At 49.5% G+C, this 141,662-nt stretch overlaps 4 protein-coding genes and 1 non-coding gene across 7 annotated transcripts; 1 reads left to right on the top strand and 4 right to left on the bottom strand.

Annotated features, from left to right (window-relative positions):
• Positions 1 to 9,794: 9,794 nt before the first annotated feature.
• On the bottom strand, positions 9,795 to 25,474 carry KIAA0513 (KIAA0513 ortholog). Of its 2 annotated transcripts, XM_054296281.1 has the most exons (13): positions 25,341 to 25,473; positions 19,528 to 20,017; positions 18,416 to 18,515; positions 17,898 to 17,971; positions 17,696 to 17,766; positions 16,825 to 17,032; positions 16,400 to 16,440; positions 15,884 to 15,962; positions 15,293 to 15,370; positions 13,727 to 13,756; positions 11,399 to 11,479; positions 11,057 to 11,151; positions 9,795 to 10,945 (listed from the first exon to the last, which is right to left on the bottom strand). In XM_054296281.1, exons 2-13 carry the CDS (start codon positions 19,872 to 19,874, stop codon positions 10,896 to 10,898), a joined length of 1,254 nt encoding a protein of 417 aa, XP_054152256.1. In that variant the 5' UTR covers positions 19,875 to 20,017; positions 25,341 to 25,473; the 3' UTR covers positions 9,795 to 10,895. The 2 variants fall into 2 exon arrangements, with proteins under 2 accessions (XP_054152256.1, XP_054152257.1); XM_054296282.1 differs by lacking the exon at positions 13,727 to 13,756 and having other exon boundaries at positions 25,341 to 25,474.
• A 15,252-nt stretch (positions 25,475 to 40,726) lies between these two features.
• On the bottom strand, positions 40,727 to 64,854 carry FBXO31 (F-box protein 31). 2 transcript variants are annotated; one of them, XM_054296279.1, is made up of 10 exons: positions 64,476 to 64,854; positions 56,669 to 56,740; positions 54,761 to 54,847; positions 50,674 to 50,750; positions 49,169 to 49,336; positions 48,480 to 48,554; positions 47,073 to 47,182; positions 46,252 to 46,405; positions 45,345 to 45,706; positions 40,727 to 43,718 (listed from the first exon to the last, which is right to left on the bottom strand). In XM_054296279.1, exons 1-10 carry the CDS (start codon positions 64,852 to 64,854, stop codon positions 43,496 to 43,498), a joined length of 1,707 nt encoding a protein of 568 aa, XP_054152254.1. In that variant the 3' UTR covers positions 40,727 to 43,495. The 2 variants fall into 2 exon arrangements, with proteins under 2 accessions (XP_054152254.1, XP_054152253.1); XM_054296278.1 differs by lacking the exon at positions 54,761 to 54,847.
• A 435-nt stretch (positions 64,855 to 65,289) lies between these two features.
• On the bottom strand, positions 65,290 to 65,362 carry TRNAM-CAU (transfer RNA methionine (anticodon CAU)). The gene has a single exon. It is a non-coding gene; the product is annotated as a tRNA-Met (tRNA).
• An 8,540-nt stretch (positions 65,363 to 73,902) lies between these two features.
• Positions 73,903 to 82,635, top strand: MAP1LC3B (microtubule associated protein 1 light chain 3 beta). The gene is made up of 4 exons (XM_054296283.1): positions 73,903 to 74,018; positions 76,500 to 76,555; positions 78,799 to 78,905; positions 81,126 to 82,635. The coding sequence occupies exons 1-4, from the start codon at positions 73,979 to 73,981 to the stop codon at positions 81,298 to 81,300; spliced, it is 378 nt and encodes a 125-aa protein (XP_054152258.1). The 5' UTR covers positions 73,903 to 73,978; the 3' UTR covers positions 81,301 to 82,635.
• A 3,993-nt stretch (positions 82,636 to 86,628) lies between these two features.
• ZCCHC14 (zinc finger CCHC-type containing 14) lies at positions 86,629 to 134,644 on the bottom strand. Its single transcript, XM_054296276.1, has 13 exons — positions 134,068 to 134,644; positions 120,231 to 120,354; positions 99,855 to 99,928; positions 96,276 to 96,347; positions 95,941 to 96,050; positions 93,268 to 93,362; positions 93,123 to 93,177; positions 91,983 to 92,256; positions 90,645 to 90,736; positions 89,561 to 89,688; positions 89,122 to 89,262; positions 87,586 to 89,052; positions 86,629 to 86,872 (listed from the first exon to the last, which is right to left on the bottom strand). The coding sequence occupies exons 1-13, from the start codon at positions 134,629 to 134,631 to the stop codon at positions 86,817 to 86,819; spliced, it is 3,252 nt and encodes a 1,083-aa protein (XP_054152251.1). The 5' UTR covers positions 134,632 to 134,644; the 3' UTR covers positions 86,629 to 86,816.
• Positions 134,645 to 141,662: the final 7,018 nt, after the last annotated feature.

The raw sequence follows: 141,662 nt of genomic DNA, 5'->3' as shown, positions 1-141,662 counted from the left end.
GTTATCAGGGATTTGTTGATGCAATCACTTCGTGTCCCCAGGCCGGGCTGGCTCTGTTGCTTGGGGACACAGTGCTGTCCCCTCTGCAGGGCCCTGTGCCAGCCCTGGGCGTGCAGAGCCCCCTTTGCTGTGGCAGGGATGGTGGCAGCGACACTCCCAGCCTTGCTGTGATGCCACCCTTGTCTCTGCTCTGCTCCCAATCCCTTGGGAAGCTGCTCTGTGCCCTGCCCTGCGTCATTAACCATTTCCTTTCCATCCTTTCATTACTGCTGTTGGCAGCTGGGCTGGGAGGAAGCGGGGGCAGGGATGGGGAAGTGTCACAACAGGACACGAAATGAACGACACTCACACACTGAGATGTCTAGGGCAAAAAAAAGTGTGTTTATTTCTGGACCTCGATATTTATTATTTAGAATTATTATTTTTATTCTTTAGAATTTTATCACTTAGAATTCTAAAAGTGACTATGGATTGGAGGATGAAATTGCCACTTCTCTAACTACACTGATCAAACTAACAGTCTATCGATTCTCTCCTCCTCTAGAAAGGAATGCAAAATAATCATTGTTTACATGAAAAGTGCGTGAGAAACTGCATTACAAAAATGTAAACATCAGGAGGCTCAGAGGAACTTTGGAAGAACAGGGTGACAGGCAAGCTGTGTGCCCAGGGGTGCTGTGGGTGGGCAGAGCCGGGCAGGGGGCAGAGCAGCAGCAGGGGAAGCCTTGGCAGTGCTGCAGGGATGGCTTTGGCTGCTGGGGCAGCAGGATCAGGGTTTGTGCAGTGTCCTGGGAGTCCTGGCTGTGCCGTGCCGTGCCGCTCAGGGACGTGCTGCCTCCCAACGGTGTCCTGGGGACACAGCCGGTGTGGGCACCACGTGTGCTGTCCCCTCTTTGGGAGCAGGATCTGTGGCCTGAGCCCCTGGGCTGGATGCTGAGATCCCTGTGCATGCTGAGAGCAGAGTGACAGTGAGCTGTCACTGCTGCTGGGCTGGGACACGGTGTCATGGGGACACTGGCACAGGACATGACTGCCCCACAGCTTTGGGGATGCTGGGCTGGGACACGGTGTCATGGGGACAATAGCACAGGACATGCCTCTGCCTCAGCTTTTGGGGGATGCTGGGCTGGGACACGGTGTCATGGGGACAATGGTACAGGACAGGCTCTGCCCCACAGCTCCTGGGGATGCTGGGCTGGGACACGGTGTCATGGGGACACTGGCACAGGACAGGCTCTGCCCCTCAGCTCCTGGGGATGCTGGGCTGGGACACGGTGTCGTGGGGGCACTGGCACAGGACATGACTGCCCCACAGCTTTGGGGATGCTGGGCTGGGACACGATGTCATGGGGACAATAGCACAGGACAGGCTCTGCCCCTCAGCTCCTGGGGATGCTGGGCTGGGACACGGTGTCATGGGGACACTGGCACAGGACAGGCTCTGCCCCTCAGCTCCTGGGGATGCTGGGCTGGGACACGGTGTCATGGGGACAATAGCACAGGACATGACTCTGCCTCACAGCTTTGGGGGATGCTGGGCTGGGACACGGTGTCATGGGGACAATGGTACAGGACAGGCTCTGCCCCACAGCTTTGGGGATGCTGGGCTGGGACACGGTGTCATGGGGACAATGGTACAGGACAGGCTCTGCCCCTCAGCTTTGAGGGATGCAGATGGGGACAGTGCCCAGACAGCCCAATCTTCCCTGTCCTTCCTGCCCCTAGCAGCAAATTCTGTCTGCCTTGGGCTCCGCTGGACTGCACTGGTGGTGTTTGATCCATTACACCATTTCACTCATTTGACTCATAATTATTAACCCCTGTATTGTCTTTTGATTATCAGAGCTGCAAATGACCTGAAAGAACCCCTGTGACATCAAGGAACCCCTCTCTGGGACTTCAGAACCCGGGAGGAATTAACTCATCACCTTTATCACTGACTGGGGATTCTTGTCGGTCATGCTAATTTGCTAAAAATACAAAATTGTAAATATTTTTCATCCCCCACAGCTTTTGGGGGATGCAGATGGGGACAGTGCTCAGATTCTTCCCCATCCTTCCTGCCCCTAGCAGCAAATTCTGTCTGCCTTGGGCTCCGCTGGACTGCACTGGTGGTGTTTGATCCATTACACCAAAGTGCCTGTTCTTGTTTGGCTCATAATTATTAACCCTCTATTGTCTTTTGATCAATTATCAGAGCCTGAAATTACCTCAAAGAACCTCTGTGACATCAAGTAAGCCCTCTCAGGGACTTCAGGAAAGGGTAGAACCAGAGAGGAATTAACTCATCACCTTTATCACTGACTGGGGATTCTTGTCAGTCATGCTAATTTGCTAAAAATACAAAATTGTAAATATTTACAGGGCGCGTTTTCATTCAGTGTGTCGTGCACATAAGGATCCTTTCAGAGGGAACCCCTTTTTATCACCTAACCCAGTCTGGCTCACAATTTTAGCACCAGGGGAAATATTTTGGTTCCTGGTGACTCCACCAGGATTTGTGATGCAGCTGCTTGGACTGGGGTAAACCCTGCCCCTACAGTCCATAATTTTTAAAGAAATTGTGGGTTGTTCATGGTGCTCCAGGAAACTCCAGGAGTTCCAGAATCCAGCGCTGGACTAGAGGTACAATAAAAGGCATTTTGTTGCTAGCATTTGTGGGTTTGCATTTGGAGATTTTTGTGGGGGTTTTTTTGGGTGGGAAAGGGGCAGAGGGGGTGTCCATAGGGGGGGGTTTTGTTCATTCCCTGTGTTTTGTTCTTCCCTCAGTGTTGGAATGCTAGCATGAGTTCCTCAGAGAGAGGGATGAATGCAGGGGTTGAATTAGAGCCTTTAGAGAAATTAAGATATTTTAAGCCACATAGATAAGAAGTGTAGGTTTAAGTTTGAAGTAAGTGGAAGTGTTAGTTACAGTTTTAAGTAAGTAAAAATATTTTTTAAGTGCCTTAAGAAACTGTGTTAGCTAGCAAAGGCCCTAAGGCCTGGTTTAAAGTTCAGTAACTTAGTTCCAGACTTAACAAACATAGCAGAACTTTGCTTGTGCCTCTAGAACAGATAGAACTGTATGTGTAAATAGATAGAACTATTGATGTGAATAGATAAACTTATAGACGGAAATTTTAAGTAAGAAAACAGATAGTATGTTTGTGTAAATAGGTAATGTTATATATGTAGGTTTTTAAGTAAGAACTGGCACTACTTTTGCACATTAGAATTAATTTAGATTGGTTTAGAAAGCGTGTTTTAGAATTGTGCTTTTAGATTGTTGGATAATTTATGAATAAAAGCATAAATTATGTTTATTATGTGTTTGGCATGGAAGAACAAGAAGAAGCAAAGAAGAAAGAAGAAGAAAAGGCTGTGGTTCCTGCTGCTGCTGCTCAGGACATTGGACTCTGTGCAGGGAACAAATTCTGCTGCTGCTCCTCACAGAACCTGGGGCTCTGCAGCTGCAGCTTCTGCTTGGGACTCCATGCCAGAAAGATTTTAGCACAGAATTCAATATTTAGTATGGACTTTTAAACATAGAACTCTTCGTCTTCATATATAATAAATATGTAATAGATTAAATAGTATAATAAAATAAATAATAAATAATATAGAACTATATAATATCTAAAATACATACATATATAAAATTATAGAAAATAATTTCAATATAAAAATACATATAATTTATATATAATTATATATTACATAATAAATTAAATATTATAGAATAAATTATATATACATATAGAAATTAAATAATATATAATTATATAGAATATTACTTCTATAATATATATTATTATATACAATAGATACAATATATACAATACATGTATTATATGTAATATTTTTATATATAGATAAATCTATAATACATAAAAATATTTATGTATATTAAAATAAATTTAAAATAAACGAATAAATATCTATAAAATTAATAATATATAAATATAGGTACATTAATGTAATGTTTATTATATAATCTATATTACTATATGTAACATTATATTATATATTAGATATATGTAATGTTTTTATATAGGTAAATATTTATTATATAGAAATATATATGTATATTAAAATAAATAAATATTAAATTAATAGTAATATAAAGATATGCATATTAAGGTATTATTTATTATATAATATATATTATTATACATAATATATAATACATCTATTATAGGTAATATTTTTATATATAGATAAATATATGATATATTAAATATATATGTATATTAAAATAAATTTTAAAGAAATAAATAAATATATAAAATTAATAATAAACAACTTTATAGCAACCAACAACTGCTCATTTCTCCTTGAAGACCCCAGGCCTAAGACCAGCTCACTCTGCCTTCAGACTGTCCCTGCACAGCTCAGCCTGTGCCCAGGGTTAACTGTTACTCCTTGCAGAGTGCCTGCAGTTCCAGGAGTTGTTTTTTGGTTTTTTTTTTTTAATCTATACAACAATAAAAAATAAAAGCAGTGAAAATAAAGTATGGATAGAAAGGTGTGTTGTGGAGTTTGCTCCCTCAAGCAGAAGGGTTTGTGTTACTCCTTGAATCCAGAGATTGGAGTCCAGTCTTGGTCAGAGCAGGTTTTTTCTCAGATGTTTTCCCCGCTCATCCCTGGCGCTGCCCCTGCCTGTTGAGGTGCCCCAGGGCAGGGTGAGCCCTCCCTGGGAGAGCAGAACCCGAGCACAAATCCCAGCCAGGACCCAGAGGCTGCCGGCTCTGCTGTTCAGCAGCTTTTCTGCTGTTTACACATGGAACCATGGGCTGCATCTGCAGAAAGTAAAGATCCCCCAGAACTCCCCATTAAATGTAATAATAAAACACCGGTGCATCCTAACAAATAAAAAACATGTTTTATCATGCAAGAACCGCTTTGGAATTCTACAGAGGAGTGCCCAATGCAGAAGCTGGAGAAAGGAGGACCTGGCCTCCCTTTGGCAGCTTAGAAAGTGCCTTTATGGCAGAATTATTATCAAACCTCCCTCAGCAACAACACTGGAATGAGATTTTATGCACGGAACTCTTCTTTATATTTTCCTGAGATCACAGAGGTTACTTGGGGTCATTTGAGAGCCTGATCAGGGTTATTTTAGGTCATTGGGGTCATTTGAGGTCATGGTTGAGGTTATTTCAGGTCTTAGGGGTCGTTTGAGGTCATGATTGAGGTTACTTCAGGTCATTGGGGTCATTTGAGGTCATTGGGGTCACTTGAGGTCATTTTATCATTTTTCGTTCAGCCAGGGGTTACTTGAGGTCATTTCGAGTCCCTCTTTGGGGTTACTTGAGGTCATTTGAGGCCCTGATCGGGGTTACTTGAGGTCATAGGGGTCATTTGAGGTCATGATCTGGGTTACTTCAGGTCACAGGGGTCATTTGAGGTCATTTGAGGCCCTGATCAGGGTTACTTCAGCTCACAGGGGTTATTTGAGGTCATTGGAGTATTTTTTAATTGATCTGGGGATTACTTGAAGTCATTTATGTCTCCATTAATTAATGTGTGTCTCCATTAATTGGTTGTCCAAATGTGGACACAGGGGTTCCTTGGGGTCATTTGTGTTCCCATGAATTGATTGTGGGATCAAATGTGGACACGGGGATTAATTCTTCTGAGCTGTGGCCAAATGGGAAGGGACACTTTGGTGTTATGGACCCAACAGTGCCAGTCCAGTCCAGGGGACCCCAAGGGCTCAGGTGACAGCAGTGGCCTGTGGTGTCACCATCCTTTGTCCTCTGTCCTCTCAGCATAGTGACAGAGGCTGGTTATTAGCTTTATTAATATTTATTATTAATTAGTAATATTTGTTTATTGTATTAGTATTTATTATCATCTCCTGTAAGCAGCAGCATCTATGGAATTGCTGTTAGCTGTTAATACAATCATCAATAAATTCTACTGTTGGGATTACATTATCTATTAAATTATCTATTATCTAAAAATTATCTATTATCTAAAAATTATCTATTAAATCTATTAAATTCTATTTACAATATTATCTTTCAAGATCCAGTAGTACAATCACCTATTACAACCTAAAACTATGATTATTTCTTATAATAAAGAAATTTATTAATATTATAATAATTATATAATTATTGTAATATATTAATATATAATAATAATATAGTTATATATATTTATATATATTTTATTATACATAGTTATATATAGTATATATATACTATATAGTATATATAGTTATATATATAATATATTATATATATTATATATATAGTTATATATAATATATATTATAATAATTAATATATAAAATAATTATCTAATATTAATATATTATATATAGTTATATAATATATTAATATTATATAATTATTTATAATAATAAAGTAGATTTAATAATATTGGCAATTAGCAATATATTATTAGCTGCTACAGGGGTATAAATGCATCCTATGGAGCCTCCATGGGATTATGGAATTCCCTTCCCACTCAAACTCCTCAACTCAGCTTGGAATCTTTATTTTCACACAGATTAAAAAAAGCCTTGCAATTAGCAAGACCAAAAAAAATCCCAACTCCTGGAAATGTTCACACAATCCAAATAAAAATATATCCAAGCGAAAGGTTTTTGCTGGGACAAAACAAACCCCTGAGATGTCCCTGACTGCTCTGTCTCATCTTGATTTTGGGGGTTGTGCTGGCTCCCACCCAGCTCCAGCCTTTCAGGTGAGTGCAGTGAGTGAGAAGGTCTCTAAATGTCATCCCAGATCTCCAGAAATTTCCCTTGAGGCTGCCAGAGCAGGCAGGGAGCCCCTGGTTTACAGCCTGATGAACCAGCCCCTCCAAGCCTACAAAAATCAGCAAGTCTTTAAGTTCCCTTCCCACCCAAACCACTCCAGGACTCTTTGCCAGCTGCATCTGTGGGATTTTCCCAGTTTCACCCCCAAACTGGGGAGGATGGGAGGATGCAGCCCCACAGCAGAGGCACAGCCCCGCGTTGCAGATCCTGGCCAGCCCCAAATTCCCTGCAAGCTGCTGCCAGCCCTCCCGGCAGGGCCCTGAATCCGCCCGGCCCTCCCTGGCTCCAGCTGGCTGAACAAGCTGGCAGCAGCAGAAAGAGAGGAAAAGCCTCTTCTGCTGAGGGGAAAAAAAAAAAGATTGGGAGAAGTCTCCATAAATCCTGAGGCAGTTACTGGTGGAGAGCACTCCCCTCCTCCTGCAGCACAAATTATGGCCCCAGCTCCGCTGTTGTTCAGTGATGAACATCTGAAAAGGCTGTGACAGATGAGAGGAGGGATGATTTAACAGCCATAAATCCAGCCAGCTTAGAGGTGTTTTTACAACCAAACCCATCTTGAATCCCCTCTGTTATGAATACTTATCACTCCCAGACACTGCCACAATGGGAAGATTTTTAACAGCTTTAATAGAGAGGCAATAAAAGCCCCAGAGCCGGGCGAGCAGCCGTCCTTTGATCCCTCCCGAGGGAGGGAGAGGGGCTGGGAGCGGCTCCCTGGGCTCAGCCTCGAAGGAGCAGAGCTGCAGCAGCCTCTGGGCTGACCCTGCCTTTAATGGATGGGTGGAATCACCCCAGAGTGGATCAGCTCTCCCAAAGCTGCTGCGTGGTGTAATTAACGGTGTAATTAACACCGGGCAGGGAAGGGGGACAGGGGACAGGCTGTGCCTGTGACATCCAGTACCTGCTCCAGGGGCTCCTCCTGCATTCCCACCTGCCCTGGCACACCTGCAGGGACTTAAACCGAGGCTGGCTCCAGCTGACCCTCTTGGGTGTGGTGACACCGCTTTTTAACTTTTTAACAGTAAGGACTAAATGGGCTCAATGGCCACCACCTGAGCAGGACAGGGACGCTGTCCCTTGGCACTTCCCAAGCAGGACAGGGACGCTGTCCCTTGGCACTTCCCCAGCAGGACAGGGACGCTGTCCCTTGGCATTTCCGAAGCAGGACAGGGACGCTGTCCCTTGGCACTTCCCAAGCAGGACATGGACACTGTCCCTTGGCACTTCCCCAGCAGGACAGGGATGTTCTCCCTTGGCACTTCCCCAGCAGGACAGGGACGCTGTCCCTTGGCATTTCCGAAGCAGGATATGATCCCTGTCCCTTGGCACTTCCCAAACAGGACAGGGATGTTGTCCCTTGGCACTTCCCAGAGCTCAGGAGATCTCCCAGCTCCAGGGTAACCGGTCATTCATGGATCTCACACCCTCCCAGGCTGGGATTCAGCAGCCCCAAATCCCATCCCCACTTCCTAAAGTGCCTCCCAAAAGGATTCTAAGCACCCAACCAGCAAAACCAGGAAAAAGGAGGTGCCAGGGGGCACCTGCTGCAAAGGGCACGTGGAGCTGGGCAAATACCTCAGGAACAAGCCCCTCCCTTCCTATACACACAAACTTATCAGGCACAGCCGGGTGATAAGGAACTCAGCAGGTGGAGGGAACAGAACTGATCCCAGGCTCTTTGTTTTCCACAGCTGAGCAGTGGAAACACCCAGGGAAAACACCAGGGAAAACACCCAAGCTTTGGGGCTGGTGGGTTTCCCTCCTGCACAATAAAAACAAGGAGCAGGGAAAGCTCCTTCCTCGGAAAAACGTGGCTAGCAAGAGAGTAACCAGCCCTGCAGGACGAGGAACAGGCTCAGCCTGGCCACACAGAGACCTGAGGGGACGTGGGCTCTGAATCCTGGCTGGAACGTGACATTCCCAGCCTGCTAACCTAAGGGAACAGCTTTTCTTTTAATAAGATAATACTGAGTAATTGATTTTTAAATACACTGAAATCAAATGTCCTGAGGCCAGAGCAGGATCCCAGCTCTGCCATCAGCTCCGAGGCCGCTGGCAGAGATGGAAAGCACAAGGGAAAAGAAAATAAAAATGAAATCTCCTTCAAGTGCCTCTCTGGCTCCGGGGCAAATGTGAATATCTCTGTAAAAGGTACAACAATTTTTCTCTATTAAAAAATAGATCATCAAAAGGGAGAAGCTGGTGGAGGCACCAGGGACCAGTGAGGTCGAACAATGTGGAGAAAATCCATCTGCTTAAAAAACACAACAACAATTGAGAGAAAATATTAATTTCTAAGATAATTTATTCCAATCTCTCTCTCTCTCTCTCACATCCCATCCTTCACACAGTCCCAGTCAGGGAGGGTTTATGGCTATTTTTTATTGGATTTTAATTGTTTTTATAGAAAAATACACATGCAAATAATATATATATACTTCAGCGCTGAACATTTCTTTTCATGTTGGAAAAAATAATAATAATAATAATAAAGAAATGAGGGAGGATTTGGGAAAGACCTGAGTGGAGACAGAGACAGGGAAGGCCACGGGGATGGGATGCTCCAGGAGCTGCTCATGGTGCAGCACATTTTATCCAGCAGGAAGGGGTTTTTGGGAATGAGGGACCAACATCAGCCCCTGACCCCAACAAAAACCCTTCTCCAGTGGCTCTGCCCAGGTTTGGGAATGGCCAAGGAAAAATTGGTGCTGGATTTGTCCTTCCCACAAGACCCAGCACAGATCCCATCCCCAGCAGCAAGGGAAGCCCAGCTTAGGTAAAAGCATCACTTTGATGCTTGGAAATGACACCAGAAGCCAAGAGCTAGGTGGGAAAATTATCCTTTTATGCTATTTCCTATGGGATACAGCTGGCAGCACAGGGAAAAGGGATTGTTTGAAACCTGGACTCGTGTTTCAGGGTGATGGTTTTGGGTGAGGCTGTTGGATCCTTGGCTGGGCGTTTCTGCTCCTTGCACAGGGGAGCAGTGATGTGCCCATGTCCCCAGTGATGTCCCCAGCGATGTCCCTGTGTCCCCAGAGATGTCCCCATGTCCCCAGAGATGTCCCTGTGTCCCCAGAGATGTCCCCATGTCCCCAGCCTCTCTGCAAACACCGTGCCAAGGTCCAAGGGATAAAACAGACCTGCAGCCCCTGGAGCAGAGCAGGAGGTGTCCTTTGGACAGGGCTGCTTCAGGTTTGATGGATGAGCAGCTGGAGCAAAGGAGGGGGCAGAGAGGAGCAGCCTGGGGAAGGAGGACATTAATCTACTGCCACAGGGTGCCGGGAGGCTTTGGGAAATGTCACAACGCAGCAGCATCCCCGCACTGACAGGGCAGCAGGGAGAGGGATGAGGTTTTGTCACCTCCTCCCAAGGCAGGCAGAGCTCCTCTGCCTCTGCCTGCAATCCTGCCCAAGGCCATGGCTTTTTTCCTACTGATCCAGGCTAATGATATGGAGCAAAGTGCTGTGCCTCTGCCCAGAGGGGCAAACCCACACAGGCAGCACGGTGAAGGCTTCCCAAGGGAAGGATTTCCCTCCAGCTCCCAGGGAGGGTGGCAGCAGAGCTCTGCCATCCCCACCTCTGTCCCCAGCAAGGCGCCACCCTGCCCATGTCCCCAGGCAGTGGTGCCACCCTGCAGACAGCACAGAACCTCGCTGAGGGGTGGCTGGGGGCAGCCCCAGCTCCTGGCTGTGGTCCCTGCCATCACCTCCAGCATCAGCGAGGGGACTCCAGCAGGGAAAGGCAGCCTTGGACCCCTCTGGATTTACCACCAGAGCCCTCATCATGGGAGTGCTGCACACACAGCGCCTGGGGGCTGCACTGCCACGCTCTTCCTGCCTTCCCCTCGTGTTTTGTTTTGCCTTTTAACCAACCAAATTCACTTTTGGGAGCGTCTACTCCGACAACAGAGGCGGGAGGGTCTGGCGAGGGCGGGGGCTGCTTGGCTCCTATGTCTACAGGCTGCCCTGGGGCAGCTCTAGAGTTTGATGGACGATCATGCAGGTTTTATTGCAGCTCGTGGTGCGGTTTGGTTTGTCGGTAGCCCAGCTGCGGTCTCAGGTAGCCCCAGGGTGGGCTCCTCTCCCTCCCCACCTGGCCGGCCGCCGTCTCCGCCTCTGCCCAGCGGCTACTCCGGGGCCATCTGCTCGATGTGGTCACTGAGCAGCTTGTATTGCTCTGGGAAGGAGAGAGAGAAGGGCTCAGGGAGGCTGCTGAACCAGCCCATCCACGCTGCATCCCCCCAGAATTCCGGAATTCCAGCTGCACATCCCCCGGGCTCTGCCCTACCTTCGTCCAGGTTGCCGATGGTCGCCTGCTTCTTCAGGAAGTCACTGCAGAGCTTCTTGTTGAGGCCAAAGGCCAGCATGTTGTGGATGAAGGTGCTGAGGGAGGAGAGAGAGGTTCTGGGTGAGAAAATGGCCAGGCTGCCCCTTCTTCCCCCCACCTTCCTCCCCCCCCTCACAGCCCCTTGCATGGGATGATGCTCAGCTCGGTCCCTTTGGGTGCTCAACAGAAAGGACAGGAGTGGTCCCAGGGAGAAGCATCAAAGATGCTCTGCCCCATAAGGGATGTGCCCAGAGGGGGAGCAGCTGGGAGGTGTCCCCAGGGGGGTCCCCGTGCCCTGCTCACCCCAGCTGCCCGAAGGTGATGTTCTCGTTGAAGCGCAGGCTGTCGTCGCGCTCCTCCTGCGTCATGTGGCACCACTTCTCCCTGCAAGGAACAGGCCAGTCTGGCACCACTCTGTCACCACTGCCACCTCAGCACCCCCTGCCTGCTTCCTCCCACCCTGGGCCACGCTGCTGGAGGACAGGAAGGCACCGAGAGCCCCTTGGAGCACGGGAGAGCCCCTGGGTGTTGGATGAGCTCACAGCATGGATCCATCTGCAGAGCTCCTGCCCTGGAGCAAAGCAAGAGATGCCCCAGGAAAAAAAAAAACCTTATTCAGCCTTGGCTTTGCCTGGAAAGGCCCTGATTAAGAGCTAAAAAGAGCATTGGTCCCTCCAGCACAGAGCTCACCATGGGCACGGGGAGGAAGCAGGGGTGGCCATCCCAGCAGGGCTCTGCTGAAGCCCCCCAGCCTAGGGGAGGGTGACAGGGGGACACCAGGCAGCTGTTCCTCATCTCCAACTCCCCAAATCCCTGCCAAGGTGCTCCCCAAACATACCCCCCCCTCAGACAGGAGCTCCCATACCCATCCCCACGGGCCAGCAGTGCCCTGAGGCTGCCCTGGCCCCACTCTGGCTCCCTGCAGCTGCCGCAGCACCTTCAGGGCTGCAGGGGCTGAAGCTCTGGGTGTTTGCAGCCAGCTCTGGGCAGGGGCAGAGTCCCCACCCCGGGGATGAAGCCTGTGCCACAGGGATGTCCCTGGGGTGGTGGCAGCAGGGCTCGGTGCACACATGCCAGGGAAACTACAGCTCCAGGGTGAAGGCAGCCCCTTCCCGAGAACCAGGTGAGGTCACAGCCAAGGACAGGAGGAGGAGAAGCGAGGAGAAACAGGGATAGGCAGAAGAAAAATGGAGGAGAAGGAAGAGGAGAACACCAGGAGAAGAAGGGACACTGGTAGCTGGGCAGAACAGCAAGCAGGAGGAGAGAGCTGTGCTGGGGGGGAAATTGAGATATGGGAGATCTCACCCAAAATTCAGAGATGCTGGCTCGGCCCCAGTGTGGCTGGAACTGGGAGAAAATGGGTGGTCAGACAGGCTGACCCCACAAAGGGAGCCAGTCCCCACTAAATCACCCCAACCCAGATGTGCAAAGTGCTGAGCTGAGCCAGCAGCTCATTGTTTACAGGGCTCTGGAAATGCACACAACATGTTTCAGGGGAAATTTTTTAAATAAAAGAAGGTGTAATTTCTCTCAGATAAAGCTTAGGATAACAAATAAAACCCACAGCCAAATGCAGAGGCTGAAAGGAGAGGGGAAGAATCGAATTAAGGGGCTTTGAAATCTGGAAGCAAAACTTCACAGACCCCACTGGCTCACTTACAGAAGAGGCATGTTTGTAACTCTTTTTTTCCTGCCTTTTTATGTTTTGGAGGAAGGAAGAAGGGAGAAAAAACATTATCAAAGTACCCTACAAAAAAATCTGGCCGTGTTTCTGGCTTATTACTGGAGAGTAACATGCCTGGGAAGGGAGAAAACCCACATGTGGCTCCACTCAAAGCCTTTGATCTTCACCAGCAGGACAGGAACAGGGGAGAGGAACCCCCTGGGCTGTGGGGTTGGATTTTGGGGTATCCAGGGAAGCCTTGCTGTGCCTGGAAGTGCTGAGAAGTTTCCATCAACTCCTTTCTCTTCCAGCAGCAGCAAACCCCAGCAGTGACATTTACACCATCCCTCAGCCAGGACATCCCTCAGCCACACAGAAAATTCACTGCCAGGCTTCCAAAACTCCTCATCCCCTTGCTGATGCCATCACCTGGAGGGATTTGCCCCCATTCCCCTCACTCCAAATGAGCAGTGACTGCTCCCAGCTCGTGGCCCCAAGAACACGCTCCCAATTGTGACATGCAGCCCTCCCCATCTGCAGTTTTAATTTTGTTAAGGGATGGCAGCAGAAAAGCGCATTAAAAATGGAAAAGGAGCAGCTTTTCCAGCTGGCAAAGGATCCCCAGCACCTCTAAGTGGCAGCAGAAGCCAGGAGCAAGCAGGAAGGACAGGAGAGGGGGACGCTTTCCACACAAAGAGACTCAGTTCATGCCCAAAACCTGCCCAGAGGGATGTTCCCAGAGAAATATCACAGCTTGAAACCATTCAGGCTCCTTTTCAAGAGCCACATGAAAGAGGAGCCGATCTAAACCCCTCAGGCCCTTGGGGAGGGCGATGCTCACGCTCAAACCTCCATGGAGAAAGGGCCTTGCAGAGCCCCCCAAAACACATCCCCCCGTCCCCAGGGCAGCATCTGGACCTGAAGGGAGCCTGTGGACACTGAGGAAGGACAGGGAAGGACAGACACACCTCTTCTCCTCTTCCTCCCCAGGGTTCCCTCTGGAGCGGCGGCAGAAACGGGGCCCACAAAGGAGGCGCGAGAAAAGGACATGCAAGACACAGGGGCGGGGGGAACGGAGAGAGGAGGAGATGGAAGAAGGTTGTTAGAGGCAGAGAGAGAGAGGAAAGAGAGAGAAAAAGAGGAGTTTAGTTGTGATTCCTTCCCCACCCTCCCCTGCCCTCCCCACGCAGAGGAGGAAAATCCTCCCCAAAGGTCTCGCAAAGGACAAAGCTCGGGCACCCCAGAGATGTCCTGGTCACCCCGGAGATGTCCTGGTCACCCCAGAGATGTCCTGGTCACCCCGGAGATGTCCTGGCCACCCCAGCACAGAGGTGGCCTCAGCCCCATCCTCATGGATCTCCTGAACATCTGCCATGGCCATGGGCCGACCTGGAATTCCAAACCCAGCCCCAATCCCAGCAGGGATTTCAGTCCTCAGCTCACTGTAAGGACTCTGCATCCTCTCCAATGACTCGGGGGGGGGTCACCACCACCACCACCTCCCAACCCCCTGAGACACACAGGATTCTCCAGGCTGCAGCTCCCAAAGCTCCTTTGTCAGCCAGGCTTGCTCCAGCTCAGCCATCAGATTAATTGGGAGAGGCACCGGGAGCAGGGAGCAGCTGCCGGTGGCGTCTGTCCTTGTGAGGCACTTGCTGCTGCTAATTTGGGGCTTAATCAGAGCAAATGCAGTTATGGCCACGCTGCTGCTCTGCAGGCTCTTCCCTGCTTGCTTGACAGAAGAAAAGGAAAGCAATAAAGGGGAAAACAGGGATTGATCTGAGAGCTGAGCCTGGCACAGCATCCCGGGGCGTGAGCCAGGGCTGCTGCGCTCAGCTCGGGGTTTGGAGGACACAGAGGGGGCTGGCAGAGCTCTGAGATGGGGAAAGGGGCAGCTCCAGGGCTCCAGGGAGAGCTCAGAGCCTCAGGCACTGCGCAGACAGCGGGAGGGGCTGGCTGGGAGTGGGAAACTGCTGCCAGGAGAGGAGGGAGAGGCCGGAGCCCTCACACAGCTCCGGGTGCAGCGAGAGACGGGCACAAGCTCGGTGGGTGTCTCACCCACTTCTGCACCCCCTGACACGAGCAGCCCCTTCCCTGGAAGGTTTATCCCAGTTTTGGGGTCTGGCAGTGTCACCATCCCCAGCTTCTCTCCTTGCTGGCTGCTCCTGGGGACAGCTGGGACATCCCCCCCATCCTGGTGGCTGCACCGAGCACCTCCCAGACCCAGTTTGCCACCTCCCTGCTGGCAAACTCAGCACCAGCAGCCCGAGCCCTGGCTGGGATTTCTGGGCACATCTCTAGGGTTTGGTTCCCCCAAAAATGCTGCACAAGAAGCAAGAACCCCATTCCTGCTCCCAAAGCCCTGCCAGGCTGCAGATCTCACCAGCACTGCCCAGTTCTCCCGGCAGGATTCCAGTGGGGATGGAAATCAGAGCATTTCCCCAGGGCTGGACGAGCCCAGGGCTGTTGGGGGGAGCTCCCTGGGGGGCTGGAGGGGACACAGGGTGTCCTTTTCCCACAGGGACATGCCCTACCTGGTGGTGGGGGATCTCTTCCTGCGCTCGCAGTGCACGGCGTCGAAGAAGGCGGCGTTCCAGAAACGGAGGTTGTGCCTGCAGGGAGGGAGGGAATGCTGGGAATGGCTAATTGGGATTGGTAATTGGGTACCAGAGAGTGCCCAGAGCAGCTGTGGCTGCCCCTGGATCCCTGGAAGTGTCCAAGGCCAAGTTAGATGGGGTTTGGAGCAGCCTGGGACAGTGGAAGGTGTCCCTGCCATGGCAGGGTGGGATGGGATGGAATAATGGCATGGAATAATGGGATGGAATAATGGGATGGAATAATGGCATGGAATAATGGGATTTAAGGTCCCTGCCAACCCAAACCACTCCAGGATTCCCCAGTCTCACCCATCTTGTCCCTGAGTCCTCCCAAGGGTCAGGGTGGGCCCAACAAACCTGGCAGATTTCTGCACCAGCCCTTTGGTGGCTGCAAACACACTCTCCCATTAGCACAAGGGACGTGCCAAAGCCAAGGCCAGCTCTGTTAGGGGCACTGGTGACCATCTGGACACACGGACAGCAGGACAGACCCTCCCCAGGCAGGGCCAGCTCATCCAGGGGCTTTACCAGATCGGCTGCTGCTTGAGGTGCATGTACAGGTAGATCTTCTCCCCTTTCTTCTCCTCCTCTGGGCTCTGCAGGGACACTGTGGGGACACACAGTCACACACCAGCACCTGAGGGACTCCCAGCTTCCCACCCACGTGTGCATTTTGGTGGCTGAGCAATGGGATGGATTGCAAACCAAACACATCCCTGCAATGGGAGGAGCAGCTCTGAGTGCCCTTGGAGGGCAGGGATCAGCCCTGAGGAAGGCAGGGATGTCCCAGGAAGACCCTGGAGGGACTGAAACACTTTGGGAGCACTCACAGGTGCTGGGGGAGACTGCTGCACCACCAAAGCCCAGGGACAGTGGGTGCCCAAACCTCTGCAGCCTGTGGCACTGAGGACAAGACCCTCACAGGATGAGAGTTGTGATTGGAATTTCAAACCTAATCCCAAGGGATTCCAGCCTTTCCACCCCTCTCTCCTTCCCCAGGGGTGCCTTGGCCATTCCTATTTCATCAGTGCTGGCTGCACTCACCTGTCTTCTTCAGCTTCTCCTTTGGTTTGTCCTCACCTTCTCTGTGGCACAAGAAATCAATGTCAGCTCCAAAAATCCTGTACCCCCCAACAGCCCATGGCCCCCTGGCAGAGGGAACCTCATTTGAGAGACCGCCTGATCCCATGCCACCCAGGGCCAGAAAGCTGACAAAGAGACAGTGAAACAGTGACATCCCTCCCCTCAGCACAGAGATGATGCTCAAGCTTGGAACCACAAAACTCCGTGGCAGTCTCAGTTTTGAGACAAATCAGGAGGAATCAGGACAATGGCCAAGGGAAGCAGGCCTCCCAGCCCATGAGGTGACAGTGACTGAGGATGGGACCAGGCTCTGGTGGCCGTGGCAGCCCCACGGTGGCCCCACACCCCATGGTGCCAGCCCAGCCCCCCAAGGGAGTGGTACCCACTCGCTCCTTTTGCTGCCAGGACCCTTCAGTTTGGTCTCCAGGCCCCCGAAGAAGCCCTTGACGTTCTCTGTCTTGGCTGAGGTGTTTTTCAGCAGCCTCTCTGCAATGTCTTTCTTCTCAGCCAGCCACGTGTTGGCTGACTTCAGGTACGAGTCGATGCTGCCCGTGGGCTTCTCCTTGGCCTCCAGGGGCAGGGCCTGGGGCTTCCCTGGGGAAAATGTGCCAGGAGCTCAGTGGGCACGCGGCCCTGAGTGCTGCCAGCTGCTGGGGACCTGCATCCAGGCCCAGGCTGCACCACCAGGAGATGGGAGCACCCCAGATCCCATCCCAGCTCCTGGAGGTTTTTATTTTTATCCTCCTCACTCCCGTTTTGGATAGAAAATCCAGCCCCCCTGTGGAGGAGCAGCCATTGCACACCAAACAATAAACCAAGGTGTTTCTGGGCTGGGATCACCTGGGGGTTGTCACACACAAATATTCCTGCCTAGAAGTGAGCACAAAGCAGCATCACCACCCCAGCAGGAGCTCTGCCAGGTTTGCATGGATTCTGGGTTCTTTCCCATCCCAGTTCCTGGAGGTTTTTATTTTTATCCTCCCCACTCCCCTTTTGGACAGAAAATCCAACCCTCCTCGTGGAGGAGCAGCACACCAAACAATAAACCAGAATGCTTCTGGGCTGGGGTGCTCACATCCCACCCTGGGGGCTGTCACACACAAATATTCCTGAGCACAGAGCAGCCTCTCCCCCCCAGCAGGAGCTCTGCCAGGTTTGCATGCATTCTGGGCTCTTTTCCACCCCTCCATCACCTTCCCCATGCACAGGACACATTTCACAGCAGCAGAGCCCCCTGAGGGGTGCAGGCTCCCTTACCTATGTAGTAATAGGTGAAGCACATGGTCATGAGGTTCTTGGCAGGGCTGAAATCGTCCATCTGGTGACACCTGGCACGGAGGGAGGGCTCAGTGAGGACACCCCGTGATGGGAGCCCACAGAGCTCTGCCCTCAGGGCCTTTTGGACCCTTCAGTTTGGTCTCCAGTTCCCACCAAGCCCCAGAGGGCCCCCAGGACTTACTCAAAGAGCACGAGGGCGAAGGACTGCATCAGGCGGTAGAAGGTCTGCTCTGAGACACACTTGGAGTTGCAGCGCTGCAGGGACAGAGCCCAGGGTTCAACAGCAGCAGGGACAGAGCCCAGGGTTCACACAGCACAGGGACAGAGCCCAGGTATCACACAGCACAGGGACAGCCCCCCAGGACCCTCCCCATGGCCAGGGAAAAGAGCCCTCATGGCTGAGATTCCCCTCAGATTCAGCGTTGTGCCTGTCTGGGTTTGGGTTTTTTTTTTTTTTTTTTAAGGAATGGGATGTGTCTGAGTGCTGGTGGGGTTTAATTTTAAATAAACCGAGTGAATTCTCTCCCACGTTGCACCAAGGGTGCATTTAACTGCTCAAAATGCATTTATTCACTCCTGTCTGTGGTTCCTCACTTTCCTTGAGTTCCTGCTCTCCAAAAATAATTCTCTGGGGTATGATTCAAGCCCCCTGCCCTGAGGCTGTTGCAGGATCCCTGTTCTCCCCAGCTCTCCCCTTACCTGGGCGCTCACGTATCTGGCAAACCACTCCCTGCCCTTCCCGTCCTCGCTGCTGCACAGCTCCCCAAACCTGGCCTTCTCCTCCTGGTCCAAATCCTCTCTGCAGCAGGGAAAGAATAAAAAACATCATTAAAGCCAAGGATGTGACCTGCACCCCCTCTTGGCATCAGCATGCTGGTGCTGGAGGAAGGCAGGGGAAGAGGAGGAGAACAGCATCCATTTTGTCATCCCTCGCCTTGTGCTGCTCTTTTCTCCCTCCCTGGCAGGAGGGAAACCAAAGGCAGGGAGAGAAGGGAAGAGCCAAGGACAGCGTGAGCAGAAACTGAGCTCCAGAGACAGGCAGGGAGCCCCAGAGCAAAACCAAGCCCTGTTGCTGCTCCTCACGCTCCATTTGCTGCATCCAGCCTGACACGGGGAGCTGGGGGACGCAGGGCTGGGGGCACAGCCAAGGGCTGCCACAGGGTCCCTGGGCACGTGTGGGCCACTGGCACTGCCCTGAGCATCCGTGGGGAGAGGGGATGGGGACAGGGAGCCCCTGGCATGGGAATGGGGACAGAGAAGGGAGGGAAGCTGGGGGTGGGAGATGTGGCCAGGAGAGGAGTGCAAGGAAAAAGCCACTGCAGCCATGATATTTTCTGAAAAATCCTTTCCTTGGGATTTTTCCTCCTGAGAAGCTGAGAGGCCTCAGGAACAAAATGTAAACAATGGTTATCTGCTGCTGTGGAATGCAACAGGCGCATCTGTGATTGGTCTCGTGTGGTTGTTTCTAATTAATGGCCAATCACAGCCAGCTGGCTCGGACACTGGCTGAGATACAAGCCTTTTTTATCATTCTTTTCTTTTCTATTCTTAGCTGGCTTTGTGATGAAATCCTTTCTTCTATTCTTTTAGTACAGTTTTAATAAAATATATATCATAAAATAATAAATCAAGCCTTCTGAAACATGAAGTCAGATCCTCATCCCTTCCCTCATCCTCAGACCCCAGCGATCACCATCACAAACTACGTCCCCCCAGCGCCATGGTGGGAAGGACAAACTGCTGCTCCTGGGGTGGGACAGCAGCCAGATCCACGTCTATCCTGAGGGATGTGCCTGGCCCTGCTCACTCACCCCCCAGTGAAGATCTTCTCCACGTAACCCCGCATGAACTCCCTGCGCTCGTCCCGCGGCGCCGACTCCGCGCTCTGGCCGGACGAGAGGGACTCGTTGGACGAGGAGCGCCGGGGGCCGCCCCAGTGCTGGGGAGAGCCCCCCATGTCGTTCTCGCTGTCTGCCGACTCGGTGGCATCGCTCTCCTCCGCAGCCACGTCCCCTGTGTCCCCCGTGTCACCGTTGTCATCCCCTCGGTGGCCGTTGTCACTGGGGGCAGCGGGAGCCGGCTCTGAGGGGTCACAGGCGGGCGTTTCGCTGTCAAAGTCAATGAGGTTCCCTACAGGCACATCCAGAGGGGCCTCCATGGCTGTCCCAGGGGATGTGGCACTGTTGGGGACACTCTCTCCTCGTCCTTTTGTCCCTCACTGGGGCGCTGAGGCCATGGCTGGCAGGACGCTGGCTAAGGCAGGCAGGAGCTGCTGGCAGGGCACGGGTTACCACAGCACATCTGAAAGGCACAAGGAGGACAAAAGTGGGGACAGGACCCCGGGGAGCCACCACCATGGAGCTTGGGCAAGGCCACCACCCACAATGTCCCCAAGATGTTTGTCCACAATGCAGGGACAGACAGAGCTGGCTCCTCTCCAGCAGCCACGTGAATCAGCAATCCCATGAAATGCTCACACGCTGCTGGCACCGCTCGAGAGGGTTTTCCATCCTTTAGCCCAGAAAAGGGACAACCGGAGCCTCAGCTCCATGTGTCACATTTGGGATGTGACACCTCGTGGCCTGACGGGCAGAACTGGGCTGGCAGGAGCCAGCAGCTGGCAGGACACTGGTGGCCCTCCAGGGCAGCCCTGGCATCCTCCTGTCCCCGGCCTCTCTCTGCTCAGGGCTCTGTCTGACCCCGTTGGGAAATGGGATCATCCTGGGGTGGAGCATCCTGGAGTTTAACACACATTGAGCTGGGAATGGAAGGGGGATGTGAGACACCACAGGAACTGGAATGGGATGAGGAAACAGAGCTCTGGACTGCAGCTGAGGGGTTTGACACCCCAGATTGCAAAGGTCCTGCAAGGGAGGTACAGAGAGCACAGGGATGGGGATGGACGGGGATGCTCCAGCACGTGCCCATCCTGGACAAAGGAGGCAAAGACAAGGCCACCCTGAAGCTGCTCCTGTGTCAGAGAGTCACAGAGAACTCCCTGAGGGTGTTTCTGCCCCAGGAGGGGGTGAATTGTAGTGTCTGAAACCCAGCACACACTGCAGCATCCAGGCACAGGCGGGACAGGAGCAGGGCCAGCAGCACAGGTGACAGTGACAAACCCAGGGCACCACGACAGCAACACTGACACAGGGAACTGATCCCAGGACACAGGCAAGCACCCCCAGAGCAGAAATCCCCCAAAGGACTGATGTCCAGCTCATCAGACAAACAGATCAGGCTGAAAGCAGATCTGACGTGTTTCACCAAGCACAGCAGAGTGGGAAAACAACCCAGGGCTGCAGGAGCAGCTGCTCTTCAGCAGCATCCCCCTCCTCCTCCTCCTCTCCTCCAGGGGTCCTGTGGGGCACAGGACAGTGAGGAAAACACAGCTCCTTGAGTGGCTGGGACAGCAGGGACAGAGAGAAAAGTCACCTGGGGTGGCAGAAGCCCTGCAGCCACCTCGGCTGGCAGCTTCTGTGCCAGCTTCCCTCACACTGAGCCCCTGGCACACGCCTAAAGCTGCTCCCAGGGACACTGCTGAGCCCCAGGGACACTGCTGAGCCCCAGGAGCTGGGCAGAGTTTGGCTCCCGAGAGAGAGCAACCCAAGGCTGCAGCACAGCAGGGACTGGCAGTGTTCCCATTCCCATGGGGATGCAGCCAGCTGCAGCCTGGCTCCGTGCCCTGGCAGTGTGACCCATCCCAAAGCACCCCTCCAGCTGCAGGGACATGCATCCATCCATCCATCCATCCATCCATCCATCCCTCCATCCATCCAACTGTCCATCCATCAATCCATCCCTCCCTTAATCCATTCCCCATCCATCCATCCATCCATCCATGGATCTATCCCTCCATCATCCATCCATCCATCATCCATCCATCCATCCACCCCTCCCTTAATCCATCCATCCATCCATCCATCCATCCATCCATCCATCATCCATCCATCCATCCACCCCTCCCTTAATCCATCCATCCATCATCCATCCATCCATCCATCCATCCAACTGTCCATCCCTCCCTTAATCCATCCATCCATCCATCCATCCATCCATCCATCCATCCATCCATCCATCCATCCATCCATATCCATCCATCCATCCGTCCATCCCTTCCCACTCCCACAGCAGCTGCAGTCCCTGATGGAGAGAAGGTTCCAGGGACACCTCAGAGCCCCTTCCAGTACCTAAAGGGGGTCCAGGAGAGCTGCAGAGGGACTTTGGATGAAGGCATGGAGTGACAGGACACAGGGAATGGCTTCCCCTGCCAGAGGACAGGGATGGATGGGACATTGGGAGGGAATTCTTGTGGTGAGGCCCTGGCACATGGGAAGGAGGACTTGGAGTCCAGCCCAGCAGCCCCAGGAGTGCATCCTGCTCACAGGGGGATGGGAAAGGTTTAACCCCTCACTGCCCAGCTCATGGTAAAGCCCTGCCCTTGAGTGAAGGCCACCAAGGTGTCCCAAGGCGTTGGCAGCTGCCCAGGCTCACCCAAAGGTTCTCAGCACAGAGCACAGAAGAGCTTCAAACCCAAAACCAGCTGCAGAACCAGCCCTGTCCCCACTCCCCAACCTCCTCATTGCTCCAGCAAGACAAATCCAGGGGAGGAGTAGCCAAAATTCCAAATGAGAGCCTCAGATCCCACAGCTGGCACCATCAGCTCAGCTGCACATCCCAGCACGGCCCAGGGGGGTTCCATGCCTGGCTGGGTCAAGTCTGACAGTAATTGAGGGTTCTGCAATAAAAAGGGACTTTTAGGCTGCTTGGCAGCCTTGGTACAACATCATGAGCGCCAGCATCATCCTGAGCTCCAGCATCATCCTGAAATTCAGCAGTTCTGACTTTAACCATGAAGCTCAACCAGACAAGTGGAGGCATCAGCTCAGGAATAAAATCCATGAATGTGCTGAAGCCATGCTGGGAACGCCACAGGAAAACCATGGTGCCCTGAAACTTTGGAAAACCTGTTTTTACTAAAAAGAAATGCTGGGGTAGATGTGAATAATTCACCTACAGCTGCACATTGTACAAGCAGCTTTTATCCATGGCCTGCCCTTGAATCCAGCATTCCTGGCTGGATCTCCCAGCATCCCTAAGCCCTGCACGGAGTTTCCCCTGGGGGATTTTTCCAGGTGCTGAGGTCAGGTTTGAAGTTTCCCCTGGGGGATTTTTCCAGGTGCTGAGGTCAGGTTTGCTGTGGGGCCTCAGCGATTCACACCTGGGCAATGGGATCCAATCCAGTGGAAATCCCAGTGGGGAGCAGGGTTTGGCCAAGCTGTGTCCCAGCTCTCCTCTCTCTCCAGCCCAATGCTCTGCTCCCAGCCTGTCCCCAGAGCTGGGTGACAAACTGAGATAATAATCCCTGTTATCAGCTCGGCTGTGGGTGACACTGCTCCAACCCACACTCTGCATCCTGCACGGAGACTGGAGCTGTCAGGGATGACTAAAAACTGTAATTAAAGCAAAGAAACCGCTGCCTGCCTCCTCCTGGCCTCATCCCTGCAGGCTGGCACCCAGACACAGAGGGCAGGAGCTCTGAGAGCCCCTGGGGGCACTCAGCTCACGAAAAGGGGAAAAGCCACAACCGATGTTGCTGCAGGACTCGAATTGGCAGCACAGAGGGGACAACTCTGCTCGTTTGGGCAGAGCCAGAGCTCTGCAGAGAGCCCTGGCACTGTGTCCATGCCAAGGGCTGCCTGCACCCGTGCCAGGGCTCCTGCATCCATGCCAGGGCTGCCTGCACCCGTGCCAGGGCTCCTGCATCCGTGCCAGGGCTGCTGCACCCCGCTGCTGTGCGGGGGCGAGGGATGCTCACCTGGGCAGCACCTGGCCCCGGCCAGGGCAGGGTTTGTGCCCCGTGCTGCCGCACAGGTGATGCCAACCCATCCCACGGCTCTGTGCCAGCTGTGCCAGGGCACAAACCCTTCCCAGGCTGCAGGAAAGGGGGCAGAACGCTGATGCCTGCAGAGGAGGCAGCCCCGGGGACACTCTGGGAGGGATTTTTGGTGTCACCGCTGCTCGGGGGCTGGCAGAGCGCCACTGCTCGCTGCTGGCACTCCTCCACGCTGCGGCCCTCCCTGGAAACCCTCCCTTGGCCCATCCACCCCGGGGGTTTGCAGCGCCCTGGCACGGGTCTGGCACGGGTCTGGCACGGGAGTGGCACTGCCGGGGACACCCGCTCTGCCCCGCGCTGTGCCAGCCCGGCCGGGCTCTGCAGGGCACCCTGGGCACGGCCGAGTGAGCGCCTGCCAAGGGAAACTCGGTGTGCCGGCCGGGAACAGCGTGTGTCCCGCCGGGAACTGGTCAGTCCTGTTCCCGTGTCCCTGCCCCGGGCAGAACACACCGGCACAGGGCACGGACCCGTTCCGTGCCAGAGCCCCAAACGCGCCCCAGATCCGGGGGTACCGCGCTTACCCCGCTCCCAGCGCCCCGCTGGATTTAAACACACAAACCTCCTCGTTTAAACTCATCCTGGCGCTTTGCAGAGCCCAAATTCCCCTCGCTGGGCTGGGCGCAGATCCCGGGGCCGGGATGCGCTCCCGGCTTTATCGGGGCGGCTCCGGCTGTGCCCGGGCCAAGGCACAACCCTGCCCACAGCTCTGCGACCCCCTAAAATAATGCCCTGCATGCCAGGGGGTACCTGAGAGCGGTGCCAAGCGGGGCAGAGACCGCACACACTCGGTGCATGCCAGAGTCAGCTCCCAGCCCATCCTGAGCCCCCTCCGGGACCCCAGTCCCTGACAAGGGAGGATTTTGGCGTGCGATACGTGTAGGTTTAGAGGATCTATTCCCCATCATCACCTCCTCTCCCAACCCCAGCGCTGGGAGATCCAGGCGGATCCTTCCCCTTCCCAAGCCCGGCTTTGGCTCGCACGGAGCGCTCCCAAACCATCACCCAGCCCTCGAACCGGAGCCATTTCCCGGCCACCCGAGCCCGGCGAGCTCCCAGCTTGCCCTGCTTCCCTTCCCCGAGCGCCTTTCCCTTTCCCCCGCTGCCATCAGACACCAGATGGCAGCTCCCCATCCGCCTTGCGAGGAGAATTAAATGGCCCTTTAATAAACCCGAGCTGCGCAAGCCGGGCTTTTGTGCGAGCTGCGGTTTCTCCTTTCACACTCCGCAGCCTCGCAGCTCCCACACAGCCACGGCCGCATCCCCAGGGAACCCCAAAACGGGGCGATTTATTCCGCAATTCCCATTTTTACCTGGCTAAAATTCCTCCCGGGGGATGTACCAGGCTGTGTTTTGGAAATGATCCCCCCAAAAAGCACACGCGTGGATTGGAGGGTGCTCCCTGCCCCGACCACCCTCAGCCCCCCATTCCCATGGGAAATGGGAAATTCTGCTTCCAGCGCCGGAGGGAGGGTCCGGGATGGAGCCGGGGGACACCGGGATGGAGCCGGGGCTGCAAACGGAGCCCAGGAACACCGGGAGCACCCGGGCACGATGGCTGCACCCCCTGGATGCTGAACCCAAAACCAGCTGGGACAAAAAAAGCGGGGTATCCCTTCCCGAGCGGGATATGGGGTCAGAAAAACGGATTAAAGCCCAGCCAAGCGCAGGCCTGTCCCCAGGCGGGGTCACGGCGCCATCGCCATCCTCATCCTCATCCTCATCCTCCCTTACCTGCAGCCGGGAGCCCCGCAGCGCCTCGGCTCGCCGCTGCCCCGGCAGCATCCGGCAGGCCGGGGACGGGCGATGCAGGGACGCGGGGACGCTGCTGTCCCTCCTTCCTTCCTTCCCTCCCTCCCTCCCTCCCTCCGTGCGGAGCTCCGGCGCTCCCGGTGCCCACGCGCGGCTGCGCCGGGAACAGCTCCCGGTGCCACCCGGGCACGCTGCGCTGGCTCACGGAGCCCTTCCTGCGGCACAGAGCCAGCGTTTCACACGGGGAGGGGAGGGATACCCACCCTCCACAGCCAGACTTTCACCCGGGGAGCGATCCCCACCCGGAGAGGGAATCCCCATCCTCCCCCCAAACCGGTCCCTGTGCGCCCTATGTTGAGAAAAATTAGGTGGGATCCCCATCAGAGAGGAGTTCTCCATGCTGTGATGGATCCCCAGAGCCCTTCCCGTGGCACACGGCCGGCGTTTCACCCTGGGAGCGATCCCCATCCAGAGAGGGAATCCCCATCCTCCCCCAAAACCTGCCCTTGTACGCCCTATATTGAGAAATATCAAGGAAAATTAGGTGGGATCCCCACCAGAGAGGAGTTCTCCACACTGTGCTGGCTGCCCAGAGCCAGCGTTTCACCCGAGGAGCAGTCCCCACCCAGGAAGGGATTCCCCATTCTCCCCCAAAACCAGCCCCTATGTGCCCTATATTAAGAAGAATTAGTAGGATCCCCATCAGAGAGGAGTTCTCCACGCTGTGGTGGCTCCACAGAACCCTTCCCACAGCACACAGCCTGATGAGGGATCCCCACCCAGGAAGGGATCCCCATTCTCCCCCAAAACCGGCCCCTGTGCACCCTATGTTGAGAAGAATTAGGTGGGATCCCCATCATAGAGGAGTTCTCCACGCTGTGCTGGCTCCCCACAGCCAGCGTTTCACCCAGGGAGGGATCCCCACGCGGGGAGACATTCCCCATTCTCCCCCAAAACCAGCCCCTGTGTGCCCTATGTTGAGAAATATTACGTAAGATCCCCATCAGAGAGGAGTTGTCCAGCCTGAAGTAGCTGCACAGGCAAATATGCAAAATATGGAGCAAAATGGTGTGGGGTCCCTATTAAAAGGGGGACAAATTATCTTAGGTCCCTGCAGGTGCAGATGGGAAAAATATCGAGGAAAATGAGGCGGGGTTTCCATCAAAGACAAATTCTCCAGCCCAAACCAGCCTAACTACCTGCACATGCAGACATCCCAAATATTGACCCAATATCTTAAAATAATAAGGTAGAGTTCCCAGAAAAAGGAGATTTTCCAGCCCAAACCAGCCTAACTACCTGCACATGCAGATATCCCAAATATTAGCCAGAATAAGGTGGTGTTCCCATTAAAGGGGGATTCTCCAGCCCAAAACAGCCCATCTGCACCCTGATATCTGGGACATTCAGCAAAATTAGACATCATTCACATCAAAGACAAATTCCCCAGTCCAAACCAGCCTAAGTTCCACCACATGCAGATATCCCAAATATTGACTAAAATAAAGTGGGGTCCCCATAAAGAGACCAAACCAGCCTAACTACCTGCACATGCAGATATCCCAAATACTGTCCAGAATGAGGTGGGGTTCCCATAAAAGGGGGATTCTGCAGCCCAAAACTCCTTGTCCAAGCCCCTCAGCACCCTGATATCTGGAAAATTAAACCAGAATAAGCAGGATCCCCACCGAAGGGGGATTCTTCACACTTTTCCTCACCTTCAGCTGATTTTCAGGCCTCCCCAGCACTCAGCCCCCTGAGGGCTGTGAATTATCTGCTGTGCCCCTGCCCAGCTGAGCCACTCTGGGGGAAAAGGCTCAGGTGAGATCATAGGTGGGGAGGAGGAACTGGGTGGGAGCAGCTCCAGGACAGGGCAGTGCTGGGATCTGGATTCTTCTGAGCCTCAGGAGGAAAACTGCAGGGGTTCCATGGGCAGAGATGGGAGCAGGGCAAGGCTGAGCCCCTGGGAGGGATGTCCTGGGCCAGGCAATTTTGGGATGCTCTGACACAAAGAGAAACAAATGAGCTTGGAGAGGCCACCAAGAGGAGCTTTGCCCTTGCCAGCCCATGCCAGCCCTCCCGAAAGGACCCTGGCACTGCTGGGTTAACCCAGAGGGGTCTCCCTGAGGATTTGGTGGAGAGAAGAGGATGGAAACCCCCATATCAGCACAGGATCCCTGCCCCTGCTCATCCTCCCCGCCCCAGCATCACCCCAACCCTGAGCAGAGCCCTTTGCTGTGCATCAGAGCCTCCCCCATGGACAGGGCACAGGAGCTGCTGCCCCAGCACACCCTGCACTCCCACTCTGGTCCCCAAGAAGAGGAAAAAGCAGCCAGCAAAAACCTCCCCCTGTGGAGCAGGGAATTGGTGATCCCAGGGAAACCCTGCTGGGGTGTGGGGAATGCAGCACCCCTGGCACAGCCCGGCCAAAGCTGAGCTCTGCTGCCCAAGGGCACCCCTGGAAAAGCACCCCAAGCCTCAGCTGGGTGCTGTTCAGTGCTCTGGAGGCGGGTGAGTCACTCCTGCCACGGAGCATCCTCGTCAAAGGGTGCAATTAGTGTGAAACTGCTCATTGTGCCCTCCATCCCCACACTGGGGATGCTGCACACCCATCATCATCATCATCATCACCCACAGAGGGAGCAGCTCCCTGTGATACAGCTCAGCAGGAACCCAGGAGCATCCCTAATTGCCTGCCTGCCCAGGGTGATTATTGTAATTAAGGCAGACTTCAGGAATTGCAAGTGACAGGGGGAAAAACACCCCCAGCTCTGACAGGGCACCACGGGGAGGGTTTGGTGCCTCCCCCTCACCAGTTCTTGTTGTTTGGTTGGTTTTATTCTGTTTATTCTGCTCCTCACCCTGGGTTTGCAGCATGGCAGGTGGAAATCCTGGGAGCTCACACGTCCCTGGCACCTGGAGATGCTCCAGGCCAGGCTGGACAGGGCTTGGAGCAGCTTGGGATGCTGGAAAGGGTTGGAATGGGGTGAGCTTTAAGGTCCCTTCCCACCTAAACCTAAAATTCCCATGGTTGTGTGAGGTTTTGTGTCTCCTCCACCTCAGCTCACAGCCCTGCCTGGGGATTCTTCACCTGAGCAAGGAGAGGAGAGGCCCCAACAGGGACAGGGTGATGTCCCCATCAAGGTGACAGCTCCATCAGGGACAGGGTGACGTCCCCAACAGGGACAGGGTGATGTCCCCAACAGGGACAGGGTGATGTCCCCACCAGGGTGACACCCCACAGCTCAGGGGAAGCAGATTTTGTGGAAGTTCCTGAAGCATTGGGTAATTCTTTGCCTCCCAGCCCTGAGCAGCAGGGCCAGGGGAGGAGCTGCAGACCCAGGAAGGGCTTTGGGGGCAGAAGGAGCCCAGAATCACAGAATGTCCTGAACTGGGAATGACCCCAGGGATCATCCAGCCCCTGAGTGACCCTGTAAAATGCTGCTGTGAGGAATGAGCTAACAGCTCTGATAAAAACCTCAAAACCTCTGATAAAACCCCCAAAACTCTGATGAAAACCCCAGACTTCTGATAAAAACCCCAAAGCTCCAATGAAAACCCCAAACCTCTGATAAAACCCTAAAGCTCTGATAAAAACCCCCAAAACTCTGATGAAAACCCTGATAAAAACCTCAAAGCTCTGATAAAAACCCAAAACTCTGATAAAACCCCAATCCCCAGGCCCTGTAACACCCCAGGCCAGGCTGCCCTGTGCCAAAGAGGGGCAGCTCCTTGGGCAGGGCTGTGCCAGCAGAGCCAAAGCTCCTGCAGAGGGACAAGGACAACCAGAGGCCCCAACAGCACCCAGCCACAGCCCCAGGATGAGTTAATTTACACCAGGATGAATTAATTTGCATTAATAGCAGGAAACCACCCAAGCCCCCCAAAGAAACTCACCCTCCACCATGTCAGGGCTCAGAGATTCGGCTCAGCCTCCCAAGACAAGGAGGATCTCAGGTTCCTGGCGCTGCTCTGAGCTCCTGGCCCCTCAAACCCAGCACCCAGAGCAGCACAACGCAACCCCAGCGTTGCCTCACCGGGGCTGGTTGTGACACAGCCGCTGCAAACCTGAGTAAAGCTGCTCCTGCACGCTGACCCTCTGCAAATCCCTCCTAATCCAATCCTGTTTGTGGCTTTAAGCTGGACCCTCCCATGCTGGACACCCCAGTTTGCTCCACACTTGGGGAAATCCTGGGATTTTCTCAGTGCTGGGTGAGGATCTGATGCAGGAGAAAGCCCAGTGTCACAGACAGCTTTTATGGAAAAGCCTTTCCTTGGGATTTTTCCTCCTGAGGAGCTGAGAGGCCTCAGGAACAAAATGCAAACAATGGTTATCTGCTGCTGTGGGATGCAACAGGTGGATCTGTGATTGGTCTCATTGAGTTGTTTCTAATTAATGGCTAATCACAGCCCAGCTGTCTGGACTCTCTGTCTGAGACACAAGCCTTTATTATCATTCTTTCTTTTTCTATTCTTAATAAGCCTTCTGATAAAATCCTTTCTTCTATTCTTTTAGCATAGTTTTAATATAACTATATATTATTATATATTATTGTATAATATATTATATGTATTATATATTATATATTATATATAATATAATATATTATATATATTATATATAATATATTATATATAAACAATACAATAACATATAATATATAATATATAATATATAATATATAATATATAATATATAATATATAATATATAATACATAATATATAATATATAATATAAATAATACAATAATAAATAATATAGATAATATAATAATTAAAGATTAAATAAAGTATATAATATATATAACTAATATATATTAATTATATATATTATATATAACTAATATAATATAATATAATAATATATATAATAAAATAATAAGTGAAGCCTTCTGAAACTCCATGTTCTGTAACATGGAGTCAGATCCTCGTCTCTTCCCTCATCCTCAGGCCCCTGTGAACACCGTCACACCCCAGAGCTTCCTTCTCCCCGTGTGTGGAGGTGTTTGGGGACAGGGACCTGCACTCCCAGCTCATATCCCACTGGCACAATCCCTGTGTGCCACCTGGGCATGGGAACCCTGCCCCTGTGCCAGCCTGGCACAGCCAGGAGCTCTCCTTGCTGGGTTCTCGTGGTTTAAAGCAGAGATTTCTCCACCTTATCCCTACACAAGGGAAGAGCAGGAGGAGACAAACCCTGCTCTGACCTCCAGCTTCCCCCACAAACCCCAGCTGGGATCCAGGTTGGGAAATCGGCCCCAAACCACGTAAATTTGGTGTGATATTCCCACAGAAGGTGCCAGAGCCACATTCCCAGCCCAGCCCAGGGCTGGGGATGCTCTGCCCTCCCCATCCATCCCTCAGATGGATCCCACAGGGGAGGACACAAAGCTGTGGGTTTGGTGTCACAGCCTCTGTGATGCTGATTGCTCCAGGGAGGGAAAACCCTGCCCTGTGTCCCCAGGGCCAGCAAACAGCCGGCACCACGCGTGTGGCAGGGCAGAGCAGCTCAGCCAGGAGGATGGAAATGCTGCAATTACCCTCAGCCTGCCAGGGATCTGCAGCAAAGTCGTGACACAGAGGAGGAAATGTGTTTTATCTTCCCTAAAAGGAAACGGCAAATTTCCCAACTTTTTGCCATTGCAAATTGCAGCAGATATTCCACAATTTGGGATCTCTGAGGCTCAACCTCCTCACCACGCAAAATAATGCAGAAAAGTTTCCAAAGTACAGCAAATTTCCCAACTTTTGCCACTCCAACTTTTTGCCATTGCCAATTGCAGCAGGGATGCCACAATTTGGGATCTCTGAGGCTCGCCCTCCTCACCACCCAAAACAACGCAAAACCAGCAAATTTCCCAACTTTTGCCATTCCCTGCTGCGGCCCAGCCCCCGATATTCCCTCCCAGCAGCTCAGCCTGCCCCGGGGGGACCCCAAAATTCCCTTTTTACCTCCTGGCCCTGGGGCTGCTCCTTCCATCGGCGATGCGGGACAGGGACAGAGACAGGGACAGACGCACGGACAGACACACGGGGACAGACGCACGGACAGACACAGGGACAGGGACAGACGCACGGACAGACACAGGGACAGGGACAGACGCACGGACGCTCCTGCCGCTGAGCAATGATTAATTCCAGCTCCGGGTGACAAAGCGAAAGCCAAACAAGGCGGGGCCGGGCTGTCCCCGCTCGCCGCTTTCCCCGGCCCCGGGCGCCGCCCGCAGCTCCGGCGGGACTGGAAGGACCTGTCCGGGCTCCTGCGGGGCCGCCGGGCACGGCAGCGGCAGGAAAGGCGTGGCACGGGTGTGGCACGGGTGTGGCACGGGTGTGGCACGGGCCAGCAGGGCTGCTGTCACCGCCTCCGGGGCTGTCACACACACCCTGAGCACGGCAAGGGGATGGGGACATGTTGGGGACACGGGGGGATGCATCCCACAGCCCAAAGAGGAGCACGAAACTATCTCAGCCCCAAATTTCTGATGAAAACGCCAAAACTCTGATAAAACCTCAAAGTTCTGATAAAAACCCCAAAGCTCCAATGGAAACCCCAAAGTTCTGATAAAAACCCCAAAGTTCTAATATAAACCCCAAAGTTCTAATAAAAACCCCAGAACTCTGGTGAAAACCCCAAAGTTATTATAAAACCTCAAAACTCTGATAAAAACCCCAACACTCCGATGAAAACCCCAAAGCTAAATCCCCTGGGTCTGCTCAGGGAATGAACACATTATCCCCATTCCATATCACATTTAATAAAAACCCCAAAGTTCTGCTTAAAACCCCAAAGCTCTGATGAAAAACCCAAAGTTCTGCTTAAAACCCCAACACTCTGATGAAAACCCCAAAGCTAAATTCCCTAGGTCTGCCCAGGGTATGAACACATTTAAGAAAAACCCCAAAGTTCTGATAAAAACCCAAAGTTCTGATAAAAACTCCAAAGCTCTGATGAAAACCCCAAAGCTCTGATAAAACCCCAAAACTCTGATAAAACCCCACAGTTCTGATAAAAACCCTAAAGCTAAATTTTCTGGGTCTGCTCAGGGAATGAACACATTATCCCCATTCCATCCCATCCCATCCCACATTTAATAAAACCCCCAAAACTCTGATAAAACCCCCAAAACTCTGAGGAAAACTCCAAAGCTCTGAGGAAAACCCCAAATCTAAATTCCCTGGGTCTGCTCAGGGAATGAACACATTATCCCCATCCCATCCCATCCCACATTTAATAAAAACCCCAAAGTTCTGATAAAACCCCAAAGCTCAGATGAAAACCCCAAAGCTCTGATAAAACCCCAAAGCTGAATCCCCTGGCTCTGCCCAGGGAATGAACACATTTAATCTGTCCTTGAGCCGGGCTGGGCCTGGACACCCCTGACCTGTTCTGGGACCCCAAAATTATCGAGGAAAAACCCCAGGATCCCCATCCCAAACCCAGAACCTCTGGGATGCCCCAGGGCAGCACAAACAGCGCAGCCAGGGGGAAAAAACAGGGAGAAAAACTGTGGGAAACGCAGCTTTACTTCATCCTGATATTTAATAACCTTTACTGCCCTCTGAGCAGCAGCTTTTTGGCAGCACAGCTGGAAATTCCCCACCTTAGCAAGGAGAGGATTTCCCACAGCTGGATTTCCCTCCAGGCTGGAAAAGCTTTGGCAGCTGCTCCATCCCCTTATCACAGACCCCAGAAAAGCTCCAAACCCTGTGGGATGCCAGGGTCGGGGTGGCCCTTTTGGAGCTCTTTGGGATCCCCAGAGCATCCCCAAATTCAGCGCGGAAGATTCCAGGGATCGGAGCCGAGGATGAGGCGCTCCCCGGGCACGGGGGGGAGGCGAGGAGTTAATGGGGCTGCAATTCCCGCTGCCCCCATCGTTAGGGAGGGAAAACGCAGCCGAGCAGCCCCGCTCGGATGCTCAGGGTAATTTGTTTCGGGTTTAATGTCATCCTGCTTCCCGGAGATGGGAAAAGCCTCTGCTTGTATCAGCCCGGGGAAGGTGGGAGCAAAAGGGGGGATTTGGAGGAGTTTTGTGGAGGGAAGAGCTCGGCTGAACCTCTCAGGGCTGAGAGCACCGAGTGAGACATCACCCCCAGGAGCTGCTGGCTAAAAAATGCCTGAAATCAGCTTCATATGGAAAATCAATGTTTTAGGAAGGGTCTCAGCGAGGTTTTCAGGTTTACTCCTGCCCACCAAAGTCCCACACTAAAAGCAGCATCACCATGCCCTACACCAGCTCACCCAGAACCAGGAGTCTGGGGGCAGGACAGGGAGGGAGGAATCCCAGTTTTCTCTGGGATTTAATGCTCTCTTGGAGCCCTGAGCTTTGCAGGAGGAGCTCAGGATTTCCCCCAGCCTGATGCGTTTCCTCCTCGGGGCCTCTTGTTCGTGCAGGTTCCTGTGAGCGTTTCCTCCTGCAGGAAAAGCCCCAGGACGGGCACTCACACCCCTGCCTTCCCCAGCCTCCAAATCACCTCTAATTCAGGAGCCAGATCCCCTCAGATCACCCCCCAAAACCTGCAGGGCTCCCCTGCACCTCCTGCAGATCATCCCCACCAAAACCTGCAGATCATCACCACCAAAACCTGCAGATCATCCCCACCAAAACCTGCAGATCATCACCACCAAAACCTGCAGATCATCCCCACCAAAACCTGCAGATCATCACCACCAAAACCTGCAGATCATCCCCACCAAAACCTGCAGATATTCCCCACCAAAACCTGCAGATCATCACCACCAAAACCTGCAGGGCTCCCCTGCATCTCCTGCAGATCATCCCCACCAAAACCTGCAGATCATCACCACCAAAACCTGCACAGCTCCCTGCACCTCCTGCTCCTGGCTTTTCATCCTGAGCCCTGCCAGGGTTGGGAATTCCAGCCCAATCTCCAGGTGCTGCTGCTGGAAGAGACGGAGGAATAATCAAACACAGGCCTGGGGAGGTCCCACAGCAGTGAAATCGCCGGGTTTTTCCTGCAGGGCTGGAACAAGGAAGAGATAAACCACGTTTGCTCCAGAGCACAGGCAAACAACTGCTTATCGCCGGCCTCAAGGCTATTGCAGGGTGTCAGGAAAAGTGCAATTCCTTTCCTCTCCATGGAAGGGTTCTGTGTTTGGCCCCTGTGTCACAGGGAGCTGGGGCTGCAGAGGAGCCAGCCCTGCAGAGCCCCTTCCCTCCCTGCACACCCCAGGGAAGGGATGGGCTGCAGGGGAAACTGAGGCAGCTCGGGGTCAAGCTGCAGGATCACCCTGGGCTGGCTCACTGAGAAGGTTCCAGGGAGAGCTCAGAGCCCCTAAAGAGCTCCAGGAGAGCTGGAGAGGGACTGGGGACAAGGAATGGAGGGACAGGACACAGGGAATGGCTCCCACTGCCAGAGGGCAGGCATGGATGGGATATTGGGAATAGGAATTGTTCCCTGGCAGGATGGGAGGCCTTGGCTGTGGGTGCCCCATCCCTGGAAGTGTCCCCAGGACAGGGCTTGGAGCACCCTGGGACATGGAAGGTGTCTCTGCCATGGCAGGCTGGGATGGGGTGAGCTCTGAGGTCCCTCCCAACCCAAACCATTCCAGGATTCTGTGATAACCCAAAGCTCAGCTGCAAAGGGGCAGAGCCAGACCTTGTGCTGGGTTTTCCAGTGACACTTTAGGGGTCATTGGTAATTTTCAGGCTGGAAAATGATGAATCCCGTGTCCCTGAGGGGGACAGAAAAAGCCCCAGCTGGCCTGACCCAGCGCTGGTGAGACACCCCATGTCCTTCTGCCAACACATTGGTGACACTCCCTGCGCCCCAATCCCCTTGGCCAAAGAGGACAGAGCCATCCCTTTCTCCCTCCCTCCCTGGCTCCCCTCCAGCCCTCCCCAGCTCACCCCAGCGAGCTCCATCTCTCCCCTGCAATGCCCAACCCCAGCAGCCAGCGCATGGAAAAAGCCCATTTGGGACGATTCCCCTCTGCCCAAGTGCGAGATCGCTAATTGAGGGTAAAATTCCATCCAGGCTCCCGAAAATAGCCCGATAAATGAGCTCAGCTCTTTGCTGCTTGACTCAGCTAATCCTCCAGCAGCCGCCAGACAGCTTTGATTGCATCTCCTCTCCTTGGGCTCCCTTTAATGCCAAGGCCGAGCCGCGGCAGCTGCAGCAGCTCCCTGCAATTCCTAATCTGCCTTTATTCCTGGCTGCACCGCTGAGCAGAGGCCGGCTCCCGCTCCTGGCGTGATTTATGAATATGGATTTTGCTGGTTAAGCCATTAGGAGCGGTGATGGAGCAATTCCCGGTACATCCTGCACCGCCCGTGCCTCATTTGCAGCTCGGCCCACAGAACGCTCCCCCTGCAACGCCGCTCTCCATGCAGGGAAGATTATGTTAAAGCTTTGTCTGTAATGCTGTAATTCCACCTCGCCTCCCTGGGCCCTCTCCAATGGGAAACCGGCAGGGAAGGGCTGGGGAGAGGAGGGAGCTCAAACCCAGCGGGAGGAGCTGATGTCCTGCCCCAAAAGGCTGAAGGGAAAGGGTTAAATCCTCTGGAAGCACAGCAGGGACCTGCTCTGGCTGCTTGTGTGCTGGACAAGCACATCCATCCATCCATCCATCCATCCATCCATCCATCCATCCCTCCCTCCCTCCCTCCATTAATCCATCCATCCATCCATCCATCCATCCATCCATCCATCCATCCATCCATCCATCCCTCCCTCCCTCCCTCCCTCCATTAATCCATCCATCCATCCATCCATCCATCCATCCATCCATGCCTCCCTTAATCCATCCATCCATCCATCCATCCATCCATCCATCCATGCCTCCCTTAATCCATCCATCCATCCATCCATCCATCCATCCATCCATCCATCCATCCCTCCCTTAATCCATCCATCCATCCATCCCTCCCTCCCTCCATCATGGGTGAAATAAGCACATTGTCCATGTGAGAATCCTTGGGAAACGTCCCAAGCAAAGCCAACTTTTCCCTTCACAGCAAAAACCCTTGGAAATGTGCTCAAGTAATATCCAAGGCCTCTCTTTTCCAGAAAATGAAATTTCCGTGTTATTTAGCCAAGAACTCCTAAATGGAGCGGATCCACCCAGCTCATCACTCAGCAGCATCCCCTCGTTTGTTTCTGATTAGCAGGAGCACGCAGGGCTGAGCCAGGCAGGGAATGGAGCTCGGGGTCCTGGGAGATCAGGAAAAACACCCTGATGGGCTGGGTGCAGGGCTGGGATCGAGGGACAGGGGACACACAAGGGACTGCGGCTCTGGTGTCCCTGGGCAGGAATAATTTGGGTTCCCTGAGGTGAGGAGAGGGATGACAAGGTGACAGAAAGCCCCAGGGAGAAGCCACCCATGGAGGAAAATGCTTCCAAGGGAGGTGAGATATGAAGGGGAGAGAGAGAGGGGAGGGAATTTGGGGTTGTCCTTCAGGTACTGGAGATGGGATGATGGGAACTGGTTCACTTGGGATCAGCTGGAGAGGGGTGGGATGTGGGACAGTGGATTGGTGCTGGAGCAGGGACAGAGGGGCTGAGTCCCACCGGAGTGTCCCACAGGTACCTCCAGGGGTCCTGGTTTCAGGTGGCCTCACCCAAGAGCCTCAGGGTGCAACATTTCACACGTCTGTGTGGCTCCCAGTCCCACGAGTGCCCACGTTGACCCTGATCCCTCGAGGGTCCATGTCCACACGGATCCCGACCCCACGAGTGTCTGTGTCTGTACTGATCCAGGTCCCGTAAGTGCCCACGTGAATCCTGATCCCATGAATGTCTGTGTCCACGCAGATCCCAATCCCACGTGTGTCCGTGCCCATGTCTGTGCCGATCCCAATCCCACTCGTGTCCATGTCCGTGTCCATTCCCATCCCAATCCCACTCGTGTTCATGTCCATTCCCATCCCAATCCCACTCGTGTCCATGTCCGTGTCCATTCCCATCCCAATCCCACTCGTGTCCACGTCCATTCCCATCCCAATCCCACTCGTGTCCGTGTCCGTGTCCATTCCCATCCCAGTCCCACCCGTGTCCATGTCCGTGTCCATTCCCATCCCAGTCCCACTTGTGTCCGTGTCCATTCCCATCCCAATCCCACTCGTGTCCATGTCCGTGTCCATTCCCATCCCAGTCCCACCCGTGTCCGTGTCCGTGTCCATTCCCATCCCAATCCCACTCGTGTCCGTGTCCATTCCCATCCCAATCCCGCTCGTGTCCGTGTCCGTGTCCATTCCCATCCCAGTCCCACCCGTGTCCGTGTCCGTGTCCATTCCCATCCCAGTCCCACTCGTGTCCATGTCCGTGTCCATTCCCATCCCAGTCCCACCCATGTCCATGTCCATGTCCATTCCCATCCCAATCCCGCTCGTGTCCGTGTCCATTCCCATCCCAGTCCCACCCGTGTCCATGTCCATGTCCATTCCCATCCCAATCCCGCTCGTGTCCGTGTCCGTGTCCATTCCCATCCCAATCCCACTCGTGTCCGTGTCCGTGTCCATTCCCATCCCAGTCCCACCCGTGTCCATGTCCATGTCCATTCCCATCCCAATCCCGCTCGTGTCCGTGTCCGTGTCCATTCCCATCCCAATCCCACTCGTGTCCGTGTCCGTGCCGATCCCAATCCCGTGTCCGGTCTCCTGGCGCCCCCTGGCGGACACAGCGCGGCTCAGCCTCGCCCGGCAGCGGCTGCTCGGGGAGAATCCCACGGGATTGATCCCACAGGACAGGACTGAACCCCTCAAGACGGAATCCCAAGGAATCAAACCCCTCGGGACTGACCCCACAGGGGTTCTGGAGGGACAAGGTGACATTAAACCAGGAGCCAGGAGCAGAGTCCATCACCCACACATGTTCAGGGCAGCTGGGTCATGGCACAGGCAAGGATTAGGAGGAGTTCCTGCCTGAACCTGGGCAGTTCAGAGCTCCATGGTCCAGGGTTTGTCTCGAAATCCATCAGCTGCCATGAACTTACCAGCAGAACTGGGCTGCAAAACTCAAAGCACGACATCATTCCCTCCAGGAAAGGCAGGACAGGGAACACGGGGCTGGCACAGGACCTGCAGCAGCAGGAGGAGGAGGAAAAGCTCCTTGGTGGCAGCTGAGCTCATGGCACAAGCTCTCCCATTTCCACAGGATCCCTTGGGAAAGCAGAGCTGGAGTGGGTGTGAATTCCAAGTGTAGGAAACACAGACAGCTCTCAGTCTGATCCCACAGAGCAGGGGCTGACACCACCACATCCCCCTCCTCATCCCTGGTTTGCTGCCAGCTGATCCCTTTCAGACCAAGTGGAAGAATGGGGGGAAAAAATATCCAGGATTTCCTCAGGGTTCCTTTCAGACAGAGAAAGCTGGGCCTGGGAGGGCAGGAGGCTTTGTCAGGGTCTGGGTGCCACTTCTGCCACCCCAAACCTGCTGGGGGAGGGAACCAGGCACCACAGGCACCCCAAAAGGAGAGGACAGAAAACAGGGATAAGGCAGGAACTGGGATTTCACAGCATGAGCTGTGGGATGTGTGTCTGACATCTTCAGAAACCAGAATTGCTCACCCAGCACCCAAACAAGGGAGAATTATTTCCTACCCCAGCAGCTGCACGTCAGGAGGGTGGAACTGGCCCAACATTCTCCTTTGGGACAGAGGGGGGAAAAAAAGGAAGCAAACAGAACTAAGTTCACAAAACTTTGCTTTTTATTATTTGAAACTGGAAAAGGCTCCTTGGGTAACAATGATCAGGTGTAAAAGTAACACACAGGGCTTGCTCAGCTTTCCAGAACCTGCAGTGAAGCAGGCCAGGTGTTGATTTTATACATCCCATTCCTCTCAAAGCCACCAAGAAAAGAGCAGGCAAAACCCCAGCCCTTGGACAGGTGAGGTGGTTAAAATGCAATTTCTCATGTTCCACACGGATATTTGTGGTGGTGCATGTCCAATGGTTTCCCCCCACTGCCCTCTGTACAAAGCAGGGATTTAAGTTTCACCCTGATTTTTAATACTTTTATAGAGACTTATCCACACTCAAAACCTACAGGAAATGCCCAGATTAATCCATCAGTGTCATGTTAAAGTGGTGAGTGCAAAATCCACATGGGAAGGGGGAGTAATCAATGACAAAACAAAAGTGCAGATTGCTTTAATTAAGCTAATGAACACAGAGCCAAGTGCTCTCTGCCTCAGAAGTTCCAAGGATTGCAATCCCAACAAAAACCAGAACCACACATTTTAGTTCAGCACACAAAGCACCCAAAGGTCAGTGGCACTCCCAGTTTGGTACCTCTCTCCTCCACTGCACACCCCAAATCATTAATTCCCTGTCCCACTGGAAGGGCAGCAGGAGCCTTTGGAGGCTGAACAGCACAGAGCATCAGCGGCCACGTGAGCAGCCAGCTACAAGACAGAGTTAACACATTACCATTCCCTAAACTAGCAAGTTGAGCCTAAACAACCCATTTCCACACAACACCCAACACTCCCATCGAGTTCCACTAGGTTTAAATGAACAAAAAGCAAGAAGAAGTCATCCTTGTTGAGAAGTGAACAGGAGCCAGCTGCGGTTTGGGCTTTTCCTGGGAGCTGGCACCTCCAGGCACGTTTGCACACAATTAATTCCCTTTTTCCCCAGCACACATTTCCTAAGGAGCTGCCCTCCCACTGCTGCTGTCCCATCCCAGGGCAGCCGTAGGAGCTGACTCCCAAATTCACAAACAATTCCATCCCTTTTCCTCCTCCTCAGTGAAATCCAGCCTGACAAACCCCCGAGGAGGGCAGTGATCCCCCCAGCCTGAGCACAGCACATTCACAGCTCAAACCAGGCAAACAAAGTGGAGCTTTGGTGTTCCTGTTTTCCAGCTGGCCAAATCCATGTGTTCTGACAGCACAGGGAGCAGGATGGAGGAGCAGAAGCCATCCCACATGAACCAGACATTTGTCCCCAAGCTGTCCCCAGGCCAGAGTTCAGCCCCAGGTCCTGCAGTGGCCACTGGGGCTCTGCAACCTCCCTGCAAAGGCTTTGTTCAATCCAAAAGGCTCCTGCCAAGAGTCCTCCTACCCCTGACAAGTTGTTTTCCATCCTTGCCAGCACTTCCCACCCATCTGGGCTGAAGGAATCCAGCCAATTGTCCCCGAGATTTCCTGCAGAGCCACCGGGACGGGGAGACGGCGGCAGCAGAGATTTCTCACCATCTGCAGGGCCCCAGCACACATTACCCCTGTCAACAGCTCTCACAGGGATCCCAGGGGCTGCAAAAGAGGGGTTTGGGGAAGCAGAGGGGAATCAGGGCTGGAACAGCCTGTACCCAGCACAGCAAAGCCCTGGCAGCACAGGGAAAGCAGGAGCATCCCCAAACTGCAGATCCCAAATCTGCCTCCCCTTTCCCAAAGGTTCCAGAGTAGGAATTTTAACTCCTTGTTATCCTGCCTTGCTCTGGAAGCACTGACAGAGCCATGAACAAAGGAACAGGCACAGGAGCATCCCAGCACTCCCAAATCCATCTGCACTGGATGCTTCCCTCAGCTTTCCTCACCCTCAGCCAAAGCAGAGGGAGTTTTCTTCTGAAATGCCACAAAAGCCTGCCAGGCTTGGAGCAGCAGAAGGTGAGAAAAGGCATCAGAGGAATATTAATACAAAATTTGCTATTTCCTTTTGCTCCAGACAGAATGGAGCCAGGGGGTAGCTGCAGTTTTCCCTTTAATCGGGAATTATCCTGACATTTTGAGGCCAGCCAGGTGAGTTATAAATAAAGAGATGCCACTGCAGGGGCGAGGCAGAGCTGGGAAAATTCCCACAGGGCATCAGCCTACACCAAAGCCCTTCTCTCCAGGCAGGTTTGGCCATCAGGAGACCCCTGGCACTGCCACTGGAAAGGCTCAGAAGGGACAGGAAGCCTGGGGAAGAGCAGATGCACAACCTGTGCCAACAACAAACAGGTGACACCTTGCCCAGGTGACACAGGACAGAGGCTACACACAGGGCAGTACCTGGGAGAGTGACTCAAGCCTCAGGTACCTGCAGGGCAATCAACGCAATCTGGATTTTAATCTCCATTTAAAAAAAAATTAATTGTAATTTAAAAGCTGAAAGTGAAAATTATCAAGTCAGTTGTGTAAAACTTTAGGATTTTTTTTTTTGTGGGGATATTGAAGTGGGGAGGAATCTGCAATCAGAGCTACAGATGCAGCTGAAGAAGAGCTGGTTTTAGGGACAGGCAATGGGAACAGCTGCCCAAGGGGACATCTCCCATCCCTTTGGGCTGTCAGACACAAGGCAGGACTGCAGCAGCCCAACAGCAAATTCCAATATAAACAGGCCACTGAGACACCAAATAAAAGTCCTAATCACAGAATCATTTAGGTTGGGAAAGACCTCTGAGATTGAGCACAACCATTAACCCAGCACAGAACATCTCCAGTGTCCCAGAAACCTGCACCAGACTGGAAACCCCTGTGCAGACCAGGCAGGAGCAGCGCAAGGCTGGGGTGCCCAATTCCAGCTCCAGCCCCTCTCTGCCCACCCAAGGCACACAGAGCAGCCCCTTCCTCCCTCTCACCCCTGTGAGATCCCAGCTGGTTCCTCCCTCTGCAGGAAACCCCTCACAACCACCCTGCCTTTCCCAGCTTATTCTCCAGCCTGAAACTGCTCCTCACCCCAACACTGAGGCACTCCTCACAAAGCTGCAGGAAACGAAGCAAAAAGTGCCCTAAATCACCTTCAAATTCCCAGAGGTTTGGAGAACTCTGTCCAGAGAGACAGGAATGAATCCTGTGAGTGACATGAGCTGCTGCTGGAGCCTGGCTTCTCACACAGCTGAGGGAACACATGAGAGCCAGAAAAAGCAAAAAGCCCTTGTGAGAGTGAGAACAAAAGCTGCTCACAGGCACTGGAACCAGGCAGGGACTGAAACTTCTCCACAGAAGGGGCCTGAAACCTCCCAGAGCAGGTCCAGACACATTCACAGACCTAAAACTGCAGAGCTGTAACAGCAGGGGTTTGTTAGACACTGATCTGGGGAGAAGAGAAGGGGCCTGGAGTTTGTCATCACAGCCAGAGGGCAGCTGCAACAAAGGGCTGAGTTGGTGCTGATGGTTCCCAGCACCACTCACAGCCTGGAGATGGCTGTGAGCACCACTCCCTGGCCAGGATTTTCCTGCACAGCTGAAGGGAACCTGCTCCCCTGCCTGCAGCACACAACTCCCACCGGAGCTCAGATCTGCCACAAAACCATCTGGGATCAAACAAGTGCAAAAGAAAGGGAAAAAGGGCTCTGTGAGTGGGGCACAGCACCCACCACTCCAGCAGCCACAAGCCACACAGTACAAGGACAACCCCTTGTCACTCTGCACTCTGAAGGGCAAACCTGAGCAGGAATGGCAGCCCTGGGGTCACACAGGACCAGTGGCACCTTCTGCTACCCAGCTGGAGCCTACTGGGCTCAGCTCACAGCTGGGTCTCTTTTGGCTCCTTCCTGTGCCTTTTCAGACCCACTCTGCAAGAGAAAACCTTTCAGGTACAAACCAGTCTGAACACATCAGAGCTTTTGCAGTTTACACCCATGTCCAGTCCCACACCCAGCTCCTGCAAGGAGAAAAAATCATCTCTGGTCTCAGCCAGACCTGGAGCTCCAGGGACAGCACATCCATCAAGCTCCAGAAGCCAGGCCAATGCTGCACACACTCATCTGCAGTGGGGATCCTGCCCTGGCTGAGGGGATTCTCCAGAGGAAACCACACGCTGCAATGAGCAAGGATGAAGTTATCACACCAACCTCTCCTGGCAAAGCTGCACCCACAGAAAGGCTCTGGAGAGGAGGATGTGCTTTGTCACTGCCTGTTCCTCTGTCCAGCTCTGACCAGAAGTTGGTTTTGTCCCAACACATTCCTGTTTTGCACTAAGGAAGGTGTGCTCCCTCCTCTGCAGGATCCTTCAGCTCTCCAAAGCACAGCCTGGGAAACAAGGACTGCTGGGAAGCAGCGTGGAGCGGCACAGAGGAAAGGGCAGTCAGGGAGGGCTGCAGAGGGATGTGGGTACATTTGGGGTACAAAGGCTTTATTCAAAGTGCATGCTTCTATCCAGAGGTACCGAGAGCGAGGATCCCCGGCCGGCCCGGCTGGGGAGCGCAGCAGCCTTGGCCACCCCGAGCCCTGTCCTGCACCACAAACACCCATCAAGTAGCCAGGAACTGAATGTTCTTGAGCATCTCATCAAAGGCCTCCTGGGAGGGTGCCTGGGCGTTCTGGAAGGAGACCTTGATGCGGCTGTAGAGGCTGAAGGATTTCAGCTCCAGCCAGATGAAGCCGAAGCGATCGTCGTCGAACAGGACGAACACCCCCGGCGTCCTCTCGGGGCTGGTGAAGCCGTGGCCAGCAATGAGGCCTGTGCCATAAAAACTGCCAGGGGATGAGGACAAAACAGGTGTGAGAACAGGCAGCACCACCCAGTGTTTAGTTACAAATCAGCACAAAACTCTGGTGAAGGCACTCTGACAGAAGAGCGAGGTTTACACTCGGTTTTTCTATTAAGACAAGGAACTCCCTGTCGCAGACATTTTTTCACAGAAATCCTTTCTTTGGGATTTGTGCATCTTCTGGGAAGCAAAGGCCCCAGAAGAAGAATGTAAACAATTGTTATCAGCTGCTGTGGAATGCAATAGGATGCACCTGTGATTGGTTCACGTTCCATGTGTACAATTAAGGGCCAATCACAGGAGCAAGTTCGGGGAAAGATTCCCTGGACACAGAACTTTGTTATAGATTCTTTTCTATTCTATTCTTAGCCTAGCAGCTCTGCAACTTCTCTCTTTATTCCTATTAGTATAGTAATAATGTATTATGTATCATATTTCAATAAATCCAGCCTTCTGATCATCAAACAAGATTCTCATCCTTCTCTCACCCCAGTGACCTCTCAGGCTGCTGTAATAACTCCCCGTTGTTATTTGCAGGTTCCTGCTTTGGGTTATCCCAATTAGCACCTGCACACCAAAGCTGGGTTTTTCAGTAGTTCAGCCCCCAAACCCATCTGAGATTAACTTGTGCAACTCAAGGATCAGCACAGGCTCAATCTCCCAGGACAGCAAAGGCTTTCAAATGTTGAGAGCGCAACCAGAGAGGCGAAATTCAAGGGAGAAAAAAAATCTAAAAAGCAGAAAAATCTACCAGGACCTGAGGAGGAATAAAGGTCAGTCAAAGCTCTGAGCAAGCAGCAGGTGGAGCAGGGCTTTATCCAAACACAACTGAGCAGTGACAGCAGGAGCCTTCTGGGATTAACCAGCTCTGGGTAGGTTTTTCCACGAGCACAGATGTTTGGCTGAAGGTCACCTGTCTAAGCCTCAGCTTTTGGGCTCTTTTTCCACACTTCATTTACTGTGCTGCTTCACCAACTCCAGCTCCCACTCAGCACAGCTCTCTGCATGCCTGCACCTCCTGCCTGGGGTGCTCAGCACCTGCCAGGGCTGCCCCAAGGCACCAGAGGCCAGGGAAAGGTGGGAGAGAGCACTGTGTTCCCACAGGCAAGGAACATCAATGACACACATGGGAATGGGAAGCAGCTTCAACAGTTCTAAATATATGAGCTGAGCAGCTCTGGGACATGAAACAAAAAAGGGGGCGTGTGGAATTCAGGAGAGGTGCCAGCTTCTGAAGTAAATCTAGCAAGGAAGTGGGATGGCAGATGACAGCGTGGTGAGAGAGGGAACAAACCAAAGCCTGGGAAATTGGGCAGCAGAGGCAGGAACTAGAGACTGTGCATTCCACAGCCCTGGAAATGTTCAAGGTCAGGTTGGACAGGGCTTGGAGAAACCTGGTTTAGTGGAAGGTATCTCTGCCCCTGGCAGGACTGGAAAAAAAATGGGATTTTAGGTCCCTTTCAACTCAAACCATTCTGGGGTTCTGTGAAATCTGAGCCCAAGGGGCTGGGAGATCCACAGGCAGGTAAAGGGCACACAAATACAGGACACACCTCAAAGATTTCCCCTTCCCTCTCAAAAACGAATCAGCCATAAAAGCAGCAGTTACCAGGCTCGGCAGGTGCGGGGATAATCCTCATTCCTCGAGATCACTCCCGTGGGCAGCACGAAGGGCTGGGAAGCCGGGGCCTTGTCCTGGGTGGTCCCCTCTGCCCCAGCTGCAGTCTCTTCCCCCTCAGCACCTTCTCCTCCCAGGGGGCTGGCAGGCTGGGAGGCAGCCTGCTGGGAATGCTCCTGCTCCTCCTGCCTCTGCTCCCGCTCCTGCTCCTCGCGCCGCACCTGCTCCTGCACCTCCAGCACCATGCGGGACAGCTCGCTGAAGTCACGCAGGGTCTCGATGTCAGGCAGCTGCAGAGGGTGTGCCAGGTCTATCTCCACAGTCTGCTGTCCAGCTGGGATGTTGGGATCTCCCTAGGGACAGGAGGAACAGCACAGCTGCACACACCAGTGCTACAGAGCCATCACCTGAGCTTGTTAATAGTTCACCCTGTTCGACAATCACCAACTGGCAACAACAAAAAAAACCCTGCTTGGACCTTTTTTGCCATCTCTGCTTTCCCCTTCCCAGAAGCAGAATTTTAAATCAAAAGCTGTACTTGCAAGGGTGAAAGGAAGTCAGAGCTGCAGCTGCACAATCCCTCCCTGCAGGGAGGAAAGGAGCTCCCCTGCCTGACTTCAGTGAAGAGCTGCCAACATCTGGTACCTGCTCCTCACACACACACAGGGGATCTCCAGTGACCTGCTACCAGCTGCTCACAGAAAGCAGCTGGAAGGGAGAGGAAAGGAAGGGGGAGCCAGGAGACACTTTGTAAAGCAGATCCCGGCCACTGTGTGTGTGCTGAGATTCACCCAGTGCCACCAATCCCCATGGGGAACAGCTCCCAGACAGAAACCTCTCCTGCACATCCACTGAGAACACTTCCACAAGCACCTGGGAGACAGGAAAATGCACTCACAGTGATCTTGGTGCCCTTGGCTTTCTTGCCATGGAAGCTGAGCATGACAATCTCCAGCCCGTGGCTCCCGTAGGTGCCTTTGAAGAGGCCTGGCTGGATCAGGTCCTGGGGGCTGCTGGGGGGGAGGTAGATGCGCCGGTACGTCAGGCAGTTGCTGTGCAAGAGAAAAACATCACAGAAATCAAGAAAAAACCCCTTCCCAGCAGCACTGTGTTTGCATTCTGCTCCTCCAGCAGCTTGGGGATGTTGTCAAGACAGGCAGGATCTGTGTTTGCAGCAAGCTCAGGATTTGCTTTAGAGCTCTGCAAGCATTTCCCCCCTCCCTCTCTGTGCTGCTCTCCCCACCATCCTCGTGAGCACAGCAGGAGATTCCTGCAGCAAGGAAACTTCCTCAGCCCTTGAGATTCCCAGAGAACCTGAGAGTGAAGCATATTTAAACATCTGCTACAGTGAGGTGCCTGCTAATAGAAGCTTGGAGAGCTGGTTAAAATCCCCAGTTTCTCAGGGACTCTCTAATTCCTGCACTACAGAGCACACAGACTAATATGGATAATAACCAGACACTCCTTGGGATCATAGGCATTTGCTCTGTCTTCAAATTAAACAGAGTTAAATGACTCAAAAGCACCTTACTGTGCATAGTTATTGTGTAGAACTTGGAATCCTATTCCTACTGCTGTCATTCCACCTCATCTCCCTGTACAGCTGGGAAGCACTGCAGAGACACAACATTCCTCTGGCTGTGAAAGCCCAGGGAAAACCTCATCTTGGGGAAAAAATGCTCCAGAGTGTGCAGAGTGTGAAGTTGCAGCAGCCCTTACTCATATTGGCTGGTGTAGATGAACTTCATCAGGATGAGCTCCTGCATGTGTTCATGGAAAATGTCTTCCAGAGTCCGACCCCACTCCTCCCTCAGCCACGTCCGGAATTCCTGCAGCACCAGGAGAAAAGGGGGAGGATGAGGTCACTTCACTGATGTGCCCCAGGGTGGCTTCAGTGTGTGACTCTGTGACAGCACATTTCACTGGCAGAGCCACAGACAGGGCACATCCTCTGCCAAGGACAGGGAAACGTGGCTGGATTTGGGAACAAGCTTGGAAATAGGCTGAACAAAGAGTGATTATGGTGATCACACAATAAACAGGCTCCCCTTCAAATAAATCCCAGGTAGAAGCATAAACCTCCTCAGAATAAAGGCATCAGCATGGCCTGTCACTGCAAAGTGGCTCATCTACTCTTCCTCTCACAGTAACTCATTTGTGTGCCCACAAGCTGACTCCTGTGCCCTGTCCTAACATGCTCAACACAAAAGAAAAAAGCTTTTGAAAAGCACTGAGGGTTTAGGAGGTTAAATCCTGCTGATTTAATACTGATGCATCTAAATCCAAAGGGTGCTTTGAAAGCATCTCCTGAAGTACCCCAACTGCAGCTCTGACAAGTTAATACCCTGCCATGAGTTGGTGTGATAACAGCTTACACTGCGATAGCAGCCTGCCAAGTGATATTCCAAACCTGCCTCCTTTATCTTCCCAAGCCAGATCCTCCAATTTCCATAAAGCCACGCACACTTAACGTGGAGCTTTGCAAGTATTAAAGCATTTCTCATCTGCTCCAGCACCAGAAAACACTTAACTAAACCTTTCACCCAGCTGTTTCCCATTAGCAGACATTTTCCAGCATTCCTCAGAAAGCAGCTGAAATATCAGATTTGTCACGTGGAACCAGCTGGAAGCAAACAGCAGTACCTGGCACAGGTATTCATCCTGCCATTTCTACCTGCATTTAAACACAGCTCTTTCAGTCAGGAATCTGCCTTGCTGGGCAGAGCTGACACACACAGGAGAAACAACCAAATGAGGCTTTTAATCCCTCGAGCAAGGCAAGCAGTGGGGAAGTGCCTCACTGACCAGCAGGTATCCACTGTGCTTGAAAGATCTTAATTAAACAGACAGCAATGGCACTGACATCAGAGCCTGGAGTGCTGCTGGTGGCCAAGATGTGCTGCTGACCCTCCCTGGACAGCTCTGCCACCAAAACAGGAGGAAGGTGCTGGGGATCAAAGAGCACCTTTACACAAAACTGCCTGGAACAGGGAATGAGCCAAAAGCTCCCAGCCTGGGGGTTCATCCAGGCCCAGTCACACAGAAATGAGAAGGGCAGCAGCTGAGGGCAGATCTCAGAAGGGGACACACAAAGGGGCTCAGTGAGAGCCCTGGCAGAGCACTCACCTCCTGCCTGCCCCCTGACATCCGGTGGTGATCTGTCTGGTTGCACTTGGTGGAGAACTCGTCCTTCTTTACAATCTGTAGTGACCAGGGAGGAGAATTGAACAGGTTACACACCTGTCTAGAGATGCTTGGGATGATGTAGCTAAGACTGCTCCCAGTAAATGCATTACAAAACAAACATTACTGGATTTATTACAACAGAGAAATCATTCACTGCTACCCAGTGCAGCAGCTACAGAACAGAGAAATAAAAGCAATAAAACCTCAATGCACCCAAATGAAAATAACAGTTTTAAGCTGCTTCCCTATTTCAGCTTCCTCCTTTAAAGAAAATCTGTCAGGAAGCTTTTCAAAGCATCCAATGGATGCTGCATCCCCTTCTCAAGGTGTCACCATGGAGAGAGCTGCAGAACAGGTCTGTGTCTGCCTGGGCACACTCAGCAGCTGCCCAAGGCCAGCTTACACATCCTGGTGCTCCCAGCCCAACAGAAATCAGCACAACAGCCAGGGAACAGATTCAGAGCAGGGAACAGCCCACACCACTTGTCAGACACATAATGAGAGTAAAGCTGCTGCCCACACACACAGCAGGGTGGTGAAAGCCATATCTCTGAGATACAATTCTCCCAGCTTCCTGATGGATCCATTTCCAGAGCCAAAGTGCACACAAGGGAGGCAGAGCAGCTCACCTGGATGTGGCCATTATGAGGTCCCTTGTGGCCATACATGCACTCCACCGTGGCACATTTCCTCTCCATCAGGTGGATCCTGAAGAGGGGCTTGAATCTCATGGGATCATCCACGTGAGGGTCATGAGGGGGCAGGTACATCCAGCCAATGATGAACAGACCATCCACCTGCACAGGGACAGCACACAGAGCCCACGGGATCAGCTTGGCAGGATTCCTCAGCAGTCTGTCTGAGGCCTCTCGTGGCCCAGGAGCTGCAGAACAGTTTGCTGCATTCCCAAACAGCTTTCCAGCCATTAACCCAGACCATATGCACTCCCAGGGTGAGGAGGGTTTCTTTACAAGGCTTCCTGCACCACTGGAAAAAGCTCAGGGCTTTATTGCTGCAAATGACTTGCCTGGAGTGCAGCATCCAGAGGGAAAGACCACACAGCAAGTCAGGCTCTAATTGGTTTAAGAGCTCCTGCTGGCAGATATTCTGCTTCCCATGACTATCCCTGCTTTTTAGATGAGGAATTATTTGATTTTATTACTCAGAGAACACAGAAAGCAACTCTCTACTGAGAGGCACAAGTGGCAGCCCCCTTCCTGCACACCTAACAATCCTCTCCCTCAGGATAGGGGAATTTCTCCTATATAGGCAGGATATTCTCCAAACACAGAGACCTCAGACAAAGTCTTTACAAGGTCACAGGGGAAGTATTGATGCAGTTGGATGCCCTCTTACACCAGTTGATGCACAGGAATCTTACAAAACCCAAAGGCCTCGTGATTTGTTCACTTCAGGCTGGCAGTGGGTGAACCCTGGTGCAGAGAATGAGGGCTCCAGGCAAACTCCTGCCTCAGCCCTCACAGCTCAGAGTCAAATGTTGTTCATTAACTGCTCTCAGCAGCACCAGGGCTGCCAGGCTCCACACATCCTGCACCTGATGCACCCCAGTCTTAGGGCTGGGGTAAAGGTTTGCCAACCACACAGCTGCAAAGCCCTTTGCAAAAGGTTCAGCTGCAGGCAGAGAAAATGTAGTACATGAACAGATTCCTGTGCCAGCCACTGGAACATCAGTGTCAAACTCTAAATCAAGCCTGATCATGTTTTCCACCTGCTCCTGGGGCTGTTTGGTGTGGAGCTGAAATATAAAAGAATTGTCTGGTGATGATGAGAATGCCAGAACCATTCAGGCTGGAAAACAGCCTCCAGGATCATCCAGTCCAGCCTGTGAGCAATCCCCACCCACAGCAATGAGTGCCACATCCACTCCAGGGATGGGGATTCCTCCCTGAGCAGCCCCCTCCTGTATTTAACAACCTTCCCTGTGAAGCAATTCCTCCTGAGGTCTCATCTAAGAGAAACCAGGAAAGAACGACAGAGCATCCTCTGTGTCCAAATCACCCACTCAAGGCTGACTGTTCAGACTATTTAGTGGTCTGGGAATGGCTGGCAGGTGTGGAAAGTGTGAAAAAGCAGCTCCCAGCCCCAGAAGGCCCAGCATGAGCCCCTGACTCACCACCACGTTGAGCAGTCCCCCGTAGGGCCCGATGTCCGGCTGCCACAGGCCCAGGATGTGCCGGTAGCGGTGCAGCACTGGGGAAAGGGAGACACTCATCAGCACTTCCAGCCCAGAATCTGGGATTTTGGTATTGAAATCCCTGCTGCCAGGCTGCATTCACTCAGGAAAAGTGACTGTGGGCAAGCTGAGCCCTCCCCCAAGCTCACACACATTTGTGTTCTTTATTCCCGGCCCTGTGGAATTCACCTACCTCAGGAATTGCCAAAAAAAGTTTTGCAACACAGGCCCATTAATGCAAGTCACACAATGTAATAACCAGAGCTGAAAACAAATAAAAGCATCTGCCACCTCCAGTTACCAAAAATGCACTCAATGCTTCACACTGCAAAGCAACAGAAAACAGGGAAGGGCAGGAAGGCAGGAAGGAACAGGGGAATTGGAGGATTTTGAAAGCATTTCACTGCCTTGTGTAGACAAACTTGGCTCCAGAGTTAAGCATCCCCAGAAACAGCCACAGGGAGCACGGGCAAAGCACTTGGATCACTCCAGCTTGGGAATCTGGTGGTGTGGCCACATCAGGCACGGCCTTAAAAGTTCTACAGAAGCAGCTACACCTCAGCAGTGCCCAAAAGCTGCTTCCAAAACCCACTCAAAATCTACTCTAGCAGTTGAGGCTTCCCTGTTTCTCATCTGTTGTCCTTTCAATCTCACCTAAACAGAGGAATATTTCCAGCAAGCAGGAAATAAGGGCTTTTACAGAATGATCTTAAACCTTCTGTGGTGAGGAAAGCTTAGGGATGGGACCCACCTCCAGTCCTCACACAGCCATTCCTCTGTCCATCTAATTCCCTTTTGTCCATCTGGTTTCCTCACACGACCAGCAATCCTCACAAGAAGGGATTACACACTCTGGCATTCTGGGCAGGAACAGCAGCATGCACATTGCTTCCATGAAGAAATTCCTTCTTCCATGGTAGGAAGAAATTTCACTGATTTTTCAATGTCCATGGCCAACTCAGAGGGCCACAGTAACCCACTGTAACCTCCAGGACTGGCTTGAATAACAGGGTTGGGTTTGCATTAATTTAAAACAAGAATTGTGTTTCAGTGCAGCTGCTCCAGCAGCTTTGGTGCATTAATTACTTCAGACAGCAACAACTACAGGAGTGGTTTTATTCCACCAAAAGCAAGAACTTGCACAGGAGTTCAGGATGGCAGGGAGGGATGTCCAGAGCTGCTGCCAGCTGGCCTGGAGGAGCCTTTTCCTGGGCAGTAAACAATTTCAGACTGGCCTGGTTTCACCCAGAGAACCAAGGGCAGCACAAACAACTCTAAGGCAAGCAGGCAAACCCCATTCCCAGCCCAGCAATTACATGATAATTAATGGCATGAGCTGCTCCACCCACCACACTCTGCCTTCTACCCTGCCTGCCACAGAGCTGATAAAACCCAGCCATTTTTAATGTATTATTATTTTTTAGGACAGAAAACGAAGCTGTCCCAGGGGGATGGGGATGTCTCTCCTAGCCCAGCTCCTGTTAGCAGCAATTTCAGGAAACAGAGCTGAGGTCTGAACACAGGAGGCCAAAAATAAATGCCATTCACTTCCAGAACTTACTGGGGAAATGCTGGTGCTTGGCCAAAGGCCCAAACAAGTCTCAAAACACAGCTCAGTTTTCAGGCCTGGGCTGTCTCTGAGCTCCAGCAAAACAGCAGCTAATATTAATTGCAGGGAAAATCTGATGAATTCCAGCTCTGGCTGCTCCTGGTAGGACACAGGATGGATCTGGCATCTATTTCCCTTCCTGCTCCTCGAAAGAAAACAGCACTTGGGTTTTTCTCCAAGCTTTTCCACTGCCTGTGCTCAGTCCTGGAGAAGCCTCTTGCCTATCCAAATTTCTGAGTCCACATCCTGCCAAAAGGAGCAAAACCACATTCACTGGCTGCTCCAGGACAGCCTAAACCCAGGCTGGATATTCCCCACGTTCCACAAGCAGCTCTGCACACCCTCCAGATGGGAAAGGGGCTTGAATCCAGCTGGGAATGGCCTTGGCAAAGCAGGGAATGCCAAACTCCCCTTGAGAAAAGGGTGCCTGGGGCATGTCCTGACCAGGAAAGATCCAAGCCACTGCAATTCCCCCGGATTCCTGGGATGCAGGAAGGTCTCCAGAAGCAAAATGAGCTGGAGCAATGAAAGCAGTGCCCTGGTTGGTGACACCTGACCTGCTTGTGGAAGCGCTCAGAGTAATCCAGGGGAGCTTAAACCCCTGGGGAAAGTGATCTGAGCTCACCTGGCTGACCCTGCATGAACAGGAACTAGGGAAGAGTTGCATGGAAAATCCTGACAGCACAGGAGGGGAAAAAGGGGAAATGGGCCATTGCATCCTAAACCAGATGGGCTCAGAACCACAGGAAAGACCTCTAAAATCACCAATCCCAACCATTCAAGCTTTTCCCCAAGAGAAAAGGGGCACATCAGAAATTTGGGGCTGCAGCTAAAGAAATAACAGCTGAGGGGACAGCACTAAATGCCACTTGAGTTTGGAGCAAACATCCAGTCTCCAAAGGAATCCATCCTGCAGCCTGGATTTGCTTCTCCATCCCATCCAGCTCCAGCACAGGCATCCCAGGTTGCCAAACCCCAAACTTTGTCCCAGTTCCTGCTGTAGCCCTGCTGCTGGTCCATCCTGACTCACATTAAAGGTACCACCTCCCCTGCATGGCCCCTGCTCAGTTGCTTCCCTCAGCACAGGGAATTCTGCAGCATCCACTGATTAATGTGTGTGAAAAACTCCATTCCCAAGCAGCAGTGGGTTAGAAACTGGAGTCTGCCAGACTCTGCAGACCCAAAGGAGCATCAGAGACAGCTCAACACCCCCTCTAAATAAACACCAAATAGTCCTGGCTTCCTTAATTGATGTAAACTAATCAGTCCTTCCCCCTCAATTCCTGCTGAACATTAAACTCCAAGGGTTTAACTATTCCTCCCTGAACACAACATGAGGAGGGGAAAAAAGGTTATCCAAAGTGAGGAAGGCAAATCACAATGTTTAAAACATTAGCAGAACGTTTCCTAGAGACAGAGATGGTGCTTGAAAGGATTGAGTGTGCAGGGAGGGAATTACTATGGGAACACTCAGCATTTTCCCCTGGAAAGGGCTGAGGATTTCACTGTGAACTGTCGCTATAGGACATGAAAGAATCTAAGCTCACTACCGTTCTCAAGGTGAAGGAAAAAAGGGAAGTTTATTTTCTGACTCCAATATTTATAGTTTTACAAAAGTGACAGCGATTGGAGGGTGACAGTGTTGGGAAATTTAGGAGACTAGAGAAGGGAAAAATACAAAGCTGTGGCTAATTCTAAGTCTTGCACCTGTGAGATAGCGTGTCTTTGAGCCTAGCTGTAGTAAGATAACAAATAGTGAAAGAGACATGAGAAAAGAAAGATGTAACTCCTAAAGAATGAAGAAGAGTTCATAGTATAGTTTAACTAATAGATTGCTTAACTTACAAAATATTCATAAGCTTATTATTTGCTGTATAAGTGTTTAATGCTTTCTTCAATAAACTAAACCTGTGATGAACCATCTAGTGTCCTAGTATCCTTCCTACAACATGACAGTGACACCTCTCCAATGACACTGGTCAAACCAACAGTCTATCAACTCTCTCCTCCTCCATAAAGGAATGAGTTATTTACAGAAAGTGTGTGAGAAAGTTCACTACAAGAATGTCAACATCAGAAAGCTTAGAAAATCTTAAAAAACCAGGGTGACAGTGAACCACCACAAAGCTCTTTGCCAGCCCAGAGAGAGGCCTCACCTGGCTATCTGAATTTTTTCCTCAAAGAAAGGAGCAATTCCCAATGAGCAGAGTGAGAGATGCTCCAAGAAGCCCCCCAAGATACCCCAGCCCTGCTGTCACTGTCACCCCCAGGGTCTCGGTGCTCCTGTGACACACTCCAGCCACCCCTGGTGGCACGTCCCTGCTGTCCCAGGGCCAGCCCAGTGCTTTGTCCCGGGGCAGGGCACAGTCCATGCAGCAGCCTGGCGTGCTGGGGGCAGCAGCAGCAGCGGGTACGTACGGCAGGTGTAAACATCTCTGTACTCCATGTGCTCGTAGTCGGGCAGGATTCGCATGAACCGCCCCGACTTCACCCGGGGGTTTATACCTGAACAGACAGAGCAGCGTGAGTGCCAGCAAACTCTGCTCCACTGGCACCAGCAAACACCTCCATGGATCTGCACCAAGCATACAGGGAAGCCCAGCTCCCTCCTGACTGTGATTCCAGATGTTTCTGTCAGCCTCAGCCTCACTGAGCAGGGTTTCTCACACAGAGCTGCTCCAGGTTCCCACAGACATTATTTACAAATGGCATCCAGGGAACTCCAAGTGGGATCAAAGCCCTTCCTCAAATGGCATCCAGGGAACTCCAAGTGGGATCAAAGCCCTTCCTCAAATGGCATCCAGGGAACTCCAAGTGGGATCAAAGCCCTTCCTCAAACTCTGCACTGCTGCCTCAAGAAGTCACTCCATGGGCCTTGCATCAGTTCTGCTCTCAGGCACCTGAGCTCAGTTCCCATTCTCCCCCAGCATTTCTCACAGAAACACACTCACGGAATGGAAAATGCAATAATCCCAAATTAACGCCTCTGCAATTAAAGAGGTTTATGGGACAGTAGAGAAATGGGGTGACACCAGCAGCAAACTGCTCCTGGCACAGGGCAAAGTGCAGAATCTGAGCTGAGCTGAGATGGGGCACCCTGAAAGGCAGGAAGGGCTGCCAGGCATTCCCACTTTGGGGTTTCCATCCCTGCTGGGTGGGTACAAACACAGATCCTAAGGGCAGGAAAGGCCATCACAGGGGTGCTCTCACACATCAAGTGTGACCCCTTGCTAATGGATGCCATGGATCTGAAAACTACTCATGGAAACATGTGTGAGACAGATTTACTGCAGCTTATTGAATAAATAACCTGATCACACTCTGGAAAGCTGGAAACAGTGGGAATGTTTGGGAAAACATCCCAGAGGCTCATCCTCTCCTCAGCCTCCCTGCCCACAGCCATGGCTGGGAGATACTGGGCTGGAGAGTCACCACTGTCCTGAGCCAGTGAGGCCATTTTTACCCACAACTTGTGCATAAAAAGCACTAAATACCACTTTAGGATCTCTGAACCATGGAGGATATGTAGTAAAAAGGGCTGCAGGTCATGAAGAGGTGTTGTGCCACTTAAAAATGGCAATGAAGAGCTGAGATCTGACCTGGTGTGTGCTGTGTGGCTGTCACCATACCAAGATATGGGATTAAATGGGAATTAAGGGAGGCCTCGAGGGTTAATGGGACTCCTTTGGGGACATCTGTGTGCTGGCTCAGCATCACTCAGCCCTCCCAGCCAGGAAAATGAGGCAGTTCCATCCCTAGTGTAGTGTAATAGGGAAAGAGAGATATCAGGTGATGAAATAATTTTCCTGTGGATGCTCAGTAATTCTGTTAAAGATGGGATTAAAGCCCTTCTACCTCTTCTTCCCAGCTTTAAGATCAATGGGTCATTGCTACTTCAGGGTTCTAAAGGGTCCCACAGCCACGGACATTCCCAAACACAGAGACAGCTCCTGCCAGGCTCTCCTCCTTCAGGGAATGCTCATCCCTTTCCCACTCTCCTACAGCCATTTCCTTTCACTGAGCTCAAGGTTCAGAAAAAACACCTGTAAATTCCTTAGCAAGATCTGAAAATAGCAAAACAGGATGAAAACCCCTCGATAAATTTCATTTAAAAATGAAATTCCATCCTCTTTTCCCACCAAAGAACTGGGAGGCACAGAAATCCCAACTCCTGGTATTAAATAAAACTCCAAACACATCAACTTCCCAATGAAACCCCTGCAAGTGCAGTCTGAGCAACTTCTGCCATCAAAGTTTAATATATTCATCATTTCTGTGCTCTCAGAATTGGAATTGAGCAAGGTTTGGATTGGATTTCCCACTTACGTTTGGCGTAAACATCTCGGCAGGACACTCCTGTGATCTCCAGCTTCCTCAGGTTCTCACACACCCCATATTCTGCAACAACACAGCAAAAAAGGGTCAACTCTGGCACAGAAAGGTCTGGAGCCTTGACATCAACTACTGAGACCTGATTTGTGCTTTCTTGAAGCTGCCACAGCACACCAAGAATCTGATTTTTGCTTTAAAAACCGGATGTGATTCCGTTGCAGATTCAAAGACATTTCAGAAGCAATGCCTGCCACAAACACACCATAAGGCACAAACACAGCCAGCAAAGTGCCAGCTGCTCACATCTCAGCCAGGAGGAGTGTGAAATGTGGGAGACATCCCCATTGCAGCTGGGATTGTGTGCCTGCTCCCAGCAAATCACCGCTGCGTGCAGCAATTATCCTCCCTCACTGAGGTACCCGACAGGGAAAACTGCTTATTAGGATCCTGAAGGAAAGGTCACAGGCTCAAAAAAGAATGAAACACAGACATAAAACAGGCCCCAGCATGTACAAATATGGTTACACTGAAAGCAGATCAGATTGAGACAGGGCTGCTGTGCAGTCAGATGCCTTTGATTGCTTCCAGAACCCCCTGAAAACAAAGGGAGCTGGAGATCTGGGAGCAGCTTTGAAGCAGAAAATGAGATTCTCTCCTTTCATTTTCAGGAAGTCAACGTCAAACTTCTAAGAAACCTCAAAAAAATAAAATGAAAGCAAGTACTAATGTCTCTATGCCAGGAATTCTCAGAAGAGCAGAGGGAGGAACTGAGAGGAGGGAGATCCCAAAAAATCAGCAGTGACAATGCCACCCTGCTGCAGTGACCCTGACAGATCTGAGCACAGAGACATCAAAGACATCAACAGCACAGATCAAACAGCAGCTTTCCTCAGCAGCACAAACACCTGCCAGATATCTGACACTAAACTGTATCTCTGCAGACCCTCATCAAGCCATGAAACACAAAATTTATCCTCAGCTGAGCATCCTTGAGTCAACAACTGTGGCTGTGAAGCACCACCTAATGCTGGAAACCTGCTGCAGGAGAGAACTCAGCTTCCAAACATGAGAAAAGCAGGAGTTTCCCTGAATTAATTCAGCCTCCTCCTGTCTGTAAATGCAAGCAAAGGATGAGAGAGGTTTAGTGACAGCCTATCTCCAGGGAATACCCATCCTGCACACCCTGGCTAAGCAGCAAGGGTGAGAGGGGCACAATAAACATGCTGCCCTTCGCCAAAAAATGCCAAGGGCAGTGGCAGAGTCCCTGCTGGAGGGAGCTCTGAGGGCTCCCAAGGTGGGCTGGGGATGCTCAGTGAGCAGAGCTGAGCTGGCAGGGAGGAGAGCCCAGCACAAACAAAGCATTCAGGGCTGGGGCTCTGCCAGCTGAGTGCTGCAGAGCCAGGGAGAGAGAGCCTGGCAATGCAGAGCCACCCTGGCAGAGCCCTCCTGGCTCCCAGCTCCCCTCTGCACGTGAGGGAGTGAGGGGTAAACACATCCAGGGCTGTAAACACATCCAGGGGGTGCAGGAACAGTGTGCAATGTTCCCAGCTGATTGGAAAGTCCTTGGAAAAGGGCAGAACAGCAGGGCTTGGGAACAGGGAACTCTTGTGCACCTGAACAAAACTTACCTGGCCCCAGGGATGCCTCAGGCTTTGGCTTTTCTGTTTTTCACATTCTGTGCTGCTCTAGTGTGTGGGTCTGGGTTCACATCAGGGGATGCTGAGCTCTGTGCACAGAGCAGGGACACAAAACAATTCCTGCTCCAGCTGGGCACCAAGGACAAATGATCCCAATCTCAGCCCAAGAGCACAAACACCGTGGGCTGGAGAGAGAAAAACAAGCAGGGTGGGACTGCAGGGGCTAAAGCTGGAATGGGACAATGAACTGCAAGGTGCAAATGGAGCAGAACTGATCCCAGGGAGAGACCCCGGGAGCGCTCGAGCATTTTGGGGCCATTTTGGTTCATCTTGGGTTCATTTTGGGATGACCATTTTGGTTCATCTCGGGTTCATTTTGGGACCATTTTGGTTCATCCTGGGTTCATTTTGGGGCCATTTTGGTTCATCTTGGGTTCATTTTGGGACCATTCTGGTTCATCTTGGGTTCACTTTGGGACCATTCTGGTTCATCTTGGGCTCATTTTGGAACCATTTTGGTTCATCTTGGGTTCATTTTGGGACCATTTTGGCTCATCCTGGGTGCAGCCCTGGCTGGGCTCTTGTGCTGCCCAAGGTGGATCCATTGAGGAGATCCTTTCAATAAATCCCTGCTTTATTCTGTAGCTCTGTCCAGCCTCTGTTCTAGCTCAGCCTTCCCATGGCATCAGCAGGACAGGTGAGAGGAGCCCTGGGCACTGCAGGCAGGGAAGGGGTTTGGACTGCAAGGCAAAGGGAGGAGACACCTGGAGGACCCTCCCCAAATGGAATCCCCAGCAGCACCAAGAGTGACATTCCCTCTTCCCACAGTTACCCAAAACCTTCTCCCTAATCCATAAATCCCTCAGGTGAGTGCCATGGGAGAGCCACCAGCAGCAGTTTCCTCCAAATAACAGCCTGGGAAGGGATTTGATGTCACAGCTCCATGCAAGGGCCCCTGACAACCTGCAGTGAAATTTTATGAAAGCCAAACTGTTATTGAAGTGGGTGTAATGCCAATCTCACCTGGAAAGATTCAAATAAACTCCTTTAAATAATACAAAGATGGAGGATTTCTATATTGCTGCACATTAATTGTCACTAGATATCCAAAAGAGTATTATATAAAAAAAAAAATCCCATCCTAATGTGCTTTAAGACTCATTTTATAACTAATTCTTATCCTCTTTTGGTCAGCAAACAGCTACAGAGAGTGAAAATGCCACAGTGATGGCTGAGCTCCATAAGTGCATTACTGCAGCTCTTCTGACCCAGCTGCTCACACCAGCATGGCCATTTTATGGGGAAAAAAATCAATCTTTTGGCTCACAGTGCCTAAAAAAACCCCTCCAAATATCATAAGCAAGAAAGGCCATCTCCTTTTAACCCAGAAGGCAATAGGGACATAAATAAACAGCAAGTAGGGCTCCAAGATAATGAGAGAAAAATAAATCTGGTAAGGTTTTCTTTACAGAGAACAGAAATCCCTTTCCAAGAAAGCTCTGAAGGGCTAGAGCTTCCTGGAAAATTCCACTTCAGTGCAATTAAATCTATTTTAAGGAAACGTATCTCAGTGCAAGAGCTCACTGAGTAAAGTATTTTTATTTTAAGGAGTTAATAGACACCAAATTCACACCCCTGGAAAATGGCTGTTTAATCCTGCTGGCAAAGCAAGGATGGAAATTGGTTTTCAGTTCCCAGTGACCAGCTGGAAAGGTGGCTGGTTTAAGGAGTGCTGATTTCCCAAACACAGGGACACGCTGCTGTTTCCATGGTCACATGCACGGGATTTTAGGGATTGGAAAAGCAATCTCCATTTGCTATGAGCTGCACCAACACTTCTGCAAGGGGCATTTGTCATTTATCATTTATCCCCTGCCCTGCTCCAGCACTCCCAGGCCTCACATTCCCTGCTCCTCCCCAACAGAAGCTGCGTCCCCTTCACCCTGCAGGGACCAGTCTGGAGTTTAAAAGGTTGGGAATAACTCTGTGCTCACATCAAAGCCCAAATTCCTGCTTTTCTGCTGCCTTTCCCAGCATGGCAGCCCCAGGGAGCTGCTGGAAGCTGTGTGTGCACATCCACAATTCTGAGGAAATGAGGATGTCTGGCAGAGCTTGATTCCCTTCACCATTACTGAACTTCCACTGTGTCCTGGCTAATCAAATCTTCCAATTATCCCTGGATAAATGCATGCTCACAAGGCCGGACATAGAACAGAGAGGATAAAAACTCACTGGAATATTCCAGATATCACGAAAATGGGGGATTATTCTCAGGTTAGCAGCTCTGAAGTACCAGCTGGACAAAGGTGGAATTGGTTTCTTGTTTCCAAAGGTTGAACAATCAGACTAAAACACATCCAGTCCTCTCCCAGACACTTCTTCCATAGGAAGGCCTGGGGGTACTGTTGGAGAATTTTGCTCAGAAATGGCTTATAGAGTTTTGTTCAGACATGCCATAATCATATACTGCTGATGGAAAAGTAAAAGGCAGCTGTGAGGAGCAAATTCTCACAGCCTGTTTCTGTAAACAGCTAAGTTCTCAGGCAGTCTTCTCATAACAGGTAAACATTCTGTCCTTGGCTGGTTTGGGAACAGACATGGAGGTTTTGAGAACCTTTCATATCAGGGTGAGAACACAAATCTGGGATTCAATAACAAACCACAGGTATTGAAAACAAAAGGAGGGGTTAATGTGTAATCTGTGACCTATGATGAGCTCGGATTTTGCAATATGCATGCGCTTAATTAACACCACTATAAAAGTGTGTAAGTGAGATCAATAAATTGGAGTTCGATGCTGATCAACAAGGATGGGTCGTCTCCCTTCGCTTTCAACAGGGTACCATCAAGGAACAGGAGATTTGATCTGCAATAAATGCACCCATTTGTGGAAACCCTGAAGCAGAGGAGGGGCAGCTTCAGCTGCAGACAGGTCTGAGACTCTCTGAGGGGTGGCTGAGAGTGCTGAGCAGTGAGGAACAGCCAAGCACTGCCAAGCTGGGCTTTAAAAGCCAGGAAAGTCATCAGAGATGAAGAAAAGCCAGACTAACAGCACACAATGTTTTCACCTCACACCAGGGGAGGCTGGAGCCTTGTGGCCTATGAAAGCCACCTTCACCAGGGGACAGCTCTGCAAGAAATGGTTCCTGTTGGGGCAGAATTGTGCACCAAACTCCTGCATGGATGCCTTGGAGTCTTTAAGAGCTGAACCCCGCCCAAAATTCTCCTCACTGAGTGTACAAACCACATTTCCCACCCTTATTTCCACACAACCTGAAGGTCACAAACTTCAGCACCTTGGCTGACATTTTCCAGCAGGCCCAGAAGCTGCTGGAGGTTGTTTTCACAAACAAAAGCCTTTTCTTCCAAGCTCTAGAACTGGTTATTCTGCATTGCTGCTCTGTTCCCAGGTGCTCTGCTGCACTTGCCCTGTTCTGGTTAAAGATGAAAGAAATGAAAGATTAAAAATGGACTATGAGGTGTTAATCAAGGTAGGCCAGGCCACCAGCCAGGGTGACATGACTTTAATTCTGCTCCTGCTGCAGGGATCAGCAATCTCCTATTTATAGAAAACATGGAAGTGACTGCAACCCTCCCCTTGCCAAGGAAGCAATCCAGAGACATTGTTTACCCCAAACAGCTGCAATGATAAAAGGACAACAGCTCTGCCAGTGTCACACAATTCCCCCTGCTGCATCCCAGGGCTCCAGCAGCACAAAAGCCACTCCACTTTCAGGCAGACAATGCTCTGGACACTTGGAATAATCACAGCATGTTTTCAGACTGATCTACAGCTGGGCTGGCCCAGGGTAGAGCAAGACATCAACACTGCAAGGACTGAGGGCTCCATCCAGCTTGGGGCACAGCCAGGCTGCTCCTGTCCAAGGGAGAGGGGAAAAAACAGCCAAAACAAAGCACTGCAACAACAGCTTCCCCCAGAGCAGCTCCTCTCTGATCTCACTGTGCCAGGGTTCCTCCCTGCCTCTGCACTGCTGTGCACTCCTAAAAGCAGCAGTGCTTTTGCACGTGCAGCTGACAGCAAGATGAAGGTCCCCAGTCACTCCTGAACACGGTGCTGGGCTCGGATGATCCCCGTGGATCCCTTCCAGCTCAGGACATTCTGTGATTCCATGATCACCAGAGTGAACAAACCAGCAGGGCACACGTGCTCTGGTGCTGTTTTTAGGACATGCAGCCTCACAACAAGGCTCAGGCAGACACAAACACACACACCTAAACACTGAGCTCAGATGGGAACTGGTTTTGGAAAATATTACAAAAAACAATCACATTTTAAGTTTACATTTTATGCTTGACTATCACACAGTGTATGGCTGTGCAGAAACACAGCACAGAATATTTTAAGTTTTAAATGTGTATTTATTTACCAACACCTGATGTTTACCTATAAAATAATGCCCAATTTTATCCTTGTGTGTACAACCACTCAAAGTTACAGTCCTACCTCAGCAGGGAACGCAAAGCACCACAAACAGCCTGAGAAGCCCAGCTGAGGAACTGCCTGGAAGACCAGAGCTGGTTAAAAGGTTCAGAATCAGCTTCACCATGGCCAGGAACTGCCCCTTATCTGCTCAGCACAGCCTGGGCACCTGCCTTGGGCACAGGATCCTCCTCAGCCACCAAAGCATTCTCTGACACTGCTTGGAATGGATATGTTGGGAAACTGGAGACACTACATGCAAACAGAATCAAAATTTGGTTTATACACCTCTCACCTGGCAGTTAGGTAAAGGGGCCATAGACAAAAGTGTTGTTTTGATACCTTCCCTCCTGTCCAGGTTAGTTTTAGCCATAAAAATTCCACTGTTTCCTTAATTTCCTTAAATTTCAGCTGAGCTTTATCCATTGGAAAGAAAATCCCCAGAGCAGACTTGAATTTGACAAATAAATGTAAATCCCCATCAGACCTAATTCAGGGGGTCTTTTTTACAAGCCAACCTAGCCTAGAGTTACAAGTGACATAAATTTCTATATAATTTGCCAGGATCACAACCTATTAAAATAATGAATCAGTGAAGTTTTGCAAACCATTCATCAAACACACAAATCTCCACATCATTAGAGAAGTATAAGCAAAGAATTAACACCATTTCATTAGTCTGTCTCCTAAAACCAATGTTAAATTATTGGGACAATGCTGAACTATGGAATAATGCTTTGGTTTACATTTTCCAGGTGCAGCCTTTGTGCTGTCCAAAGGTTCTTGGATAGTGCTGATAAGGCACAAATTCATTCCTGCAAGGTTTCAGGCATTCCAGCAGATCCCACTGCAGGCAGCCACTGACATTCCCAAATCCCTCATCCCCGTGCCCTCTCTGCTATTAAAAACAGAAAGCAGACAGGAAAATACACATGACTTCATGTGCTGGCAGCAGGAGCCCCTGGCAGGATGGCAGCGCTTGGAGAGAGGATGAGCACAGCAAGGCAGACCTCGGGAGGTGGGACACGACTGAAATAACAAACAGAGGACACAGAGCACAGCGGTGGGAGGATGAGGAGTAAAGAGGGAGAATCGCAGCATCACAGAGGGAAAAACACCTGCCAGGCCTTCACATTACTGCAGCACAGCATCCTGGCACGGAGCATTCCTGGAAAACGCACACCTGAACCTGGAACCTCTCCACGCTGTGTACTCCCCAAAGGCTCTGTACTGCCCCAAAGGCTCTGCACTCCCACAAAGGCTCTGCACTCCCCCAAGGGATGCCCCTACCCAGCCCCGGCCTCTCCGGACGCAGCTCCCGGTGTTTTCCCCGTGGTTCCAGGAATCCCAGGGTCCCCCCTTTCCTCCGCGGTGCAGGTGCTGAGCATTCCCAGTCCTCGGGATTCCCCAAGGACATTCTACATGGAGGCATCACCTCCCATCCCATTCCTCCGGGAGACACCCCCAGCTCGATGCCCTTTGCCCCAAGTCAAGTGCCACCACCAAGGGCCGGGGTCCCAGGGGACCCGAGATGTGCCCAGGTCTCCTCCCCGCACACATGGAGCCCTGCGAGCCTCGGCCCCACAGCTCGCACCCCAAATCTGATTTCTGCCCTGCACCTCCAGCTCCTCAGGGTCCCCAGCCCATCCCCTCCCGCACCCTCACGGCCGCTGCCGCTCTCCCCGCTCAGCCCCGGCCCGGGCGGCCCTCGGGCGGGCGGTACCTTCGCGGCAGCGCCGCCGCCAGATCGTGTCGGTGCGGAGGATGCGGCGGAAGGTGGTGCAGACCCGGGCCAGGCTGGGCAGGTCGGTACCGGGCAGGGAGCCGAAGATCTGCACCAGGAGCTCCGGGGGCAGCTCCAACAAGGACAGCGGGGCCCGCCCGGCCGGGCCGGCCTCGACAGAAGGCGGCAGCGGCCGCCCGCCCTCAATGCGTTCTGCGGCTTCATCGTCCTCCGTGACGGCCCCACCTCCCGCTTCCTCGGGGTCCGTATCGGTGTCGGGCTCGCTGTCGGCGTTGCCGCGGCGTTGTTCCCTGGCGGCGCCGCGCCGACGGCAGCCGCGGGCGGGCCCCACGCCGCACAACCGGGCACACACAGCCATGGCCGCCGCCGCTCTGACGCGGCTCCGGGGCGCGCCGCCGTGCCGGCCGCTGCCCGTGCACGCCGCTGGCCCCGCCCACCGCAGCGCTCCGCCAATCAGCACTGCCCACCCCGCCGCTAGGCCGCGCCTACCTCGCGGTTCCTCCAATCAGCGCCTCCGCATCTAGCCGCGCCACGCCTCACGCAGGTAGCCGACGCCTGGTGCACAACCGACACAACCAGTGTGCGCGCCGCCTAGCGGGCGGAGGGACCGTGCGCATGGCGGGGCCGGTGCCCGGTAACCGGCGCGCTGCGGGCCGGTGCGGGGCTGGGGCCGCGTTCGCCCCCTCCCGTCACGCTTCCTGCTCCAGTCCTGTGAAAAAAACTAGACACTCCGTTCCCTTTGGAAAGTCTGGCTGCGGGGGAGGGGAGCAAAAAAGAAGGAGGAAACCATCTCTGCCCCGTGTGAGGATCGAACTCACGACCTTCAGATTATGAGACTGACGCGCTACCTACTGCGCTAACGAGGCTCCTCGACAACCGGCTCTGCGCGCACCGCTCTTGTTCTTCACCTCCGCCTCCCCGGGCCCTTCTCTGCGTTTGCGTCTTCACTGCCATTCCCGGCGTGCTGCCTGAGAAACCTCTTTCCTTACAAAAATCTCATTTTCTGCACCTCTTTTGATCGTTTCGTTGTTCTTTCCCCCATCCCTTCTTTTCCCTGCTTTTCTGCCAGCCAGACCTCATGTTTTTTTGCAAATGGCTCCTCTTTCCCACAGTGTTCTGCAAGAAATATCTTGGGTTTTGTCTTTTTTTGTATTTTTTATTTATTTTGGAAATGGCTCCTTTTTTATTCCATGTTGTTCCGCAAAACAGCTGCAGAGTCCTTTGGGGTTCTTAAGCATCCTCATCCTGCTGGCCAGGAATAGACTGTGAGGGCTGTGCTGACAACAGGCTCACGAGGAAATCAAATTGCTTCCACATAATTAACAAAAATTAGAGGCAGCCTCGTTTGCTGTGAAGAGACGCTGTTCAGCTGGGATTTCTGCAGTGGAATGAGCTCCCTGCTCTCAGAGAGTGCTGAGCACAAGAGGGTCCCCAGTGATGCTGGCTGAAGTGCTGCCCTGAATCCTAATGCAGGGGCCTCACCCTCAGCGAGGGTCCCACGGATGCAGTCGCCATGACAATCGAGCAACAAATCCCCAAACTGGCAGAAGAAGGGAAAACAGAGATTTAATTGATGCAGAAAGTCTGAGAGCATCGCCCACGAGAATCGCTGCAGGGAGGCTGCTCTGCAGAGCAAGGAGATGGCAGAGGATGAAGGAGGAACACACCTTTGGACACTGTAGAATCAATCCCACAATGGTTTGGGTTGGAAAGGACCTTAAAATCATCCCATTCCACCCCCTGCCATGGCAGGGACACCTTCCACTGTTCCAGGGTACTCCAAGCCCTGTCCAAGCTGGCCTTGGGCACTGCCAGGGATCCAGGGGCAGCCACAGCTGCTCTGGGCACCTCCCCACCCTCTCAGGGAACAATTCCTATTCCCAATATCCCATCCATCCCTGCCCTCTGGCAGTGGGAGCCATTCCCTGTGTTCTGTCCCTCCATTCTTGTCCCCAGTCCCTCCCCAGCTCTCCTGGAGTCCCTTGAGGGGCTCTGAGCTCTCCCTGGAGCTTCTCCTCTCCAGGTGAGCACCCCCAGGTGTCCCAGCCTGGCTCCAGAGTTTTCCCAGATTTTGGAGCAGCTCCCTGGCTCCTCTGGGCTCTCTCCAGCAGCTCCACATCCTCCTGGTGCTGAAGGCTCCAGGGCTGGACACAGAGCTCCAGTGGGATTTTATGAGAGCAGAGAAGAGGGGAGCATCACCCTCCTTGTCCTACTGCTCACAGTCCCTCATGGTCTCACCAGAGCAGATGAGATGCTTGAGCTGCCCACAGATTTTGCCACGGGTCTGATGGGCAGCTCTTGTCAGGGTCAGGACACCCTGATTGCCAAGGATCTGGATATGGGATGATGACATGATGAGTTCAGGCTGGCTCCTGGTACAAACAACATTGCTCCAGCCCTGGGATGAGTAAATGCTCAGCTTCCCCAGGCTGAACCTCTGCATTCCACCCCCTGACTCTGCCCACAGGCAGGATGAGGTGTCATTTTTAGTGCTGTGCTAATCCTTCAGGGCCTCTGCGATGGACAAATGGAGTGCCCACAGCTCTGATTACATTACAAAAAGCTGCTCCAAGCATCTACAGCAAGGCACATGGGCAGTGAGTCATGTAAAGCAAACAGAGCTTTGGAAATACGGCCGGAGCTGTTTTCCACCTGTAGGGAACCACTGGCTTTCCCCACATTGCATTATGCTCAGCTGGTACTCAAAGGTTCTGACACAGCTTTCAAAGGTCTTGTCATGTCTGTTTGTTTAGGAAGTGATGGGTTCACGGAGGGGACAGGGGAAAGCACTGATGGCAAGGATTTTTGTGTGAATGAAACAAAAGATGTCCTGGGTGACATTGCCTGGAGCAGAACCACGGCAGTCTACAGCACACACATGCTTTCCCCTCTTTTGCTTTTATATTTTTATCTGAACTTTTTATTTTTCTCCTTTCTCACTGAATGCTCCTGCTGCCTAATCACCCTACAACCTTCTCCCCTTTCCCTCACCCACCTGACCCCTACAACCTGACACCCACCTTGGCTCCATGGATGCTGAGCCACATTTCGCATCCATCAGCCTTCCCTTGGCCCACTGACCCCTTTCCTGTCCAAGCCAGCAGAAGGCAGGACTGGAAAGGGCTGTGATGGACAGCCCATCACAGATCCATGCCAATTCCCACGGAGCTCCATTGCCCCGTGCTGATTTCCTGCAGACGAGGAAGGGCCAAGGGAGAAGGCAGTGCCCACCTCCACCCCACACTGATGCCAGCCAGAGCCCAGCAAAGCCTGAGGCAAAGCTCCCAGTGCTCCCAGTCACCACGTTTCCCCTTCTAACAGGACAGAGTGAGGGAATCCCAGCCCTTCATCACATCAGAGAGGAGAAACAATTGCTGTCTCCAATTTCCAGTGCTGTTTTGTGGAGCAATATCCAATAAGTTTGGAGCCTGGGCACATCCAAAGTCCTTGAGGCCCAGAGGGAGGAGACCTGATGTGTAACAGGGGGGTTATAACTGAATATCACCTTCAACTTCAGTCATTAAAGCCTAAAATTGCTGCTTTCCCCCCTATCTCACCAAACCCATTATCTGAATCAAGCAGCTTTGTTTGTGACAGTAGGGAAAACAGGAAAAGTGCGTTATCATCATCTCCCATCCTCTGTGGCGCTGTCTGAGCACCTTCCTTGGAAAACATTCCCGAGTAATGGCCTGGAGCTCTCCAGTGCTGCTGTCTGAGGCAGGCAGCTCGCAGCCCTTACCACAGGGCTCTTGGAAAAGGATGTAGGGAAAGGGGAAATGTTATTGTTTCATTTCCCCTCAGCAATTAAGGAACTGATGCAGCTCTCGCTGTAGTCAATTAGTCTTCACACCCACTAAAGGGCTTTGGATGGGTCCCAAAGTTAGTGTCCTCATTTTCTGTAATCCTGGAAGTGTTTATGCCTTCCCAGGCTCTGAGCAGGGATGAGGCAGCTGATGGCATATCCAGCCAATTATAACCAGAACAGAGAGGGCAGAATGATTTATTTTCCATTTGGCAAGAGGGACAGAAAAGTATGGCAAGGCAGGCCGAGACAGATGAACAAACCCTGTCTGTAAGCCCTGGTTGCCACAGAGAGTATTTGCAGCATGTTTTTTTGGCAGGAGCCTACACTGAGATTTCTGCTTTGTAATAAAAAACAAAGACTGCTCCTGCCTCCTAAAAAACTGCTCCCATCCTTGGAGGGAAGACACATCAAAGACAGAATATCCCAAATAGAAAGGCTGAAGAGTTTTGCTTTGGTTTTTGTAATGTGTGTCTTTTAAGCTGGAAAACAGCTCTTCTTGTCCTGGGTCTATGATTTCCTACTTCCTTGATTTGTGGACATTGATCCCACCAGATTTGCAGGATAAACAGCATTGGACAGGCTGGGCTCTTCAGGGGAAATCCAGAGCAGTGCAGAAAAGCTGCTGATGGCTCAGGAAGTGGTCACCTCCTTCTGCTTTCGAGCAGAGCTCTGTGCCCTCTCTTTAAGGGGCAGGAGGGCAGGGATAGATGGGATTTTGGGAAGGAATTCTTCCCTGGGAGGGTGGTGAGACCCTGAACAGGTTCCCAGAGAAGCTGTGAGTGCCTCATGCCTGGAAGTGTCCCCTGGACAGGGCTTGGAGTCACCTGGGTGTCCCTGCCCATGGCAGGGGGGTGGCACTGGATGGGCTTTAAGGTCCCTTCCAAGCCAAACCTTTAAGATCACTTCTAACCTTCCAATCCTAGCCATCCCATGATTCTATGACTTATGGAAGAGGGTATGATCTTTCTTCAATGTGCTGTCCTTGCTTCCATGACGAATCAGTCAAAGGCTGTGAGTGCCTGCAGTCACCCAAGATACCACAACACTTCTGCCACAAGCAGTTCTTGTCCCTCCAGCTTTGACTCCAGTCCAGCCCGAACAATTTAGCTCTGTCCAACACCTGGAGCAGCTCAGCGGGCAGAAGGATTCTCCTGCTCTGGAGGGGTCAGTGTTGGGGTGCAACTCCTGGCTGCTGCTCTGTGGTTGTGCAACCCCAGAACTCTCAACAACAACGAGGACAGTGTTTCCTGAACCACAGGCAATGCAGTGCTCAGCTAATATTTGAACACGTGAGGGATTGCTTCAATCCTAGAGATATCAAATCCAGGGGAAGACCTTGTTCCACGCTGGGTTATTCCACGGTTTCCCCGCTCTGCCTCCCGCGCTGTCGCTGCTGCTTGCCAAGATGTTATGGATTTTGTGAGTGAAATCAGTACACAAACACAGCTCAGGGCTGCTCACGCCAACTGATTCACCGTGTTCCATCAAGCAACATCTCCCATTTCAAACCTGATCCTGGAGCCAAGAGCTGTTTGCTGCAACAGCGGGAACAGCAGGAACTGACGTCAGTTATGGTACCCAGCAAGGATGTCTTGGGCAATCCTTCTTGCAGGGGGAGTTTTTAGCCAAACATTCTGTGAAAATGATGTTTTTGTGATGACATTGCACACATCTGTGTGTAAGCTTGGATTTGCCATCCAAAAAAAGCATGTCTAATAGTCTAGAACGTGATATTCCAAAATATAGTGTTGTGCTCCCACTGAGGGATGGGCTCAGCTGTTGTCAGACCTCAGAGAAAACCCACCCAGGCAAAATGTGAGGCTCCTCTCTAGCTTCACTTCTCTAAAATTACACTTTTCTACCCCTAAACCAGATATTTGGCCATTCTCACCACTTCTTCCTTAAGTTCTCCTAACTCAGAAGGTGAAATTTGAAGTGTGGGAATTTGTTCTTAAGGGTAGCCACCATCTTGAGGCAAATTTCAGATGAAAACTTCCCAGAAGAGTTATTTTAAGGCACTGCAAACAATTCTCTACAGTCAGATTCTGCCTGAAAATCTCCAATAGCAGCTGGGTAATGGCTGCACACTTATAAAGAAACCAAACCCACATTAATCTTGAGCTGAGCTGGATCGATAAGAACAATTTGTGAGCAAAGAACCGAGGGGAGGTATTTTAATTCAGGTTGAAATGCAAGTTAGTATCAGCACAGTGTCCTTCCTTTTATTTTATGGGGCTTTTCTCTCTGTGTTCCTGGTGAATTTAATACTGCTGACAGCTGCTGAGCTCCCAGCCCCACACACAGTGCTGTCTTCCAGGAAGGGTGCAGCACTGCAGAGGAACAGCTTTGTCTGTTCCTTGGAAAAAAAAAAAAAAGCCTTTTCAGTCCTGTTGTACCAGAAAAATGAGGGGATGATTTATTATTCTGAATGTGAAATACACTCGTTTCATTGTGAGGCAGCTCATGTGGGAAAAAAATAGGAAAAGTGGGAGTCTTTCCCAAGGGAAATGCTGTGAATATCAGCCACGGTTCAAACTGGATTTTTAACAAAAAAACACCAATCCAACCTTGTGGAAGAAAGAACAGTTGGGAAAACCTGTGTTGCTTTTTTTTTTTACTTAGTATTTAGTCTGGTGTATTTATTAGGTATTAGTATTTATTAGGTGCGGACAGGAGGATCTGAGCTGGAATCCAAACCCAGCCTGTGCTCTAACCTGCTTGGCAAATTTGGGAAATCACATCTCCTTTGCCTCATGCAAAACTAGGGCTGACAGGGATTGCAGGGAATTATTTACCCCATCCTTCTCCCTGAGAACAGAACAATTCTCCCTGAACTCTTCAGAGCAGATGTTTTACTAATTTCTCGTTAAATAAAAACATCCAAAGGTGATTATTCCTTTTCTTTCCTAGGGAATTTCTTCTGGTGCTCAACAGTTCTTCCCCTTATCCCAGTCCCTAATTTCAATGGCCTTTTCCAAGCTGTAAGCTCATTATTTCTCATCCTGGTCCCACAGCAAGCAGGGAAGAGCTAATTCCCTCCCGCTCTGCAGAAACCTTTTGCATATTTGAAGACGGTGTAATGTCCCCTTTGGGTTAAGTCTCCTCTAACTCAGCCTAAATGCTTTATAAAGTGTTCTAAGGCCAGGATAAAAACTCTCTGTGGCTCCATTTTTGAAGGGCTCTGTTCCAGCGCCGTCGCCGAGCCTGAAGCCAAAGCATTTTCCAAAGCAGCGTTTTCTCAGCAGGGCTGGGGAGCTGTGCTGAGGCAGAGCTGATCCCAAAGGCTGTGTCCATGCTGTCATTCCAACTGCTCCTAACACCTTCCCCAAATCCAGACTCGCCAACTGTCTGTGCTGTCGACACGCAGACACGGGCGAGGGCTGCAATGGGGAGGGAAAGGTCAGGCGAGTCTCGGTGTGGATCTAAGTTTCCTTCTCACAGTCTCTGCAGATTATTTATGAGAGGAGCATGTGATAGCCCAGCCTGTCAGCAGATACTCTGATTGTGGCTCTCCCCAAGCACCATATGGATGCTTTCAGCCCGAGCTGCAGCCCTGCTAACAGTCGGCTTGTGGATGCAAAGCACACGGCACACAGAGCCCGGGGTTGTCAGCCCTGACGCCAGGGTGCACCTGTACACCCCAAAAATAACATTATGTGGCTTCATCCTCCTGCCTTCAGCCCTCAGACACAATTCCCAGAGCATGGTGGAATTTCCTCAGCCTGGAAAGTGTTTTTTTTTTTTTTTTAAAGGCAGGCATTTAAATAAAGAAGAGTCCTGTCGACACAGGAATTTGGGATTGGTGTTTTAAGTTGTAGATGTATCAGTGTTCTGCTGGTCATCCATGTCTCACCTGCTATCCCTGGACAGTGATGTGATGGACACAGCAAACACACACCTCAGGGCTGTATTTCCTTGTTAGTCACATCTTTAATGGCCTCATAATGACAGGCCACTGGAACTGCGTGACCTTGAATCACAAAATTAGGTCATGAACCCTCATTCCTTTGTGTGAATGCAGATTCACTCCAACTTCAATGCATCTCTCCACCCCAAAAATGCAAAAACACTGATACTCTCTAAGATGGTTCAAAAGATGGTTCAAAAGTTCATTCTCCCTGTACCCCTAAGGACAATCCTGGTCACACCTCCCCGTACCTTGGATTGTACAGTGAGATTGTGCCCTATTGATGCAAAATCATCCTTAAATTCAAACCACGGTGCCAGGAATGAATGTGAGAGAAAGAGAGAGAAAGAGAGAGAAAGAGAGATGCAGCTGAAAGGCTCCAGCCAACAGCTTGTGTCAGAAAGCTGCTAAGCAGGAAACAGTTGGGCAGTTTTACTCACAACGTGGTATCTGTGACTGAAGTTGTGATTTAATCAATTCCTCACAAACCACATGAGACCGGGGGGTGGCTTCCAAGAGAATCGGAGCACCTGCTCCTGAAATTTTGTTCTTCCAGTGTAAACTCTGCCCATATCCATGCCAATGCGAAGGCAAACTGGGGACAGATCATTGAACTTGCCCTTTTGTATGGAGAAAAGTGTTTAAGTGTTCATGTTGAACGGGACATTGTCGGCCACTCCAGGGTGGCCATCCATGGAATAACGGAATACCAGGCACGAGGGGACCTCAAGGATCATCTGGTCCAACCTTTCTTGGCAAAAGCACCATCTAGACAAGATGGCTGAATATTGGAATGCCCAACATTAGGGAATCCACCACTTTCCTGGGGACATTGTTCTTTTTTGTTGCTGAAGGGGAACATGGCCTGGCACTGATGTGGCCATGGTTGTGTCACTGAGGAGAACATGGCCTGGTACAAAGGTGGCCATGGCTCTGTGTCACTGAACGAGGAGCATGCCCTGGCACTGAGGTGGCCATGGCTGTGTCACTGAATGAGGAACAGGGCCTGGCACTGAGGTGGCCATGGCTCTGTGTCACTGAGGAGATCACAGCCTCACTGAGGAGAACATGGCCTGGTAGTGAGATGGCCATGGCTGTGTCACTGAGGAGAGCATGGCCTAGCACCAAGGTGGCCATGGCTGTGTGTCACTAAACAGAACACAGCCTAGAACAGAGACGGCCACGGCCATGTCATTAAACAGAACACAGCCTGGCACCGAGGCAGCCATGGCCATATCACTGAATGAAGAACACAGCCTGCCACGGAGGTGGCCATGGTTGTGTCACTGAATGAAGAACACTGCCTAGCACCGAGGTGGCCATGGCCGTGTGTCACTGAGAACAACACTGCCTGGCACCGAGGCGGCCATGGCCGTGTGTCACTGAGAAGAACATTGCCTGGCACCGAGGTGGCCATGGCCGTGCGTCACTGAGGAGAACACTGTCTGGCACCGAGGCGGCCATGGCTGTGTCACTAAACACAACACAGCCTGGCACCGACGCGGCCATGGCCGTGTGTCGCAGAGCGGGAACACCGCCAGGGCACCGTGACATTCCCCCAGCGGCATGTCTGTGTGTCACCGGGCGGCCATGCCGCCGGTGCCCCGTGCCACACTCAAGATGCCGGCGGGGCGAGGCGGGGCCCGGCTGACGCGCTGTCAGCTGACGGCCGAGCGGCCGCGGCGGCGCGGGGGGCGGGCGCCGGCACTCGGAGGTGTCCGCTGCCGCCGCGCAGAGCCGCCGCCGGGCCCGGGCCGAGCGAACGCCGCCATGCCCTCGGAGAAGAGCTTCAAGCAGCGCCGCACCTTCGGTGAGCGCCCCGGGGAGGGACGCGGCGGGTGCGGCCCAGCCGGAGCTGCCGGTGCTGCGGGGGGATCGCCGCGGCCGGGAGGGAAGGGGAGGGGGCCGAGGGCGGTGGGAGCAGCGAGGGTCCGTCCGCGGGCGGCTCCTGCTGACAGCGGGGACCCGCGGGCGGAGCGGGCCCGGGGCTGCCCCGGTGTCCCGGCCTGCTCGGGGCCGCGACGGAGTCAAAGCCTGGCCCGTGCTCCGGGGTTGTTTACCCGGGTTGTTTGTTCGGGACATGGGGGTTTTGTGGTGTGGCGAGCTGTGCTGTGCCCAGCTCAGGAGAGCTGTGCTTGGGGTGGGGAGATCTCTTCATGGCATCATCTATTATCGGCTGCAAAACTCCCAGGAGCCTGGAAAACATCCTCGGTGTGTGTGCCAGGAGCTGGGCCTGCCCTTCCCTCCGGTGTCTGCTCAGTGTCCGGCGGCCTCTGCGCCAGTGGCAGCGGCGTTAAAGCTCCGCTGGCAGCCGGTGCCTGGCGCGGGGAGGGCAATTCTCCACCGGGGCGTGTGGCTCCTGCCTCTGTTTGGCTCAGAAAACGAGCAGGGCATCGAAAAGAGCTGTGTAATGATGGCTGGGAAAATGAGATTAGTGCCTTTGGAGAAGGAGCAGCCTCGATAGAGCCGTGGCACGGTTCTGTGTGTGCGCTGAGGATGGATCCGGAGCAATCAGAGGGCTCGGGATCTGCCCATGTGTGTCAGGGAGGGAGGCTCAAGCGCTGCGAGGGTAACGCGAACTGGCAGCGTAACCTATTTCTGCATGAACTATAAAATCCCGTACGTGAGATGGAATTGGTGGAAGTAATTGATCCAGATTTTCCTTTCTTCCTGCCTTTGGGTTAGAGTCAAGCTGCTTAAGAGAGCTTTGTGATGTGCCCACCCTTGCCTTTGCTGTTGTGCTAAATGTGAGCTGTTCCCTACAGGGAAGAGGGGAGGATGTGGGTCTGACAAAAGTCTGTGTTTATGCCACCCCTTTTCTCAGAGCCTTCCAAAACTGTTGTTGACCCCATCGGCTGTCAGCAGCCGCTGTTGCAGGTATTAAGTTCAGCTAGGATGGCAGCCAAGCAGTTGCCACTGCAACTACTGTCGTCAGAGAACAGTGTTTATCTGTGCCTGACTGGGGCCTGGTTTTGAACACACCACACACAATAATCTCCATGATTTGCCCGGTTTATGTTCCTTCTACTCCGGGGAGTTCTGCTGAATAACACTGCTGCGAACAAACCTGTTCCAGCTGAAAAGTCAGTGTTCGCCAGGTGGATGGTTGGTCTCCCTCTCTCCACGTATCTTTTGTGTTTTTGGTTAATCTTAAGAAGTATTTTTTTTTTGGTTAATCTTAAGAAGTGTTTTAACGAGGTGGAGCTCTGTGCCCTTGCAGCTCTCCTGCTGTGGGAATGTGGCTCGGGATGTGAGGTGGCTTCAGGTGAAGGCTTTGCATGCTCCTTGCCTGAGCTCTGCCTGATTCACCTGCAGCTCCCGATGGTGATTCAGGGAGCTGCATTCCTTGCCGGGCTCCCGAGCAGGATGTGCTCCACGGGCACAAACACGGACACAGGGATGTCATTGCTGAGTGTCCTGCCATTAGCATTCCAACGGGACCTGCCCTGAGTGCTCCTCTCCCCGGGCAGGTGTGCGTTCAAGCCGTGATGCAACACTAAATCATCTCTCTCTGGAGCTGTTTGGAACCTGAAAACAGCCTGGAAAGCCCCGTCCTGCTGCAGAACAGAGGCTTAAAATTGAGTTCACTGAATGTGAAAGTAGGCAGGGGACGGACGGACGAGGCGGCCCCTGAAAGCAGCCGGGCTGTTTACTCTGCCTCGTGTACTTTAGCCAGGTTCATGATATCTGTTCTATTAATATTCCTGTCTGAGGAGAGCTGAACTTTATCCTGAAAACTGGCACGGAGAGGGGCAAAATGTGTAGGTCCAGCAGTTCCTGCAACAATGGGTGAGGCCGAGTCAAAATAAAACCTGGAATTCGGTAACAGGAGAGCACACAAGGAAAGCTGATGCTGCCAGGCTTGGGCCAGTCCCGGGGCTCAAATAATTGTTGACCATTTCCTCTTCTGGGACCCGACAGAAATAGCACAGGGTGTTTAGTTGTTCATTTGGGTGGTGTTATTTGAGGCCTTAGCTGTGTGAGGTGAAATGTGTGCTTCAGTGGGCAGCAAGTGAGGGGTGTGGGGAGGAAAGGATCTCCTTTAACACTTTCTAGGAGTGCCAGGCAGGTGCACACAGTGCTTGTCACCTCGGCTTAAGGAGCAGGGGATCAGCTGTCACAGGAGAGGTTGTACTCCTGATAATGCTGGCCCATTTGGAAATTGCTTTGCCTGAATTTCCTCTTCTGGCTTTTCCTGACACATGGTCCCTCTGCTCACTGGTGGAGAAATAAGGAAATAACAGCATTAACTGTGAATGTTTAAACAGATTATTTTTTTAATCCCTTGCAGAACAAAGAGTGGAAGATGTACGACTGATTCGGGATCAGCATCCCACTAAAATACCAGTAAGTCCAGTTCTTTTAATTTTTTTACTTCAGTTTCCAGCCTGATGGGCTTTTTAGCAGTTAGAAAGCTGTGGAAGAGCTGTCCTGAGGAGACCACATGCAAACCTGGCAGCTGAGGGTGGCTCAGCCTGGATTTCAGGAGCATTCTCAAGCAGCAGTTCTCACGGTTGGTGTGGTGCAGCAAGGTGCTCTCAGGGGCTGCAGGAAGTGGCATTTCCGGAGTTCTGCACTTGTGTTTTGTAACTTGGAACAAAACCACACCCCAGCTGAGCTCTGAGGTCCTCCTGAGCACTCAGCTCCTCTCTCTGTGGTTTTCTTCTCTGAATTAAGAGTCTTCAGAGGCTCAGCAAGAAGAGTGGACAGGAGTGCAGAGGCAGGGTTGGATTTGCTTATCAGAAAAAATCCTTTTCTCCTGGGCTGGGCCAGTGCTTAGGTCTCCAGGAATGCTGCTGGGCTGTCCAGCTCACATTGGATGTCACGTCACTCCTCAGCTGCTCAGCTCCAAATGCTGCCCAAGTCTGTATTTTATTTTATTCACTGCATCCTCCAAGTTAAAAATGCAGAGAATATCCTACAAGCAAAAGGCATGGATTGTGTTCTGTCACTGGTGAGTTCTGCACCAGAGGGGACTGAATGGGACCCTCAGCCTTGGGCTCTGTGTTGGGATTTGGTGACCCCAGTGTGTGGAAATTCTGCTGTGAACCAACTGCTGCAAACTGTCCCCACTCCCCGAGCAAGCTCACCGACAGAAACAGAAACTGAAAGGTTTTCAGCTTTTCTTGGGCTTTAAACTCCTTCCTTCACTTTGGAGCTGCCACTGCTGCTTCCCTGTGCAGTTGGGCATTGGAACAAGGAAAACTTCACAGCAGAGATTTTCTGACTTTTTTGGAATGTTTCATTTTCCCAAAAGGTGCTTTCCTTGCAAATCTGTTTCCTGACAAATATTGCTTTTTCCCTCACCTTTCAGAGACCACTTAGCCATAGTCCCCAAGCTCTGTGACCACAGATTGAAAGCCAGGGATTTATGGCAAAACGCTCACTTGAAATCAGCCATGGCCAGGTTCCAAGCAAAAATTCAGAGGTACCTGAGGAACTTGCTGGAGATGTGGTGATGCAAACTCCCAGCTCTCCCTCCCTGGAGTCTTGCTGGGCCAGTCACTGCCTCGTTATTGTCATTTGCAGTTCTGGATGAGATAAGGTGGCAATGTCACACCATAGATAATAAATCCCTCCTGTGCTGTCAACATCCTCCATGCTGCTGTTAGAAATATCTGCTGCTTAAAAATAGTGGGGCTTTGTTACCCAGAATGAGCCAGCATTTATTTCAAGTGATGTAAGGCTCTTTCTCTGGTCGGATTCAATCAGCATCTCTTCACCTGTGCAGCTTTTTAGGATCAACAGAGCCAGACCCCGTGAGCATGGAGAGGATCCAAGGCACTGGTGTCACGTAGCTCCTGGTGACTGGAAATCAACAAACCCCACATGGCCCTGGAAACGGGAGCACACGAGTTCTGAGATCACTCCTCTAAAGCAGGAACTACCCTCAGTTGCTGGGCAGGGTGTTCCTTCAATTGGGAAATCTGCAGTTTCTCTGTGAATTAAGTGGTTATTGCACAGCAGTCCTGGCAGAGTTACTGGTTCCTGAGCGTGCTTGAGGAAATTTTCTCCTTAATTTGGAAATTGGAGGGTTTATACTCTTCCAAGGTAGCTTTTTCTCATGTATTGGAAGGAACCATGGGAGGTGGATGGAACAGCAGAGTCATCTGGAGTGGTGGATCTTAAAGAGATGCCCTGAAACTGGAGAAATTCCAGAGACAACTGCTTGATCTGGCAGACTTGTACAGCAGCACAAAGCCCTGGTCAGCCTCTCAGTGTGTTAGAGGGAGTGGGCTTGGTCTTTCCTTGGATTTCCTTGTTGCTGGGTTAAATGACTGCAGCAAAGGAACTCTCTTAAAATTGCACTGAAGCTGTGGATGTGTGCTGTAAAATCCCTGTGTGTCACCCCTCTGAGCAGTGGCTCTTGCAAACAGAACAGAGGAGCACATGAAAATAATTAATTCTCATGGAAACACAGAATTGTTTGGGTTGGAAAAAACCTTTAAGATAACTGAGCCCAACCATGAATTGCTGCTTCTCAGACTGGAGATGCTGCATTCACAGATGAAGGGAAATGGAGCTGGGAGGGGGAGATGAGGGCTCTGTTCCTGCCTTTCACACCTTCTGCTCTTTGTGTTTCTTCTCAGGTGATCATTGAAAGGTACAAGGGGGAGAAGCAGCTTCCAGTTTTGGATAAGACCAAGTTCCTGGTGCCAGATCATGTCAACATGAGCGAGCTAATCAAAATTATCAGGTAGTATTGCTGGAATTCCAGTGTGAACTGATCAGCCTCAGACTGTGATGCTCTGTTAATTCCCCCCCTGGTGCATTTGGGAGGTCTGAGTGGAAAATTTATCTAGATGAGCACTGGGACAAATCCAGGAGAAGGTGCTTTTCCTTTTGCTTTGCTGGAAAAACCCCACTCTGAAGAGAGCTGTGCTGGTAGTCTGCCTCCAGGAGAAATCACATTCCCAGAGCTGTAGGAGGAGTGTGGGGCTGTGAATCCCTGGCTGCCATGGGTCCTTCTGCCTTGGCTATTTTGGGAATCCTCCTCTCTTCTGCCATGGAGTCCCCCTCGGGAGTGGCTGCCTCTTGCCACCCACTGGGAAGGGGAGTTTGGGCTCAGAGCCAGAGCTGGGATGTCCTGGCATCCTTTGGGAATTGAGGTTTCCCTCAGTGACAGCACTGAGGCCTGGGAAGCCCCAGCTCAGGCCAGAGTGTTTCTGCCCTGGCTGCTTGCTCAGCTTACAGGAAAGGCAGAGGGGAACAGCCCCGAGTGGAAGTTGTGTGGTCAGAAATTCTGCTAGAAGTGCATCTCTGCTGGCTCAGGAAGGGTTCTGCAGAAGTGAGCAGCAAACCAGAGCTTGTTTTGTGCTGCTCAGGCTGCAGCAGGAGCTGGTTTGTGGAGGCCACGGGCTGTGGGAGTTGTCCAGGGTGTCCAAACAAGAACTGTCACAGGCAAATCCCAGCTCCTGCAGGAGGCAGAAAGGCAGACAGGGCTCTGGAGACAGGAACCAGGTTGCTCAAGTCTTCCAGAGTTTCTCAGGAACATGAAAGCCCCTGGGCAAAGAGGTTAACTGCGGGCTGAAGGATTTTCTCACCTTTTTTCTCTGGCTTTACTGTTAATAAATAACTTAGTCCCGGCCAGACTTGGGCCTCAGCCAGCTCCAGTGATGCACAGCAAAGCCCATCCTTCCCAAACCTTGGAGAGCTGCTGCCTTCCCTCAGCCTGCTGTCTCTGGGGTGATTAGTGTGGCTTTGGGAGGGTCCCTGTCCAGGGAGCTAAATAAATCCTTGTTTCCAGCTGCTGCTGCCCCTCAGCAGCGAGTGGAAGCAGCAGGAAACCCTTCTGATCTATTCTTGCCTTGCTGTGGTGGCAGCTGCACACTCCTGAGCTGCTGTTCTCACTTGGTTTATCCAGAGGGAAGAGCTCTCTCTGCAGACCTGCTCTGCAGGAGGCAGTTCAACAGCAACACCCATTTCCCCCGAGCTGGAATGATCCAAGGGAAATCAGAAATCAGAAATCAGAAATCAGCTGTTTCCTGTGCCAGGCACTTTGTGCAGCCTGTGGCTCCCTGCCCTTCCCACCGTGCTCCTCCTGGGAGGGAGGAGAGGGAGCAAGATGCTCCAAGGTTAAACCCAGGCCTTTACAGAGCTGGTGACAAAGTGAGTTTAAAACTTGCCCAGGTTTTGCAAGGAAGCTCTGCCTTTCTTTCCCAATCTTCCCAGGGATCTCTGGGTTTTCATTCCAGTGAGCTGCAAGCCAAAGGTCCGTGGTTATGCCAGGGGTGCTCCTTCCCAGTCCCTCCAGTTCAGTGCCCTTCTGGAGTGCAGCCTTGCCCCTGAGTGAGGGCTCTCCAGTGGATGCACCTGCCTGGATCTAGCAATTCAGTCCAGTTTTGAGGGACAGGGCTGGGTGGGGACATGCAGGGAAAGGTGCCCATGACAGAGGCTGGAATGAGATGAGCTGTATTGAAATCCTTCCACCCCAAACCATTCCCTGAGTCTCTGCTCTGACCTTGCTGCTGAGGACTGTCCATTGCCTGTGACCGTGTTCTCAGGGGTCCAAGGATGAGGGAAGAGATGAGGATCTGACTCCATGTTTCAGAAGGCTTGATTTATTATTTTATGGTCTATATTATATTAAAACTATACTAAAAGAATAGAAGAAAGGATTTCATCAGAAGGCTAGTTAAGAATACAATAGGAAAGAATGATAACAAAGGTTTGTGGCTCGGACTCTCTGTCCGAGCCAGCTCACTGTGATTGGCCATTAATTAGAAACAACCAACATGGGCTAATCAAAGATCCACCTGTTGCATTCCACAGCAGCAGATAACCATTGTTTGCATTGTGTTCCTGAGGCCTCTCAGCCTCTCAGGAGGAAAAATCCTAAGGAAAGGATTTTTCATGAAAGATGTCTGTGACAGTTGTTGTCTGTCCTTTGTCCCCCTTTCCCCTCACCCCTCCCCAGGCGGCGCCTGCAGCTGAACTCCAACCAGGCCTTCTTCCTGCTGGTGAACGGGCACAGCATGGTGAGCGTGTCCACGCCCATCTCCGAGGTGTACGAGAGCGAGAAGGACGAGGATGGATTCCTCTACATGGTCTATGCCTCCCAGGAGACCTTCGGAGCGCCGGCCTCCACCTAGGACACGCCGCTGGGCCTGGCCCAGGGTTTGGGTTGAGCCTTGGCCATCACCCCCACTCTTCCCCACACACCCCCCAGGGAAAGAACCGGATGTCACCTACGCTCTCAGTCCTTAGCATAGTCTTGCTTTAGCAGGTGTCTCATCTCACCTTGCCTTGTTTGTGACTATTAAACAGTACAGACGAGCACCTCCAGCTTTGAAACCTGCCCTAATATTATTCCACACAGGCACATTTACAGGTCTGGACCTAACGAAAGGAGCCCAGTTGTGCATGTGACACTTGCAGAGAAAGGGACACTCGATTTACTTTTAACGAGCAAACAGGCACCAGGGAGGAACTAAAGTGTTTCCCGTGAGTTTGCTGGAAAATCTCCCTACGATTCCTTAAATTTTTTGGTTTTAAATGGGAAGGTTTCTCATGAGAGCAAATGCATTTTAATGGTCCAAAGGGGAGCTTTTTCTTCTGCAGCTCCACCAGACTCGTGTCAGTGCTGCAGGGAGTTAAGGCAAGTGCTCGGGGTGAGCTGGGGAAGGACAACTCTTTGTGTCTCCGGTTTTTGGGCGCCGCACGCTCAGGGGCGGCGCCGCTTTCTGGAATACTCATACCAAACACCACAGCTTTATCGTAGATTTAGGAAGTGTCTAACTGTAAAATGCACACCCAAACAGGTAACACTGAAATAAACTCCAGTCTGTTGCGAATTCCCAATCCCTGTGTGTTCATCTGAGCTGGCTTCCAGTGATCCATAGGATCCTGCCCCTAGCCCGGAGGTCGGCAGTCGGGAGGAGCAGCTCAGGGCCGGGAGCGGCTGCCCAGAGCTGCCGAACAAATGATTTGTGGCACGGCTGGAGGCTCCTGTGTGCCGGGCAGGGAGCAGGCTGTGCAGAGGGGAGCTCTCCCGTGGGATAACCTGTGTTTCTCTAGTGCTGTCGGCGAGGCGTGGCGGGATCCCCGCGGTGTCCGTGTGTCCCCGGTGTCACCGGCTCTGGCGGGGACAGAAGCAATACTACAGCGCCTGGCACTGCGCGGGGTGCACGCGTTGTACCTCCTCCACCTCGTACCTCCTCCACCTCGTACCTCCTCCACTCTTTGCATGCATCTCCTTTCTCCCGGGGCCCCCTGCCCGTTTTTTATTGTCCTTTGTGTTTTTACTCCGACGTGAACTTTTCGATGCAGCTTGTTCTCTGTTTAGTTCTGTTCGTGTAAGAACTCGTTTAACTCATAACTGACAACTGTACTTGTAATTACGATGTGATCGACTGATATTCCTGTACAAATGTTGCTTTTTTAAAATTAATACAGTGCTGATATGGATGGATTACATCCCAACTTAATTCTGGCTCGTGTGGTTATTCCTAGGCGTTTTCACAGCAAAATAATTAAAGGAATTAAAAATAATTCTCTGCTACTGCCAAGCTGGAGAAGCCCCCACACAGCTGAATCCCTTTAAAAGGAAAGCCAATAGCAAGGGATTCTGTTTAACTCTTTATTTTCCATACATTAAATTTACTCAGATAAAAACATTCTAAAAATGTACAATTTAACTTTTAACAAAGTATAATAAAACATAAAAATCCCAATACCAGAATACTTGACATTTACAATTCAAAATCAAATTAGCTGAATATTAAATATTTACAAAACTATTTAAAATATTTATAAAGTTACATGCAGAATTTGTAATACTAGAAGTGATCGAAGTAAAAGAAATGGCTCAAATGGAGCAGGAATTTCCTTCATTCCTAATGGAAAGTTATGTCCAAGAGAAGCTGTTAATCTGCACTTGAAAACACACGGGATTTGCTTTCTGCTTCAGTACCAACACAGTTCTTGTGTACATCAGGAAAATTTCAGGGAACAAATGAGTAATTCCAAGGGTTTATTACAAGAGCTGTGGGGCCTCAACCAGCCAAAGTGATTCCTACTCTCACAAACTCCAATATGTGGATTTTTGTCCAGATTTGCCCATATTCATCCCATTTCCAGGTGTTCCAGACTAGCCCCAGTCCAGCGCTCCCAGGGTCCCTCTGGCACAGCTCTGCTCCCCTGCAGGACTTTGGGAGGAGCTTTGTTGTGCCTGGTGCCCCAGCCTGGCTCATCCCAGGATTTCTCTGGGATGTGGGGACATGGCCAAGGGGCTGGACTCTTCCTTGGGAAGTCTGGTGCTTAATTTGCCAAGATTTAATGAAGATTTAATGAAAATTTTTCACGAAAAACTGAGTGTGACAGAGCTGGTTTGGATAAAAACCAGTTCTGATAAACTTTAGTATTGGTTCAAATGTGGTTTTCAATAAAAGTCAGGTGGAACCCTCTGATCAGTATCTCAGTTCCCTCTCCTCCCTCTCTGCACTCCCTGTTAGGGTCGAGCCCAGAATATTTATTAATGCTTAATTTGCAGGGTGAGGAGGAGTTCACTGGAAATTCCATCCTATTTCAAGTCTTTCCATCATCAAATGGAAAATGCAGCTGGAACTGCCCCCCCCCACTGCTCCCTCCCCTGGGAAAGGCTCCTCACTGATTCTCCTGCCCCTGCAGGGAGATCACTGGGGATTCCCTTCCCTCTTACACTGAGAAATCATTCCCATCCCACAGTGAAATCCATCTGGAGAACTAATTCTTTTTATACTTGCAGGACAAAGATAGGGCTAAATAACATTCTTTGAAATCTCCATCTTTCAATGTACAAAAATAGGGTTTAAGAACTGCTTCCTTCAGGCAGGGCAGCTGGAACTCTACTATTCCCACCCAAGCTGCTTTGCTTTTTAGGGGTAAAAAGATGGATTTGTGCCTTTGAAGAAGAGATTAAGGATATTTTTATGGAATTAAGGTGCTCTGTTCGGACTTACCAACTTTGGTTGTTGTGGGTTCAGAGTGGAGGGTGTTCACTGGCAGGTCTGAAGCCCCAGCTCGCTGGGATTTGGGGGAGGCTCTGAGGTTGCTGCTGGCTCACCAGATTTTCCTCTCAGGACACTCGTGTTGCCTCCAGGTCCTTCTGGGTTGGATCCTACTCCAAACCCAGACCCAACCGTTCCAAAGCGCCACCCAAACGCAGCCACGAGCCACTTGAAGAAACATCAGCCAGAACTTGACACAAAGGAAACAATCCCAAAGAAAGGAATGAAACAGTTTGCTGGAAACATCAGCCTGAACTCTACACACAGGAAAGGATCCTAAAGAAAGCTCTGGAGAAAGGAATGAAACAATTTGCTGGACAGACATTCAGTTTTACAGTCCTTTTGATATGATTTCTTTCTGTGAGGAAGATCAGACACAACTGTGCCCAGCCCTGGGCAGTAAAACAAAACACAACTGGTACAGAAATGACTTTTTTTTTGCTGCTGCTGTTTTTTGCTGTTTCAAGAGGGTTTTTGAACACTCACATGTGTGTTGAAATACAGTTTCTTTAAATACAATTTTAAAATACTGTTTAAAAAAAGTGAAAAAATAATAACAACAACAATAATAATAATAATAACACTAAGTTTGGCTTTCAGCACATGTTCCAGGCCACTGGAGAGACCCTCAAAGCTGCAAATAGTAAACATGGAACTGCACGTTTTCCTTGGGCATGATGCAGTGGGACAGACTGTTCCTACCATTGTCTCGAGCTCATTAAGGCAAAGTAAATTGCATTGTCAGTTTTCATCCCTTTAGTGTTGTAGGTCTGAAGGTTGTTCATGGGAACACAGGGAACGTCCTCAAACACAGGCAGAGCCAACAGGGAGCTGGGCTGGGGATACACAAATCAGGGGGTTCTTATTGCATAGCAATAAAAGTATCTTTTGTTTGTTTGTTTGTTTGTTTGTTTGTTCTGCAAATTGAGGGTTTGGATCCCTCCCTGGCCCAGTTGGGTTCTGCCCGCCCACATTCCCGAGGCTCTCCTGATGCTCATGATCCCGCCAGGCTGAGGCTGCCCTGGGAGAGGCAGGGACACAGGGATGGCCCAGAATGTCCCTTTCCTATGAGCAGGGCCCAGGCAGGGCTGAGCTCCCCCCTGACACAGCCCCAGCTCCCGGGGGCAGCTCCACACCCTCCTGCTGCCAGAGGACTGCCCAAGCCAATCCTATGGATTCATCCTGCCGTAAGGAATTCCTCCGAGTGTAAACAAGGCTTCAGACTTTAAAGGTGTCTCCCAAATTACAGGATGCAAATTCCTCTCTGTCAGACACTTTTACAGAGGAGGCCTCACCCATTTAATGCTGTCATATTCCCAGGGGGGGAGAGCCATGAGGATTAGGATCTTCTTTCAACCAGACAGGACCAAAGTGTTTCAAATTAGCAGTTCGAGATGGGTTTGGCTTCCTCTCGAGTCCTAATTTAGATTTGTCACCCACAAATGATGGACTAAGTAGTTAACACCAAAGCTACTCATCTACAACCTACTGCAACGAAGGAGGCCGACAAGAAATCCTTCCAAGTCTTGATAATAATGAAGTTTTTACTACCTTTTACATGTTTGACTCCCACCACTCCTGAATCCTGGGGTAGGAGCCAAAGGGTATTTTATATAAAGTAAAGCAAAAGCTTATCAACTCTGCTGCCAGAGTTCTTAGTTTGATTTTTTTTTTTTTAAGGATGGTTTAAAATTCATTTACAAAAGCAGAATAATAAGGTTTCTGTGAAAGAGACCTATATACAGTAACAGGACGTAAAGGTTTTGTGTATGACAGGAAAATATCCTTGAAGCTTTTATGACTCTGGAGTCTCTGGGACTTGGACCCTTGGAAACTAAGTTTATTCCAGTGCTGGGAAGCCAGCACTAGCTAGTAATAGGTGAGACAATGAAGCACGAGTTTGTTTCCAGAAGGAACCGAAACTGTCGTGTGTGTTCTTTTGGAAGGGAAAAAAAGAGACTTTTTAGGATTTTTATTGTGGAATTAAGTCCCGTAAGCCTGCTGGTGCCAATTTGTAAAGGTTGGAACTTCTTTGCCTCTTGCACTGGTCTCAGAGTGACACTGTCTGCTAAAAGTGCAGAAAGCTTGAAGAGTTTTACATTCTTCTGTAGTGCAATCCTTAAAAATCCCAGAGATTAGTGCCTGATCACTTTTGAAAAAAAGTAGACATTTTACCTAGCCCAGGGGTGCCAAAGTCCTTCTGGCCACTCCTACCTTCCACCTCAGAACACAGCTGCCCTGGAGTCAGGCCTTTCACCTTGGAAAAGTCCATTTGTGGCAACATTCTCCAGCCAAAAAAGTACAGGGGATGTTGTACTTCCAGCAGGAACTGCAGCTGGCCAGCTCCACCATCCATCCATCCATCCATCTGTCCATCCATCGGTCCGAGGACACCGAGTCAGGAGTTCCAACAACTCCAAGGAGTTCCAAAGCTTGAATTTGGCAATCAAAACTGGGTTGGTTGCACCCCTAAGCTAGATTTTCTACCTAGTCTAATAAAGTAAAGCACCTTTGGATTAAAAAATACATTAAGCTTAACAGCAACTGGACGTCTCAGTTTTGCAGTTCGATCTCCGTCGCTCTCCATGGCTTTACAGCATCGTGGTGCCAGCTGGGGAAGCTCAGTCTGTGGAGTCCAGGCTTTCCGAGGGAGGGGCGTACTTCAGCCTGAACGTACCTGGGACAGGGACAGGGACACAGAGTTACACATCAGTCACCTCCCATGGCCTCCCAAACCAACCTGCTGCCTCCTAGCCATGCAATGAATCGCTGGAGCTTGGGTGCTTCTCTGGGCACCTATGCCAGGCCTGCCCACCCTGACAGGAGGGTTTGAACAGCAATTCTTCATTTAGGTTATTGTGTTGGGAGGAAGGGAAGAGGATCAGAGATTTCAGTTTCTAAAATTCCAGGGGAACTTGCAAAGCTGACCTGGCTGAGAACGCAGAGGCAGCAACAGCAGTTCTGCTGCAACCTGTCCACAGCAGCTCCCTCCCTTCCTTGAGATTTCTTCCCTCCCTAAAAAACAGTGCCAACCCCACAGAGCACACCTGAGGGGCCTCGTCTGAGTCCTCCTCATGGGGCTGCCTAAAATCTGCCAATAGATCAGACCACCACCTTTTAATAACACAATATTTTTACAAGCCAGAGACTCCAAAACAGCATCAGACCCCAGGGGCAGGTCTCAAAGCCACCCTCTGGATTGGATCCTACTCCAAACCCAGAGACAAGCATTCCAAAGGGTCACGCAAATGCAGCCATGAGCCACTTGAAGAAACATCAGCCGTAACTTGACACAAAGGAAATAATCCCAAAGAAAGGAATGAAAGGCTGGAAACATCAGCCTGAACTCTACACCCAGGAAAGGACCCCGTGTGTCCCCCCAGCCCTTACCTTGCCGATTGAAATCCATGGGTGGCTGTTTGCAGTCCTGAGCTCTGTGCCCGCTGGCCCCGCAGTTGTAACAGGAGAGGTTCCCGTTCTTTTTGTGGCTTGACCCGTTGCCGTTGCCCATCATCCCCTGTGCCTGGTACACCCCGGCCGTGCCCGCCATAAAGTTCTGCATGGGGGGCACGGCGAAGGTGGACTGGCCGGCCATGACGGAGTCGGGGGCCAGGCCGCTGTTGTAGGCCGTGTGCACCACGGGGAACGTGGTGCTGCTGTTGTACTGCTGCGTGTTGATGTAGCCGTTGCTACACAGGGGGTTGAAGGGCAGGAAAGGGAAAGTAAACATGGAAGGTCCTGAAAAGGGGTGCTGGAAATAGTTGGCGTAGCTGACGGTCATGCCGCTGGAGCCGCAGTTGCCGCTGCAGCCGCAGGAGCTGCACACCATGCAGCCAGGGGGCTGCGGCGGCGGCTGCTGGTGGTGGTGGTGATGGTGGTTCTGGTTGGGGACGGGCACGCTCCCGGCCGAGCCGCTGCTGCTGCTGCTGCTACTGCTGCTGCTGCTGCTGCTGTAGAAGTTGTTGTCGGCGCCGGAGGGGAGCGTGGGGCTGGAGCTGGGCGCGGGGCAGCTGGGCAGGTTGGCCATGGTGGTGAAGGACGGGGACGGGTGGCTGCTGGAGGAGGCCGCGTTGCTGTTGGCGCAGAAGCTGCCCTGCATGGGCGCCACGGGCACGCTGCTCATGGCAGAAAAGGCAACTTTGGTGTTGGCTGTGTACAGAGCGGTCCGGGGGTTGATTATTGCAGGGGACACCGTTATTTGCATATTACTGGAGCAGGAAGTCTGTCCGGCCATGGCGGAGTCGGTGGGAAGAGACGACGACACCAGGAGTTTGATGGGCGGACGAGCCACGTGGAAGACTGTGCTGGACGTCACCGTGGCAGCAGTGCTCGTCTCCACTATGAGTCCTGGCTGCTGGGCCGGTTTGATCACTCTGTCCAGAGCGGAAGCGTGGACGACTTTGGTGCGAGGCCCAAAGTTCATGGTGGACGTTGGGGAGCTGCTCTCGGCGCCCCCCGACAGCACCTGCAGGGGCTGGTGCGGCGAGGACGCGGACATGACGTCCACCACGGCGTTCCCAAAGCCCTTCTCCATCTTGATGCTGCCCCTCGAGCCGGGAGACACTTTATTCCTTTCCTCCAGAGACAAGAGGGAGTGCACGGAGGACGAGAGCAGCTTCATGTCGGCGGAGCCGCGCTCGGGTTTGTGCACGGAGCCGAGCATGCGGATGGGGGCCATGTGTGAGGGGCTCGGGGACAGCATCTGCATGGGCAGCGCGTGGTGCCCGCCAGGGCCCGAGCCAGCGTCGTTCTGCACGGGCAGCACCTGGGCCGTGGGCCTGGCAGAGCTCGAGGGGAAATGGTTCAGCAGCATCACCGGCTTCTCCTTGTCCGAGGCGTCCAGGTGGAGCTCCAGGCCTGCGGAGAGAGGGGCGGTGAGGACAGCGCTGGGCGGGGCAGGGGGCGCGGCCGCGGGGCTCGGCTTACGTCTCTCGTTCTCCTCGGCGCTGTCCGAGCTCTCCTCCCGCGCCTGGATCCCCATGGGGCTGGAGCTGGAGCTGGAGTACTCGGAGGAGCTGCCCTCCCTGGGCAGAGGGTGGGCTGCCTGATCCACGTCCACTCGCAGCTCTGCGGGGACAGGGGACACGGTGGTGACACTGACAGCACCTCAGCAGGACACTGAGGCCATGCTCAGCATGTACAGGGACACATCACAGATGGAACAGAGCAGCTGCCCATTCCCTCCAGAGCCATGGGAAAAATCGCATTTTATTACCCCCAGTAATCACCAAAATCAGACAGTTTGCTTGCTCCCCATTAAACCAATGGCTTTTGGAAGATAAAGCTCGGGGAAGCAGCAGCACAGCAGTGAGGTGACCCTCGTGCAGGCACAGCTGGGCACAGCAGTGTCCCCTGCTCCCCTCACCTGCAGCGTGGTTGCCCCGGAGACTCTGGATGGGCCCCACGTGGGAGGTGGGGGGAACCCTGGCCACCCCACTGCTGGTCACTGAGGAAGGTGTGGAGGGGTTTAGGCACCGTTTCTCTGACTTCTCCCTACAGGGTGATGGAGAGAAGCGTGAAGAGACAGAAATTGGCTAAAACACAACCACAAATAAATCCACTTCTGAATGAACACAAAGCAGACAAAGCCCATTGAACAATCCACTGCTGCTGTGCCCATTTCAAATGGAAACACTTGGAAATCACAGCAGTGCCGACCAGAACTGCCAGCACTTAGGGCTGGACTATTTGCCATCTGATTACAACACTGTGCTCTTATTTGTCCAGGGTAAAACATCACCAAACTCTGACTAAACTCTAAAATTCTGTCACATATTATGTCAGCACATCCCAAACCCAAAGAGAAAACAAACACAGCCCCAAGTTTTCCAAACAAACTCTGGAAAAACTAAGATTGCTGATAAACGCTGCCAAGGAGCTCTGAAAAATGGGCACAGATTTGGATTTCTAATTGCTTTTTAAGGAACAGCAGTAGCTGCAGAATAAACACTTTCCTGTAAGTGGAGATGCAAAAACCAGGACAATCTATTGCATCAGTGTCCCCAAAGGGCGGTCACAGCTGCCTGGGGTCACTGTGGGACACTGAGGCAGCTCCTGAAGTAGCTGTGCTCCATCCACATGGATGGGAGCCAGAAAATTGTCACTTGCTAGGAAATAAAGCCCTGACTTTGGGAGTGCATCCCCTGGGCTTGCAAACCCAACAGCTCCCACCAATGGCAAGTGGATGGGAAGCCCAAAATCTCTGCCAGAAATGTGATACAAGTTTAAAAACACCTAAACACAATGTGTGTATTTTGTAGATTTAAAGATCTGGTATTTTTATCACAACCCTGACCAGGCAGCAGTAAACCAGAAAGTGCTAAATATTGTTTAGTAATGGAGATAATAATCATCCATATCTCCAGATGGGAATCATGGCAGGTTTGTGCTCTGGGAAGTAAAATTTGCATTTTTTGACCATAAAAGAAGTTCACCCAGCCCTCACTTACTTCTCCAGCTCTAGCTGGGTCTTGAGCTTCTTCTTTGCTCCCATGGTGAGGGACTCAAACTTATTCAGATCTTCCTCAGTAAGACTCAGAAACTTGGAAAGAAAAAATATGTTTAGTTTTATACCCTGAAATATTCTTATTCCCATTTTTAGTGAAGAAAAATTCCAAAAGCCAACTTTAAAACCATTTTTAAATTCAAAGAAAGTCTCTACTCCAGTTTTCAATTATAGTGTAAAAGGAAAGTGTGGGGGACAGGCATGAAAGGAAGAAACCTGCAGATTTAATTTAATTAGGTGTGTGTGTATTAACCAGCCACAATAAAGATGAAATAACTCGTGTACATATTAAAATAGAATTAAATTAAAACAGAACTTGGTGCTATCAGTGAATTCCAGGACCTTAGAAAATCACTCCAGTTTTCCCAGTGTGTCATTTACCACGGAAGTGGAGTAAAAATATACACCAATATTAAATTTAATAATAAAATATAGAGATAGATACAGACATTTATATTATAATGTAATTAAAATGAAAGCCAGTGAAGTATGCATAATAATATTTGCTTTTTAAAAATAAAATGGAATATATAGAGTTTTACTACTTTATTAAAGAAAAAAGAACCACAGTATATTTCCCTTCTTATAATGAAGAAAATTAAATCAGAAGCCTCTGGTAAGAGATTGAAATTAAATCCATAAAATATTCCAAAGCAGCACAAAGCTGAGCCCAAGCCCTCCCTCCACTGGGGGGCGTTCCAGGCCAAAAGACAGAGGACAAGGAATCTCCCATGGAGCTGGGAAAATGCTCCAAAACCTCACTGAGATCAAATCCAGCACACACAGGTGTGATCTAGGACTCTTGCAATGCAAAGACACATGAGATGATTTTTCCACAGGAATTTCTGCAGGAAACAAACCTCACTCACTCATGTTCATGTTCATATTCATGCCACGAGTCTCTGAAAATTAATTCTTAAAATGAGGATAACCAAATATTTTGGGAGAAACATCAATCAAGAAGCAGAAATAAAGAGAAATCAATATATTTAGGTATCTCCAGCACACACAGGGAAGTTCAGGGAGCCAAGCAGAGCTGCTGAGGCAGCATCCCAGCTGGATCTCCAAGCACTCCATGAGGAAGCCTGGGAGGAGCAGCAGCTGTTGGACAGCCCCGGACACAACACAAGAAGGTTTTCATCAATTCATTACTGCTTTCACAAAGTGAAAACCTCCCCAGCACGTGCCAGAAACTTGTGTGTGACCCTCAGTGCAGATTTCCCAGCCTGGAGAAGGTGGGGATAACTCAAAGCTGCCTGCTCCCCTCCACGTCCTGCCCTACCTTCTCCATGGTGAGCTGTTTGAACACGGGGTAATACTTGTGCAAGCGCAGCTTCCTGAGCCAGTCCAGGATCCCGTTTTGCTCCTGCGTCTGAGGGGTTTGGGGGCTGGAAGACATCAGCATGGCAGGGGAGGAGCTCTCCAGCTGGGAGCGGTAGCCCAGCGCGGAGCCGGCGCCGCCGGAGTGCGCGCAGTGCGCCAGGGACACCGGGGCAGCGCCCGAGTGCTGCACGTGGCTCTGGGAACTCTGAATTCCAGCCACCCCACATATAGGTCTGCAAAACAGGAACAGGCCTGGGGTTAGTTGGATGAGCTGTGACACCCAGAGATCAGCCACTGAAATCTGGAAAAATCGACAGAAATTCTGGGAAAAACCACCCCACTTATTACAGCGATCTGAGTGGGTCGCTGGGGTGGTGAGAGAAAGACGAGAATCTTGTTTCTTGATCAGAGGGCTGGATTTATTGATATATGATATATAATACATTATAACTCTACTAAATAGAATAAAGAGAGAGGTGTTGCAGAGGCTGCTGCTAAGCTGAGAATAGAAAAGAAAAGAATCTCTAACAAAGTTGTGTCCAGGCACTCTGTCCCCAGCTTGCTCCTGTGATTGGCCCTTAATTATAAACATGGGAACATGAATTAATCACGGGTGCATCCTATTGGATTCTACAGCAGCTGATAACAATTGTTTACATTCTCTTTCTGGGGCCCTCAGCTTCCCAGAAAATGGACAAATCTGAAAGTAAGTATTTCTGTGAAAAAATGTCTGCGACACTCACTCGAGCCAGGGTATGGATTTGTAGCTGCCCTGCTCCACAGCTCAGTAAAACAGGGCACTTCTGGCAAAGGGTGAAGCTGATCTCAACCTAAACAGAATTTTCCTTCAATAATTTCCCTCACTAATCACAGATCTGAAATATTCTCCTGCCTCTCTGCGATTTAAAACAGCTTTTGATAGAACGGCCTTTGCATTATTAAAAAGAAGTAAAGATGCCCAAATATAATCCCATGGAAATTTTTAATCTTTCCATATGGAAGCCACAATATTGGCTCCTTGAAGGGGGTCTGGGTTTTGTTGGAGGACATAAAAATTTCCTTTTAAGAGAATGAATTATAAACAAGATAAATATTTCACCTTCCAGATGTTCCCAGCGTAGTTCCTACTTTATACAGGGAGGGGTTGCCAGGATCTGCAAACAAGGAACAGAGTCACAAATGGCATCAGTTTATGAAATGCAGTACAAAAAAAAAAATATTTTTTAAACTTTATTTCAACTCACTTGAGCTCTGAAGTTGCTGTGAGGGAGATGAAGTGCTGAAGAACTTCCTGACGTGGTCGTTTTTCACCACATGGGAAGGGAACGGGGCCAGGTACCTGCAGCAAACAAAGGCCCTGCTCTGTTAGAGCCTCCCAAATCCATCAGGACTGCACTCTGGACAACACACTTGGAAGTCAGATTGGAAATTGAAAAGCTGAAACACACCATGCCATTCTGAATTCTGGAAATTTATGGATATTCTTATTTTTAATACCAAACAACCCTGTTACCCCAGGGTTGTTTTCACTCTGGTGAATGTTTCAGCAAAGACCCCTCATTCAGCAACCCTGAACACTCCTAAGGCAGAAAATGTTCAAATGTAAACTAGAAAATTGCCTTTCAAATGCTGGAACCTGAGGAATATAAAATAGAGATGGATCTGTTATTGAATTTCCTCCTCTTGGAGATAAACAGCAGATGCAGAGTCTGGCAGTTTAGGGCAAAACTTCTGTCACGTTTTCCCTGTGCCTCTTTTAAGGGAAAAAAGGCCTTTAACAGCAGTCCAGTGCCTCCAGGGAGCTGCGGGACAAGGGAAGGAGGGGCAGGACAAGGAGGGACAGCTTTGAGCTGGAAGAGGATGGATTTAGATAAAATACTGGGGAGAAATCCTTCCCTGGCACAGGTGCCCAGAGCAGCTGTGGCTGCCCTTGGATCCCAAGGCCAGGCTGGACAGGGCTGGGAGCACCCTGGGACAGTGGAAGGTGTCCCTGCCATGGCAGGGGTGGGATGGGATGAGCTTTGGGCTCCCTTCCACCCAAACCACTCTGGGATTCCACCAAAAAAATCCAATTTCCCAAAGCTTTGCACCTCACCCACCCAGAGGTGTTTCCCAGCTGGAAACCCCAGAGTTCAGGGCTGAATTTCACAGCAGAGCAGCACCTTAGAGCAGCCTCTCCCCAGCTGCAGAGCTGCAGCTGAGCCCTGGCAGGGCAGGTGCTGCTCCATTAACCCAGATTTGCAGAGGCTGCTGTTCCCAAGCAGGCACACACACTCCCTGCAGCCTCCCAAACTCTCCTTGGAGCACAGCAAGCACTGGCAATGCTGCCTGCCATGAAAAACAATCCAGCCTTGCACCTGCTGGCTGCTGCCTATGGAAAACCAACATCCACCATGGCTTAGGGACAAAAAAAAAAATGGAAAGGAGAAGCTCTAATAAATAATAATTAATATTTTAAAGTGTCATTTAATTCTATAATAACATAATAATAATATAATAATTATAATATATTATATATATTTATATAGATATAATATATTATAATATATTATATATATAATATATTATTATAATATATTATATAATATTATACATAATATAATATTATAATATATAATATTATATTATCTATATCATAATATTATATTATAATATTATATTATATATAATAATATATATAATATAATATTATAATATATATAATATATTATTATAATATATTATATAATATTATATATAATATTATATTATATATATTATATAATATATAATATAATATAGAATATATTATATGATATATAATTATATAATAATTATATATTATAAATACATATAATAAATATATATTATTATATAATATAATATATTATATTATATACATATATTATATATTATATATTATATATTATATATTATATATTATATATTATATAATATATAATATATAATATAATATAATATAATATAATATAATACAATACAACATATATTATATATATTATATTATATTATTTATATTATAATTATATCTAATCATATTATATCTAATTATATAATAATTATATAATAATAATGTAATAATAATCTATAATATAAATAATTCTATAATTAATCCTATAATAACATATTAGGATCAGAATAATATTAATATTACAATAATCTCATTTTGTGTAGATAAAGACAGTAGAAGCTGAAAGGAATTTAAGTCACTCCAATTTTCCTAGGAAAATCATATTTAGAAAGAGAAACCTGATGTGATCTGCCACAGATTATGCTACTAAAAATATACTTTATATTAAATAATGGCCAGATGATTTGTGATAATTTGAGGAAGTACAAGGTAAGACTTCAAAAAATTTCTTAGCTGTTAAAGGCTTCCAAAAATGTAATCTTTTAATAATAGCTAAATACATACCTAACTTTTAAATATTAAAGTAAAATAAACACCTAAAATAAAATGACAACCTAAAATGAGAAAATAAAAACTCTGTGAAAGGGGAGAAAAAATCCCCACAACCCATTCCTCAGTACAGATGGGTGAATATTCAGGCTTTTATTTTTTCCTGAGTTTTGAGTGGTTGTTTTAAACAATTCTGGTTATTTTTGAGTCCAAAACAAACTTTTGCAAAGCCAGTGATCCTCTATTTGTTCTTCACAAGGAATGAGGAAATATCAATTCTCCAGGAAGCTTAACACTGAATATTATTTCCATCTGTATTTCTCAAAAAGAATTCCTGAAAAAATGTTATGCACTGAAATTAATAGAACATCCAGGAAAAAAAGCTTAGGATCAGGCTCTAATTTCTTTGCAGTAATTTAGAATATGGAGATAATATTTCTATTTCCTGGTTTTTTTTCTTTTTCTCAGTGAAAGAAGCTCAGTGTCAAGATGAAAACCCCACAAGATCCCAGCATACCTCAGGTCTGATTCCAGGTCCATGTGGTTCCGTTCCAGGTAAAAGGAATCTGGACCAGCTAAGCAGGGAATGAATTTCTCCAAGTTTTCTTCTGGATACAGCTGAGACAGCTAAAGGGGGAGGATATGACAAATTAAACTTGAAAAGTTTTGTTATTTCTATGGTTCAGGCCGTTGCCTGTTATAAATCAAATATTTTATTAAATTCAATCTGAATTATCTTGGCACATTTTGAGAAGTATCATTGAATAAAATTAGAGAGAGGGACGAAACATTTTTTTTTCCTTTTCAGAAACATTTTTTTTCCTTTTCAAAGTGTTTTTTTATTGTCTTTACCTTTGAAATGAATTCAGTCACTTCAGCAGAAGATTTGGTTACCAACGTCACCGAAGAATCAGACCACAGGACCTTGGGGAGGAGCAAGAAGCATTTGCTTTAGTAATTAATTTAATTTAGTTCCTCAAAATTCACTAATTGGTATCAACTCTCCCTCACAGATGTTGTGATGGGTGACAGCAAGAAAGAAACACTTTTTTATGTGCACAAGGACAAAATTGCTGCCCAATTCTTGCTGTTTTTACATTTATCAACTGCTCTGGGTGCTTGGAAAAGCCCTCAGAGTTTACACAGCCCTTACACCCTGCAGACATCCAGAGTTAAGCAAGCAACCACGGAGTAATGGAATTTTTCCCCTCATTATTGTTAAAGAAAACAGCTGCTTTGTAGGATCTGCTGTCCAACAGGAACGGCTCCCCCCACACAAGGCTGCCTATTGCTAATTAATCAACTCCATATGCCAGAAAAATTGAGAATGGCAGCAAAAATCCAGGCAAAACCCTCCCAGTGAAACCTGCAGCTCCTGCTCCAGACTCCATCTTGTCCATGCTCTAAAAAAAGGGAATATTCACTATTTCCTCCCACACAAACAAGCCACGACACTCTTGGATATTGAAGCATTTATTGCTTGGGAGATGAGGTTTAATCAAGCCAAAAATCAGGATTTTTGGAAAATCAGCATGAGACAGGCTAGGGGTGAATCCCTATGGATCCAAAATATCCACTGGAGCATCTGGGAGGCAGCTGGATCATAGGGAAGGAGCTGGGTGGGAGTTTGGGGATCACAGAGCAGCCTCTCACATGACATTCGTTTCAATGACAACTCCAAACATACACAAAGTTTTTCCAGCCATCCAAAAGCTGCCAAAATGAGCGGGGAGAGGAGAGGATTTCAAAATATATTACATAAGGGAGGAATTTCCTCTCAGCAGAGTTGTTACACAAAAAAAAGGGGGGGAAAAGAAGACAGAAACTTGAGCGGTTTTACCAAGTTTGTGGGTTGATTTTTTTTTAAAGTTTGTGGTAAATAAATAGTTTTTTTTAAATCACAAGGAATTTCAGAAAGTACAGGAAATATTCTCTTTTTTTCTAGTGTAATAACTCAACAACGGTCATGACTTCTGTTTAAACTTGAATTTTCAATACTTATAAAACAATAATGTGAATTGTAAATGGGGGGAACAATAGCACTGCAAACACTAAACTGCTCCGTCCATTGACCTGCTATTTCAAAGCTCCTAAACAAAACAAAACCGTTCCATAATTGGGTTTTTAACCCAGCAAACAGCAATTTATCAAGTCAGCTGAAGTCTCTGCTCTTCCCTCAGTTCAAGCTGTTGAGGCAAACACTGGGTACAGTAATTTCTGTTATTTATAGAAAAATTTGTAATAGGAAAAGAAGTTTCACGAGATCTTAATTGGAGTGGAGACAACTGCAGGCTTCATAGAGAGCTTGAAAAGCCCTTGGAAAAATCCTGTCTGTGATGGATGACATTTGGAACAATTGGGGGATTCAGCAAATTTGGGACATTCTCCATGAATCCAGCCCTGCAGAGGTTAATGCTGCCAAAATCCCAACAGATGCTGAGGAGTTTTAAGGAATAACTTGGTGAAAGTCGTGGATAATTGGGTTCCTTCTGGTTTCTCCTTTTCTCACCCTCTACTTTGTCTCATCAAACAAACCAAAGCTGTTTTCTGGGCTGTGCATCCCAAATTTTGGAATACTTTACTCCAGTTTGTCAGCTGCTCAGCAGCACCATTTCCATCCCTGCCATCGCTCCAGGGGATGAACAATGAACTCATCCCTGCAGTGGGACAGGAGCAGCAGGGGGAAGCTGCTGCTGGGCTGGGGGCTGAGGCACTGTCAGTGCCACTGGTACTGCTGCCACTGCCACCTCAGTGTCACTCTCAGTGCCACTGGCACTGCTGCCACTCTCTGTGCCACTGCCACTCTCTGTGCCACAGCACTGCTGCCACTGCCACTGGCACTGCCCTCACTGCCACCCTCAGTGCCACTCTCAGTGCCACTGGCACTGCTGCCACTGCCACTCTCAGTGCCACAGCACTGCTGCCACTGCCACTGGCACTGTCCTCACTGCCACTCTCTGTGCCACTGCCACTCTCTGTGCCACTGGTACTGCTGCCACTGCCACCCTCAGTGCCACAGCACTGCTCCCACTGCCACCCTCAGTGCCACAGCACTGCTCCCACTGCCACTGCCCTCACTGCCACTCTCTGTGCCACAGCACTGCTCCCACTGCCACCTCAGTGCCACAGCACTGCTCCCACTGCCACCCTCAGTGCCACAGCACTGCTCCCACTGCCACTGCCCTCACTGCCACTCTCTGTGCCACAGCACTGCTCCCACTGCCACTCTCTGTGCCACTGCCACTCTCTGTGCCACTGGCACTGCTCCCACTGCCACTCTCTGTGCCACAGCACTACTGTCAGTGCCACTCTCTGTGCCACTGGCACTGCTCCCACTCTCAGTGCCACTGGCACTGCCCTCACTGCCACCCAGGCCCGGCTGCCTGCAGCTCACCCAGCAGCTCCTGCCCTGCCCTTCCTGCTGGATGAACACCCCTCTGCTGGGAAGGGTTTTATTCCCTTTGCCTACACTTTCAGACCGTGGTGAAAGTCTCCCTCCAGTCAGCTCCCTCAGCTCTTGTTCCACAGAATTTTCCTCAAGTGTAGCAATGAGCCCCCTGTTGATGGAGTGACTCAATTATTCATTGCATAAAAAGGCAGAAAGCCCAGAAGTTTCTCTCCCAAAGACACCTCACAGGATCTTTGGGACTTCACCTCAAACCTGGGGCTGTCCAAGTGGACAGAAGCCAAAATGTCCCACCTAGGTAATTCACTAGAAAAGGAAGAGAACAAAGGAAATATTTGCTTTTGTGGGATGTTCTAGCAGGAGCAAGAACCTCTTGCCCCTGGCTTGGTTTTTCTCTGGAAGTTTGTTATTTTGCCTTTTATTAAACCTTTTTCTGTTTCCAGCACTGCCTCAGAAGCCATCCTGCTGATTTTATGCTGTTTGGGGTAGCTGGGCTCTCTCAGGTGTGATGGGTTCTCTGAGAGCTCCAAGAGAAACCCAGCACTCAGCCCTGAGGAGTTCCCAAAGCTTTTCTGTACTCCCCAACCTTCTGGAGCCACATCCCACCACAGCCTCCCTCCCTGCCCCTTTCCAGCAGCTGTGCCCTCAGAGCCCACATTGTTCTTTGTCCAGATTAAGACTGAAATTCTCTCTGGCTTCTGCATTCCAGCAGAAGAATGGACATTGGATATAGCTATGGATAATACCCTGTAAATGTGGCATCGTATTTCCCCTAAATAAACACTGCCAAAATTTCCTCCATTAAAATGTTTTTTGGGTTTTTTTTGCCAATCCCCACCTACCAACCTCCTCATCATCCACAGCCATTTATGACTTTCAAATCACTGATTAAAAGCTATCAGTCCCAAAGGAGCTCTGCTTTCACAAAGGATTTTTGGGATCTAACAATAAAGTTTGACAATTTCCTCAACTCCTCCTTAAGGATTATCCCCCCTTCTTTCACAGGAAAGGAAACCCAAACTTACCTCAAAGGAATACTCAACATTTCTTTCATTCTTCTTGTGTGCCAGCCCCTTCAATTCCACTTTTTCAACACTCACTGTGGAAAAACAAAGAGAGAAGAAGAATGAGGAGGATGTTCCTAAATAGAGACAGAAGTGATGACTTTTGGGAAATGCCAGGCCCTGTTTTGAGAGCATCCCATGACCTGTGGAGGTGCTCCAGGTGCCCAGTTCCAACTTCCTCCCTCAGGAATGTTGGTACCACCACTTCATGCTATTTTCCAGCTTTGAGAAAGTTTCATTCCAAGCAGTTTCAACCCAAATAATCCACTCCAAGCAAAGCTCTTATCACCCCACTCATCTCTGTGATAACACACAGGGAATTATCTGAATAGCATCAAGGAACAAACACCATCCCTGCCAGGGGAACTGGCATGAGGAAGAACTCTCCATGTTTTCAGGGCCTGGCTTTACAAGTTCAGTGTGGTTTCATGGCTCTGTTCACATCCTGACTCCTCCCTTCCTGCAGCTTCACACAAAAATTCACTTGGAATAAGGTGCAAGTAAAAGCAGGATCTGAGTGTGGAAAGGATGGAATGCCAGCACAGGTCACCTTACACATCAGATATTTGGTGTGCTGAGTTCTGGGAGACTCCCACTTCCCAAGACACCCAGATCAGAAATTCACCATGAAAAACCTTTATTTCATCAACTTTCTATTCTCTTATAAATTCCTCCTGCCTTTTGACTGCACTCATGGGGATACACACATGAATTTTTTCCTACAAAAAGCCAATTTACATTGGCTTAAAACTCCAAAAGCAGAATTATCCCAACCCAGAGTCAGTAAAATTTCACCTGTGAGTGCAGTGCCTGAAGGGACATGTGCTATGCCTGGTGTGTTGTCACTGAGCAGCCCTCACAAGCAGAGCCCAGAATTCTGTCACTATTTCCACAGAATCCCCATTTACAAGCTGTTACCCTGTTTTCAGCACTATTTATTATTAACTTTTATGTTATCAGTAAGACTCAAACCAAAGTTTAGCACATGGAACTTCCTCCTGAGTGCCCAAGAAAACAGTGCAGTGAAATTACAGCAGCACCATTACACCACCTGCCTTGTGTCACCTCCCTTGTCCCTGTCCCCAGGGAGGCTCCACCCAGAGCTTGAGTTCCCTCTGTTTGCCAACAGCTGTGGCCTGAATGTTTCATTGAGACCTTTTAAATTCTTTTATTGTGTCCTCAGAGAATCCCAGAATGGTTTGGGGTGGAAAGGACCTTAAAGCCCATCCAGTTCCAACCCTGACACCTTCCACCATCCCAGGTTACTCCAAACCCCATCCAGCCTGGCCATGGGCACTGCCAGGGATCCAGGGGCAGCCACAGCTGCTCTGGGCACCTGTGCCAGGTCCTGCCCACCCTCCCAGGGAACAATTCCTGCCCAAAATCCCATTAAATCCACCCTCTGGCAGTGGGAGCCATTCCTGTGTCCGGTCCCTCCATCCTTGTCCCCAGTCCCTCTCCAGCTCTCCTGGAGCCCCTTCAGGGGCTCTGAGCTCTCCCTGGATCGTTCTCCTCTCCAGGTGAGCACCCCCAGGTGTCCCAGCCCTGGAGCAGCTCCCTGGGCTCCTCTGGACTCATTCCAGCATTCCTGACTGGCAATCCCAGAGCTGGGCACAGCTCTGCAGGTCCTGCTCATTTACAAATGTTAATGTCACCACCTGAATCTTGGCTGCTTAAAAATCTCTTATTTAAATTTTATTTACAGTGAAAATTCTGAAAGCCCCCCAAATTCAGCTCTGGAGATGTTTGTGGCTGTCTTTACATGGAGAAAATGAACATTCCTGTTCTGATCCTCCTCCATGTAATTCCCAATTACAATGACATCAATCCCTGGGCTTAGGAATAATGTCAATTCATTACTTACTGCTTTCTCCTGCACATTCTGCTTTTTGGAGAGGTTTGTTCCTTTCAAAAGATTTCACTGGGTTCCTCTCACGCTTCTGAAATGATTTTGTGCCACATGCTGAGCACCACAGGGATAAATCTGCTCACCAGACACTGCTGAGCCATCCACACAATATTCAGTGGTATGAAGGTTTGAACATGAAGATTTGAAAAGGTTAATTAAAAAAAAAATCTATCTCAGTACATTTATTTGAGAGAATTCAGGGCCCCCTGAGTTGTGATCACAGCTAAAATAAACTGAATATTGATTGGAATTGTGAGTACTACAGGATTATAATGAGAAAGAATGTGTAAAATGGGTATTGAGAGGGGGAATGTGGTGAAGCAGCTGAAGGATGAGCAAATAACTTGCAGAAATCCTGGTGTCACCTGCTGCAACATCTGGTTTTGAGAAACACAGCCTGTGTTATGCAACATTTGTTGTTTATAGCAAACCCAGCATCACTTCGCTGCAACTGTTCTTATCATTTGGCATTTCTAAAGGATTCAAAGCCCATCTCTTCCAGACATTCATTTTTCATCTCCAGCAACTGCAGCAGAATTGGATTACTCAGAGACATAAACCCAAGCTATTCCTGTTTTACTCTGTGGGTTAATGACAAACCTTAAATCACCCCTGGATTTGGGGGGGCTGACAGTGCCACAACCTTTTCCTGCTCCAAGTCTGGGCTGAACCTGCCCAGTGAATAAAACTCACTGCAGTGAATTTATCCTGGAAAAGGACTGCACTTAGAAAAATGGACCTTTAGGTAGAGATTTCTGCACTGATCCTGTAAGATGAGCTCTGTTCTAGAGCAGGAAATGCAGTTCCTGTCCTGGACAGGCTTTGGGGACAACCAGCTGGATAATTCCTCATATCACACAAAGAGCTCCAGGAATTTTCTCCCATCTACCTAAGATATCCTGAAAAACATCACCAGCCTGAAGAAATCTTGTTTAATTTATCAAGCTGTATGTTTGTGTTCTGTGGCCTCTCACCTACTCTGTGTGTTGTTTAACTTCTGGTTGGTTTTATTGAAATATCCTTCCTAAACCTGCCCTGAAGCTTTACTTTATTCAATCAGTGCTACAGAACTCCAGAAGAAAAGGTGCCATCCACCAAGTACAAAGGGAAGAAAAAAAAGAGATTTTTATTTACTGCTTTTACTCTCAAAAGCTCAAAGAGCTGACTCTACTCAGTACCCCAATAAATGAGTCCAGAGCAGAAAACCCTTTGTACAGAATTAAGACACATGGTACTGATGGCTTTTCAGGATGCTGAATTCAGCAAAACTCCAACTTCCCAACCCAGGGGACACAACAAGTTAAAATTCCTAATTCAGGAGATTCCCAAAGTTCAAGTTCCTAATTCAGGAGATTCCCCGAGTATGTTCACACTGGCAAAGGAGCACATGAGGCTTTCTGCTGTGGAGATTTATCCAGAAATAGCTGGGAAATTGCAGCAGGTGAGTGGAACAGCTGGATGGGATCCCCAGGAGAGGGGGACAGGAAAACAAAGGGGGTTGGAGAAGCTCAGGGCGCAGCAGAAGCTCCATCAGGGCTGTGGCACCACCTGCCAGGACCTTCTGCCACCATCCCTTAAGGGTTTTTAAATTATTACTATTATTTGCTGCTTTCTGTGAAGACAAGAGAAGCATTTTCCATGTAGTTTTGGAGTCCATTTCGTGGTATCCACATGGAAAGCTGAGTGTGGAACCCTCCAGCCCTGAGGCACAGCCAGGCCAGCAGCGATGTCACCAATGTCACCTCTGTGCTGCCCCAGCCCTGCCTCCCACCCTGCCCCAGAGCCAGGGAAAGCAGCCAGGAGCCTGCAGACATTTTAGTCAGCTCTGCTTCCCTACTTTTCCTATTTCCTGAGGGCTTTTTCCCTATTTTTTCCTATTTCCTATTTTCTGTTTTCCAGCTGGGGATTTTCACCCCTTTGGCTGATACTGGAGCGTTTCTCATCTGCTCATTCAGTGCTCCTGTGAAGGGACACACAATTCCCTCCCTCTGCTCACACCAGGTGTTAAATCCTCTGGATTTCTGGTTTCCCTCTCCAAAAAAAGCAGGAGCTTGGATCTCCTCCCCTTCCCAAAATGTCAGCAGCAACACAAAGCAAAAGGGCAATTCCAACCCTTCAGGATTTGCCATTCCTGGCAGGAAAAGGTCAGGGTAAAACCTGCTCTGGGTGTGGGCAAGGGCAGAAGAGACATTTTGAGAAGCCACATCAATCAGATATTGATCTTTTAATAATTCCCTCTTTACAGCTGCTGGATCCATCCTAATAAAAGGATTAGATAGATCAGTGCCTGAGTCCAAACTGAGAATTTTGTGCTCCTCCTGAAAATGTAAAGTAAAAAAGTAAAGTAATTAAAGATAAATCAGGAGTGTTGATTGTGGCCCAGCCCTTTTCCATAAAATCCAATATTTCCCCACTCCATACCTAGAGAATTTCCTTTGATGAAATCCCAGGATGCAGGGTCAGTTTGGGTGGGATGTACCATGGAAATGCCACTCCCCAGGTGGCAAAATCTGAATCTCCTGAAACTGGGTTGAACATTTTGGTTTGTGGTACTTGACCAAAACCAGCAGAAAGGCTGCAAGCTATTTGTAAATAATAAAAAACTAGGTTAAAAAACAACAACAACATACCCCAAAAATAAAAACAAAACCCCAAAACAAACAAACAAAACAAATAAAACCCACCAAAACCTGACAAACAAAAACCCTAGGCAAAATGCTTTCTATAGGAGGCCATAATCATAAATGAGGCCTCTGGACTAAAAGATTTATTAGATTTTCATTCATGGAAAGAGGCATCAAACCATGACAAGCAAGTGAGTTTGTGCTGAAAAAGTGGAACAAAAGGGACCTCATAAAATCCTTTCCACATCCCTGTTTACACACAAGTGGGCAGAAATGCAGCAGCACCACTTTCACAAGGCATCATCATCTCCTCTTTGTGCTGAAGCAATGCTTCCAAAGCAGCATTACCCAATTCCTGCTGCCCAGCAGATGCCAAAATCTGGGAACAAAATCCCACAGAGGTTCCCCACAAACCCTCCAGGATTTATATTCCCACATACACAGGCAGGAGGGAAGGAAAACACAGAAAAGAATTTATTTGCTCCATGCAAAGCACATTCATGGCTACAAAAGAGCAGAAATTAAAGGGGTTTGTGGGCTTTTTGTTTGGGTTTTTTGACTGCTTATAAGTACCAGCTTAAGAGAGGGGTGGTGGTTTTTTGGGCTGTTTTGTAGAAAATTTCCTGCTTTCACTTTTTAAATCTTTCTAAAGCTTTTTATCCAGGCTATGATAAAAATCCAGGATCCCCTCTTGTTCCCAGCACAGACACTGATCCTCCTCTGCACAAACACACAAGGACTGAGTTTTCTCATCACTAAATTTGATTTCTCTGTTTCCTACTCATCAAAACTTCAATTGTTTTTTTTACTGGAATAATGGAGGCCTGAGGAAAACCTGCAGAATCAAATATTAGGGTTTGAATCTGTAGGATGAGAACTGAGATTTAAATGTGCCCAGCATCTTTAGGGTGCCAAGAACTTGGTGTTGGAACCCAGGATCCCTGAGGTTGGAAAAGACTCCAAGGCCATCAAGCCCAAGCTGTGACAGATCCCACCTTGTCACCAGCCCAGTGCCACCTCCAGGGATGGGGACTGTCCCAGGAGCTCAGATCATTGTCTTTATTTACTGAAACTCCTTTAACAAACCACAGAATGACAATATAATCTTCTAACAGATATTCTAACAGATCTTCTAATATAATCTTCTAATTATAATATCATCTTCTAATAATCTGTCACTGAAGGCTGGCCCTGCTGAGTGTCCCTGAGGTGATTTCAGAGGAAGATTTCCCTGGAAGAGCATCCCAAAGTTTCCACCTCTGAACACTCAGGATCTGGAGAGGATGGCACTGAAACCATTCAAGCTGAGCTCTGCTCCATTCCCCAGCCAGCCAAAGCACCCCTTGGTGTGTCCATGACACACTGACAGCTGCACAAACTCCCCAGAGATCTCTGATCTGCCCCAGCTGAGGGGCCAGAGACCAGAGCAGGAGCACAGGAGGTGCTCAGATACAGGAACTGCTCCAGACCACCCAACACACCCTGGCATGGAACTGCAGCAAACAATTGAAGCATCATTCACTTCATGGACAAGCCATGAGCTTGTCTGTGGAGACAGCAGAGGGGGAAATGCTCCCACTCAACAGCATGGAGAAGTATTTCAAATATTGAGGGGAAAACAGGCAAAAAATCAAATGTTTCTTCTTGAAAATCATCTTATTTTGCTATTTCTAGAAAAGTCAAAAGTAGGAATAGATGAAGCAATTCTCTCTGCAGTTCACTGCATTGAGTTGTCACGTGAAAATGACCTTTTGTTATTTTATTAATGACATCTCAGACTTCTCCAGAAGGATAATATAGAAAGATATTAACCTGTCTTCACACCCTGCAGTGGTTATGGATGGAGAAAACACCATGTGAAGAGGCCTAATTTGTACAATGAAGTGATCTCAAATACTTTCTGCAAGTAAATAATACTTAAATTGAATGTTAAATACTTAAATGTTAAATACTTAATGTTAAATACTTAAACTGAATGTTTAGATTAAAAAAAAAATTAAAATTACTGAAGTTCTAGAGAAAGGGAAGATACAATTCGAGTTGGACTCATCTGGATCCTGCTCAGCCTCAAAACAACATCCACCATCCAGTTTTCTGCTCCTATCCCTTAAAACTAAAAGTGGACAACAGTTTTTCCATGGAAAAGGAAAGTGCAGCAGGGAAAAACCTTGTAAGCAAACAGAACAGTTTCACTACTTAGCAAGAAAATCTCCTGGCTGGCTGCTCCTCATCAGGAAAACCCTGGAAATTAAAGTTTCATAGACATAATGAAAAATTTCTGTCAGCAAGGAAAGCTCTCAGATCTGGCATTTTCCTGTGTGAAAAATAAGGGTTCTTCCAATGCACAGAGTATTTAAGATCCAAACCAACACATCCCTCCACCATGAGTTCAGGGGACAAATCAATTCTGCTTTAATTGAAGAGCAAGGCTATGAAGTGCAATATTCCACAGGAAATAATTCCAGAGCTTTTTTGAAACCCCAGGCCATGAGCAGAGTGTTGGCAGCCCAGAGCAGCAATAACAGGCTGGGATTGTATCACTCACCCCAACCAAACCAGGAGTTCTCATGTCCTTGCTATTTCCTCACTTTGGCTGATTTGAGCTGCCAACTAAGTGACCTTCTTATGTTTCTCCAAAACAGATATTTAAAATTAAAAAAAAAAAAAACCTATATAGCTCAGCTTTTAACTGAATTCATGCATTTTTGGAGTAATCCTGAATGATCCTGTCAGCACTTCAGCCAACCACAAAAGTCAATCAACCTAAAGATGGTTTGTGCAACTTCCCTGGATTCAAAAGCTTCCCAAAACCCCAAAGTGCCTGTGCAGGAGGCTGGGGAAAGCTCCCATCTGGACAGGAAAATGTAAAAGCCTGAAGAACCACTCAGCTGCTCTGAAAAGAATTGAGAATGGCTTCAAGCACTGTTCTGAAGGGTTTTCTGCCCAAATCCTTGAGGCCACTTTGCATCCCTGTTCCTCCTGCCATGCCCACTGAGCACACAAATGCCTGATGAGTTCCCTTTTTTCTTTTCTTTTCTGAGGGCAGAAAAAGCTTTTGCAGAATAAAGTACCCAGCAAGGGCTGGATTGGCCAGATTTGTGAAACAGCTCCTGAATGTGGGCACCAGCAGAAGGCACTGGGCAGGGGCTGGGCCTGGGAACATCCCCCAGGATCTGGAATGGTGCTCTGGGTGCAAAAATTGTGTACAGAGCCAGAAAAGGCTGCAGGAGTTTAGATCAGGGACAACCCAGCAATAAATTCCTGAATTCCAACAGTTCTACCCAAGGATAGATGCAGCTCTTTGGGACATCAGGCAGAAAGGAGGGGAAAAGGAATCCTGAAGGATGGGATTTGATACCATGGCATTTTCAAACATGATTTTAGGGAAATAAAGGTATTCTACAACAAATTCAGAGAGATCAGCCACAGTGGGGATCAATGTGTGCTCGGGTTTTGTGCCCTGTGGGCTCCAGGAATTCCATTTGCACACTGCATTTACTGCAACTGCAGCTGATCAACTTTTTGCACACAAGTGAGATGTGTAAGTTTTTGATGTAGCTCTGGACCTCGTTTGTTCACTGACCCATTTTCCTTCTCCCAGTTAGCTCAGAAACATAGAAAAGAATTCCTGCAAAAGTGAGCAAGGCCCAGAGCCTGGTCATGCTGCTGCTTCCAGAGCTGTTGAGGTAATGGCCAATAATTTCACCTTCATTAACAACTCCTGCATCACTGAAGGCACTTCCAGGACCCCAAAGAGATGGAAATGGGAGAATCCTTCTAGGAATGCACATCCTGTGTGCTGCCTCCTCTCCCTCCCCATCCACCACAGCAGTGTCTGTGCTGCCTCCTCTCCCTTCCATCCTATCACAGCAGTCCTAAAATTTCCTAAAAAATCATGATTTTAGGTAAATATGTGCAACACTGAAGGTTTAAGGATATTCTACAACAAATTCAGGGCTATCAGTCACAGTGGGGTTCAACATGTGCTCAGGTTCTGTGCCCTGTGGGCTCCAGGAATTCCATTTGCACACTGCATTTACTGCAACTGCAGCTGATCAACTTTTTGCACACAAGTGAGAAGTGTAAGTTTTGGATGTAGCTCTGGATTTCATTTGCTCACTGACTCATTTTCCTTCTCCCTGTTAGCTCAGAAACATGGAAAAGAATTCCTGCAGAAGTGAGCAAAGCCCCAGAGCCTGGGGTGAAGGGCAGCTCCAGTAACCATTAACATCAGCCTTGTACAGAAAATTTAAATAAGCAGGCTGCCTGTGTTGAATTTATCTAACAAAAACATCTCTGAAATCAAGAGAAATGTTCAACTTTGGATATAAATAATTTTACTTTCTGGGTAAGCAAGCTGCAGTTGTATATTTAGTCTGGTTTTATCTGATGGAGTGCTTATTTTATTTACTATTCTTAGAGCACTTTTAAACAAAATGTTGGCTTTGTTTCTCATTCTTAAGAGGAGCTTTGCTCATCACAGAGAAATCTCCTGCTTTTCCCCAGAAAGGATTTTCTCTGGCACATAAAATTCCCTGAGCCCCTCAAACCCAAGGTGAGCCTCATGATTAATTCTGATCTGAAAGTTGTATTCACCTACAAAATTACACATGCAAAGTCACTCTCCATGGAAAAACTGACAGAAAACTTGCCTTTTTTTGCTAAAGTGCAGCAAAGCCCAGAAATCCAGACTCCCCTAAACCCCAAATATCCCAACCCAGCTGAGCTGAGGGCTTTGAAGTTTGAGTTCTGCACGGAGCAGCTGCTTCCCCTGAGCTCAGAGAGAGGATTCCACCCTCAGAAAGGAAACCAGAACGGGCAAAAAGTGACACATTGAGCTGGTCCCCACAGCTGGGGACATGAGCTGGGCTTGCTTTGAAGTGTGGAGCAGTGCCCTAAATACCAATGGGCAAATGGAGTCTCACAGCAACACCCAGGGAAATACAAAGCACCTTGAACTAACCACAAACCACCTTGGCTGGACGTGAGGAAAATGGACACTGAGCTAAAGCTGTTATTACCCATTAGTTTATCTCCATCACCCAAGATTTTATTCACTTCACGACTAAATAAAGATTTTAGACCACTCAGCTAATCATAACCTTTGTAGCTCTATTAAAACACCCCACTTGAACCCAACCCCAGCTGCATCTGACGAGGATTTGCCCGGCAGGATTTCAGCTTGGAGTGCCCCATATATAAATATACATTTCTCCCACCACAGGGCTGTTTGTTTTGCAGCCTGAGGGTGCAGTTTGTAACCATATATCGGCATGGCTGGAGCCCAGAGGGAGGGGAGGAGGCTGCAGCTGCTCAGCCAACGTGCCCTGGCTCGAAGGGCATCTGGTGCTGAAACACCACAGCCCCGGGATCAGATGGCTCCAAGGATTCCTGCCCCTGGCCAGAGGAGTTAAGGGATTCCAAGTGCACAGAAATGCAGCATTTCAGCCTCCAAGGCACATGAAGGAAGCAGCTTGCCTGCTTTGGAAGGGCTGCTCCAGGCCAGCAGGGTTTAATGCTCCTGGAAATAAGCACGTGCTGTTTGCTGCATTTTTTGAGACCAGGCTCAGCACTGGAAACTCATGACTAAGGCTGCAATAACAGGCAGGAGCAGCAAGGACAAAGGCATTTTATAGCAGCTTCAATTTTTATTTTCTAAGGAATTATAGCCTTGTTAACAGCAACAAAAATTCTCTTAGCACGCTGTGCAAAAACACCAGACTGAGGGACTCATGTGGAATAGAAAATCCTTGAGTACAGACAGTCTTGCCAAGAGCCACAAATGCATTCAGTGCTCAGCTCAGGGAGGAACAAACATCCCTGCACAGCCGCTTCTGTGAGCTTCCCCTTTTGTGGCAATTTTCGTGTCTCTGTTCTCAGGCTTTAACACTCTTGTTCCCTTTTCTCCTTCTGCACAACTCATTGTTCCTTCTTGCTGGATCCCAGACAAGACCTGACCAGTGATTCAAAGAGGCAGAAGAAAGTTCGAATTCAGCAGTTCAACTGATTTGGAGACACCACACCACTACTGGGTAACTGTAACACATCTATGAAGCAAACACAGCAGGGAAAAGCCCAAAAAGTACATTTTATTGCCAGGGCAATGAGATGCCCAGAAACTGAGCTAAAAGAATGCAAAAACCACCAGATCCCATCCACTAAAAATCTCCAAGTCCTGAAGCTCTGAATCTCCAGACTCACCTGCAGACCTTTAGCAGGGTCTACAGAATGAAACAAACCCCACTTCTAACAAAAATTCATGTTTAAAGATCCAGGTCCTCACTTTCTTTTGCAACAGTTGGACATCCAGCAAATCCTTGAACTCCTTAATAACAGGAATACAAACTAGGAGCTCTCCAAGCCACTGAGACCTATTTCATACCTGCTGGTTTTGCAGACAAATTCCCTTATTACACTTTTCCTCGGGCCTCTTCACAAGAACTGACTGTAAACAACTCTGCTGGAATGATACACCTGGAACAATTCACCCCCAGGAGTGGAAAACACAATAGGGAGAGAAACTCCAAAGGGCCTGTGGTGTTTTCTGCCATTTCCTTTCACTGGGGATATTAATGATGTAATTTTAGCAGGGCTGCCCCTCTGAGTGATGGTTAAAAATAGCACCCACACCCTGCACTGATGAAATGCATCCACTCCAGGCAGGGAAGTCAGGCAGCACAGCAAGCCCTCTCCTTTTTTTCCAGGGAGAAATAAAAGAACAAGCCAGAAAGCAAATGAAACATTAACCTTTTAGCTTAGCATTTCTGTGCACCCAAGAAAGAAAATTTACTTTAATCAAAAGCATTGTCTTGCATAATTGCAGCCTGTGACTCCCCAGCTTAAAAGAACAAAAGAAAATTAGAAATGAAAATTCCAAGCACCTAAACAATGCCAAAGTTGACTGTTTGTCTCCTCTGCTTGTGTGGCACAAAGGAGCAGATCAGATCCACAATTCCATGGAAGTCTCCAGGGAGTACCAGGAACCACGTTCAGAGGGTTTGGGGCAGCAGCACCCCTCAGACTTTGAGTTCCCACTGTCTGCAACCCACAAATGAGATTTTATTCTCATGTCAGTCCCTAAAATCCATCCAAGAACAGCTCCAGCTGCTTCCCTTCCCCAGCAATCTCCTCAAGCAGGTCCCAGGATCAGGCTCTGCTCCGGCACTTTCCAACAGACACCATTCATCACAACTCCATTAAGCTGTCATTAAACATGAGAACACAACTTCCTTTAAACAACCCCAAAATAACTGAATCATGGACACAATTCCAGTGCTTGGACTCTTCTCACATTTGTTCTTTCATACCATGGAGTGGTTTGGGTTGGAAAGGACCTTAAAGCTCATCCAGGGCCACCCCTGCCATGGCAGGGACACCTTCCACCATCCCAGGTGGCTCCAAGTCCATTCCAGCCTGGTCCTGGGCACTGCCAGGGATCCAGGGGCACCTGTGCCAGGCCTGCCCACCCTCAGAGCCAAGAATTCCTCCCTAATATCCAACCCAAACCAACTTTCCTTCAGTTTGAAGCCATTCCCCTTGTTCTGTCACTGCTGTTCCTGATGAAGAGACCCTGCCCAGCTTCAAGGCAGGCTGAACCAAATTTTGTTTATTTATTATTTCCAATTCCCAAGAGTTCAATTGAGCTCAATTATTATTGAGCCCCAATTTCATTTATTTATTATTTCCAGTTCCCAAGAGTTCAATTGAGCTCAATTATTATTGAGCCCCAATTTCATTCATTTATTATTTCCAATTCCCAAGATCACCCCCATTTCTCCAGTCCTACAATATTTGGTATCTTTTCCCTGCTGCAGTCTGATTCTTTCCAAACTCACAGCCCCCCATGTCTGCAGAGAAAAGCCTCCAGTGAGAATTTTAATGCTGACATCAAAGGCAAGCAAGAAACCTCAGATTTATTTTAAATACCCAGAAATTTGCAGGTCTGGACCCAAAACCATGTGAGAGATGACACCATTTTTAACTTGTATATTCAGATACCTCTAAAAACTCCAGCTGCCTATTGAGAAAATTGTTGTGCTTTAAGCCTATTACCCTCAGATATGGAGGCAAGAATTCATCTAAATGGAAAGGTAGATGGAAATGAAAAATGTGCTTTGAAAAATGGGGGGATTTAGGAATAAACTGTTAAGGGAAGGAACATTTACCAGCTAACAAGTAACCAGCTGTAAAAGCTTCCTGAGCATGACATGCAGCAGAAAATTGCCATTTAGTCATTAGTACAGTGGTGTCAGGATGTAAAATGGGCAGGGATGTACTGCATTTCTAGGAACACATGTGAATCACTCCTGCTTTCTTCTCTGAAGTGCCAATTTTTATCCAATTTTGTTGAAGGGCTATGTGGGCCTAGATAGGATAAGCAAGTTATTTACTTGAAATTCTTTCCTAAATTCTTGCATGGCCCTGTTTAAGATGGCAGCAGAATGGGCTATTTCAGAAATGCCCAGATGTTCAGGGTGCTGCATTCTGAAGGCAGCAGGAACAGCTGAGCATTTCTGAGCATCTCTGAACATTTCTGAGCATCTCTGAGCATTTCCCACACCCCTCTCTCCATCTGCAGACACAGCAATGTCCAGCCCCACTGAGCCACTGCCAGGAGGCAAAAAGCAGCAGCTAAAATGTACCTTCTTGGGGTTTTTCTGTTCTTTTCTCAGTCTTGAATTACATATTTGTTATCCCTCAGTAATTTCTTAACTTTTAAATTTCATCTCCTGCTTTTAATTAAGGATTTTCAGTAATAATGCAGGTTTAAGCATTAGTTCCACCACAGGAAAAGCTCTCCCAACACCTTTTTTCTGCCTCAGAAGATGGGCTGTATGAAACCATTACCATTAAGATGTGAGAAAAACTGTTTTTCACCATTTAATGTGATTTTAATTAAAAGCTGGAGTTGCTTTGTTGTTTCCATTATGGGAAGGAGGTCGTGCTGCTGCTTCCAGAGCTGTTGAGGTAATGACCAATAATTTCACCTTCATCAACAACTTCTGTGCCACTGAAGGCACTTCCAGGACTCCAAAGAGATGGAAATGGGAGAATCCTTCTAGGAATGCACATCCTGTGCGTGGCCTCCTGAGAGAGCCATGGAAAAATGCAAATAATATTAATTAAGAGTTTATAATCTCACAGTTGATATTGATGAGTACATAGTCCTTACCAAAGATCAGGAATGTGCCTGAGGATTGCATTAGAGAGGTTAAATCCTTGGCACAGCTGGATTTACCAGCATCCTATTCTTAGAATTTAAATTTTTCTGAGTAGCTTGATTAAATTAATTATAAACAAAAGTATCATCCAGCTCCCACTGAAGCCAAACTGAATGGACTCTTCCAAATTAAGTGTTCTTTGTCAAATCCTATTGTAGCAGAAAACTGCTCATTTCCTACTGTTTAATAAGGAAATTGTATTGCCCAGCACACAAATCTTTATTTTTAACACAAGGATAAATAAAATCAAGATGAATGATGGGGCTCTGAGCAACCTGGGCTAGTGGAAGAATGAGATGAACTTTAATGTCTCCTCCAACACAAATTCTGGGATTTTATGGATTACCAAGGAGCAAAACAAAGCCTGATTTGCCACAGATCCAGGCTGTACCTCAGCTGCTCTCACTTCTCCTGGAGGAAGCATGAATGAGTCTCTTCTATGCAGACAGCACTGTAAATAAAATCTCTAAATAGCTTTGTTAAATTTGAATGAATTTAATCAACAGGCTCAGCAGTTAATTAGGTAGGGACCAAGCAGAGTGATTCCACCTCCTCACTGAGGAAAAACAGGCAGGAAATCCAAACAAAACCAAAGTTAGAGAATCACTCAGCAGCTTCAGGGTAAGGCCCTCAGGTTAAATGCTTGACATCCATTATTTTGATATCCATCATTTTAGGGGAATATGGGATCAAGGCAGATGGTGTGGACACAACTGAAACTGCTCAGAGGAAATTAAAGAATGCTCTGGGAGATGAACCCCAAAAGAGCCACAGGAAAACCCAGAGAGCTCCAGAAGAGCCACAGGAAAACCCACACAGAGCTCCAGAAGAGCCACAGGAAGACCCAGAGAGAGCTCCAAAAGAGCCACAGGAAAACCCACAGAGAGCTCCAAAAGAGCCACAGGAAAACCCACAGAGCATCCTTCACTGCAGCTCTGGGTGTGCTGAGATCCTCCCTGTGGAGCACAAGGGGCAGGAATGGGAGCCATGGATCCCAAACCCAGCCAGAGCAGTGTCTGTGCTGCCTCCTCTTCCTCCCCACCTATCAGAGCAGTGTCTGTGCTGCCTCCTCTTCCTCCCCATGCACCAGGCAGTGTCTGTGCTGCCTCCTCTTCCTCCCCATCCTCTCACAGCCATCCCAGATCTCTCCTGACAAGGCTCATGACAGGGAAAAGGAGGCAATGAGGGTGACAAAATACTGATTCCAACCTGGAGAGAAGATAAAAGTTAATAAGTTAACTTTTATCTTATTAACAGCTGATAACATCAATCTGGCAGAGTCCAAGTGCAGCCCCAGCACGAGGAGCTCCACTCCCAGCTCTACAACAACCATTCACCCTGGCTTTGGGGACATGAAATGGTTTTCTGTAAGCACAGGACAACTGAACTATCAATAAAAACATGAGCTGAAATACATTTCTGATGGTTTTTAAAACCCTAAACTTGAGTATTGCCTCCATTGCAAAATCAAACCTCCAACCTGAACTGAACTCTCAACTGCACATTGAGCAATGTGATTTATGCATCACCAAAAAATCCCTTACCATACAAAAATCCTGTACCACAGGGGAAAATATGCACCAGCCAAACATGTTTTTTTGGAGCATGCTAATCCTTGGGTTTGACTTCTAGAATTCACTTTAAATACTTGATATTCCTCAGACAACTCGTGTGGCACAGACAGAAGGTCAGGAATGCACTGCCTGCTGTGTGATCTCAACCTACATTGCTCAAGTTTAGAAGCAGAGCTCTCCCTTCAGAGGGAAAATGAACAAGGACATATACAAACAGCTGAAAAATTATATACAGTTGGGAGAGGGAGATTTTTCCTGCAGGATTATCATAGCCTAAATATTTCTTTAAGCTGTACCATCCCAGTAGTTGACCCAATATTGTTGGAGATGATGCAGTTACTTAAAAATAGAATAATCCAGCTCCACAAGTGATGCAGAACAAGGCTGTCTAAAGTCTGGACCTGAACAAAATGGATTTCAGAGCTTTTTTTTTTCCTCCCTCTGTATTATCTGCTGGTGTCAAACATTTAATGAGGAAAAGGCTGTTGGTCACCATGAAACTGGGAGAGCTCCTGCAGCCTGGTTTCTTATGGAAAAAGAATGAGTCAAGGAAGTGGGAGAGGAAAAAAAAGGTGCAAGACCGTACAAACACATTTTGCCAAGGAAAACACAGCAGCAAAAATAGTGCTGGGAAGTTCTGGGAGGCTGACATCACCCATTGCTGCTGCCTATTGTCATGAAATAATTCAGATCCCAGCCCTGGTTAAGGTGACAGCCACCACAGCCACCTCCCAGTGATCCCACCTGGGCTCAGCAGCATCCTGCAGGCTTTAGATAGATTTACACCCCAATATTGATTGAAAACTCAATCAATATATCCCTGAGATGCATTTAGAGCTTGTTTTCCTTCATGCCCACAGACTTTTATCCAGCCAGCCATGTGCTGTTCCATGTGTTTGTCCAAGCCTGGGACACATCAAAGCTTTCAGGACCTTGAGTGTGGACTCACAGCATCCCTTCAATTAAGGAATTGGTTTTCCTGTGCTCAGCAGAGCTAAATGGAGAAGAGATTGTAGAATAAAGGCTCCTGCCCCCATTTTCCATCTCAAAGCTTTACTCTTCACTCTCCAGAAGCAGTTTGTGCCTATCCTTAGATCCTGTGTTGCAAGAATTATGATTCAGCTTCACTCCAGGAGGATCAGATTTCAACAGTTGCCTCATTTGAAATCAGGCTGGCGTGGAGACAATTTGGAGGGGTTTGTGTGGCAACAGAGAAAAGGCAAGAAAAATACACAGGAAACACAAGAATAGGAGAGTTCCTGTCACTTTGCAGAAAATGAGATTTGTTCACTTGAGGAAATCACTGTCCAGGCTGCTCTGGGGAGGGACAGGGCAAGGGCCACCAGCAAAATGAGCAACTTCTGAACCTCCAGAGCAGGAAACTTCACCCAGAGGCTGTGACAAATCAGGATTTTATTGATTTACTGAGATTTTTACTGATTTTACTAAGAGCGGTGGCAGCATGAAGCCTGCACAGTCTCTTTCTGGGATGTTTGTAACTTCTGTTGACTTTATAATAAAGCTGCTTTTGTTCTGCACTTCAACATCTGGTCTAATGCATTTAATTCCTCTGTGCTTTTGGAAAATATGCTGTGGTCAGTGAGCATGTTTAATACATTGCTAAAATATGTCACATGCACAGAGCAGGACTTGCCTCCACTGCTCTCCACCTAATGGCCAAATCCTTGGAACCTGACAGCAAAAGAGTAATTAACAACATCTCTGGAGCATGGAAAATTCCTACTGCTTTTTTGAACAAGTAAAAACAAGCTGATTTTTTTCAGTCAGCTGTGATAACCAATAACTACTCTCTTTTGGGAATTACCCCAACCCTACATCCACAGGCTTGTTAAAAATTAGCTCTGTGCACAGGGCTTCCCATGGGCCACACAGCTCCTCCTGAACTTTGGAATAAAAATGGAATTTCTTGAATTTCCCTTTGCTACCAGCAGAGGATTGCCAGCAAAACAAAACAGTGAAAAGCAATTTTAACTCGTGACCTTTTTTTAACCACTTTGCTACAGGGATTAGGAGATAAAAAATGCCCAACCTTTATTTTAATTTCTTTTGTTCAAATGGTGTTAAAAGCATTACTAAAACCTGACTGCATTCTAGGAACAGAGGGACAGAAAGCAACAGATCTCTCTTGGAATTTTAATTGTATGTAACCCAAGAATCTGTGTTTATCTCTGACCAGTGAGATCTGTCAGTGCCTCAATACCTGTGAACAAGCCTGACTGCAGCTTCCAGCACAGCAGCAGATCCTGAGCACAGGGAAAGCCCCCAGTTCCCAAAGTTACCTCCAGTTAAAACAACTCCCCATCTGTGGAAACAGCTTTGAACAGCCCTAAATCACTGGTCAAAACAGGAATAAAAAGCACAATTCAGAGCATGTTACAGTTGCTGGATTTCACAAGGGCTCCACATCCTTCTGTCAGAACCCACCTGTATTTTTTTCTCTACTTGCACAAGGCAATTTTTTCAACTTTATTTTATAAAAGAAAAGCCCAGATAGAGCACAGATCCCCAAAACATTGATGCCAGCAGGCACAGAACTTCACAGTGCCACTACTTTCATTTGGAAGCAATGTCCACGTGCTTTACCCCACTTTACCACAGATATGTACACAGGGACAAAGGGGTTTAGCCTGGAGAAAGAGCAGGAACAAATTTGAGGAATTTTGATAAAAAAAAACAAGAGTTTTTTGGTTTCAACAACTTGAGTATTGCAGCACAGATCCAGCACCTGGGCTAGTGGAAGGTGTCCCTGCCCATGGAATCACACAATCTTTAAGGTCCTTTCCAATCCAAACCCTTCCACAATTTCTGATTTAATGCCTGACAGTGCTCCCACAGCGAGCTGGGCCCCTGAGGTAAAAGCAAAGGTTGGTGCAGATCTCAGGCTGACACTGCTGTTAGAAATTCATGTCCTGAGGCAGCACAATCCTGAAATCCCTGCCAGGTACCTGACAAGTCTCTGCACGAGCTGTGCAAACATTGCAGCTCCACATCCAGGAGCACACACACTGCCCCTGAGAGATCCAGCAGAGTGCTCCTCTCTCCCTGCCTCCCTCCCACGCAGCAACTCCAACATTTGATGCCAAAAGTGGTGGATTAAGGAAAACAGTCACTGAGAGCTTCCAGGTCCCAGCTACTACAACCCCAGTCGCTGTTCAGCTGTGGAGAGTAAATTAAATTACTGACATGTCTCCAAATGAGGATTAAAACATTGCCTGGGTTAATACAAACTGTCTCCAATCCAGCTAAGCACAACAAATACTGCACCTTTCTCATTTTTCTTTTCTTTCGCATGTTTCAGCTCCAGCCTTTTTAACTGAGACACTTCCAGCTCCAGGGCTTTGCCAGGAGAGGAATGCTGACCTTGGGCAGCTCATTACTCCTGGGGAGAAATCCTGTCCTGTCAAGCTGCCTGAAACCAGGCTCACTAAAAAATAACAGCATGAAAACCAAGCATCCCGTGCTTCCATGACAATTTTGTGTGCTCCAGGTTAAAAAGTTGGTGGGTCCTGCCAAATTAAGAGCTGTGTTTGCTATGAAAATGAGGAATATAAGTCAGGAACAGTGGATTCAGGTGGCAAATAATCCTAAATTGCACTCCAAGCTGAAGAAAGAGAACTCCAACACATCAAGGAGAATTGAACACTGCTGGTGAAGCAGAATATCAGTATTTGTTCCACAGCCCCTTTTCCCAACCCTCACTGAGGCAGTCTGTAAATTCAACTGAACACCAGGCAGGTATTCTATAAGAGAAAAACAGATCAGAGCAAAACCTAATTAATTTTCACAGCGTACCATGACTAATCTTAGCATATATGGTACTGGAATAGCAATCACTGAGTACAAATGAAAACAGTCTTGAACCCTGTCCTATTTTTAATCAGATGAAAGCCACAAACCCAGCCATGCTTCTGCTTAGTGCTGCGTTTTCTTCTACCCTGATGGTTTTTACAGCTGGAGAAATGGCTCCTTGCAGCATTACTGGGCTGTAAAAAATGACTGCTCCTTCCACTTCTGGGATTACAGGGGAGTGTGTCACTGGGAAGGAGGCAACCCAACATTTCCTGGGACTTTTAACCCTTCTTGAGCTTATCACATCCTCTGAGTGAAGATGTGCTTTGAAATTATTGAATTTTTCTGGTATCAAACTGTATTTGCAAAGTTCTGTAGAAAGCCAGTGGAAGAAAAGAGAACAAATTCCAAATTAAAAAATGTAGATGGTGCCTGACAGTATTTTAATGGTACTGGAAGGCAACATATGAGGGCAGATATTTTTCCTGATTAATTCTGCCCTACAAGGCTCACAAAAGCTGTTCTGCACAAAGAGCAGCTCCCAGTTCAAAGACTTTCCTCATTACCAGTGATCTTTAAAATGCATTAAATAAAAGTACTGTTAGTCACATTTTAGCCTGGACATTTTCATATTTGCAAAGAGAGCCTGGAGTGTGCAAATGGAATAATTAACCCTGATTTGCTAAGGCCAGTTTTTAGCCAGGTCAGTATGCAATACAGCATTAGAAAAAGCAGATTTATTTTGTAACAGAGAAAGGTGCAAGATCTCTGTCCTATCTTCCACTTCTCTTCACTCAGTTCATACTTGGAAAGCAAGAGAAAGGTGGAAGTGGCAGCCAAACTGTTTAAATGCCTTTCCCCTTTGATAAAACAAGAAATATTTCTTGCTTTACCCAAGAAATAACCTGCTGAGAGGTGCAATGTCCAAGATACCTACTCTTGAGAATATTTCTTGAAAACAAAGCTGGCATTTCAAAAGGAGGTATCTCAAAAACCTTCTTGTTTATTTCCTAATGGAAAAATCAGGATATTCCTCTTTCACTGACCATTTCTCCCTGACACTCAATCTTCCTACAAATTTCTGTGTAACTTTGCTCAAGCCAGAAGTGAAGCAGCAAAATTCCAGCCTCCAATCCCAATGAAAATAAAACTGAGCATCACCAAGGACCTGAGGCAGCAGCACAAGGAGAAGGACAAACCTTTGGAGTGTTTCCCTGAAGGCCTCTTGGGTAGTGACTCCTCCATGGAATGTGTGGATGTGTGGAGCACATTTTCCAAGCTGTTACTGACACTGTTGATGGGGGTCTCAGACCTTGGAGTGACCTGGAAGGAAAAGTACAAAAACCCATTAAAATAAACACAGGGAACACACAAACATCACACCTCCTCTGGAGTGAGGGATCCCCTGGGAAGGCACTCAGGAGAAGTTGGTTTCTCTCAGAGCTGAGGGTGTTACTCCTGATATTCCCCAAGTAACAGTTCAGGGAAGTGCTTTCAGTCAGCAGCTATTCACAAACGGAGATTATCTTGGCTAATCTAAAAAGCTCCTTACAGCATAATTCTTTTTGAAACAATACTCACCCAGCAGTCAATTGCAGAGAGATTGCAAGACCTTTAACCTCTGCACACCACACATTTTAACTTTTCCACAAGAAAACTGGGGAAAAGGGCTCCTGGAAAATGTCACTTTTACATTATGACACTGTGCTGGTTTTGGGTGGGGTAAATTAATTTTCTCACAGTAGCTGGTGTGAGGCTGGTTGGGATTTGTGCTGGAAGCTGTGGAGAACTCGGGGATGTTTTGGTCACAGGGCTGACACAGCTGAGGCCTTTTTGGGTCCTTATTCCACCCCACCAGCACAGAGCCTGGGGGGACACAAGGGTTTGGGATGGGACACGAGGGGTTTGGGGTGGGACACGAGGGGTTTGGGATGGGACACAGGGGGTTCGGGGTGGGACATGAGGGGTTGGGATGGGGACACGAGGGTTTGGGACGGGGCACGAGGGGTTTGGGATGGGGCACGAGGGGTTTGGGATGGGACACAGGGGGTTCGGGGTGGGGCACGAGGGGTTTGGGATGGGGCACGAGGAGTTTGGGAGGGGGACACGAGGGGTTTGGGGTGGGGGCACGGGGGGTTTGGGAGGGGACACGCGGGGTTTGGGGTAGGGACACTGGGGGTTTGGGGTGGGACACAGGGGGTTTGGGGTGGGGCACGAGGGGTTTGGGAGGGGACACGAGGGGGTTGGGACGGGTCATGGGCAGCCAGCTGGGCACAGCTGCTCCAAGGGATATTCCAGGCCTGTGGCATCATGCTCAGTATGGAAAGCTGGGGGAAGAAGGAAGCAGGGGACATTCAGTGACCCCAATATTCTTCCCCAGTCACCATGACCTGTGAGGTTCCCTGGCATGGCTAAACTCTGCCCATCCATGGGGAATTGGTTCCTTTGCTTGGCTTGAATGTGTGGCTTCTGTTTTCCCAATTAAATTGTCTTTATTCTATGCCAGGATGCTCCCCTGGCATTGGGATGGGAGAGAGTGGGAAGAGGGAAGTGGCTCCATGGGGCTCCATCGCCTCTCCAGAGATGAGACTCAAGGCATTTCCACAACAAATTGCAATGAAAAATTCTCAGCAAAACCCTGATTTTCTTGTCTTTGCCATTTAATAACCTTTCATTATCATATTTCAATGGAAACTTCTACACTAGCAATGCCCAAGCAGAAGGTTGAAACATCAAAACAAAAAAGGGTTTAAAAACCTTGGAAAGGTGCTTTAAAGAGGGAGTTGAGACCAACAAAAACACTCCCAGTACCTCCTCAGAGGAACTGTGTGACTTGAAATTCAATTGTTCCATCTGGAATCAACCTGAGCTGTAATTAGAATTCCACATGGATTTTTAGCCTGGTACAAATCACAGGAGAAAATGTTCATCTTGCCATAACAAAATGAGTTCTCCTTCACTCAGGGTAAATCAGAACCAGCAGCTCCAGGTCCCTGGAAGGGAAAAGGCTCCCTCAGACCCTGCTAACCTGACACAGTGCCCTGAGCTGGGACAATTTTGCAGAAAACAATTCTTTGCACACCCTCGTGCTCCGTGGTGCCGTCAGTCAGCACACACAATGCAAGTCAGAAACAGCACAGCCCCACTCCACACAATTACCTATTGTGAGCTCCATTTGAAGAGTGACATTTATAGATTTATACACACTTAAGGCAGTGGAACAAGTGAAAGGAAGGCTCTGTATACTTGACATCCATAAAAAAGCTTCTACGTGTAAAGAAATCAATCCAGGATGGCAGATGAGTGTCAGGAAAAAAGAGGGTTACAGGGAGCTGCTTTCCTTTTCAGCACTTCTTGACAAAAAAAATGAAGTTTATTTTATATATATAATGCAAAAAAGTTATATTTATCTAATTATACACTGTTTCTTCAGCACAGCTTCCCACCACTAACAAAACTTAACACCAAGCTTTGCCTTAGAGCAACCATTGAAGTCCCAGCTTGGCAGGAGGGTGGGCAAGAGCTGAAATTTCCTTTGCCAGAGTCAGTCTTTAGCTGGGCTTATCTGTGGGATCTCAGCACATCAGCCCTGATGTGCAGAGTCACCGAGATAACCCTTGTGGGGCTCGGAGGTCCTGGAACGTTGCCAGAAGTGTTTGGTGGCTGGACTTTGATCCTGCACAGGAGACGACACCTGTATGAGGATGGGAGGATCTCACGGGGATAAATGGTGAAGGGATAGGTTAATTATAGTGTGAAACACAGATCCACCTCAAGGGTTGGGAGTGACCATGGAGATCCACCTGAAGGGTTGGAAATGACCATGGAGGGATAGGTTAATTATAGTGTGAAACACAGGTTTTAGAATTTCGGTACAGGGGGGTCTAGAGAAACAAGATGGAGGAATTGGGGCGTGTCCTGTCCTTCTTCTTCTTCTTCTTGGCCTCCATCTCCTGTGGTGGTGGTGGCACTTTGGGATTGGTTCTTACTAAAAGTGCACTTGTCAATAAGGGTGAAAGGCATTGGGGAAAATAGGTAAATATCTTATACGTAGTTTTGGGTATAAAGATCAGTGACCGCCCCGAGGGCTCTCAGTGTGCTCATGGCTGACGTGCTGTGCTCTCTCGGGCCGAGAGAAAATCTTGTAGATAAAAATTAATAAACACTGAAGACCGAGAAAAAACCTGAAGACTCTTCTCGTCCTTTGGAGCGCGGGCTGTCCCAAGGCCTCCCCGAGCCTTTCCAGGCCATCAAAAGCAGCCGAGAACGGGACACTTATCTCACCCAGCCTCTCTCCTGGAGCTCATTGAACTCCCCCTCCAGCCCAGGGCTGCTGGGAGGAAGTTCCAGAGGGCTGAGCACCATCCTGCTGGCAAAGGGACAGCCCAGAGGAGCAGCCTGGGAAAGGAGCTGCCTTATCCTGGACAACCAGGTCCCAAATACTCAGAATAATCAGAAATACAAACACTGAGAATGATTGAAGCTGGGTAAGAGCAGCCCCACAGCTCCAGAAAACCTCTGAACAAGCAGTTTGTTACAATTTATTGCCTCTTATCTTGTATTCCCTCCTCTCTGCTCTCCTTACAACAAGCATCGCGTGCAGCTTATAATTTGCATTTTGTTTATACATAACCTCCATTTTTTTGCCATAAAGATTTAATTTTCCTAGACTTGCTGAGGATTAATTTAGCCCATATGTCTTGTCTGCCTGAGCTCGCACTATCTGATCCCGTCTCACATCAAAGCAGCTCCAAATTGGCCTAGAAAAATCACAAAGCTCTGATTAGTTCCAAATGGAGCACTTTGTTAGGGAGCTGAATGGTGTTAGAACCACTGAATCCCACTGCTTAAAGCTTCCATTCCAAATTCTGAAATCATTTTTTCCACTGACTTAAACATCACGATACTGCAAGGGTTTGGATTTGTTTAGGGGAAAGTGAAATAATGAAAAGTGGTTTGCAAATCAAAGTTCCAAAATAGTAACAGCAATTTTTTTTCTCCTTCTTTCTTTTTTTATTTTTTTTTTCCCTCAACTTGAGGCCAAGTCAAACAGAGGAACAATAACCCATCAGCTCAGGGCTGCAGGAGATATTGTCCTGGGAGGGTTGGGAGCAACACTGGGAAAAGCTTCACAGGAAGGACCTATCCAAATTCAGCTGCAGAAATTCAACATCAAGTAAATTCAGGAAGGAGAGTTCTCCATAGCTGAACACTCCTGAACCCCTGGTTTGGGCTCAGCACACACAGCTACTCAGGACAAACTGGATTTGGGATAAAGAATGAGGCATTCCAGAGAGATAAGGGTTTGGAGGAGCAGGGAGCAAATTGCTTTGGACCTTGTAGGAGCTGTAACATCTCTGAGAAAGCCAAGATGCCATTTAGGAATAAACATCTGCAGCTCCAGAACTGTCCAAGGCTTGTTTTCTGAGGCACTAACAGGCCACAGAGAAGATGGATAAGTTGGCATCATGGGAACCAGGAATGTTCAGGCCATACATCATAACAAACCACAGGAGTGACATTTTATAAAAGCAGGAAAAATCCCCATGAATCATTCAAGGTCTAAGAAAAAACAGCATTAGACCTTTGAATAAAAGACTGGATTTTTCTACAGAAATTGCTTGAGAACATCAGCAGAAACAGTCCACATAGAACAATCAAAGCTAGCAGCAGAGTTAAATATTCTGCCTGATTTTACCCCAGCACAGCATTCCCAGGGAGAAGGAAAACCCTGTGCTGCACCTCTCCAGAGCTTCACTGCTCTGCTCAGGAGTTCCTTCCACACCTCAGTGGCCTGGAGGCTCCTTCTACACCTCTAAAAGCTGAAAGTGGGTGCAGAAAAGATTCTTAAAATTATTTTTACTCCATTTTATTGTTGCATCTTTCACTGGAGCACGCTGATCTAGAGGAAGGTGCTGCTGCCCAGGCTGAGGTTTGGAATGAGATGAGCTTTGAGTCTCTCCTAACCTTGATCATCCTGGGACCCTTTGATCTGCTCCCTCCACAGCAAAGCATCTGCCTCACAGATGGACTTCTCATTTTCCAGATGCAAACCCTGCTGTCTCCTGCATCTCAAGTTAAAGCAGAACTGAAAATAACAAAGAAAATTGATCATTGCTTAGAGACTGAGGCTCAGAGAGAATTCTTCTGTGCCTCACTCTCCACTGCAATGATGACAGGATCAAAATTGGTACCAGCTACTGAAAAGTATCTCTTTGTATCTTCCCACCACAGATTATTCAGCAGGATCTGAATGCTGCCCTGGAGTCCTCCATCCCCAGGAGTTACCAGCCAGAGAAACAATTGCTCTGACCCAGGGGTTGATGACAAACGTGCTAAGGGAACAGAATTCCTTGCTAGAATGTTGCCATTGTCACATTTCTCCCATTTCCACCTGTCATCATCCAAACCCAACCTTTTTCCCCCCAGAGTGCAGAGATGGGTTGGCCTTGATGATCTCCAAGGTCTTTTCCAGCCTTGTTGATTCTGTGATTTCCTTCCCAGCACCAGAGAGGTCCTAACAGGGTCAGGTCTTCATGGGACAGCAAAAGCAGCTCTAGAACTCTCCTAAGCTCTCAATCCATTAAAATCACACAGGAAAATAAACCCAGGTGCTTCCCACGGGTGGTGCTGCTCTTTCAGGCACTGTTTTCCATAGTGGGAGTCACTGGAAAATGGGAAATCTGGGAATGTGGGGAGCTGTGAGCTTGGCTAACACTGAATACAGCAAAGCCTTTCATAAAAATAACAGGACTGATAGGAGGCAAACTTAATGTGGTCAGAGTTTTACCAAAACAGCAATTATCTGTTCCTTTGAAAAATAAACAGAGCACAGAAAATACATGGTTTAATAGCAAAGTATTTGCTGACTTAGTTTGAAGTGGAGCCAAAAATATTAAAAAAAAAAATCAACAGAGCCACTACCCAAAGCACCACATGGAACAATGAGACAGGATCTGAGGGAACAAAATATGGATTTCTATACCTGGTGAGGTAAGAAATTTAGGTCATGCACTACACAGGAAAAGCAAAGAACACATAGGAGCAATGAGTGAGTTAAGTGAGGCCCTGCAGCTCCAAGCCACACAAACAAATTCTCCCATTGATCACACAGGAAAACTTCCCCATGTTTTCAACAATGGCCAGTGATAAACTGAGAGTCCCACAGAGAAATGCTTCTGTCCATACTGGCTTTTGAATTCCCCTTTTAAAAAGGGTTTTTTAGCCATAAACTGCCCTCCAGGAGCAGGTAACATGTGTGAGTGAGGCCAGGAATTGGAACAGTGACTCCAGGGGTAAGAACCACTCACCTCCTGTGCTGCCAGGTTCATATTACTGAGTATTAACAGCAGCTTATTTGAGGTTAACACCAAGGCCTTTAACATGGTGCAATCCTGTTGGCAGCAGTGCTCCAGGAGAGGTTTGATGGCAAGGACAGAGCCCCTGCAAGCTCAGGCTGATCCCCCCAAAGGGACAAACTCAGGGTTTTAAATAATCTGAATAAAAATGCATGCTGACACCACATGATTGCTCATCAGGCTAAATCCATGTAGGAGATGAGGGCAACCAATGCAGGGATGTGGAATTGCAAATGCACTGAGACAAGCCCAGGAGGGGCAGGACTGAGCCAACACCTTCCTCTGGGTAGTAACAAGGCAGCCTTGGGAAACCACAGCCTCAGGCAGCACTCCTGCATTTACTCATAGCCAAACTCCTGACTGCTCTCCCAGCAGAAGAAGAAAATCCCAACCTTCTCCTTTGGAAGATTCAGGCTCTTCCATGAGGATGGTTCAGAAGTGCTCACAAATATCCCCACTCTCCACATACCCAGTGAAGTGCCCAGCACTTGAATTAACACAAATTCAGCTGCTTTGTTGGACTGGGATGTGGATGCAGCTGGAAATGTTTGGTTTGTGTTAAAATCCAAGTGGTTCCAACAGTCCAGATAAGCTGTAAGAGCCAGGTGCCTCCACATTTCAGCAGCTACAAAATTCACCTTTTCTCCTGGAGCAGGAGCACAAAGGGTGAAGAGGCAATTCCCAGGGAAATGGGATAATGGATAATTGATCAGATGTTCCGTCCTGGGAGACTCTCTGCAATGAAATGAGCCATGTGCTACTTAAACACCACAGGACAATCACACACCTGCTCCCAGGCTGCTCATGAATTCAGGAGAACAGATGGACCAAAAGAAGTCAGGGCTGGATTTTACAGACTCATTTCCCTTTGCTTAAAGAATGGCGAACACTGTTAATGACAGGAACATAAATCTGCCACAGAGGTACTGGACTCATCAAATCTGAGTTTTACAAACCAATCATTCAAACCACCTCAAAATCCAAACAAATCCCTGTTTCTAAGCAGATTTTGGAACAGACACTGCTGCTCTACACCCCAGCACTGATGCACAAACCTGATCCTGTTTCTTCACCTGATGCCACCAAAAGCCAACCAGCCCTGTCTGTCCTGCAACAACTCACAAAGAAATCACCTGACAGACCACAAATCCACTGAATTCCAGTTCTCCCTCCTTCCCCTCCTCAATATTCACTAAATTAATGGCTTGAGTGTAATAAAACTCCACAGAACCATGGATGGAGAGTCACTAAGGTTGGAAAGGACCTCTGAGACACCAAGTCCAACCATGATCCCACATAAGCCATAACCCCAGTGCCACATTCACACGTTTTCTGAGCACTTCCCTGGGCAGCCCATTCCAATGCCTGAACACCCTTCCAATAAAGCAATTTTCCCTAATATCCAGCCTAAACCTCCTCAGGAGCAGCTTGAGGCTGTTCCCTCTGCTCCTGTCCCTGTTCCCTGGGAGCAGAGCCTGTCCCCTCCTGTCAGGAGCTGCGCAGAGCCAGGAGGGCCCCCTGAGCCTCCTTTGCTCCAGGCTGAGCCCCCTCAGCTCCCTCAGGATTCTCCATTCCCTTCCCAGCTCCCTCAGGATTCTCCATTCCCTTCCCAGCCCCCTCAGGATTCTCCATTCCTTTCCCAGCTCCCTCAGGATTCTCCATTCCCTTCCCAGCTCCCTCAGGATTCTCCATTCCCTTCCCAGCTCTCTCAGCCTCTCCTGGGGCTCCAGACCCTTCCCAAATCCATTCCCTTCCCTGGACACCCTCCAGCCTCTCAATGTCCTTCTTTGTTCCACTTATGGTGATAAAAGAAGGCAGCATTGGAGAAGAATTCATACTACACATGGAAAGTGTTCACTTTCACTATTTATCATCAGGACTTGGCAGGTCTGTCATTAAAATTAAGACCTTGCTCTTAAGTAACTGATCTGATTATTTCTGGATCACTTCAGCTATTCACAAAAGCCCTGAAACTCTTTACAGCCTGAACACCTGTTCAAAGGTTTGTCCCTCCCAGTGCTGATTATTGGATCATTATCCCAATGGAATCAGTGGAAAAATTCTGGTTCAGCATGAGGCAAGAGAAGGAATTTAGAAGTTTGCTCATTCAAAGCAACACAGATCTGAGCCATGCCAACATCCTTTTGCTTGAGTTAATACCCATCTCAAACCTCAGGAAGAACCAGCTTCAATTCAACTGCCCCCAATATTGAAGTCAAATTTGAGTGGAAGTATGACAATGGTTCTTGTTTCCACAGACAAATCAGATCCAGCATTTTTATGATAAAATTCTGTGGGCTCTGAGAAATCTTATCTATGTTCTTGGGACTATATTTGCTTTTCTTAGGGATAAAAAGCACTGCAGAGCAAATAAATGGAGAGTGGAGTATTTGAATGTGAAAGATGCCAGGAGAAGCCAAGCTCTGCCTGCCAGGGCTGTGCCCACTGGCACTGAAGGTGACAGCACCTCCTTTTAGCAACTCAAACATTTCCAAACCCACCAAACCAAATGGTTAAACACTCCCAAACAAGGCTGCTGTTCAGCAGCTTTGAAGTCAGGCCTGGAATGCCTGTGAGGTGTGGTTAAACTTCTGCTGGCTCTGCTTCTCCCCTCAGGATCTGCTGCAGGATCTCCTCCAGCTCCTGCAGATTCCATTAAAACACTTTGGATCTGGTACAGGCCAAAACATCCAACATCTTTCTCTCTGTCCCACAAGAAGGAGCCTCACTTCAGTGTTGCTTCACTGACAACTAACAGTTCTGAGGTAATTGGTAGAAAAAAAAAGAGTAAATTTTAAAAAGTGAAGTGGAATGCACTCTTAAAACAAAAACTTCATTCAGCCTGTGCAAAAATAAATGGGAAAATAGTTCATGGAAAAAACATCATCATCATTAGCTCAACACACTTTTTTTGGCTGCTCTGTTCCTGATGTTTGGGTGCTCACTGCATCTCCCAGGCAAACTCCTTTAGGTTCCTAAACTCAAGTTCATCATGTAAAGCCAAAGTGAATTTGGTGCTAATTAATATTGTTACTGCCCAAGGATTCTTTTATATGTAAAGCTCTGAAAATATTGCAGGTTTGAGACTGAACCATTTTAATCACATTTCAAATGAAACCATGAGTAAGAAAAGAGCCAGAAGGGGAAGCCTCACATTTCTAGAGTGGAATATCAAGAGGTGTGTGCAATCCATGTTGCCTGGAGTACCCAAAATTCTCCAAGGACATGCAAAAGACATGCAGGGCTTGGCAATGTCACCAGCTGGAAGCTACAAGACCTGACCCTACAGCTCCTGAGGTTGGATTGATGTGGTTTGCAAAGTGAGATCATTCTGAGACAGCAGCTCCTGATACCAGGGAGTAAACACTCCAATCCCAGCCAGCAACTGCTCTCAACATGGATCTGCTGAATCCATGAAATACCCCCAAAGAAGCTAAAAATTAAGTTTGTCATTATTTATTCCATCCCTACAAAGCTCAAAAAGCAGCCCTAAAGGCAGCTGCCATAGATCACTTAATAGCTGCACTGCTGTCTCTGGGAGGGCTTGACAACTCAGCTCCAACCCAGCAAGTGATGGTTTTTTATAACTCACCCCTCCATTGGCGAAATAAAAATATCAGAATATTTCTCAATGGAGGTCTGTCCATTCATGCTCCTGGACAAACAGTGCAGACAGGTGAAAGTGTTTGAAATGGATCCCTCAGAGCAACCCCACAGCTCCCAATGCACAGCCTGAGTTCTTTGGAGGTTTTAGAGGAGCCTATGGAATTAGCATGAGTGAAAAATAGTCCCTTATGCTCTAAACTTGAAATAGCCATGGGGGCAGTATTTGGAAGCTGACTGGGCAGGAACCCTCCTTCCCATTCACAAGATACCAGCCTGAAACAAGCACATAACTGTGGGGTCACTGCCCCTCATTTCTCTTCAGCTGCAAACAAACTGCACCAGGGTGGCTGTTCCTGAGCCTGGCTCTGCAGCTGGAGCCACAACCAGAGCAGAATCACCATCACAGAATCGGGGAATGGTCTGGGTGGAAAAGGACCTCAAGGCTCATCTCACTCCAGGCCCTGCCATGGCTGCTCCCAGCCCTGTCCAGCCTGGCCTTGGGCACTGCCAGGGATCCAGGGGCAGCCACAGCTGCTCTGGGCACCTGTGCCAGGGCCTGCCCGCCCTCAGAGCCAAGAATTCCTTCCTAATATCTGATCTAAACCTGCAGCTCATCACCCTGGCTGCACTGAAGAGCTCTTGTCACAGCAGAGCAGGTGCTGAGCACCCAAAGCATTCTCTTATTTCCCTGGTTCTACAGCATGATCTCAATGAGGAGATGAAAGAACTCCAGGAAACAGTGACAGATTCATGAATAATTTCCCCAGCTCTGCAGTTCTGTCCTTAGAGTTACTGGCAGTGGAGTTCTTGAGAGGGAAAGTCCATGCAGAGATTCATATTAAGATGCCCAGCATCCATGTAGATCACAGAATTCAAGCTCAGACTTGTGTTCCCATCTGCCATCCAGTCCAGCAGAGAATCACAGAACCACTGAGCTTGGAAAAGACCTCCAAGGTGATCAAATCCAACCTGTGCCCCATCCCCACCTTGTCCCCACCCAGAGCACCGAGTGCCACCTCAGGAATCGCTGGGGCACCTCCAGGGATGGGCACTGCAACCCTCCCTGGGCAGTTCCCACCCCTGACCCCCCTTTCCATGGGCAAATTCCTGCTGCTGTCCGAGCTGAGCCTGCCCTGGCCCAGCCTGAGCTGTTCCCTCTGCTCCTGTCCCTGTCCCTGTTCCCTGTCCCCTCCTGGCAGGAGCTGTGCAGAGCCAGGAGGGATTGCTGGGATGTCCTGGGCAGCACCAGGAGCTGTACTCAGGATATTCCTTAATTCCATCCTCACTGAGTCCAAGGCAATGTAGAGAGGGCAGCATTTTCCCTCCTGTTCATAAAACGTTCATTTCATACCATCAGGTAGAAACCATCAACCTAATAATTACTGACCTACTTAAAGCCAGCCACGGCCACCTCTTCCTGCAAAGTTAAGGTTCAGATAAGACAAGAAAAAGCACAAAAAATACATGGGCAGCTGTTTTAAGCCATCTCACAGTCAGCAACTGCAGGCAGTAAAAGGAAACAGCAAAAAGGAGTTTGTATCACTGACCACCTTCAGCTGTGTCCACCTACCCCAGAGCTACTTGAGGAATCATGAAATAGTTACAGTAAATTTGTATCAACTGTTAAACACAATTTGATTTTGAGATATTTCACTAAGAAAGAGGAGATGGAAGAAGGAATGCAAGGTCCAAACCTCTGGAAAAAGTTATTGCAAATATCAGGTTGGGGCATATTTTAATAGGCAGAAGCAGCACATTGCCATTGGTTTCTGCAAGGAGAACAAAGAGCACTGCTCAGATTCCTGTTGCATCTCCCTGACTAAACAAGTTAACCATGAATCAGAAATTGTAGCAGCAGGGCAGGTACAGTTACACAAGAGTCACACCCAATTCCCCTCTCCCCGGGGGGAAGCTGAGGATAACTCAGTTCACAAACACTCCCTGTTTGCAACCCCCCTCACATCCACACCATCCCAGCTCCCTGAAGTTTTTCAGGACCTCAGATAATGAAGTGTGGCTCTCCAGCTCCTCAAGGATGAGCTCAGAGAGGAGCAGAATTCCCCATTTAACACCCAGCTCTCAGCATCAGCTCAGCATGGATAACCCTGGAGCAAAGCAACAGGAGCCAGGAGAAAGTGCTGGCACCAGGGAGGGAATTCTGCAATTCCAAGCAGCAGCCCAGGGCACCCAGCTTCCCTCCACAGCCACACTGTTTTTATCCAGGTGATGTTACAGCACAAGGATTGTCACAACATCACTTGGTAACACCTCAAGGACTCGGTGCTGGAATTTATTTGTGTATAGTTCGTAACAGAACAGGGCTGAATGGAGAGAGAGATTGTTTTTTCCACTTGCTTCATCCAACTCCTGGTTTAAGCCAACTGCTCACTCTGAAAGTAACAGAATTACCCAGTTAAGAACAACAACAAAAAAAATAATCCTTAGGAAATGTGCACCACTTCAAACTAAATGCACATTCAGAGACTGTGAAGGCAAAGTCACCTTTGTGTTCCCTCTCACTACTCTGTACTTAGCAACCAAGATTCTTCAACACAGAATCTATAAAAATGTGCTTTTCAAAGAGACAACCCTTCAGTGAGCTCAGAAGAAAAGAAAAAAAAAATCAAACGATCCTGGCTGCCTCATTCCTGGCAGGAAAAATGGCAGGATGGATTCTCCGTCCATCTTAGACTGACAGAAATAGTGCTGGAGTTCCTCAGCTCCATAAATCCTGCAGCTCAGAAAGAAGACTCTCAAAAACCTGCCTGCCTGATTTTATCTCTATTTTTTGCTTGTCTTATCTTGGATATGATTTACAGTGTTTCCTTTCCAAGCCAGGGTCGCTGCATCATTTGGATAAGGGGAGCTGCAAGTAGTGAAGTACCTGAAAAGAAGATTTTTTTTTTTTCTGGTTTGAATTATATCCTTCTACATCCTGGGTGAAATATTCTTTCCAGCTATATTTTATCCACATGGAGTCTCAGCTGAATGAATAGGCTCTCCCATGCCTTGTTCCTTCCCCCTTACTACAGGAGATTAGGAACAAGATAGAAAAGAAGGGATAAGAAAAATATGAAGCTGAACACATCTCAATTTTACAAAGCAGAGGTGTTTAAAGAAACATGAAATGGGAAGGGAATTTGTATTCAGGGCAAGACTCTGCACAGATTTCTGTCTCAGGCTGGAATTCAACACTCAACTTACTGAAATCTCTACTGAGCCCTGGCAAACAGCTTTATTTAGGGTATTACTCCAATCCAGGCGTTTTCACAGCTTTTGGGTATTCCTCACCTTTCCCAAGAGCAGGGTAACAAATCATCCACTCACCCTCAAAGGCTGCAGCCTGTTCACTTCTCACAGGCACCCTCCAAGCTGGGGCTCAGGTTGAACTTTCAAGCGGGTTAAAATCAGGCACAGACACTCTGACTCCCTAATTTGTGGCGGGCTGAGAGCAATTAAGGATTCACATATCTAATGACTTCCAGCACATCCTAAAACATCCCTGTCTGGCCTAACTGAATGAAAGAACAGCAAGTTAATGACGGTGAACCCCGACACCAGGATCAATACCCGAGGGATGCAGAGTGACACAAAACGACAACATTTCTCTGAGCTCAACACCAGCAACTCCAAACGTTTGCCATCACATTCTTCTAAATAAATCCCAGTCTCACCAAGCTGCTTTGGACACTGGACAGCTACTCCTCCTTTCCAACTTTTTCAGGGGGAACTTTCAAACAGATGCTTTTATCTGGAGATGCTTTTATTCCCCTTCATACATCACTGGTTTTCCACGCAGCTGGCAGGACCGTTCCCCCAGCAGATGCTCTGAGAGGCAATCAGGGAGGGTTTATATTGCTGCTGGTGATCTGCTCGTCACCCCCTTCTCATTTAAATGCCACAAGCTCGTAAAAACTCCATCCGTCCTCTCCCTGTGCCCTCAGCTGACCATCCCCATCATCATCCAATGCCTCTGTAGCTGCCATTTAGCACTGTGCTAAAGCACGGTTTAAAATGAGAGCCGGACGCACAGCCCGGTGCCATTCCAGCGCGCAGAAAGCAGGATACCCACCTTATGGCAGCCAGGATAGGTTGCCATGGTGTTGAGGGTAGAGGTGCTGGGATTCTTGCTGGTGCTGGCCATGAGACTCTGGATCTGGGTGAGCTCCTCCCTCAGCACCTGCTTCTGGTGGAAGCTGAACGCCGGGTGGTTGGATGCCATGGTGAAGAGCAACAGGAACTCATCCCCCGTGCGGCCCTCGTTGAGCTGCAGCCCGTAGTTGTTGATGACCGAGTCGATGTGGGTGAGGGTGCGGAACAGGACCCCGGCGGCCTCGCGGTGGGCAGAGCCCAGCAGGGCGAGGGACACCAGCAGTTTGCTGCGCACCACCTCGTCCGTCAGGTTGGTGAGGCTGCCCAGGTCGGCGGGGTTGTTGGCCTTGATCTCGGAGTCGCGCAGGGAGTGATAATCCTTGCGGGCCAGGTCCTCCAGGCAGGCGCCCAGGAAGCGCAGCTCCAGCGGGATGCACAGGTCCAGGAGGCCGCACAGGAACTCCACGCGCTGCGGGGAGGGCAGCTCGGAGAACCAGCGGTACACGCCGTCCCGCTGCAGCCGCGGGCACCGCTTCTCCACCATGGTGCCCCGCGCCGAGCACGCCCCGGCCGGGGCTCGCACACCCGGCCTGGGGCAGCCCCGGGCGGGCAGGGCCGGGCCGGGCCCCGCTGAGGGCGGCGCAGGCCCGAGCGCTGAGGCGCGGCCTGGCCGCGGGGTCCCCGCCCGCCGGCGGCCCCGAGGAGGCCGCTGCGCTCCCGTTCCTCCCTCACGGGGCGGCTCCTCCGTCCCTCCGGCGGGCGCCCGGTGCCTCCATCCCCCGGCCCCGCCGGGGCCGCCCCGCCGCCGCGACCGCGGGAAATAATCCCTCCCGGGCGGAGGGGCACGGAGCGGCGCGCACACCCCGCCGGCCGCTGCGCGCAGGCGGAGGGATCCCGCGGTGAGGAGGCTCGGCCGCGAGCGGAGCGGGAGGAACAGGGAGCGACGGGCGCCTTCGCTCCCGGCCTGACCCCGCGGCGGGACACGCCCCCCGCGCCGCTGATTGGCCGAGCCGCCAGCTCGCCCGTGCCGATTGGCTGCGGCCGCTTCTCCCCGCCCCTTTCCGCTCTCTCTGGAGCGGGGTCTCGGGAGCTTGTCAATCCTCCCTGTTTAGCCCCGCCCCTGGCACTGATTGGTGAAGGAGTCCTTAAATAGGAGAGGGGGGGGGAAATGTGCCCCTTTTGTGTGGCCGCCCGCGCGTGCGGAGGGGTCGCGGCTGCGGCCGGCGCTGCCCGGGGGGCTCTGAGGGGCGCTGACCCCGCTCCGGGCACTGCTGTGCCTCGCCCTGCTCCCGCCGACCCCGCAGAGCTAAAGGGTTTGGGCCTGGCGCTCCTGTCCTCCCCACAGGCTGGAAAGGAGGCTCAGGGTGCAGCCTGACAGCCCGAATCGTGTGTTTGCACCTTCCTTCCTTCATTCTGTCCTTCATGGCCGCCGCCTTTTGAGTCTGTCCCCCGGCCCCCAGTGCTGCCCGTGCTGTTTGCTGCTCACCACGTGGGCAGATTTCCCTGCCTTTTGTGTCAAAGCACCTCATTCCAGCCACGAGAAGCCCGTGGAGTAGGAGCGGGAATGGCTGCGATGCTCTCCCTCCTCAGGGTTGTTTTTAGGCTGACAAAGAGCCCCGGGGATGCAGCCCGAGCTGCTGCCGCTGCCTGGTGATGCCAAAACCCCGCTACAGCTTTGGCTGCCTGGTGATGCCAAAACCCCGATAAAGCTTTGGCTGCCTGGTGATGCCAAAACCTTGATAAAGCTTTGGCTGCCTGGTGATGCCAAAACCCCGCTACAGCTTTGGCTGCCTGGTGATGCCAAAACCCCGATAAAGCTTTGGCTGCCTGGTGATGCCAAAACCCCGATAAAGCTTTGGCTGCCTGGTGATGCCAAAACCTTGATAAAGCTTTGGCTGCCTGGTGATGCCAAAACCCCGCTACAGCTTTGGCTGCCTGGTGATGCCAAAACCTTGATAAAGCTTTGGCAGCGGCGCTCGCCTGAGCTGCCACCAGCCCAACCCATCAGTTTGGCACCTGACTCCAGATTGCCTTTAAATACAGTGTGGAAACAAAAGAGACACCAAAGACCTCTCCAAATGATCATTTTTTTGGCCCCCACATTCCCTCTCTCCATTTTAAACCATGATTCTGGCTGATGGAAACATAGCAATGCACATTTTCTACCAGGGTTGTGGGTGCAGGTTTGCATGGACGTCATTGGGTGGACACAATTTTTGTTTTTTGTGGTGTTTTTCCATGAGACTCGGCTGTTTGGCTGTGGTAGCCCAGTAGCCAGACTGTGCATCAGCTGGATAAATGACACGGGTGAAGATCTTTAACTGGGACAAGCCAGGAATAACATTTTTAAATGCAGCCCCAGGCAGGCGGTGAATGAATCCAGGCTTGGTTTTTATGTGATGGTAATCTTGGAAGATGGACCGTGGGTTTTGTTTTCACAAGTGCAACGTTGCTGTCCTGCAGATAAACAAAAGACCCAACATCGATGCTTTTAAAAGGCAAAACTGCATTTTGTCTGGAGCTGATCTTTATGGGATGTGCAGATGTCCAAATGTGGGCTCTCACATGAGTTGTGTGACCACTTGTGCTGGTATCACAGAAGAGAAAAAGTCTGGTTCCTCTGGGTGATGTTTTATTGGAAATCTCATTATGCACCTTGCTAAGACGAACTGCTGCACCACAAACATTCCAAACGCTGGTAGTTTATCCTTTTTTATTTCCCTGTGGAATATCACAGGCCATGGACCGCGTTTATTGGAGCCCCAGTGAAATGCAGGAGTCAGCAGGCAGGGAGCACTGGCTGGGGCTGCATAATGCCATTTATTGTAAAGAGACACAGCCCTGCTTCTGCTGCAGCTCCTGCTGTGAGAGGGTCCTTGACAGCCCCAGAGCCTCTCTGTGTGTCCTTTCCTTGCACAGATCCCTCATGGAGTGCAAACCATATGTGCTTCCTTTTCCTGCCGTGCCCGGCATTGTCCGTGGGAGGAAGGGACGGTGGAAAACAGAGGAAGTGCTCTCACTCCCTTAGGAAGGGTCTGCCTTGAGTTCTACCCCAGGCCAGGCCGTTGACATGGGCATGATGACTTCTTTGGTGGCCTTTCTGCTTATATTGATGTTTTTATCCATCCTGAAATCACCAAGCTGTGCTCAAAGTCAGGTTTCTCTAGCAAGGTGAAGCAGGTTGAAACTTTCTGCTTGGGAACCACGTCTAAGACTGAGTGTAAATAAATGTTTGAATGAGAATTTTGTTGCAAAAGAGTGATTGTGTTGTTTACAGACAGAAATTTTTTGTCTTTGATGCCAGATAGCAGAACAAAGCCTAACCTGAATGGTACTAGATGAACTGGGAGCCTTTTCTCTGATAAGAGTGGCTTTGGGTGAAGCCTGGGGAAACCAAAAGGGGCGTGACATAATTCTGTCACCAAGAATTCCTGGCTGTGCAGGGGCAGAGCCAGGAACTGCTTTCAGGGAGATAAATCAACTGAGTGAGAGCTCCAGTTACCACCTGTCCAGGCAGTGGTTGGGAGTGAAGATCATTCTGGAGTGCCTGTGCTGCCCTGCTCCTCGTGCGAGCACAGAACTCCTCATTTCATCCCAGATCATCCCATTTCCTGCCTGTTCTCCCCGAAAATTCTCTTTGTGCATGCTTGGCACAGCTGGGGAAGATTCCTTGCTGGAGTAATCAGTAAGCAATAACTCATTTTCCTCTTTTTGTGTTTTCAGAGCGTGCAGAGGCTGCTGTTGGATGTTGCAGTCAGCTGAGGACTGAGAGAGGGTCCAGCCCTTCAACACCTCAGTTTTCCCTGCTGTTTTAAGATCTGAATTCTCCTCTCTGGATTTCCTCAATCCTGTTAAACTTGGACTTGGCTTAAGTACCTCTTTCCCTCCAAGCAGCACCTCAGAGCCATTGTAGCTAAACCCTTTATCACAGGATTGATTTATCATATCCTAACTATCACAAATAATTCCTTCCTGTGAGTTTCACTCCATGCAACACAGAATGGCCAAAAGCCTATAAAAATTAACTGAAATAATTCAGTGTGAGGCAGGTGACAGAGTCCAGTGTGAAAGGAGATTATTCACTTCTGTGTCCATCCACAGAGACAACAGGAATGACAATCTCTGCCATGGAAAAGGAGGAGATTTATTTGGGATGCTGCTGGATTAAAGACCAGTTGAGTTACCCAGATCCATCAAATGCCCAGTGCTCCCAGCCCACAGAACTCCACAGGGACCTTCACAGAGCTTTCCCCCATCACATTTCAGAGACTTTTGGAGGCTGTTCAACACTTGCAAAATCCTCTGCCCATTTAATGACAGGTTTGACATTTTAAACCTCCTAAATGTGGCTTAAATCTCAACACTTCTGCCAGAAATCCAGCCTGGAAATCCCAAACCTTCTCCCCGAATTACCCTTAAAGCCAGAGACGGACCCGCTGCTGTGTGGGGTGTGAGTCAGCTGGGATGGGCAGCCTTTCCTCCGGTGCCAAAACAGCTTTCCCTCTTTTTGGGACTGAACTGCCTTCCCAGGGAGATCCAGTCTGAAAGCCCCCTCTGTGCATGGATGAACATAAAACCTGACAAAGGGTGTTCAAAGTGGGATCTCTGTGCTTTTCACCCCACCTCCTTTGGAGACCCTCCTTGTCCTATCACACCAAATTTCGCGATGCTGATCATCGGGAAATGCTGATCCCCATTCTCCTCATCCCATCCTGGCTGTTTTGTTCCAAACCTCTCCCCTCACGGCCGTTCTGCCCTGGCATCTCTCCCAGCCCTCCCCAAAACCCTGCGGCTCCTCCCTGTGATCCAGGCGGGCTGCGGTGGGAGGCAGGAGCGGGAGCCTTGCGTGTCTGCGCTCCGAGCCACGGAAAAGAAAGATAAATATTGCCCTTGCATGTTCTCTCAACTACTCCTGAGCCCACGGGTTATTTCCTGTCGGCTTCCACGCAGATGCTGCAATTGGAGCTCTCGGGCTTGAAAAAACAAACAAACCCCGGCTTTGAAGCGCAGAGAAAAATATCACGTGGGATTTGGGAAGAGAGGGGGGGGGAAAAAAACCAAAAAAAAAAAAAAAAACGCCCAAACCATAAAGCGGCAAGCTATCGGGTCTGCAGCATCGCTTGGAGTCTGATTTTCAAGGATTAAGGCGCGTTTGGTTTGGTTTGGGCGGGGTGGGGAAGGTGTCCTTGCTGTGACAGGGATGGATGGATGGATGGATTGAAGGCTGCCAGGGCTGAGCTGTGCCTGCGAGTGTCACTGCCCTCTGCCGATGGCTCCGCCACGCTCGCAGCTGCCTGCAAATTCGGATTTTCCAGGAGTTTTTCCCAGCTGGAGGCATAAAAGAGAGGCTCACCTCTCCCTCAGGGAAGATCCCCCCTCAATCACGCTCTGCTTTATCTGCCACCTTTCAAAATTCAAAGCGTGAGCATCCCTTGCCCCGTGTGTCCCCTGTGTCCCTTCCAGCAGTGCTGGCACATCCCTCCCTGGCCCCAGAAGCCAGGATGCCCTTCTGGCTTTGTGTGGTTCCCTGGGGGACTTCCTTCAGAGCGAAAATCCCTGTGGGATTTCCTTCAGAGCGAAAATCCACAGAGCCTGGCTGCCCAATCCTCTGCCCAGCTCCCTTCCCCTGCTCCTCGTCTCTCTGGGGAGCTGCTGCCACAGGAGCACTCCTGGGTTTCCCTGTGTTCCCTGTCCCTCAGCCCTGCCCCATCACAGGCAGCAATTTCCTTTGCACTCCTGCTTGGAATATTCCCTCACTTAAATCTCACCCCACCAAAGTCTCATTTTGGGTGACTTTACCAAATTAGGGATGTGCACAGCCCAGTATGGAGTTGTCCTCTGTGATCCACAGGCTGATTCCAGCCCTCGTCCATTACACAATGTTAATTTAGTCCTGGCTAAGGCCAAAACGCTTCAGAGCTGGAAAGGAAAATCTGGAAGTATTTACTTGATTATTCCAGTGACATTCCTTGGGGTGTTTTCACATCCTATCCCTTCTCTCCCTGCCTTGGGTCAGTACTCCAACAACCAGCTAGATCCTTTTAAAGGGCTGGAGGAGAAAGGATGAGGAAGAAAAGGAAAGTGCCCAAGTGTGTGCTGAATGTGGGTGTGAAGTTCAGCGTTTCTTTGCAACATTTGAAATTCTCGGTTATAGAAAATCAGCTTGGGTAGAAATGAAACAATGGTTTGGGTGGGAAAGGACCTTAAAATCCATTCCCAGGGCAGGGACACCTTCCACTAGCCCAGGGTGCTCCAACCTGGCCTTGGGCATTTCTAGGGATCCAGGGGCAGCCACAGCTGCTCTGGCACCTGTGCCACCCTCCCAGGGAACAATTCCTTCACAAAATCCCATCATCCCTGCCCTCTGGCAGTGGGAGCCATTCCCCATCCCATATCCCTGTCCAAAGTCCCTCCTGGAGCCCCTTTAGGCCCTGGAAGGGGCTCTGAGCTCTCCCTGGATCCTTCTCCTCTCCAGACGGAGCAGCCCCAGCTCTCCCAGCCCACCTTTGGAGAGCTGATATCACCTGTGCCACCTGCAGGTCCCACACTTGGACCCTTCTGTGCAAATCCCCAATGTTTACATGTTGGGATGCACGCTGGAATCACACACTGGGGATGATTTCCTGAAGAAACCCACAAATAGCTCCTGAATGACAACCAAAATGAGAAAATTGGGATTGGTTCACAGGCAAGTCATGAATAGAAAAAGAGATGAAATTAGCTGAATGAACTGTTCATTATGCATTATTCAGCCAGCTGTACTAATTAGTGCCTTAAGGACTGTTCCTGTTCCCACTGCAGCCAACTCTGAAACTCCTTTTGATTTCAGTGAGAGCAGGACAGAGCCCTCAGAGGATGGGCCTGGTGCCTGCTCCCTCTGCAATGCCTCATGTTTTCCTTTCCTTTTACTATTTCTTACTGATTCCAATCTTTTGTGTCTTTAATAAAAAAGCTTCTGAGGTGTGCTGTGTGGTGATCAGTTAATCACAGGGACAGAAATGTTCCCTCAGTCCCATGGCGTGTCCTGTGCCTGATGTGTTCTCTGAAGGGAAAGGTTTTTCATGTCTCCTCTTGCTTTGCTTTTATCCAGAGGAGGAGAGAAGCTTGAAAACCTTTTAGAAAACACAATCCATCCAGAAATGTCGCCAGGGCAGGAGGTGCTGAATTAAATGTTTGCACTCTGAGCTCAGAAATTTCAGTTGGGCATTTAATTTTATTTTAAGTATTTTTTTTTTTCTGTATGTGGATAATGTTTGTGCTGGTTATTTCCCACCAAAAAATCCTACAGCTCTGAGTGTGGCAATGTTAGAAAAAAACACCAAGCTGTCTCATTGTGCCTGTGTCACATCAACACATCACCACCAGACTACTTGCTGGGGGCCAGAATAATATGGTTTATATCTCATTTTTCTCCCCATGGACAAACCAACACCTTCAAGAGAAACAAACCCTGATTTTCTTGTGGCTCAGAGCATTGTTCTGCTCCCTGCTTTATCCTGGGTTGCAAAACCAATTCCTTTGGAGAGGCACCAGAGCAGATCACCATCCACAGGGATTTTCCAGCTGGTGCTGAGG

This window comes from Melozone crissalis, unplaced genomic scaffold (genome assembly GCF_028551555.1).
Source record: "Melozone crissalis strain CALT ecotype California unplaced genomic scaffold, PUWL_Pcris_2 ptg000007l_1, whole genome shotgun sequence".
In the NCBI taxonomy this organism is placed as follows: Eukaryota; Metazoa; Chordata; class Aves; order Passeriformes; family Passerellidae; genus Melozone; species Melozone crissalis.
This window is presented reverse-complemented; position numbering and strand designations above follow the sequence as displayed.

Bases quoted from the DNA above. Each gene is read 5' to 3' on its own strand.
- KIAA0513 (XM_054296281.1), bottom strand. From the start codon at position 19,874: ATGGAGGCCCCTCTGGATGTGCCTGTAGGGAACCTCATTGACTTTGAC. The intron at 17,033-17,695 runs GTAAGGGAGCCT...CATTTTCCCCAG, and splicing joins CTTCACCTATTACTACATAG to GGAAGCCCCAGGCCCTGCCC. The intron at 10,946-11,056 runs GTAGGGCAGAGC...TCTCCTTCCCAG, and splicing joins CATCGGCAACCTGGACGAAG to AGCAATACAAGCTGCTCAGT.
- FBXO31 (XM_054296279.1), bottom strand. From the start codon at position 64,854: ATGGCTGTGTGTGCCCGGTTGTGCGGCGTGGGGCCCGCCCGCGGCTGC. The intron at 49,337-50,673 runs GTGAGTCAGGGG...GTCCCTGTGCAG, and splicing joins GGGGACTGCTCAACGTGGTG to GTGGATGGTCTGTTCATCAT. The intron at 48,555-49,168 runs GTGAGCTGCTCT...TGGTCACTACAG, and splicing joins CTCATAATGGCCACATCCAG to ATTGTAAAGAAGGACGAGTT.
- MAP1LC3B (XM_054296283.1), top strand. From the start codon at position 73,979: ATGCCCTCGGAGAAGAGCTTCAAGCAGCGCCGCACCTTCG. The intron at 74,019-76,499 runs GTGAGCGCCCCG...AATCCCTTGCAG, and splicing joins CAAGCAGCGCCGCACCTTCG to AACAAAGAGTGGAAGATGTA. The intron at 78,906-81,125 runs GTAGTATTGCTG...ACCCCTCCCCAG, and splicing joins GAGCTAATCAAAATTATCAG to GCGGCGCCTGCAGCTGAACT.
- ZCCHC14 (XM_054296276.1), bottom strand. From the start codon at position 134,631: ATGGTGGAGAAGCGGTGCCCGCGGCTGCAGCGGGACGGCGTGTACCGC. The intron at 96,348-99,854 runs GTAAGTTTGGGT...CTCCTCCCCAAG, and splicing joins ATGTTGAGTATTCCTTTGAG to GTCCTGTGGTCTGATTCTTC. The intron at 93,178-93,267 runs GTGAGTTGAAAT...CCTTGTTTGCAG, and splicing joins ACAGCAACTTCAGAGCTCAA to ATCCTGGCAACCCCTCCCTG.